The sequence below is a fragment of the Mauremys mutica genome, chromosome 9 (assembly GCF_020497125.1).
Source record: "Mauremys mutica isolate MM-2020 ecotype Southern chromosome 9, ASM2049712v1, whole genome shotgun sequence".
NCBI lineage: Eukaryota > Metazoa > Chordata > Testudines > Geoemydidae > Mauremys > Mauremys mutica.
In genome coordinates, this window is record NC_059080.1 from 53798160 (window position 1) to 53932566 (window position 134407).

At 49.5% G+C, this 134407-nt stretch overlaps 1 protein-coding gene across 1 annotated transcript; it reads right to left on the minus strand.

Moving 5' to 3' along the window:
• Positions 1 to 1798: 1798 nt before the first annotated feature.
• On the minus strand, positions 1799 to 67737 carry TSPEAR (thrombospondin type laminin G domain and EAR repeats). The gene is made up of 12 exons (XM_045030869.1): positions 67682 to 67737; positions 65771 to 65991; positions 64913 to 65151; positions 62856 to 62946; positions 55880 to 56036; positions 52430 to 52561; positions 42336 to 42568; positions 19839 to 20025; positions 12483 to 12712; positions 8232 to 8419; positions 4270 to 4371; positions 1799 to 2834 (listed from the first exon to the last, which is right to left on the minus strand). The coding sequence occupies exons 2-12, from the start codon at positions 65930 to 65932 to the stop codon at positions 2681 to 2683; spliced, it is 1875 nt and encodes a 624-aa protein (XP_044886804.1). The 5' UTR covers positions 65933 to 65991; positions 67682 to 67737; the 3' UTR covers positions 1799 to 2680.
• Positions 67738 to 134407: the final 66670 nt, after the last annotated feature.

Sequence of the window (134407 nt, forward strand, 5' to 3'; positions counted from 1 at the left end):
TTTTAGCAGGCGTGGAATCACGTGGCAGTGTGTGAAGGCAAGGCAGGCACTTGGCAGTGGGGCCATAGCTAAGATGGCAGTGGGTTTCCAGGCTCTAGCAGCGCAACCAGCAGCACTGGTCCTGTCACTCATTATACAGACCCTGTGCACCGGGCAGAATGGGTATCACAGCTCTTCTGGAGCGGGCCAGGCAGCTGGGACAGGGCGGGGGCTACCAGGAGAGATCTGGAGTGGAGAGCTGGGCTAGTCAAGGCTCATTCTCTCAGCGTGATTTCCCGCAGCCATTGTCGGCTGAGTGCTGCAGGCAGGACGAGGAGCTGTGAGAATGTCGGGCCAAGCACAGGCAGCTGCTGCACCGGCTGCCCAGACGTAACCCTGCCAAGAGCCCTCCAGCCTCACCTGCAGTCTGGGGGTGCTGGGTGCTGGCTGGGGGCACAGGAGAAGGCGTTTGTACTTGTGACGTGAGCAAGGCAGGGGCAGGGTCTCTGAGCCGAAAGCCGCGTTCACCTCCCCACTGTGCCCCAGCAGCGCAAAATACATGCTCCGGTTTAGATTCCAAAGCGGGCAGCTAAGGGGAAGGCTGGGTTTGGCTGTGAAGCACAAATGTGCACACCTGTGCCTTGGTGGCCCGGGGGCCGGCACAGCCCCTTCTGCCCATTCACTGGGGGCCGGGGCCTGGCTCAGTCTCTTCTGTTCATGCATTAGGGGTCCGGGGGCTGGCACAGCCTCTGCTGCTCACGCACTGGGGGCCCGAGGCCTGGCACAGCCTCTTCCCCCCCACGCACTGGGGGCCCGAGGCCTGGCACAGCCTCTTCTCCCCACGCACTGGGGGCCGGGGCCTGGCCCAGCTTCTTCTCCCCACGCACTGGGGGCCCGAGGCCTGGCACAGCCTCTTCTCCCCACGCACTGGGGGCCGGGGCCTGGCACAGCCTCTTCCCCCCACGCACTGGGGGCCGGGGCCTGGCACAGCCTCTTCCCCCCCACGCACTGGGGGCCGGGGCCTGGCACAGCCTCTTCTCTCCACGCACTGGGGGCCGGGGCCTGGCACAGCCTCTTCTCCCCACGCACTGGGGCCCGAGGCCTGGCACAGCCTCTTCTCCCCACGCACTGGGGGCCGGGGCCTGGCACAGCCTCTTCTCCCCACGCACTGGGGGCCGGGGCCTGGCACAGCCTCTTCTCCCCACGCACTGGGGGCCGGGGCCTGGCCCAGCTTCTTCTCCCCACGCACTGGGGGCCGGGGCCTGGCACAGCCCCTTCTGCCCAGCAGTAGAGGTACAGGGGCCCCTTCTTGTTTAGTCTTGCCCCATCTTTTCTGCAGTATTTGTCCCCTTGTCAGGACTCCTTCATCAGAATCTCTGTTCCTGGTGCTCCCGTCTCTTTAGGGGAATCCCCCCCTTGGAGCACACTGGGGCTCCCCCAGAAGCACTCCCCAATGTGGGGGAGGACATTGGTCTTATGTTCATACAGAGCTTCTTCCCAAATCATCCCCAAGTGGTTCCATGCAGCCCCCCTGAAGGAAACCGGCTGGCTCTTTCAGAGCACCTAGTGCCGCATGCCCCCTCTCCTGGTGCACCAGAGGAGCCGGGGCGGGCCAGCTGGGGCTGTGATTAATAATGGCGATAACTCCATGCACGCTCAGGGCTCAAAGGGGGCTCTCTCTCTGAGCCAACGGTGTGGTAGGCCTCTGGTTGGCTAAGCAGAGGACCCCAAAGAAGGACGAGAAAAACAGGACAAAATTGCAACTGGAGCATTTTGCAACGCTCCCTCTGTGACTGTGAGTGAACATCTTACGAGAACAATTAAACAGATGATTCCATGGGAAAATGACTTCACCAGATTGGGGGGCGAGGGGCCAATGGTGCAAGGGTGATTTCCACCAGCTGAAGATCTGCCCTGCTACTCTAATGACTAAAATCCCTCTAAGTGCAAATCTCAGTGCAGACGTAACTGTGGAACTGCCACCACTGCCTCCATCATTGTAGGTGATAAATCATTACATTTCAATCTACCCAGCGTGGTTGTAAAATATACCTATTGATTTCTGCAATATGAACACGTCACTTACAGGAAATGACTGGAAACAGCGACAATAATGGGAGGAGGTTAGACGGATACTGCTCGCTGCCTCAGGATTACAGGCAGGTGGGCATGGAAACAAGAATCAATACACCTTGGAGGACATGGGCAGCATTACTGGAGGACATATCCATGCAAGGCTTGTGCATCAGACCAATCCAATGGAGGCTGGACACTCCTCAGAGCCAGTGTTCTCACCCACTGCAGAGTGAGCTAGGAGATGGCTGCCTAGGATGGGTTTGAACGTAGGTCTAGATTGTGCCCTCGGACCATCTCCGCTGCTGCATGTTATCCGAGCTCAGAACGGCACCAGCTTGACAGCTGCCATCTGGCTCAAGCCGTAGTGCCCCGGCCAGATCCTGGATTGAGGAATGGGAAAGGTGCCGTAGAACCACTTTCCCCTGTCTGTCCTGGTCCTGCACAGAGCACAGCTCAACCAACCCCAGGGATTTGGTGCTGAGGCTCGGCTTCAGACTTTCCCAGCATTCCTGAGTCGGTGTATTTCCTGCAGGGGGATAACTAGCCCGGGCAGAGCCAGACAAGTTGCTTCTTTGCCTGGGTTTGCCCCGCTCCTGACAGCAAACAGACATCACTGAATAGCTGATCAGACAGTTTTCAGCTTCAGCACCTTGGAGAGTGGTTCCCTGGCACTCGAGTACATGAGGTAGGAGCCCGCCGTTGTGTGAAACGCTTCCCAGTCTCGACAGCCAAACGTCGGAAGATGATGAACCGCTACGAAGCCTTCATACCCTTGCCACCTGCAGCACAGAGGATATGCGTTAATACCCACAGCATGGGCTTGCATCTCCAAGGGGCACCTCCCCACACCAGTGACTTTGAAGGGCTGTCTACACTGCAGTCAGCAGTGGGACTGCAGCAGGTGTAGATGCACCCGAGCTAGCTCTGACCTAGCTAGCTCCAATAACAGCAGCAGTGAAGCCACTGCAGCATGGGCCAAGCTACCTAGATCAAAGCTAGCTCAGGTATGTCCATGCGTGCTGCAGTCACACCTCTGATTGCAGCCTAGACAGACTCTTGCTAGTTCAAACTGACAGAAATGTTGTCCCGCAAAGACACATTGGCTAGATAGAGAAATGCCCCTCCCAGCCCCCATCACTCCATTGCAAGCTTCCTTATCTGGAAGGGCTCTGACTGGAACAGAACTAGAGGAAGATCCCACTGCTCAAGGCTTGGTGCTATAGTAGGCCTCTCCCATGAGGGATGTTTTGTGCAGAAGCAGACACTGGATTCATTCCCAGTCTGAATAGCTTCATAGCTCTGCCCCCCTACAGAGGATGAGGCACTGATGACTGGTCATGAGATCCTGAACCTTTTCCCTCTAGGCTAGTGGCTGAAAAGTCACCCAGTAGTGACCTAGAATGATCACCTGATGGCTGGGTGGGGTGGCCTATGGGAAATGGATTTGGTGGCCTCAGTCCAGGCCCTAGTGGACAGGGTCAGCACCACCCCACAGGTCACTGAAAGCAGGTGGGCAGGCTCAGCAAAGGTCCACGGGCAGCCCAGCCATGGAGGCTCACACCCTGGTGGTGGCACCTCCCGGTCAGATTGCAGTGGGGCAGCACACAGAGCTCGCGGGGCTGCTGCCCACACAGCACTGGTCCTCAGCCCGACAGAGGACTGCAGGATGCTCATTCGGGTACATTTTACCAGTTCTGCACCCACTGTGAAAAGCCTGAGGGGAAAGGCTTCTGCATGGGCCCCTCTAATCACTGTCCGTGGGCACTGAACCCAACACATCTATTGGCCACAAGAGAGCAGTGGAAGGTGCTGTGTCGCTCCTTCTCTCCCTGTCTCCTCCTTCAGGTCCATTGCCTTGTTCTGCTGCTTTTGGCTGAAATGGCCCAGCTCTGCATGGGTTAGAAAGACGCTTGCTTTGCACTAGGGCCCATTCAGAGGTATGGATCTGCAGTCAGGTAGCGAGAGTAGAAGGAAAGGGTGGAATAACTTCCCCTGTACATTTCCTGCTTGCTCTGCTTCTGGGCCACCTGTCCCCATGCAGAGCAGCCCAGATCCTGAGGAGGCAGAGCAGGGTGACGGGATGAAGTGAATCACTCCAGCCTTCTGAGCCGTCTCTGTCTGCATTTCCTCTGGCCCTTGACTGCAGACTATTGACAGTGCCTCTCCAACTGCCTGTGGCTCTAGGATGGGGCCACGCAGCACGGACATCATTACCTGTATATAATACTGTTCACAGAGAAGGTGAATCCGTCAAAGGAGTTTGCTACCACCAGAAAATAATCTTCTCCCACTGAAAAGAACTCCCAGTCCAGAGCACTGTGATAGGGAGCAAGCACACAGATGGGTCATTAGAACCATCCCTAGAGAGGCTCAACAGGTCCCTTTGGGGCACCAGCCTGCATCCGGCCCAGGGCAGCACAGAGACACAAAGCTGTTACCATCTGCTAGCCATTCCTTGGGCTTTGTGATGAGTTGGTGGCTCCAGTCCAGTGTCTAGTGTCCCCGGGAGAGAGGCCATGACCACAACTGGCATGGAGTGGCTGCAGCAGTAGGAGGGGATGATGGGTATAAAGTACCCTCCTTCAAACAGGGATGGTCTCCCCAGGTCAGGGTGGAGGCACATTGGTGGGACAGTTTCCTGTGCCACTGCCCAGAATGCACCTGTTTTGTGGATAAATAGCTGCTAATTCAACCCTTTCCACAAGCACTTCATCCATAGCAAGTCTGGCCTCCAGTAACAGCCAGCTGTGGTCGGTCCATATGTGGGCGTGAGTTATACATGCCACAGTCATGTCAGCCCTGGCCAGGTGAAGGCCATCATACACCAAGCCTGGCAAACACAGACAGTGAGGGTCATTGCTGTGGCTGTACTGTGATATCTAGCACCACAGGAGGTTAGGAGTTGAATGAGTGACAACACCTTACCTCCTTTCAGCATGGTCAAATTGCAATGGAGTGTCCAGACTCTCAGGAACTGATACAGGGAAGAACTGGGCCCATATGCTGTATACGGAAGAGGTAAGATCACCCCTCCCTTAAAAATGACTTACAAAAATTATGTCAGTCTGAGGGGAATGCAGCTATTTCCACGTAGAGGCAGGTTTTCCCCAAGCTGCCTTCAGTTACAATACATTTTGAAAAGAATCTTTTCAACAATTGAGCCTCACATTTTAGTTCCTGACTATCATGTTCCAGAACCAGCTACCATTCAGCTAATTCCCAGCATGGGTCAGTGGAGAGGGAATTGGGGTAGCCAGTTATTATTTGTCAAGCTCCACATTTCTCAGCCAAGGTACAGTCGAGGTCCGGACTCCAGAGAAACATTTTTCACACCGCAATAACAATAATGATGAGAAGTAAATAACAAGATTTTGGGGTCCATTCAAAAGCGGCTGGCAGTCTGGATTTGGCCTGCAGGCTGCCCATTGATTACCCCTGGGACAGGGCATGGGTAGAACACAACAGATATTGCTGGTGCTTGTTATTGGGCCTGATTTTAAGAAGTGCTGAGCAGCCTCCTCTCCCGTTGACTTCTGTGGGTGCTAGGCAGCCTGGACTATCAAGCCACTAAGCTTGCTGCTGCCGTTTCCCTACCTGTAAAGAGGGCTAAAGCCCTTAGCCAAGTGGCTCGAAACCAGTGGCTGAGAACAGTTTTTGTTGCACTATTTGTTATTGCCACGTTCCAAGCTCCACCCGCAGTGGGATTGGCTGGCAGAGATTTCATGGGGCACCTCACCTGTCCTGCAGACAGCTCCAGAGAAGTTGACCTGAGTGCTTTGCTCTGAGGAACAGAGTAGGATGCTGCTCATGCACAGGCCAAAGCACCAAGGACTCACCCTCTTGCCTTTTCCGTAGCGGCTGCTGGTTGTGAGAAGGAACAGGATACGGCCAGCTATGGCGGGGGCCTGAAACACACGTCCTCGCTTTGGTCTTGGCCAAAAGAGGCATGCTTCCCTTTGAGCAGCTGAGGTCCTGTTGGGCTCGGACCCCATCTGAGCAGGCTGACAAACGATGGCCAAGTAGCTCACCTATGCCACGGTGCTGGTGGCACGGAAAGGCTGATTTCCCACAGGAGGAGGAGTTCAGTTAAAGACCTGCCAAGGTGCAGGTGGCTCGCAGGTGTTACGCCAATGCAGAGGGCTGGCAGCACTCATGAGGGAGGCATGTTTGGGCTCAGTTTATTGCAGAAACTCTGATGTGGAAGCAGCTGGCTGAGGGGAGAGCAGTCCTGCCTGGCCCAGGGCTCTGACATTGCCAACCAGGCTTTACGATGTATCCATCCCCCTAGGGTCTGCACTCAGACCGAATGGGGAGAAGCCTCCTTTCTGCTGAGCTACAAACAGCCTCTCGACACTCCCTTCTGTCCCCGGTCTCAGCACACACAAAGCTCCAGCGCCAGGCCTTGAGGCCGCCTGATCCACAGCTTCTGGCAGGATCGGCACTCTGAAATCTACCCACACCCTGCCAGCAGAAGGACCTGGGCCTCCCCACTAGGCCACCCAGGAAGATCCACCTCAGCACAGAGAAATGTGTGGAGCAGAGTGAAGTGCCTGTATCTGGACGGGCCCTGGGTATGGTGGGTCCCCACTGGGCACAGAGGGCTGGGGGAATGGACAGAGACAATGAAGGGGTGTTTTCTTTTGTTCTTGTCTGGCTTTGCTGGTGATACGGACTTTGTAACCGAGCTCTGCAAAGGACACTGGGCCTGGCTCTCCTCTGTCTTGCACCTTGGGCAGCCAGTTACATAGTGCAAAGGGGACGTATAATGCAGCCACTGAAATCCAGTGTGGGGAGGGGAAAACTGGGCCCAAAGTGGGGGCGGGGGGGGGTTCCCTCTAACCACCTTCTCCCAGTACTATGCTAGTAGAACTCACAGAGAGTAACTATCTAGATAGCTGTTCAGCCTACACTCCCAACTGCTAAACATCAGATAACCACTGTAGCCAGCTGTGTTCTCCTCTTACACAATGTGGTTAATTGGAACAAGATGGGAACAGACGCGTTGGTGGAACCTTCACTGACAGACACGGGACTCTGCTTCTTCTGAGCACCCCAGCCACCCCCCAGTCACCAGTCTCCCTCCCTCCTTCGCTTGAGTGGGAACATGCCTCAATTTCCAAATCTGGGGCCTGATCCTCAGCTGGTGTAAATCAGCACAGCTACTGAAGTCCATGGAAGTCGACTGATTTAAGCTGGGTCAGGGTCTGGGCCCTGGTGTTCCTATGTAGTGACACCATCTTGTCATGTTTCCCAAGGGGACGGGGAGCGTAATCATAGGTGTAGTTTGGGGGGGGCCTCTGGGGACACTGTCCCCACAAACAGAGGGAAGGCATAGGGGGTCACATGCCATTCCTTCCCCCATATTTCTGTGGGTGCTGAGCTGCCCTGCAGGGCTTGCTCTGCTTGGCCTAGGGGGGCAGGGAGAGAAGGGGCTTTGTCATTGCCCTCATTTCGGCTCCCGGAAGGGATGGAGCAGGATTGAGTGAGCAGCTTTTCCTGGGTCCTAGTGCCAACCTGACTCCTCTACAATCATGAGTGCCCATGGGGGGCAGGGGACCGAGCAAGGGGTGTGTGGTGAGAAGAGACAGTGGGAAAGGGAAGTCGGATGGGGCAGGGGGAAGAGAAGGGGAGAGGAAGATGGAGGGGATGGGGAAGAAAAGGGGATACGGGAATGGACAAGGGGAAGCAGGAGCCCAGCATGTGGCATTCCCTGGGCAGCAGCAGCCCCACCAAGGAGGCAATCGCAGCAGCAGTAGAGCTGGGACATAGCTGCAGCAGCCGGTCCCAGAGTGGCTGCCAGCAGCAACTGGGGCTCCCCCATTATGCCGTCCTGTCCCCCCCAGCACCAGCAGCCCAGGTACCACTGTGGGGGGGGGGAGCCAGTGAACCAAGGGGACTGGCTTCAGCGTGCACATGTGTGTGCTTGTACATGGGTGCGCTTTGCCCCCCCAAATATAGCAGTCAAACTACGTCTATGAGCGCAATTCCTGGCAGATGCAGATATTATGTGAATCCCTGGATTAAATTCTCTGCCCTGTGCTATGCAGGAAGTCACGGTCCCTTCTGGTCTGAAAAATCTACCAATATCTGACTCTGTGATCACTGGAAAGGACATTGAATTGGGAACCCTCTGGAACCCAGTACAGATGTTTTTGCACTGAAAAAAGAGTTGGTACCTGTAGGTGAGAAGATCCTGAAACTTGACAAACATCTGTGCCGTGATGTTCAGCTCATAGATGGAGGAGTTGATGGCATAGTAGTTGTTCGGCATTACGGTTCCACTGTCGTAACTGTGACTGTTAGCCACAGCAAGGAAGATTCTGTCTCCAATGTGAAAGACCTCCCAGTCGGCAGCACCAAAAGTCTAGGATGAAACGAAAAAGTGAACATGGGTAACATCTCTTTAGATCATAGTCAGGCTTTTCACACCGTCCTACATGACATTCTCATAAACAAACCAAGGAAATGGTGTCGAGATGAAATTACTATAAGGTGGGTGCCCAACTAGTTGAAAGACCATACTCAAGGAGTAGTTATCAATGGTTTGCTGTGGAGGGTGTGCCTAGTGGGGTCCTGCAGGGGCCAATCCTGCATCTGGTATTAGTCAATATTTTCATTAATACTTCGGATAATGGACTGGAGAGTGTGCTTATAAAATCTGCTGATGACACCGAGCTGAGAGGGGTTGCAAGCACTTTGCAGGACAGGATTCAAATTCAAAATGACCTTGCCAAATTGGAGAATTGGTCTGAAATCAGCAAGATGGAATTCAATAAAGACAAGTGCAAAATACTTTGCTTAGGAAGGAAAGATCAAATGCACAACTACAAATTGGGGAATAACTGGCCAGGTGGTAGTATTGCTGAAAAGGACTGGGGGTTGATAGTGGATCCCAAATTGAATATGAGTCAACAATGGATGCAGTTGCCAAAGAGACTAATATCATTCTGGGGTGTATTAGCATGAGCGTCATATGTAGGACCCAGGAGGTAATTGTCTCGCTCTACTTGTCACTGGTGAGGCCCCAGCTGGATACTGTGTCCTATTCTGGGTGCCACACTTAGGAAAGATGTGGACAATTGGAAAGAGTCCAAAGGAGAGCAACAAAAATGATAAAAAGTTAAGGAAACTGGACTATGAAGAATGGTTAAAAAAAACGGGCATGTTTAGTCTTGAGAAAAGACAGCTCAGGGGGTACTGGATAAAAGTCTTCAGATATGTTAAGGGTTGTTATAAAGAGGAAGGCAACCAATTGTTCTCCATGTTCACTGAAGGTAGGACAAGGACTAATGGGCTTAATCTCCAGCAAGAGATTTAGAAATTTAGGAAATTAGATATTTAGATATTAGGAAAAACTTTCTAATTATAAGGATAGTTAACTCTGGAATACGCTTCCAAGGGAGGTTGTGGAATCTCCATCCTTGGAGGTTTTTAAGAACAGGTTGGACAAACACCTGTGAGGGCTGGTCTAAGTTTAGTTGGTCCTGTGACAATACAGGGGACTGGACTTGGTGACTTCTTGAGGTCCCTTCCAGCCCGACATTTCCATGATTTAATGAATAATTTTTAATGGAGGTCTGAAACTTATTACACAGGTGTGAGTAGACCCATTTTAGGCCACATTTCAGCAGAGCATTTAAGCACATGCTTTACTTCGGGCATGTGCTAAGTCCCTTTCCAACACATGCAGAACTTTAAGGCCTGAGAAACTGCATGGTGTTGCATGGGAGGACCAAAGCATTGTACAGTGCATCACCTCTCATCCCCAGCAGCTTCACACTGTGATGCTATTATACATGTATCAGGAACAGATGTCGTACGCGCTATTTCAGAATTGGTGATCCAGAGGCTACAATTGTCACAAAATAATCTGAGCAAAGCTGTGAAAGAGAAGAGATTTTGGCAGCTTCAGGACAGGCTTTTGGGACACAGGTTCTCCTCCCTCACACTAGCATGGTCTCCGGGTGACAACCTTCCCCCAACATGAAACAGATAGGAAGCCCTACCTGTTAGAACGACACGCTTAGGAAGATCAATGTCCAGGCAATTTGATTTTGAGGCCCTAGTTTGCTTAGCTCTAGTTCTGAACTTTCTGTTCCTTTGATTAGCTCCTGCTGCTTTAGGGAGAATAGGGATTTTCACAAATCTTAAGGGTAAATTTAAAAACCAAATGGGAAGTTTGCAATTTCCCATTAAAAAGAAATCAAGCTCTCCAGACATGGAGCAGAAATAGGACTGAAATGCATCTCCGACTTGTGAGAATGTACCTGCCACATTTCACTAGTTGCAATCTGGAGCTTGTTAAATACTCCTCTATGAAAGAGAGAACATACCCCAAGAGGGCAATCATGCCCTGCCAAAAACAACTTCCACACAGGAAATGGCTGTTATGGCCCGAAGCAAGTCCTGCTGGCTGGTAATTGGCAGAGAGCGGCAGCTTTCTGAATCCTCCAGTGGCTCTTTCCCATAGCAAAGTGTTCCAGCAAACCCTGATTTCCTCTCAGAACACTCGTTTCCCTGGCCCTCCGGGGACTGAAATCTCAGCACCGTCATTGTGGATTTAATAGTCACCCGGAAGGGAGGGAAGGCAAAATTGTATAAATAATGAACCTTCCAAGGAGCCTTGTGCAGGGGTGTGGCAACGCCACCAGGCGAGTGATTTGCTGATTTCAGCCAGTTGTTTTCTCAGAAGGATACAGCAGGTGACCTTGGTGAGTCCGTTTCTTTTCTGGACCTTGGCACTGTCTAATTAGGAACACAGGCTATTATTCACTGGCAGAACTTTTACTCTAGCTCCAGCTGGGGCCCCGGTAGCTGCTGTCCTGGAGGTCACCCTCGGAGAGCACAGGCTGCAGCTCTAAGGGCTGGGTGAGGAGACCAGCCAAGCACTGGAACTTGCTTTTCAAACAAGGACAGTCAGAGGGCTAGAGTTTCACCATCAGGGTCGGGTCCTGCTTGGCTAACAGGCTGGGGAACACAGGGCCGGAGAGGGCAGAGGTGTGTATGAAGAGAAGGGCAGAGAGGTGGAGCCTAACCGTTCGGTAGGTATTGGGGGAGCATTACGCTGCTGTCTCAGCCAGGGCTGCTCTCTCCATCAGATTGCTCTGCTGATTTGGCGAGTGGCCTGCAAAGTGACTTGGGAGAGCCCCGCGCACCCAGCAATGTTTTCCCGGGCAAGAGAATGCAGCATGGGCTGTACAGGTCACTTTTTCTACATCCAGAGTGATTGGAAACAACTGTGGAGAGTTTGGGCTTGTTTGTTGTTCACATGGTTTCTGCTGCATGTTTGAGTCAGCCCATGGCAGGATGCATGAGGAGCTGCTGTAAAGCTGTGAGGAAAGGCAGGCCGTGAGCTCATCAGGGCATGGCCGTTGTCTTCCCCGCAGTCTCTAAAGTGCCTGGCACACTACTGGAACTGTACAGACAGCAAACACTAATCTGTGCGTTACAAAAGCGGGGGTGTAATGGGGCTGGGGTTGAATCCGAGGTCATGTAGCCCCCCCGCCCCGCGGTCTACGATTCCTCTCCCCTGCTGCCCCAAACCAGTTTGCCATGTTACCCAAGGGGGTACCTCCCAGGCTGGTGTCAGCTAGCGACACTGTCACTGCATATAAAAGAAACCTGAACTCGGCAAGTCTTTAGGGAAGAAAACCCCCGCAGTACCCATAGGACTAGAGAACACTTGTCTCTACACTTATCATCTAGCATTGTCTCGAATCCCTACAAGGCAGGAGACAGACTTTGGGCTATTACACTCAAGTAGCAAAAGACAGGAGAACAAAGCCAGGGAAGAGTGTAAGGTTTGTTAGAAGGAAGAAGCTTGATTCGTTTTCTATATTGATTTTTGTCTTCTGTGGGCATGAAATAGGCTTCCGCAAGTTCCGTGATCAGAGGGGACACTCTCAGCAGCTCTCGCTTTTTTTGCCAGTTCACGCACAAAGAGAGAGAGGCTGTTGGTCTGTCCCCAGGCGATGAGCCATGCACCTCCTCCAACAGCCAGATCCCACTGGCCTCCATGAGCCGCACTTCCTCCTACAGCCAGATCCCACTGGCCCCAGCAACCGCGCCTCCTCCTACAGCCAGATCCCACTGGCCCCAGCAACCGCGCCTCCTCCTACAGCCAGATCCCACTGGCCCCAACAACCGTGCCTCTTCCTACAGCCAGATCCCACTGGCCCCAAGAGCTGCACGTCCTCCTAGAGCCAGATCCCACTGGCCCCAGCAACTGCACCTCCTCCTAGAGCCAGATCCCACTGGCCTGTATGAACCGCACCTCCTTCTAAAGCCAGATTCCACTGGTCTCCATGAGCCATGCACCTCCTGGAGCCAGATCCGGCTGGCTTCACTTAGCTGGGAAGTCCCATTAAAGTCACTGGAGCTACTCAGTGTGAAAGGGAAGTCAAATCTGACTAATATCAACTTTTTACCAGGATTGACTGGAAGAGCTGAAACGAGCCACCGAGCCAGATGTAGATGTGGGAGTCGATCTTCGTAGATGTGCCATTAAACGTGTTGGCCACAACCAGGAAAGAGTAGGGTCCAACAGTAAAAAATTCCCAGTCATAGGCTCCAGAGGTAGGAATGGTCTGGTTGGCCTCGAAAAGTCCAGTCCTGGGGTTCCACCGATATATGACACTATTGATGTTGTGATTATCCCCTGGGAATGACAGAAAAAGAAGAGGGCATTAGCAAACGGAATGCAGTCTGGTGATCAAAAGAAATGAGACAGGAACAGGACAGATCAGAGGAAATATACAAATGAGGGAAAGCAACTAAGCGGTCTGTCCCTTAGGGACTAATTTCTTCCCAAGAAGTAAACGAGTAGATGTTACCAATTCAGTTCTCCTCAGCCATTGGCAGCGTTAACCCAGCAAGGACAGCGAGGAGTAAGTAATACCTAAGTGGAAACCTCTCCTGGACATGTGGGGGCAATTCTAACAGTGCCTTGAGCCCTCTGCAGCTCAGTAGGGGTGCAGCTACAGAGTTTGGTGCGTGGGCACCACTGAAATGTTGCACTTCAAAGGGAATGTCCCAGCTACTCCAGGCAGCTGGGGATGTGCCATTCACCCTGGATAACTGCCGGGTGAGACTGGACCAGTCTTGCTGCTTCCGAGAGACCTGAGGAAAGATTGCCCAGGATGGATCAACAGAAAGGCAATCAGTTCCTCTCTGTGCATGTACAGATATAGATACTACAGATAATCCTGCCTGTTCTCTCTCTCTCTCTCTCTCTCACACACACACACACACCCCAAATGGGCTTTACCAGCTCTTACATCTAGGGGTGTGGCTACGCTTTGGGCTGGGGTGTGATTTCCAACTCGCAGAGACATACTCTGTTAGTTCTCCCTGAGCTAGTGCACTGAAAATAGAATGCAGCCAGGCAGCGTGAGCTGTGAAAAGGGCTAACCACCATCTGAGACCCTAGGCATGTACTTGGGGCAGCTAGACCGTCATGCAGCTCATGCCAAGCTATCCCTATGCCACGGCACTCCCTAACTGCCTGAATAACTCCTTAGGGCTGAGTCTACTCTGAGTCATGCTGGACAAGCCCCATCCTGATGCAAAGTTTGCTTAAAGTGACCTTTGGACTCAGCTGTGCTGAGTGCCTCTGGGCTGCAGCCATGGCACTAGCCCCGCACGAAAGCAAGAGAACTTCATTTCCAAATACCAAACCCTGTTCCAAAGCCCACCGCGCAGGAGAAAAAGTGAGAGGTGCTAACGCTGTGACCAGGCATCGGGGGTGACACACAGCTGTGCGCAATGGAGGAATGCTGTTTGGCCCAAACACTAACACTGCCTGCACTGCCAGCTTTCCCCTTCCCAGCAAAACACTTGAGAATACAGCTCTCTACCCTCCCTTCCATCCTCCTCACTTCCCAAAGGAACATCCTGGGCAGCCTGATTTTTGGGCTTCCGTTTCCTCTCTCCTCCGTGGAGTTACCCAGCGCCTTTCAGCTCGCACCCCCAGGGTCTCCTGGACCATAGTTCTGCCCGAACGTGTGTGTCACTCCAGCCTGCCTCTAGGACACAGCCTAGCGCGTACTAATGCACGCGTAAGGACTAGAGCTGGTCTGAAAAAATACAGCCTAGCAGTGTTCCATCGCACATGCAGTTCCATCAAAATCTAAACACGTCACAAAATCATGTCGATTTCACCAACATTTCAGAGACAGAGAGAAAATAGTTTCAGCAACCCCAGTGTTCTGTCTCGGCATTTTCATAATGAAACATTTTCAGGTTTAACTTTTGAAATGACTTTTTGTTGCAACATTTTTATGTTGTATTATATGAGCTATTATAATAGAAAATACAAGTTGATCCTTTTGATTTGTATACCGTCATTGAGCTAAAACAAGTCTCTTTCCTGAATTTTCTTTTCTTACAAGTACGTGGGTAGTTGAGGGCCCTTAAAAGTGCAGGGCTGATAGTTTTCATAGGCCACTGATTACCTCCAGTCAATATCTCCGATTCCTTTCTCTGGTGGTTCCGTGCCTAATTATTGCACAGCTGGCCACACGGGATGGTTGGATGTTTGCTTGATTTACAGTGAGAAGGCTGAAATAAATCTTTCCACTTTATATTTGCAGCAGTGCAGTGATTCACACCTTCTCAGGCACATCAGTTTAAACCTGCATTTTTTATAGCATTTTTAATTGCTCATTTTTTTAACTGCAAAGAAGTGGAGTCATTGGCTGTACTGGTTATTTACTATAGAAGTATAAAAAGAGAGAGTGACAGATATACAAGAAAAAGATGTCAAGGAGGTTTCCGTTATGGACATGATCATTTCTCAGGGGGAAATCAGATTTTAAATCAAGATTGGAGGTCTTTCTAATAATATGCTCTAGCTCAACCACAAGATATGGGCTGGATGCAGAAATCACTAAGAGCAAGCCTCTGGGCTATGGGGTACAGGAGGTCAGACTACATGGTCTAACAGTTCCTTCTGGCCTTCCAACCTATGAATTTATTAACCATTTCCTCACACCACCCTAATCCTTTAACAAACCTTGCTCTTTTCTTTGTGGTTGTGCCGCTACTAACAGAACAATGTACTTTTCAGACAGATTCAGCTATTTTCATGAAACTCATTAAACCAATGGCTAGTCACTCATTTTGTTTTACAAGCAAAACCTTTGCCAAACCTCTGAGTACAGTAACTCCTCACTTAAAGTCGTCCTGTTTAACATTGTTTCATTGCTGATCAATTAGAGAACATGCTCATTTAAAGTTGCGCAATGCTCCCTTATAACGTTGTTTGGCAACCGCCTGCTTTGTCCACTGCTTGCAGGAAGAGCAGCTCGTTGCAGCTGGCTGGTGGGGACTTGGAACCAGGGTGGACCAGCAGCACCCCCCATCAGCTCCCCATTCCCCTAAGTTCCCTGTGCTGCAGCCGCCCAGCAGGCTATCAATTGCCAGCAGTTCAGCTGTCCCTCCCCCTACTGCCATGTGCTGCTCCTGCCCTCTGCCTTGGAGCTGCTCCCGGGAGCCTCCTGCTTGCTGGGGGGGAGGGGGCGGGAATGGAGGGGGCTAATGTCAGGGTGTCCTCCTTCCCCCCGTTAACCCCATCTCCATAGAGCAAGGGTCGGGGGGACACAACAGGGCTCAGGATGGAGGGAACTTACTGGCAGCAGCTGCAGTCTCAGCTTGCTGATCTACTTAAAAAGGCAGTGTACTTAGAGTGGGGTCAGCGTACTTAAAGGGACAATGCGCATCTCTCTCTCTCTCACACACAGGGTGTGTTTCTCTGTCTTTGTCTGCCACGCTGTCTCCCCTCCTTCCATTTGTGCTGCCTTGTAGAGTGTGAGGCTACATTAACAACAATGGGTTAACCCTTGAGGGCTCAGCCGAGTGCTAGTTCATCATTCAGCAGTAAGGCATTCCCTGGGAAATATCCCACACTCTGACTCCACCACCTCAAGCAAGCTTCACAATCATCATTGCTGTGTACAGTATTAAATTGTTTCTTTAAAACTTATACTGTGTGTGTGTGTGTATATATAAAAGTCTTTTGTCTGGTGAAAAAAATTTCCCTGGAACCTAACTCCCCCAATTTATCATAGAATCAGAGAATCATAGAATATCAGGGTTGGAAGGGACCTCAGGAGGTCATCTAGTCCAACCCCTACTCAAAGCAGGACCAACACCAACTAATTCATCCAAGCCAGGGCTTTGTCAAGCCTGACCTTAAAAACATTAATTCTTAGGGAGAAATTGGATTTGCTTAACACTGTTTTGCTTAAAGTCACATTTTTCAGGAACATAACTACAACATTAAACAAGGAGATACTGTATTACTTGCAGCCCTTTTGTGTTAAATAATTTGGATGTGTTGTGGTTTTATACTAACATTCCCCTCTGGGTGGCAGCGCACTGCAACTCTGTGGCTAGCCTCAGCATGTGGAATGTGTCCAAACTCCTGCATCCTGTTAGTATGGACACAAGCTAGCAGTCAGTGGGAGCTGAAGAGCATCAGTGCTCATTCCTGCAAGGTGCTGAGCGTTTGGGACTCAGTCCAGGGAGTCTTGACGTTTCTGAGGAGTGCCGCTGAAGCCAAGTCCCAGGCACAGTCCCATTGAAGGTAAGCACGTGTTTAAGTGCTTGGCTGGTGGTCAGCACCTCACAGTATCAAACATGCCCAGTGCTTGGGAAAACTAGCCCTTAGCTGATGACGTCTGGAGATGCGGCTGACACAGGGGGAAAGACCACGCTGCTCTCAGAGGCCAAGGGAGAGGAGATGATGTGACAGGAACATGAACACTTTGGGGAAATAATGTGTAAATAATGACGTTCACCCAATGCACAGCCAGCACAAAGTCTGGGCACACAAGTCCCATGGAGCCCCCATTCTGAGGAGTGAAGGGGTGCACAGGCATTATACCTAGAGACATTCCCCAGGGGAGGAGAATGATTGACAGCTGGAGTCTACCTATGGTAATTATCTGCTCCCGTTACCATAGCAGCTGAGCACCTCCTAGTAGTTAACATATGTAGGGCAGAGCTTACAGATGGGAAAACTGAAGCCCAGACAGACTAAGTAACTTGCCCAAAGTCCAACAGGCAGGCTGTGACAGCAGGGAACTGACCCCACATTTCCCACAGCTCAGTCTAACACCCTAACCACCAGACCCTGCACCTCCCTCACATCGTGACCATGATGTGAGGCCTTGAGGAGTCCAGCTGGGAAGCAGAGGCTTCCCCTGGAAATTAAACAGATCCCAAGGTCTCCTCCAACTCCTCAACGTCCCTGATTCCCCATTACAAACATGGGATCCATCGTTCAGATTCACCCTCCCATATTTGCTAGCTCTAGGTTTTCCATAGGCAACTGCTGTCTTTACTCCTGCAGCCCACAGAGCCTGTAGACTCTAGGATTGTGGGGCTCTCTTTCACCTGGCAGGTGTCTCTTACGATAGCGCTTTCATTTTAGGGCCCCACCAGGCCTTGCCTGGTGGTCAGACACAGGGCACAGAACTGGGGCTACAGCACTCAGTGGAAGACCTGACTTCTATTCCTGGCTCTGCCAAGACCAGGCAAGAGACATCACTTCTCTGGGCCTTGGTTTCCCCACCCTTAAAATGGGGAGAATGATACCGACTTCCTTTTTAAAGCATTTTGAGACCTACTGATGAAAAGTGCGGTATAAAGCCTAGTGAGCTATTACGGGAGATGCAGACTGTGTAAGAGGAAAGGTAATTTCAGAGATTATTTTAACCCACTGGGAAATCAAGTGTGTTTTCACTGCTCCCCAGGAGAAGTACTGTCTTTTTAAAACTCTTCTGAGGAGCCACATAATGCAGCCCATCCATTGAATCCATTGCAATATCCCTCCTGGCAGAACAAACCTCTGATGGGGGTGGTAGGTGAGCTATTAGGGAGATAGCACAATGCCCAGCCGGCTTGTATGGGGGTATCCAAATCCCCATTGGTAGATCATCACAGCTGACGGTACAGAAACGCCAGTGTGAACACATGGAATGAAGTCAGGCCAGCATGGTATGCTCATGGTTGCTCCACATAGGATGGGGCTGGGGGGGTGGGGCATGCAGACACACTCGAATGAAGAAATGGCTCATAACTCGCAGTCCGAGCGGACAATACAAGCAACAGTTAGTCACCTACCCCAGAGTATATGGCAAGAACATAAATGCACTCTGGAGAGTGTTACAAGGTAGCCCCTGTGCTCCCTATGGTTGCTCTAACTTGAGAGTTAAAGGGACACTTTTCTCTCAGGATGAGATGTGGCCAGGCGGACGGTGCCCTTTTGATGCTGATACTTCACAATTATTAACGTCTCACAGATCAGCAGAAGGAACATCTTTAAAGAGCTGGTGTTTATAAGGCTCTTCTAGGTGCAGCAAAACACAATTTGGGTAACTCAACAGGAGAAAGATGCTTCGCCGGCCTGGTGTTTCAAAGACCCATTTGTACACTATCTGCTTTCTCCAGCGTGAAGCATGAATGCATGTCAAGGACCGCAGTAAGGCGACTGGGATTGTGCCCGGTATGGAACTGTGACAAACACGAGGATTAGCAAGAAGCAACAACTGTTGGGTGATTAGCGAGGAGTTTCGTCAGAGTCCCTCTGAAGTGGAATCCTTCACTTTAACAGTGAGAAGGGAAATTGTAACTCAAATGTATCATTTCATATCTAAAGCTAGAGGGAGAGGGATCTCTACAAGACAGAGATGCTGTTCCGATGATGGGCTAGAAGTGGGCTCTGGTGGAATAGGTCACCTATGAATGACAGGGGATTAGGATCTCTTTGACCTAACAACCAAGGGAGCTCTGTTTGTGGATGGCTGGCAGGATTGGAAATTTCCCACAGGGTAAAATGGATCATTGTGCACCCTTCCTCCCAGCAATGACCACATTTCTTCCCATCCCCACAGTTTGTTTGCCAACCGAAAATCACACCACCTTCTAGGAGGTGTTAGGGAGACTCATGATTGGTGGTTAAAGCCCTGGAGCTGGGAGATCTGGTTTCTGTTTCTAAGCAACTGGCTTGTTGTGTGATTGTGGGCAAGACACTTAATCATGCGGTGCCTCAGTTTCCCTGCCTCGGTAAGATGGAGACAATATCTCTCTCTCTCTCTGAGTGGTTTAATAATTTCTGCACAGTGCTTTTCTATCTGTAGGTGGAAGGGGTAAGAAGGTTCTGCAGGTAAAAAAGAGGTTGTCTTATGGCCTTCCTTTACATTAGCTGGCTCAGGTTAATTAAGGTCAATATACCCCTGTCCCATGACAAGGATCAGTCTCCGCTGATTCCAGTAGCTACTGTTACATCTTCTTCCACCCCCTTTCACCTGACAAACAAATGGAAATGAATCACAATATCCAGCCAAAACCAGTATCCAGTGCCCCCATAGCAGTGCTACCTCCTGTCTTTGCTACAGACAGTATGCTGAGAATGCAAAAGGCTACTGTTTAAAACACTTTACTAGGCATCGGCCTTACCTGATGCAAAAGGATTTTCCCAGGGTTTGGATTTTATGGGTGAAATCCTTGCCCTACTGAGGTCACTGGCAGAACTCCCATTGATGGCACTGGGGCCAGGATCCCACCCCACATTCCTGCTGTGGAGGTGCCCGCACAATAACGGGGGAATTAACGACACCATGAGGTTAGTCCAGAATTTCCCCAGCCTGAAAGGGGGCATTACAGGAAGGATGGGTCCCTGAGTCCTCCTTCAACAGGCCCCTGCTGGCTGTCTCCCGCTAAACCACCTGCACTCAGCACCTACCGACCGAGCACTGCCAGGAAGAATAAGGGCGAGGTACCTTCTCTGTGGTTGGCAACCGCGAGGAAGGCCTCTCCCTCAATGTCAAAGGCCTCCCAGTCCCTAGCGCTGTGCGTGGCGATCCGCTGGTACGGGAAGAATTTCTCTGTTCTGTAGCTCCACTTGTAAATTACAGAGAACTGCTGACCCCTTTCATTCTGCTCAAAATTAGCCACTGCTAGGAAGATCTGAAAAATAACAAGCCAGTACATCTCAGTTTCTCCCCTTACAGGGAATGCTCAAGCTCAGGAGCAGTGAAAATGGGGCACGCTTTGGAACACAGGGCTGGGTGCGGCACATGGGCACCTCCCACTGGGTCACGGCAGGGCCTGGCAGCAGAGCTGCTATTGCTCATGGGGGGGCGGGGCGGGGAGGGGGGCTGAAGGACAGTGCAGCTAAAGTGCATCCCCTTCTGGCCACATAGAGCAGCTCTCTCTTCCCCTCCCCGTCCCTGCATCAGAGGGGAGGGAGAGGGAGGAGAGCCATGGAGGGAAGGGGTGGAAGAGAATGGACAGGGCATTCAGAGAGCTAGGAAGGCAGAGCAGAGCGGGCGAGTGTTTGGGCCCCTGTAAAGACTCTACCAAGGCTGCTTTGTGCCCCAACGGGGCCCTGTGGCACCAGCTGGAGGCATTCGGAGTCGGCCTAGTCTCAGTCTGCCCATCTTTCCCTCCTTCCTCAGACTGGCCCTTGTCAATGGTATCTTTGATGTCTACTGGGTCCACAGGGGGAGGAGGGGAAGTGAGTTCTCCTGGTTAACAGTTACCACCATATCACTCTGAAGGACACCCCAAATTCCTTGCAAGGTGAGACTGCTCTGCAGAGCTCTACCGGGTAACAGAAGAGCCCCCCTGCCTTGACCCCAAATTCAAATAAAGCTTTTTTTCTGAGGTTCAGAAAAGCAACGTTCACTGGTTTCCCCGGCCTCTGAATCTTCAGCTTCTAGCTCGACCAATCAGACCCAAGGCATCTGTCACTAGCTCAGATAAGCGTCCCTTCATTTTGGCACTCCCCTTAGCTGATATCCAACTCCAAGCTGTCTGAGGTTAGCTTTACAAAACCAGGCAAAGCCATGGAGCAGCCCGATCAAATGCTTGGCATTGCCACCAGCGTCCCGGCCTGCCATAGCACAGCTCCGACAGAAGCTTTCCCCACAGTCCTGGGCAACTCGACCAGAGCTAATGGAATCGTCCCCAGGAAATCCTTTCCGACTGCAAGCAGTTCAGGGCAGGAACTGTCATTGCCTATTTCTTTGCACAATATCTCGCACACTGTGGCCCAACCTGGTTAGCCTCAAGGTGCTACCATGGTATGAATGTTTATGAAAATAAACAATAATATTAACACAGACAGTCCCCCAACCTGAAGCAAATACTCACCAGCAACCACACACCACACAACAAAAACAGTAACCCAGGAACCTACCCTTATAACAAAGCCCGATGCCAACTCTGTCCACATATCTATTCAAGTGACACCACCATAGGACCTAATCACATCAGCCACGCCATCAGGGTCTCATTCACCTTCACCAATATGATATATGCCATCATGTGCCAGCAATGCCCCTCTGCCATATACATTGGCCAAACCAGACAGTCTCTACGCAAAAGAATAAATGGACACAAATCTGACATCAGGAATCATAACATTCAAAAACCAGTAGGAGAACACGTCAACCTCTCTGGTCACTCAGTAACAGACTTAAAGGTGGCAATTTTGCAACATAAAAGCTTCAACAACAGACTCCAACGAGAAACTGCTGAACTTGAATTAATATGCAAACTAGATACCATTAACTTAGGTTTGAATAGAGACTGGGAATGGCTGAGTCATTACACAGATTGAATCTATTTCCCTATGTTAAGTATCCTCACGCCTCATGTCAACTGTCTGAAATGGGCCATCTTGATTATCACTATAAAAGTTTTTTTTTCTCCTGTTGATTATAGCTCATCTTAATTAATTAGCCTCTTAGAGTTGATATGGCCACTTCCACCTTTTCATGTTCTGTATGGATGTATATCTCCTTACTATATGTTCCATTCTATGCATCCAATGAAGTGGGCTGTAGCCCACGAAAGCTTATGCTCAAATAAATGTGTTAGTCTCTAAGGTGCCACTGTCACCGAGTGTGGGGGGACACAAGGCCCTGCACCCCCGGCTTCCTGCGATTCACCATGACTCTCAGCCAGCCAGTCAAGCAGAAGGTTTATTTGGACGACAGGAACACAATCCAAGACAGGTCTTGCAGGCACAGACAGCAGGTTAGGTCCATCTGGGGCCCCCAGGGAGGCCACAGCTCCGTTGGGAAGCCCAAGCCCCACCGGGGCGTCCCTCTCTATTTTCCAGCCAGCTTCAAAACTGAAACCCCCCTTTAGCCCCTCCTTCTCTGGGCTTTTTCTCTTTCCCAGGCCAGGAGGTCACCTGACCTCTTTGTCTCCAACACCTTCAGTTGGCACCTTTGCAGAGGAGGGGCCCAGGCCATCAGTTGCTAGGAGATAGAGTGTCAGGCATTTAGGTACCCTGGTCCTTTGCTCTGCAGCAACCATACACCCTTATCACACCACCTAGATACTTAAGAACTGCATGGGGGAACCTGAGGCACCAACACCGTATTCAGAGAAAACATTAAGAACATTCCCAGTTCGTCCCAGCCACAAGTACTCCTGTTCTTTAAACAATAGTCTGTGGACTGATGGGGAATATTCTAAATGTAATCTGTTCTGCTTGGTTATGATTGGCCATATAAGTCACACGGTATTGCTTCTCTTCCCTGACTGGTTGAGCACAAAAGCCCTTATAATATAAATACGTAAACACATTTAAAATGTCCTTTCTGTGGCTACTCAGCATGCAACTTTGCCATTCTCTTTCTGCAAGCATTTTTGCCAGCTGAAGTGAATGGCTCTCATGTTTGTGGCAAGGGAGTACAAACAGGGCACGGAGGTGGTGTTGGTGGCAGAGAATTCATTTCAAAATTCAAACCCACAGGAGTGGAAATTGCTTTGCGTTATTTGCCCAGCTCTAACGCTGACTTTGCACCCCAGTGGCACCCGCAGAGTATGCTCGGGTACCGTGCAATCCTGGTGGCTGACACGGCACCAGTCCGATATCCCTGTGGTAGAGGATAGACAGGAACATGGCTGTGGGCACCTCTTCCTTTCTGTTCCTGTTTTCCTGCTCTCCCCCGTCCCTGTCAAGTCCCTGGTTAGAAACCCATAGAATTCTACCATACAAGCAGGAATTCATTGGCCCAAACACCTTGCTAGTGTAGCATAGTGTAGCATTTGGCCAGTTAACTGTCTATATTAACATGCCACTTTGCCATAGACTTTTAGTTCTGCCTATATACAGTATTTCCTAAATCATTAGAGACCGGCCTAAATTTGGGGATGTCCAAAAATCCATAGCTAATTGCACATGGTATCTACTTGCCTGAATATGTGTGTGTATGCAAGTGTGTCTATATGTGTGTGCACACTCATCCACACTCAATACACGAGTGTTTGTGTGATCACCAGCAGTGGGGTGCCTATGAGTATGTCTGCCACAACACCCCCAGACAGAGGAAGCTTGTACCACACTGGCTTTATGTAAAGGCTTTTCTGTGGTGCTCAGAGACCACCCTGTCCACATTACTGAATTTATCCTCACAGCACCTGGGCAAGGAGCAGTGAGGGCACTTAATAAACTCATTCTGTTCTGGAGCTATTCCAGACCTCAGGGACTAACCACTGGCTGTCCCCAGGACGAGAATGTAGCCCCCATAGGAAAGCGATATTATTCCCATAGGAAAATGAGGCATAAAGGAGCATCACACAGGGTGTCTTGTGGTAGAGCCGGGCACCTAATGTGTATCTCCTGAGTCCATCTTTGGTGGTCACCACCTCAGCCATAACACAGCTAGTTAACAATCCCATAAAGGCGTTACAGAAACACCGCTCCGCCGGTTCTTGATTGCTCAGGAAACACCCTATCATGACAGCTATTGGCCTAGTATTTCAATGTAGATCAGTGGTTCTCAACCTATTTACCATTGTGGACTACATGTGCAGCCCACAATGTGTTATCTGGGCCGCATCCAATACTACCTGTTTGGGCCTGAGGATGTCACATGGGCTGCAGCTCTGTGCAGAATGGGCCACAGGTTGACAATCACTGGTGTAGACACTACGTATGCTGATGGGAAGGGTTCTCCCGTTGCTGTAGGTATCCACCTCCCTGAGAGGCAGTAGTGAGGTTGATGGAAGAAGTTTTTCATCAGCCCAGTACGGTCTACACCAGGTTATTTTGGTCGGCACAGCTGTGTCTCTCTGGGGTGTGGATTTTTCACCCCTCTGAGAGACGTAGCTATGCTGATGTAAGTTCCCAGTGTAGCCAAGCTGTAGCCCTGAGGATTAATCTGTTGGTCTGTATAAAATGTTTTTTTAATAAAAGTGTGTAGGCTGCATAAATTAATAGGAATTTGCAATAGCTGTAACGCAAAATATCTAGAAACTTCTAAGCCAGACATCCTGGCCTATTTCCTTTGTGACGCTGACAGCAACCTTTAAGACCCTTACTCAAAAAAATAATAATAGGAGACAAACCTACGCAAATGTCTAGGGACTTTTTAAATGTTTACTAACCTTTCACCTATTTAGGGTACAAAGGAGGGTATTTTTTGACCACAAATGTAACACATACACCCGCAAATGCGTCATTTAATACGTATACAAAGGTCAGCCTATAAAAACAGGTACCCTCACCTTTCCATGGGGAAAGACAAATTTGGGCATAGGAGGAAGGATTTCTCCCTATAAAAGGTGTAACAATCCACCATTAAGACAGGCGATACACCCATCCTTCTATTCTCATCGCCTCACCCTGCCTACACCTACGAAAGCTGTCAACTAATAATAAGTCGTAGTGTTCTGTCCTTTCACAGCTGTAAGTATGAAATAATTCTTAATTTCTACTTCACCTCTAAAGCATCTATGCTAAGAAGGGTTTAATTCATAACCAGTTTCTTTATAACTATACTTCCTCTAGCAGAGGTGTGAAATTCACTCTAGTACTATTTACTGCAAAGTGCATTAGATATCATATCATATCATATCATATCTCTTAAAAAACTGTGATATTTTGTAACTTTGTAATCAAACTGCTTTTAACATTTTACATTTACTTCTTGTTTTATTGGTTTTAAATAAAAGGTCTTGTTTAACTAAACTTTGTCTCAGTGTAAATTCCTGTTATACCCCAATCTCCTTGTATTAAATTCTGTGAAGCCTGATTCAAAACAAACTTTTATCTTCTAATCACACATATTGGCGAGCCATACCCATATGATTAATACCTATTAATTATTACTAACATTCTTAATTAATTAGAAAATTAGGTATTAGATACAACTAAATTAGGTGGATAAATTCCACTGTCCCTATTAACCCTCCCCAAATCAGGCAACAGACTGGCGAGCCAGCCAGGAGGAGATTTAAGGAGTGTGTGACAGGAATCCAGGGAATTCCAAACATTCCTGGACCCTTTGAAACGCAAGTAAATAGTTAATTTCAGTAAAACTCTGAAATCTTACTCTTAAACCAGAGACAACTTCCTGTGATTATTGTTGCTGGCAGTACGCCCAGTATTTCCGTTTTGCATTGTGGTCAAGCATCTTACTTTCACTTTTGCCTAAAGGATTTTAACTGTATTAGCTAACTGAATAACTGAATATTAAAGTAATAAAGTTTAAAAGTGATATATGTGCACAGAAAGGGGTTTTTATATGTTGAAGAAGTTAATGAATGGTACCGAATAAAATAATTTGCAGTAGCATCTGAATCCGATGACCCACACTAGTGGTGGCGGGGAGTTAATAAAGCAAGGTATTCATAGCCGCCAAAAAGGCCGCAATCAGTCAGAACTTGAATAGTTCAAAGATACCTTATCTCAGTCCCATTAACTCTTCCGGACTGCACCTCTAATCCGTCTGCCTCAGTATTCCCTGATATTTGGCAGGTCCCGACAGAGGGGAAAGACCTCTCGATCTGCTATAAGCCATCGAGAGAAGAGAGAAGAGAGTATCCCCGCTCCCTCTATTTACTTGGGACTTTTATGATACAGTGTTTAAACCGGTTAAGGGGATTATCCTGTTGTTTCTGTGAAGGGACGCCTTCTATATCAAAGTAAATCGACAAAGGATAGATTCTAGTGAATATACTAAACTATACTAGATTCTAGTGAATATACTAGGAAAAGAAAGAGATGAATTCTCTATTTCGTAGTAAGAGTGTTAAAAGTGAAGATAGAACAGGAGTGGAGTGTGTTGAAATTTCTAGCAGTTTAGCTTTGGAAAACTTTGCTAGGAAATATATTCAGGAACATGGTGGAGGTTTGGAGCAGCTGAGAAATAGTGGAATGATTTCTAAGCAAAGAAACCCGTGGGGTTTTGTGAGTAATGTATTTGAGGATGAAACAGAGCAGAAAAAGAAAAAAGCTAAGGTGGTGAAGGGAATAGCTGTTGAATGCTTGCTTGTAGCTTGTAGTTCATTGGGAAAGAAATTGGATAAAAAGATGGAGTTACTCAGGGAAGTTCAGCAAATGCTGGTAGCCTATAAAGTAGACCGTGGTCGGCTGTTGGAAAAGATTAAAGAACTAGAAAAGGGAGAAAATAGAGCAGAGGAGGTTGAAGAATTGATTCCCATCCCTATTGGCATGGTGGAACCAACAGAGGTAGAAAATCCTATTGGACCAGTGACTAGAAGTAAAACAAGAGAATTAGCTCAAGCAAACACAGTACCTTCAGAAGCAGGGTTGCAGGTTGAATCTGTGGAGTCAAAGGAAATTGGCAGTGCAGAGAAAACTGACAGTCTGCCAATAAGAGACGGAAGTTCTGAAGTAACAGTTCAGGAGGCGAAGACAAGTGTCACAGTCAGTGAAGCAGTTAGTGACACAAACAGAAAAGCAGAGAAAAAGGAAAAGATCTCTACTTCTGTAGAGACAGCTTCTGTAAGTGAAGAAGCAGTACCTTTAGAATCGGTCATTGTTCAAGGGTTAGAAGAGGCCGTATCACAGGTAACACAGGTAGCTAATGTATGTGATGTAGTAATCTCTAAGTTACAAAGAGAGCTACGACAACAAGCAGGGAATAGAATTCCTGCTCCTCCACCCAATGTTACATTAGCACCATATAGAGTAGAAAATCCAGTCCCTTTGGGTGAACATTTATTGGCATTTGGGCAATCAACATTGCCTAGACCCCAGGAATTTCGTGGGTCCTCTACACCCCCGTGGTATATGCTGGTATCACCTAGTATATCGGTAGAACGCCCTACCACGCCAGACTTTAGTGGACTAAGGAATGTCCTGCGTCAGTGTGGAGACACTTTAAATGTAAGCCATAGACATTTCATGGAAAATTATCCTAGATACCCAGGATTATCTCCAGTGGAAAGTTTTGATGGTTCAGATGAGGAAAATGTGAATCCAGGTAGAAGGAGGCAAGGAATAGAAATTGTAGATTTAAGCTCAAATAAAAGCTCAGATGAAAGCTCAAATGAAAGCTCAGATTCAAATCCAAAAGAAGGAACTGCAGGTTCCAATTCTGATTGTCCTGTAGCAGTTGTTACAGATATTAAAACCTTAGACCTGGTGGCTAAGCAAGTAGGAATGATGGAGGATTCTTCAGTTGCTATGCATGCACAACGTGTGCAGGAGACAGCAAAAGTGTTTGGCTTACCAAGGGAAGATTGGGTTAAAATCTTACAACTCACAGTGAATCGAGCATTGTGAAGTACTTTGCCACTTAAGTATAAAGTAGGAGAGAAAACTTTTCAAGAGACAGTAGCCCTATTGGAACATAATCAGCACCCAGGGCAAGCTGGAGTAGCAATTCTGTCTAACTTAAAGCAGAAACCTAATGAAACTCCACATCAGTTTCATTTGCGGTTAAGTGCAGCTTGGCGAAGTCATATCAAAGAAGAAACAAATGAACTGCCATATATCAGTTTGCTTGTTAATAATTCCCTTCCTCAGTTAAGAGAAATGGTTAATATGCATATCACTGATGATATTTCTTTAAAAAGAACATTAGCCTTGCTGGCTAAAGCACATGCACAGGGAGGCTCTAAATTAGGTTGGCGTGAAGCCCCGGTTGCAGTACTTCAGGAACCACAAACTAATCCTACGGTGAGGATTGAGGGACCTCAACCTCAGCCAGGATTAGGACGAGAAGTTCCTAAATTCCCTAAGTATCAACGTTGGCAAAATGACCCTAACCCACGTAATAACCCTGGACTTTCGAGTGGCCAGGCCCCTCGACAGGGTTATGCGTTTGGATCCTATGCAGGAGCCCGGGATCGTGTTCCTTTCTTTTCAGATGCTGCACAGAACAGTTCACGTCTGCAAAGACCTAAATCACCGCCTTTGCACAAAACTGAGGACTCAGTTGTGAAAATGTTTAAAACAGTGCAACAGACGCTTAAGGCTCAACGACGGGCTATCCGAGAACTTCATGCCCGTGTGAATGAGCTAATAATGATGGAAGGCCAAGGCTCAGCAACCTTGAACCGTCCAGTGGCCTCCGTCAATCCATCCCCTTTTCCCCAGTGGACAGCCACTCCTCCAGAATTGGCTGCCTCTGAGGAAATAGAGGAGGAACCCCTTGATTATCTGACAGCATATGCTGCATGACTACAAACAACCCCGAGTGTAGTCATAACCCCTTTGGGCAGAGATACAAGTGGAAGACCCACAATATCTGCAGTGATAGAGGGACTAAACAGAAATCTCATTATAAATACTGGAGCAGCAATCAGTATTCTCCATGTCGAGGATCCTAGATCCTCTCCTCTATCATCAGGATGTACCAAGACACTTGCAACCTTTGCAAGTAATCAGGTTACTACCACACTTTCTACACCCCTTGAAGTACAAATAGGTCACCTAAGAAAGAATCATACTTTTGCATTAATGAAGTTAGCAGACCCAAAGAATTCCTTATTGGGAACTGATTTCTTATACAAACAGGAATGTGTTCTTGATTTGTGTAACCAATTATTGTGTCTTTCAGTAGAACAGAAAAAGGATGACTCTCCAGTAGTCATACCTGAGTGTGGCATGGTATCTCCAGTGGAGAACTTTAAACCTAAAGGGTATGATTTGAACGAAATAGTGGCTAAACATGCAAACCAACCTGAGTTACAGGCATTACTGTACAAACATGCAGATGCCTTTGCTAAACACAAACATGACTGTGAATGCATGGCCGTCACTATTGTTGTGAAAGGAGGAGAAATTTCAGCCCAAAAACAGTATCCTTACCCAAAACAAGCAAATCCATACATAGAAAAGACTATTAAGTCCTTGCTGACACAGGGAGTACTACGAAAATGTACTTCCACTGCAAATTCACCTATTTGGCCTGTTAAGAAACCGGATGGTTCGTGGCGTCTCACAATAAATTACAGACGCCTAAACCATGTCACACCAACTAAATTGGTACAACCCAATATACCAGATCTAAAAAACATGCAAAAATTGGATAAGGACATAATAAAAGTAATTCTAAAGCTTTCCAAAATAAACAAAGAGGGATCACTAACAATAGACCCTTTGTATCTACGACATGAACAGCAGTTACAAGTCGTAGATGCAGTTCTCATGTATACAGAAGGTCCTTTCCCTGTGTGGGTAGTTCCAGCTCACCTACGGAGGGAAATGATGTACATGGTCCATAACACTCCTACAGGAGAACATCAGGGAGTGGACAAAACTGTCCAACGTCTTGCATCTGTAGGATGGTGGCCACTTCTTAGGATGGATGTGCAACAATATTGTAAAAATTGTCTGGCATGTGCCCAAGCTAATCCTACTCCATCCAAAAGAAATGCGCCACTAAGATCCCAGGTGTATGAAGGTCCGTGGATGGCTTTGCAAATTGACTTTGTAGGTCCTTTGCCAAGGACCCAAAGAGGTAACCAATATCTATTGGTAATTATCGATCCTTTCTCAAAGTGGATAGAGGCATTTCCTCTTAAGGCCAATACTGCAAAAGCCACTGCCAAGGTCTTGGTAGAACAAGTCTTCTCTCGCTGGGGGATCCCTGCAAAGGTAAAATCAGACCAGGGATCACATTTTACAGAACAGTTCTTTAGGGATTGTCTTAAATTAATGGGAGTCCCGCAGAGACTACACATCCCATACAGACCACAGTCATCTGGGATGGTGAAACGAACCAATCGGACTATAAAAGTGATGTTGAGGAAACTGGTTGATGCCAATGGACGTAACTGGGACACTCTCATGCCTTTAATTTTAATGGCATTGAGGGCAACACCGGCTGCATCTACTAATAAAACACCTTTTAAAGTGATGACAGGCCGAACAATGAAATTACCAGAACATTTAATTTGGCAAGCTAGTGGCACTCAATTAAAGGGAATAAAAATGAATACCTACCTGCAAAATCTGCAAAAACATTTAAATCACATTCACTTGCAGGTAGCTGCTAAATTGAAAAAATCCAAACATAAGGCAAAGGCTTACTTTGACAAAAGCCAAAGAGAGAATACTTGGGAGGTAGAAGACCAAGTAATGTTATTGTCATATAAGTCACCAAAACATGGGTTGTGTAATCAATGAATTGGACCTTTCCAAATCATTAATAAACTCAGTTCAGCAGTATATAAAATCAAAATAACAGGAGGAAAGCATAATAGAAACAAAATTTATCATGCTAACCAGTTAAAGCTGTATCGATCGTCCAGGTCGCAGGAGCAACTTCCTCCTCAGGACTTAAGTAATCAAACAAAATCGCAACAATTGGAGCCCAGCAGTTTGCAACCATAAAATTGACATTGACATTTTTAACTTATTACACCCTTATTGTTGCTCTAAGGGTAGGACTATGCCAAAATCTTAAGTCTAATACTGAACTATTGCAACCCCAGAAAACCAAACGACCAGATGGTATTCAGTTGTCTAAGCCCAAGCAACAAAACATACCAACAAAAAAGGAACGGACTATTATACTTAATCCAAAACTGGTCAACAACCCGATTCAACAGGTTAAGGGAATTCGGGGGGGAGAATGTTACTTTTAAATATCAATTAGTAAAAGTAACTGCACTACCCTCTAGTGGTTGGAAAAAGATGTGTTAATTGCTTTTAAAGTTAATTGCTTTAAACAATGATCAGAAAAAAGATCAGCATTTGGGGAAAGAAATTATATGTTCTGCATATGGGGAATATGTTGTAAGCACAATTACTGATGCATTGCAATCCTTAAAATTAGGAAAAGTCCCTAACTTAATTAAGGATAAACAACTAATAAGTTGGTATTGTCCTAAATGTTTTCAAAAGCTGAAAAAGAAAAGATCCACTTGTTTGGATACATGCCAGCATTTGTCAGTGGGTGCTATGAGAAAGATAGGATCTGTAACACCTCACCCCAACCGAAACAGTTGTTCTCTTACAAAAGATTGTATGATGGCACGATCTTTGTATGTCTCATTCATGGTCTCGTTACCAGTGTTTGACCCAGACAAAGATGTGTACAGGCAATTGGCTGCTATCCATTCTATAGGTCACCTCAAAGATGACATCTACAGGGAACGCGTTAATGCACCTCCCCTGGTAGTCTATCACACTCCAACTCAAACTTGGAAGGTACCACAAATGGCCTGTTGTTCTGAAAAAGGACCCCAGTATATCTGTAGGTGTAATGTGTTTAAAACAAACACTGTTTTGTGTAAACTACAGGAAAAGAAAGCACAGAATTCATCATCGTCATGCCTGGTAAGGCTAACCACATGGAAAACTCCAATGGAGAGGGTGACCTATGCTGGAAGAAACCAATTTTGCGTGGTTACCAACCAAAAGAGGTACCAGTATGGTCCCTTAAAGTGTCCTGTCACAAAGCCAAATTTCTGTTTTAGCCCAAAGCAACCCACGGTAATAGGAAATCAAGTTATTTCCCCTATTCCTATTTTTAAGAACATTACCATTATTCAGTCTAACCCTGATTACCAAAATTTAACTATTCAAAGCACACCTACTTTTCTGGCTTATATTCCACCATTAGGGTTGCAACTAAAATCCTTAATGACTCGTAAGAAGACTCACCTCATTCAAATTACTAACAATATGAATGAAGCCCAACAAGTTATTACCCAATTAATGAATGAAAAAAATAAGTCTGCAACAACTTCTAAAAAAAAATTCGGATTAAAAGTATGGATAATTATCCAAGGAATTGGGATTGTAATTAATTTCCTTATATTAGGTTATATGCTGTATAAACGCAACAAACCCAAGCCAAAAACTAGGCAAAAACCTAGACAAACACCCAGACAATCACCTAAACAAATGCACAAACGAGCACCATCTGGGGATAAAAATAAATATATATACATGGTGCCCATTCCTAATACCTACCAAAATTTGCCCAGGTATAAAACTAAAAAGGGCCCCACAAATATTAAGTCCTAGGTGACGGGGTTTCTTTATATAAACCACCCCGTCAAAGGGGGGCGTGTAGCCCTGAGGATTAATCTGTTAGTTTGTATAAAATGTCTTTTTAATAAAAGTGTGTAGGCTGCATAAATTAATAGGAATTTGCAATAGCTGTAACGCAAAATATCTAGAAACTTCTAAGCCAGACATCCTGGCCTATTTCCTTTGTGACGCTGACAGCAACCTTTAAGACCCTTACTCAAAAAAATAATAATAGGAGACAAACCTACGCAAATGTCTAGGGACTTTTTAAATGTTTACTAACCTTTCACCTAGTTAGGGTACAAAGGAGGGTATTTTTTGACCACAAATGTAACACATACACCCGCAAATGTGTCATTTAATACGTATACAAAGGTCAGCCTATAAAAACAGGTACCCTCACCTTTCCATGGGGAAAGACAAATTTGGGCATAGGAGGAAGGATTTCTCCCTATAAAAGGTGTAACAATCCACCATTAAGACAGGCGATACACCCATCCTTCTATTCTCATCGCCTCACCCTGCCTACACCTACGAAAGCTGTCAACTAATAATAAGTCGTAGTGTTCTGTCCTTTCACAGCTGTAAGTATAAAATAATTCTTAATTTCTACTTCACCTCTAAAGCATCTATGCTAAGAAGGGTTTAATTCATAACCAGTTTCTTTATAACTATACTTCCTCTAGCAGAGGTGTAAAATTCACTCTAGTACTATTTACTGCAAAGTGCATTAAATATCATATCATATCATATCTCTTAAAAAACTGTAATATTTTGTAACTTTGTAATCAAACTGCTTTTAACATTTTACATTTACTTCTTGTTTTATTGGTTTTAAATAAAAGGTCTTGTTTAACTAAACTTTGTCTCAGTGTAAATTCCTGTTATACCCCAATCTCCTTGTATTAAATTCTGTAAAGCCTAATTCAAAACAAACTTTTATCTTCTAATCACACATATTGGCGAGCCATACCCATATAATTAATACCTATTAATTATTACTAACATTCTTAATTAATTAAAAAATTAGGTATTAAATACAACTAAATTAGGTGGATAAATTCCACTGTCCCTATTAACCCTCCCCAAATCAGGCAACAAAGCATAGCTCCAAACCACATGTCAAAGGTTTGTCCTGGGTCTGGATAACTCAGTCTCTTTTCTGGGGGTAAGTTGTACAGCACCATCAGAGCTGGACCACCCAAGATGGCTGCTAATCATTGCCCTCCTTCTGCCCCTCTTCCCAGCCATTCATTTGAGCTATAGTGTTGAACTGAGCCAATTAAACCTCCAACAGCTTTTAAGTTATTTGAGCTGGGACAGCCTGACCGCTCCCCTCTGGCTCTCTGCGCGTTACAAACAGGGTAGCAAACTGTTGTAAATGTCCCCTGGCTGCCCAGTTCATCAGCCAGGCGACTGCCTTCTGCTGTGGTCAATGCCCCTTTGATTTCCTTTGAGGGACTAAATTGCTGCAACTCATCACAGTAGGCAAGTTCCAAATTGGCCAGAGCTTGTGTGGGCTACACTATCTCATGGCAGAATTTCTGGCCTGTGGCAGTCAGGTTGTTGGTCACCCTGGCAGTCTGTTTGAGCATTCCAGCCTGGGTGTGTCGTAGCTGGGTTTCTCAATCTGTCTGGGCGCTTGGTAGTTGCTGTTCCAGAAAGGATCTCATCTCAGCGTGCAAGTCATCTCTGAGCCCTCTCTGGGTAACCTCCAGCTCTCGCTTTAGATCCAGCTTTAGGTCTCGTTTTAATTTGTGCTGGGGATTTTTGATCTCTGGAAGTAACTCCATTATTTGTTCCATCTTGGTTCAACAGGAACAGCAGCTCACAATCTCTCTAGTCTCCTTGGAAACTTGGTCCCGCTCCTACACGTGTGCTGCCCCTCTTTGATCCAAGCAGTTAGTCAAAGCTGGAAGGATACATCGATGGAGGCTCCTATTTTCTTTGCTGCCATCTTGTTTAGTTACAAGGAACGTACGGTACAAACTCCTGCTTCTCCAAATACAGGAGCACCAAGAACAAAGGGAGCAGTTTCTTAGCTCACAGGCCCAAATCTCTTTAGCCAACAGACCCACGAGGTCTCTCTCTAGCTTTGCCAGTGAACTTAGGCTCCCTGAAGGGAGACCCATGCCAGTGTTGCTTCCCACAGGGCCCTGGACTGGGATATGTGGAGAGGGAAGGAACAGGGGTCCCCCTCGCACACCCACTTAAGGGCTGTTGCCCAGATGCAGGTGGAGAGCCGAAGATTCCAGATTAGGGTCAGGGACCAGCCCCTCCACCGCCCTAACAGAGAGCAAGGGACTGGAAATTGGGTGTGCTAACTGCTAGGCTGCCTGGCTCTCCAAGCACTCTATCACAAAGCCTACAAATGACAGACATCTGATCTGGACGATCATAGGCTTAAAAGGACTGCAATTTTATTTTTAACTGAACTTTGCTACAGAATGAAGGAAAAAAATAGCTTTCAGCAAAGCTCACTAACCCATCCAGTGCATGCACCTCTCATAGCAGGTTTGTTTAGAGTGAGCAGCCACTCAAAGGCACGCAACAGGGGACTAATCCTGCAGCAAGGATGGATTTAGGAAGAGAAGAATAATTGCCTGTTTGCAATCTGTATGCTAAGGCATCCCTGATGGATTGCTGTTGGAGTAGGTTAATGCCGAGGACAAAGAACTTGGCTGTTTTCTTTTAACAAAAGCTGTTATTTCTACTGTTAGAAAACCTCCCATTGCAAAGATTTCCCCAGCTCCAGGGAGAAGACAGAAAGTGTCTATGTAATCACAATGTTAATTTCCATCCAATACTTTACCTTTTCATTCTCCAATAGCTTTCCTCTCACAGGTTGTGTAGCTGTAACATACCCTGTTAAGAACCCTTGATTCCGTTATGTGGTAACTGACCCCTAAATTGTTAGGATGCTCATATTGTTGGATTGTAATTTGCTGATGTGACTGAACCTCATGTGGGAAACAGCAGACACTTGATGAACAATGTCGAACTAACTTGATGTCTTTTTTTGGTGACATTACAAGTTTGGTTGATAAAGGTAGTGGTGCTGATGTAATACAGTTGACCTCTGTAAGGCATCTGATTTGGTACTACATGACATTTTGATTAAAAAACTAGAACAATATAAAATCAACATGGCAAACATTACATAGATTAAAAACCAGCTAATAGATCTCAAAACATAGTTGTACCCAGAGAATTGTCATTGAACAGGTATGTGTCTAGAGGAGTCCCACAGGAATTGGTTCTTGGCAGGGGCACTGGAACGGGGGGGCCAGGGGCTATGGCTCCTCCACTTTTAAAAGAGGGAGGCCTATGCCCTTCCGCTTTTTATCAGCCCTAAGGATGAGCGACGGGGGGAGGGGAAGAGGTTCTGTGGGAGCAGGGCTTCCGGGTAAGGGGCAGTGTGAGGGCAAGGGAGAAGGGGTGGCACGGGGGCAGGGACGGCATGGGGGCAAAGGCTCGGGGAGAAGGGGCGGTGCAGAGGCGGGACCTCAGGGGGGAGGGGCAGCAGGTCGTTTTGGTTTTTTTGGTTTTTTTTAAATCCAGTTGATTTTAAAATTGCCAGTGGTGGAGAATCCACCCTGGTCCTTGGTAAATTATCTCAGTGCTTAATTACCCTCACTGTTAAAATTGTGTGCTTCTTTTCTAATCTGAAATTGTCTAGCTTCAACTTCCAGCCATTCAATCTTATTATCCCTTTCTCTGCTAGACTGAAGAGTTCATTATTAAATATTTGTTCCCCAGATAGGTACTTACAGAGTGTGATCAAGTCACCCCTGAACCTTCTCTTGGTTAAACTAAATAGATTGAACTCCTTGAGTCTTTCACTATAAGGCAGGTTTTCTAATCTTTTAATCATTCTTGTGGCTCTTCTCTGACCCCTCTCCAGCTGATCAACAAGACCATATCCCAAAAGCAACAATACATATTCCTTGACAAGTGATGACACCAGATGCCTTTCAATGCATGTTTACTTTAAGAAAAATGAGATCACTGTGTCTTCTATGCAGGTTAAAGCTTCTAGCAACCCACGTGCAAAACTGGATGAGCTGCTGGCAAGAGGGCAGAGAATACAAGCAACAGAAAAGCTTGCATCAGCTCAAGACATGTGCTTTCAGCAGCAACCTAAAGGACTCTTCACCGACTTCCTCCTGTAACTTATATTTGACTGTTTGGATCTCCTTTTGGAAGGCTGATACACTGTACTCAGGACCGGCTCCAGGCACCAGCCGACCAAGCATGTGCTTGGGGCGGCAACTTGGGGCAGGGAGGCGCTCGGGGGTTTTTTTGTTTGTTTTTTGGTTTGGCGGGGCAGCCCTGGACGGTTTTGTTTGTTTGTTTGTATTTGTTTCGGCAGCGCGGCGCTTCAGGGAGGCGGGGGCTTCGGGCGGCGCTCGCGGGGGCGGGCAGTTGGGCGGCGTGGTGCTCGGGGGCGGGGGTTTGGGTGGCACTCGGCAGGGTGGGGGCTTCAGGTGGCGTGGTGCTCGGGGGGGCAGGGGCTTGCGTGGAGCTCGGGGGGTGGGGCATCGGGGGGTTGGGTGGCGCGGCACTGGGGGGGCAGGGCTTCGGGCGGTGCAGCGCTCGGGGGGGCAGTGTGGTGCTCGGGGGAGCGGGGCTTCAGGCGGCGCAGCGCTGGGGGGGGTTCGGTGGCGCTCGCATGGGGGGGGTGTTACGATAGGGCGGCGCTCTTTTTGTTTGCTTGGGGTGGCCAAAAAGTTAGAGCCGGACCTGACTGTACTTGACAAGGCCAGTAGAAATATAGGTTTTCTCTAGGAAGGGCCCCAGAAATACAGCAGAAGTGAATATCTTCATAATTTTTAAAAGGACATTTTAAGAACCTATCCCAACTTTTCTTCCAGTAAGATGCTATTACATTTTCTGGACAGCTAGATCAACTATCTATTTTATTATTCCTATCACTAAGGCTTCCACAACTGAGACATCCAGGGTACCCAGAATTAACTGAAGAGTACATCCAGGATCCTTAAGAAAAAGGGGCCAGTTCTTTCCCTTGCCACATGAGAAATTGGACAGAAGCAAGATCATGATACAGGTGCTGCTGCAGTACCACCATTACTGCCATCCTCACCATGGGATGGTGAATTCTGGCTCCGCGGAGTTCTGCGCTTCAACTGCACAAGGAGCTGGGATGTGATTGTTGGGGGGTTGGACTGGGAGGATTTGTGTGTGGTCAGAGGAGATGTACAGAGGTTAGGGAGGTCATAAGCAGTGCATGTGTATAGTTTGGCGGGCCTTTGTTTTCAACATGTGTTTCAATCATAGCACATTATGTTCATGAGTGTGAAAAGACATTTCTCAAGTGTTTGCAGACAGCTGGCTGGCTCTCTCACAAGCTGCGGGCCCAGCTCCCTACCTCTGCCTGCAGGCACCAGAGAAGAAGCCAGGCAGCAACCACCTGAGTAACACATTCCCAACAGTGGGATTCAAAGGGCCAGCTTTGCAAAAGAGCCCAGGACCAAATTTTCAAGGTCTCCGCACTTCCAACTGGGGCCACATTTTCAAAAAGTTTGGCCCCCAGCAGGCTCCAGGGAGAGCCACAGGAGCTGCTGAGAACTTTTGAAGATTGTGTGGCTGAGCAGTGTTGGAAATCTGCCCCTTCAGACAGGAAGCACAAAGTGAGCGAGAGAATGAACACCCACCACAGCATCACCTGCACAGAGCTGCCAGCTCGCAGCCAAGAACAGCCCCGCTAACATTCCCTGGTGGATGCTTCCCTGGCTGAGTCTGTGGTCTCTGAACCCCGGGGGCCAGCTGTTATGGTGGGCGTTGGTGCTGGTGAATTCCCGATGTGATTCTCTTGCTCTCTCAATCTGCTAGGAAAGTGCTGCCATTCTTCTACCAACGCCTCTCTCCCCAGATCAACATACATTTTCCTGAATCCGAATATTCATGATCATCATCCAAATGTCAGAACGTTCAGATCCAAACATCATCTAAATCCAAATGTGAGCCTCTTTGCCCATCCCCAACAGACAGCACGTGCGGATGGCTGAGCATGTAACATATGCATGCAGCCTGCACAGAAAGCTCCCAGGAGGCCAGAAGCAAGGTGTGAGCAGTGTGCAGAGCAAGAGGTCAGTGTGAAGGAGGTGGGGCTGAGATATAATAACATAAGAATAATGCTACTACTGTTCTGTATCATACACGAAGCTTGTATGTGACCGGGTCATGGGCAATGTATACTTTAGGCAGAGATGAAAGTAAGCTGATACGCCCTGGTACAGTGTACTGGCAAGAGCCGGTGCACCGTACCGGGGCGGCCCGGCTTCCCCGGGCAGCAATTTAAAGGGCTCGGGGCTCCCAGCAGCGGCTGGAGCCCTGGGCCCTTTAAATTGCCGCCAGAGCCCTGCTGCCAGAGCCCTGGAGTAGCAGTGGGGCTTCGGGGGTTATTTAAAGGGGCGCGACTCCCACTACCTCTACTGCCCTGGGCCCTTTAAATAGCCGCCGGAGCCCCGCCACCACTACCCCAGGGCTCCGGGGGCTATTTAAAGGACTGAGGCAGTAGAAGCAGAGGAGTCCTGGGCCCTTTAAATAGCCCCCAGAGCCCTGGAGTAGAGGTGGGGCTCCAGGGGCTATTTAAAGGGCCCGGAGCTCCCCTGCCTCTACCGCCCCGGGCCCTTTAAATAGCCGCTGGAGCCTGCCGGAGCCCTGGGGTAGCTCTGACCCCCCCCCATCCCTGCCCCTTCCACTCGAGACCCCTTTCCTTCTGGGGGCCAGAGCTGGCCCCAACCTAGCATCGTACCGGTAAGTCCCTATTTCTACTTTCACCCCTGACTTTAGGACTATATTGAATAGCAGAGGTGGCAGGAAGGGAACACAAATAGATAAGAAACCTCCGGGTAAACCCTTGCAAGGGGCCTGGACTAGTGAGCTAGGTTACACAGCTGTTTTCCCAGGTTGGCACAGCTAGGTTGAAAGGACTGAAACAGATCAAAAGTGACTGCCGAGGAGGCAGTTGTCGGAGAGCCTATTGGTGGAGAAACAGACTGACACAGAGACAGGCCCTGTGGGATGGGTCTGTAACAGCTGGTCCCTCCTAAGGGCTGGGGCAACCGACCAGTGTAAAGGCCTTTACTGTTTAAAATCCTCTCTCTCGTGCTGTGTCCCTGCTGCTAAGAGCAAACAATTTGTTTTAAGAAGGCTGTTTGGTCAGGTCCTGAGCTATCCACTGGTCAGCCACTGAGCCCACTGGGACTGCTAAGCAGTCACTGGGCACTGCAGCCCACAGCCCACTCTAAGAGTAGGACAGCCATGGGATTCCACACAGGGCAGGTGATTGCACGAGGTCTGACACCAGGAGTTGGGTGCATTAGGGGAGATATAATCTGGGCCACAGAGACAGCAGGCCCAGAACCATGGCAGCCACACACATAACATAAGGTGTGATTCCATTTACGAGTACATCAGAAAAGAGAAAGTAAACTACAGCAGAAGCAATGTACAAGGTACTGATTCTCTACTCCATCATCCACCACTTTTATGCTGGAAACAGACTGGACAATCCATGGAGTCACAACAGCATAAAACTAGTGCAATGGAGAAGAGAATCTGGCTCCAGATCTAGGAAATGGAAGCATGTCCTGGCTAAGATTCTAGAAGGTTCATGTTACAGACATGGAGTTCTGCCCAGGTTTGGAAATCGATTGTACTTTTCTAGACAGTGGGGACTTTACATAGTTTTATGGAATCAAAGGGGGTATGGGTCACACAGCCCAGTTCTCAGGAAAGCCAGTTATTAGACCGTGACAGTCATACCCATTAGACTTATTAAAATCCATCCACGGTACAATTCTGCTGGATACATGACCCGCATGGGAACAGGACATTGCGACATTCACAAATATGATTTTAATAGAAACCTATTAATGTCTGAGCTGAGAGCAGACAGAGTCCACCAGAAATCATCAGCAACAAATTGTTGTTTTAGAGCAGGGGTCTCAAACTCAAATGACCCCGAGGGCCGCATGAGGACTAGTGCATTGGCCCGAGGGCCGCATCACTGACACGCCCCCTTGCTGCCCCTGGCCCCACCCCCAATCCACCCCTTCCATGAGGCCCCGCCCCTGCCCTGTCTCTTCTCCACCTCCTCCCCTAAGCGTGCGCAGTTTTAATAAATATATACACTCAGTAATGCACCTCACTCAAAGGACAAAACACGCACTTAGATTTACTGCCTAAGGCTCTGGGAGGGAGTTTGGGTGGGGGAGGGGGTCTGGATGCAGGCTCTGTGCTCGATGCAGGCTCCAGGCTGCGGCAGGGGGTGGGGGTGCAGGCTTTGGGACGGAGTTTGGGGATAGGAGGGAGTGCAGGGGTGAGGGCTGTGGGGCTGAGGGCGAGGGGTACATGATGCAGGAGGGGGCTCAGGGCTAGGGAAGAGGGTTGGGCTGTGGGGTGAGGGCTGTGGATGAGGGGTTCATGATGCGAGGGGGCTCAGGGCTAGGGAAGAGGGTTGGGCTGTGGGGTGAGGGCTGTGGATGAGGGGTTCATGATGCGAGGGGGCTCAGGGCTAGGGAAGAGGGTTGGGCTGTGGGGTGAGGGCTGTGGATGAGGGGTTCATGATGCGAGGGGGCTCAGGGCTAGGGAAGAGGGTTGGGCTGTGGGGTGAGGGCTGTGGATGAGGGGTTCATGATGTGGGGGCGCTCAGGGCTGGGGCAGAGGATTAGGGTGCGGGGGGATGAGGGGTTCATGATGTGGGGGCGCTCAGGGCTGGGGCAGAGGATTAGGGTGCGGGGGGATGAGGGCTCTGGCTGGGGCTGAGGATTAGGGTGCAGGGGGATGAGGGGTTCATGATGTGGGGGTGCTCAGGGCTGGGGCTGAGGATTAGGGTGCGGGGGGAATGAGGGCTCTGGCTGGGGCTGAGGGTTTGGGGTTGGAGAGGCTCAGGGTAAGGGAAGCCTGCCTTGCCAGTACTGGCGGAGGGCAGGCACTAGGACCCTGCACCCTAATCCTCAGCCCCAGCCAGAGCCCTCATCCCCCCACACCCTAATCCTCTGCCCCAGCCCTGAGCGCCCCCACATCATGAACCCCTCATCCCCCCGCACCCTAATCCTCTGCCCCAGCCCTGAGCGCTTCCCTTCCCCCCCCCCCCAGCCCGGCCGGTCCCGCTTCCCTTCCCCCGGCCCGGCCCCGGCGGGTCCCGCTTCCCTCCCCCAACCCCCGGCCCCGGCCCCGGCCCCGGCCCCGGCCCCGGCCCCGGCGGGTCCCGCTTTCCCCCCCCCCCTTACCCGAGCGCGTCTCCGGCGGTCCCGCTCAGAGCCGCGTGGTGAGGGGGCGGGGCTGGGAGCTCCACGCCGAGCGCAGCGCTCAGCCCAGAGCTCCCAGCCCCGCCCCCTCCCCCTCCCCATGCGGCTCGGATCGGGGCGGGGCTCAGGCGCTCGGACGGAGACTCGGCGCTCTATGCGCCGAGGCTCCAGGAGAGGGGCGGAGGCGGGAGCCTCCGCTTTTCTCTTGGGGGCCCCTGCGGAGCTCCCCTGGGGAGCTCCGCGGGCCGCAGGGAAGAGCTCCGCGGGCCGCATGTTTGAGACCCCTGTTTTAGAGAGTCTTGAGAACAAAATCACGGGCTTGGAGGCTTCATCTAGACCTACATCCCATGGAGAATAGTAATTCAAGAAGGACTGACTGATGAGCTTTGAATGCTATGGAGAAACAAACAAGTATCTATTTCCTATGGAGTGTCAGTAATTGATATCAGCTTAGCATGGATTTTTGCTGCTTTGTACAATAGTAAAACAAAGAAAAGCAACATTCCCTTCCCCATCATCTATGTACAGTTGAAGATTAGCCAAAGACATGGGGACAGCCCCATTATACCAGCACAACTCTATTGAAATTAATGGAGCTACACCAGTTTACACCAGCTAAGGATCTGGCCCTAAAACATTAACCCTTTCAAGATTCAAATTTGGGTCAGCCCTTCTGAGAAGAAACTGTCATCTAGCGTTTGCAATTTGACACAGCACCAAAGGAACCCTAAAAGCGGAATTACCTTTTTTCCTATGGTGAAATAGCACCAGGACTGAGCTTGGTAGGTGGGGATGTTTTGGTAAGACTGGAATTTCCCATCAGTCCATTTGTAGATAGCTGACCCAGGCGGAGTATACCGATTGGCTGTGGCTGCAAAAACCCCCACCTTTGGAATGCCGAAGATCTCGATGCCCATGGTTTCAGAGTTGGTCATCAAGTTCTGATATTCTTCTACATAGTCCAGCCTCTCTTTGACTAGGAAATAACAAAAAAAAAAGACTGGAAATGAAAAATAGATGACTCCTTAATTCAACTGTGTTCCAAAGTTCAATGGAGGGCTATATTTTTTATTATTTCGTATGCATGGCACTGAGTAACCAAATAAAAAGCCCTGTGCTGAAAGACTTGAAAAATCAAAGGGCAAGTTAATTTACTATTGGGCTCTACCAGCACAGTCCAGCCCTAGGTATAGTGACATGACAAGTGATGGCCACAGACAATGGACAGCATGGAACAGGAAGACAAGGGTTCCATAAACACAGCTCTGCCAGTGGAAGGATGTTACATGTATTGCAGAGGCTACTCTGCTTAAGGATGCAAAACAGGTTCCTTTGTACCTCCCTGTGCATAACACATACTGATCATTTTCCAACACATTCGCCTCCAGAGCTGCATTCTGTATGTCTGGTCTCTGTCAGCAGGTGAATGGTTCTAGAAAGTTGGAGCAAAATCCCTTCAGGCATTTTCCCATTATGAGAGGGTAAAAAAACAAACACCCTCCCCCATGTTTTTAGTTTAAAAAAGGGTGGGGAAGGGGCACTGAACTTTGAATCTCATTGAGGAGACCATCGGAAGGAACCACCTGGAAGGGAGAAAAGCAGGTACAGCCATACCCTCTAGGGGAGAGCTGAGATCAGCTGGAGTTAAACCCTCTCCTCAGCACCCCAGACCCACAACTGTGCAAAGGATTCCCTTTTCGCGGACACCAGAACCCCCACCTTTCTATCAGCCATAGGTGGAAAAACTACTGGGAGGAGACAGCCAGAAACTCAGCCAGCCAGAGCTGAGCCTAGCAAAGAAAATAATAATTGTGGTACTATCATACCACAAACACGTCACCATCAGATTGTTCACTCTGCTTGTATGTTATACTCCTTTCCCTTACCCTCCTCTCTCTTGTCTATCTAGATTGTAAGCGCCTCAAGGCAGTGTCCAGTTCTGGTGTCCCCCATTCAAGAAGGATGTTGATAAATTGGAGAGGGGTTCAGAGAAGAGCCATGAGAATGATTCAAGGATTAGAAAACCTGCCTTAGAGTGACAGACCCAAGGAGCTCAATCTATCTAGCTTAACAAAGGCCTGGTCTACACCGGGGGGGGAGGGGTCGAACTAAGGTACGCAGAACTCGAACTACCTTAGTTCGAACTACTCACCCGTCCAGACGCCGCGGGATCGAAGTCCGCGGCTCCCCCGTTGACTCCGCCACCGCCGTTCGCGTTGGTGGAGTTCCGGAGTCGACGGGAGTGCGTTCGGAGTTCGATATATCGCGTCTAGATGAGACGCGATATATCGAACTCCGAGAAGTCGAACGCTACCCGCCGACCCGGGCGGGTAGTATAGACGTAGCCAAAGAGAAGGTTAAGGGCTGACGTGATCACAGTCTGTAAGTATCTATATGGGGAACAAATATCTAATAATGGGTGATTCAGTCTAGTGGAGAAAGGTCTAACACGCTCAGTGGCTGGAAGTTGAAGCGAGACAAATTCAGACTGGAAATAAGATGTAAATTTTTAAGAGTGAGAGTAATTAACCACTGGAACAATTTACCGAGGGTCATGGTGGATTCTCCATCACTGACAATTTTTAAATCAAGATTGGATGTTTTTCTAAAGGATCTGCCCTAGGGATTATTTGGAGGAGTTCCCCAGCCTGTGCTATACAGGAGATCAGATTATCACAATGGTTCTTTCTGTCCTTGTAATCTGTGAATCTTAGGCAGGGAGTGTCTCTTACACTATGTATAGCGCCTAGCAAAACGGGGCCTGATCTTGGTTAGGGTCTTGGGTGCTACTGCAATACACATAAATAATAATCAACCTAAAAGCACATCCACAAGGAGTAGGAAGTGCATGATTTAGGCACCTGCAAAAACTGAAAGATAAAATGGAGAAGTTATGAAGGTTTGAAAATATTCCATAGCCCATGCACAGTAGAAAAGAGCTTTTAGACTGCAGGGTGGTAACCCAGTAATCCTCTTTTGTCCTAGGCCTGTAGAGATGTTAACTAACAACTTCACCTTGTGTGATCTCTTGCAACATGTGTTAACTCCTTCTCTGTTCCACACTTCTATGTAGCTGTGACACTCTGAGTTCCTTTCCCAGACCTGAAGAAGAGCTCTGTATAACTTGAAAGCTTGTCTCTCTCACCAACAGAAGTTGGTCCAGTAAAAGATATAATCTCACCCAGCTTCTCTGTCATTAACTTTTACACAGCCATTTCAAACATGGATGTAGTGTGCATGCACACACAGCTATTTAACTACCCACTGAAATGCCTCCTTCACCAAGAGAATTCAAAACATGCAAGCATAGGCACCGTCTATAGCAACGTTTCTCAAATGCAGCCACTGTGGCCTCATGTGGCCACCAGGGGCTTTTCATGCGCCAACTTCAGCCTCCGGGGGGCGGGGGTGGCGAAGGATTGGCCCCTCCACCGTCCTGCGCCGCCTCTGGAGAGAAGTGGGGCACAACGCTGCAGGAGCAAGGTGAGTTCTTGACCCACCTTGGGGGAGGGGGGTTGGGCTGCAGGCTCTAGCAGTGAGACTTCAGGAACCTGGCTGTGCAGCCCCAGGCTCCGACTGCAGGGCAGGGGGTACGGACCACCCGCCCCCCCCCCGGCTCTTGCCACACAGCCATGGCCTCCAGCTGCAGGGTTTCAGCCTGTGGCCCCTGGTTCCAGCTGTGTGGCAACAGGCATTGGCTCTCGACTCCAGTCCCGGGCTCCAACCGTGCGGTGGCAGGCACTGGCCACAGGTGCCAACCCCCAGCCCCAGCCACACAGCAGCGGGCTCCAACCATAGGGCTTTGGGCGCCAACCCCTGGCTCTGGCAGCAGAGCTTCAGTCTGCCTCTGGCCCCCAGTTCCAGCCGTGCGGTGACGGGCACCGGCCCTGGGCTCCAGCCATGTGGCCCCACCCCTGGTGCTGATCCCCTGTCCCAGCTGCACGGCAGCAGGCACCAAAGCACAGCTCTGTTCCTGGGCTCCAGCCACGCCATGGCAGGAGTTGGTCTCAGGTCCCGACTCCTGGCCCTGGCCACACAGCAGCAAGCGCTGGCTCCAGCCACTCAACGGCGGGTGCTGACTCCTAGCTCCAGCACCCAGCTCTGAGCTCTGGCCATGCGGTAGCAGGCACTAGCCCCGGGTGCTGGCCCATTGCTCTGGCTGCATGGCAGTGGGCAGTACTAAGTGTGCTGTGATCAGGGGCGGCTCCAGGCACCAGCGCAGCAAGTGTGTGCCTGGGGCTGCAAGCCAGGGGGCAGGGCGGCGTGCCGGTCATCGTGAGGATGGCAGTCAGGGAGCCTTCGGTGGCATTTCTGCAGGAGGTCCACCAGTCCCGTGTCTTCGGCAGTGGGTACGCCGAAGGCATGTGACCGGGAGATCACCCACAGAACCACTGCCAAATCCGCATGACCGGTGGACCTCCTGCAGAAACACCGCCGAAGGCACCCTGACTGCTGTGCTTGGGGCAGCGAAAAAACATAGAGCTGCCCCTGGCTGTGATATTAACAAATATACAAATATCACTGTTCACCCCAAGCCCCAGGACCCACTAAGCCCTGCATGGGGCAGGAAAAGGAGAGGTGAAGGGGGATCAGGGCCGGCTCTAGGCACCAGCAAACCAAGCACGTGCTTGGGGCGGCACATTTTCAGGGGCGGCATTCTGGTCATCCCTTTTTGTTTGTTTGTTTTTTGTTTTGCTTTGGGTGGCAAAAGCCTAGAGCCGGCCCTGGCAGCAGCAGCGTGTCATACACGGGGTGCACCCTGGGGCCGCTGCGGTTCGCACCGCAGGGGAGCAGTGCCTGCATCTTGTGGCTGGGCTGGGCAGGCTCCAAGCAAGGGACACTCGGGCTGGAGGCTGCCCCGTGCCAGGTTCTGCAAGGCAGCCGCCCCCCAGTGCCGCAGCCGGGGCTGGGCGAAGTGGCCTGAGCTGCCCAAGGACTGCGGCAGGGTGGCCAGAAGCAGCAGCAGCAGCAGGGCCATAGAGGGCGGGGCACTGCCATGTGGGGCCCACGTCCCGCTCTCAGGGGCTCTGCTCCCTCTGAGACTACCCTGCCCCAGCTCCTCAGCCCCCTGCTGAGGTGGTCTCCCAGCTCTGCCCTCCCAGGTTCTGGCCAGTCCTGGAGGCGGGAACCCTGGCTGGAGGGACCCTGGGCTGAGGTGCGGCCTGGGAGCCCCGCTGCTTATCCCGACCCTGCCAGCACCGGACCAGCTGGAGGCGAGGGGGGAGCGGGCGGAGTCAGCACTGGTGAGGCAGCCAAAAATTGTTTTGCTTGGGGCGGCAAAAACCTAGAGCCGGCCCTGAGGGGGATGCAGCATTATTTTTGTTATTGACTCAGCCAAAAAACCCTACAACTATAAATGACAATGATTTGGATGTAAATCTGTGCATATTTAATTGTTTTTCTTAAAGTTAATTAAGTATTTTAGGAAAAAAGTGTCAGTGCGGCCACCACTGAGAGTTGGTGGCTGCACTCTGAGGCCACCAAAAAAATTGTTGTGAGAACCCCTGGACTATGGGCTGGAGCACACACAGAAAAAAAAATCATGGCTGCTCAGCACCCACCAGCCACAGCTGTTCAGCCGCTGGGGGACGTGCTTGGGGGAGGGTGAAGAGCAGCAAGTGGGCGGGGCCTTGGGGAAGGGGTTGGAGAGGGCCTAGAAGAGACAGAGAGGACGGTGCCTCGGGGAGGAAGCAGAGCAGGGGTGGGGCCTTAGGGCAGGGTGTCGGGGAGCACCCCCAGGAGGGAAAAAAGAAAACTTAGCATCTGTGCATGCAAGGACTGTTAAAAGCTGCTTTCTCCCCAGCCACGAGCCTTCACTGAAATCACACGGCTTAAAGGAGAGCACAGGGAGGTTTTGAGTCTGCAGCTGAAGTTCCAGTCCCACCCCTGTAACTGACCCTCTTTAATAATACTTGGTACATAGCATTTTGCAAGCATTATTTTTCACTTGCTCTTTAAAGCTCTTAACTGTGCAGGCCCCAGCTATATGTAAGACCTCTTTCATAGCAGAACTGTTTAATACTTAATACATAGCATTGTTCAGTCCTAGAGCTCAATGTGCATTATAAAGGCAGGTGAGTCTCATTACAATGATTGAACTTGCCTCCACTCAGTAAATTCTTCACACACAACCCACCCACTGACACACAAACAGCTAGTTGAGCTAGTTCTCCTGCAGGAGTGGAAGGCAGGAAGTAGATAAATGTTGCTGCCATTTCTAAATATTGAGAGGTGCTTTTATGCTGCAGTGATGGGGTCAAATCCATGTCCAGTTTACAGGTGGGAACACAGGGCCACCGAGTGCGGGTTTGGGCCCCGGTGAAAAAATTTTTTCAGGCCCCCCAGCAAGGGCGGACCGGCTAAACAGGGCCAACAAAGCCGGGGAAGCCAGGCCCAAGGCTCCCTTCCAGACCTCCAGGCCCCGGTAATTTGTACCGGTTCCCCGCCCTCCATCAGCCCTGGGTACACAGAATTGAAATGACTTCCCCAAAGCCATTTCATAACAGAGCGGGGAATAGAAACCAGGCGCTCTGAACCCTAGTCTGGTGCCCTATGCAGTGCAGTTCTAGAGATCAATTTTCCTAGTACCAAGCAGTCAAGCAGTTTTCAACCAGATGCTAAATAGGTGTGAAAGCCTGACCTTTGGTCTTTTAATATTCCGGTTGTCATATCATTTTATCTCTTTTGAAAACCAAAAACCAACAAACACTAGTGCTGATGCAACATTAAGGTTGAGAAATCAGAAGTCAGGAAGTACAGAGTAAGAATAAAAGCCCATCCTGAGTTCTGACAACTTGTGTTTATGCCATAAAACATGATCCCTCTTTTTATCCTTATATATTATTTACCAATTAATATAGAATATAATAGAATGCAAACTGGGATTTCTGATCGGACTTGACTTTCAATAAATAACAGTGCATAACTTCTTAAAACTTGGCTTGATTTTTAAGTCTCTACGCAATCTACAGAACAAACCAGGTTTGAAATTGGTTCAGTAGTTTAAAAATTATGAAAAAGTTTAAAGCTGAATGGTTCAAAACTCCAGACAGTTTCCTACTTGTATAAAGCTTTCTTAGCAGCTCATCCACAGAGCTGTACTGATTTTTACCTCATAACCAGCTTATAATTCCACACCTCAAACTGAGTGACTATAGACTTCTAAAGGGAAGATTCAGGCATAGAGCTGAGTGAAAAATCAGAATTTCCATTCTGGGGGAAATGCCACAATTTCAACTTTTTCTTTTTTGCAGAATGAAAAGTTCAGAAGAATTTTGATTCAGAAATTTCAAAATGTCTTGTGACTATATCTGCAGTCATGTGACTCCCATGATGCACCATGCTACTCAGGGTCAGTCTTCACTGCAGAGTTAACTCAAATGATCTACACTTGAGTTACTCCTCTTGAGTTAGCTTAGCTTGAGTGAGAGACTAGTAGCCATGCTATGAAATGACACACTAGCTTCTGTGTCCACATTAGTGCTGCACTCACTTGTGTATGATGCTAAAACTTCTGGGGACCCATCCCATGGTTCTTTGCACTGCACTAAGATCAGTTACTGTATGAATCTTTTCCCAGTAAATTGTGGAGAACTTGTCTGTCCTTTTTGGGCAAACAGGGGGAATTGTGCGAAGGCTCTGGAGGACTAGCAGCACTTGAGTGGCACTAGCCTGTATCCATACTACAGAGTGGTCATGTTAGCAGCTAACTCAAGCTTTAGTCTCTACCCCCTGGCAGGCTAGACAACAGGAGTTAAAATCACCATCAGACTTGAGTAAAACGGTTTTGTTTGTAGATGGGACGCAGGGCAACACTCAAGTTAGAACATGAGTTAACTGCAGTGAAGACAAGAGCTAAATCAAAGAGGAGACCATGTTGCATCGTGGGAGATGTAGTCCAGCCAGGGACCTGGAGACTAGGGAAGAATGGGGACATCAGGCATCCAAACTACAACTCCCATGAAGCAGTGTGCCACCATAGGGAGATGAAATGTAACGTTGAACTGACTTGAAAGAAACATTTCAGTTCAGCGAATCAAAATATTTCAATTTGCATTGAACCATCCTGAAACAAAATAATCTATTTTAATTTTCCATCAGGAAAAACTGAAAAATTTCACCCAGGAGTTGAAACTGCATTTTCTGTCCAAAAACCCCACATTTGGATGGAAACATTCTGACCAGCTCTAATCAGAACAAAAAAGGAGTAACCCAGATTGGTGGATTATTAGCACCATCCAGAATGGCAATAGGGAAAGAAAACCACCCAATGAGCAGACGCTTGAGGGGTATCCCCTAACACCAGTAAAGGTCTGTATAAGTGGGGAAAGAGGCTGGGTGGTGCAATGGGATAATTCACTAGCTATTTCTTTCAGGAGATCCAGACAATCTAGAGACGGACCAGAGGAGCAGTGCCGGAGGATGGACCTACATCCATACTGTGACGTTGCACTCTATATGTTTTATGGAAATATGCTTATGAGAGTGAATATGATGTAACTGGAATATGTTTTATGCAAAAGATCTCTTGTAAGTTATCAAAACAAAGGTTATAACCTACTGACTATATTCCTCCTATTTGTATGCATGTAACATTCTTGTATCTGAAGCTAGAAATATGAAGTACAACTCTGAGGTCCTATTGTAATTATGTGAAATGTGGGCTATTAATGGTGGTTTAGAATCTTGATGGCTCCCATTGACTAGGACAATTGGTTGTAAATGGTTTATTTACCTGCAAGCCTTCCTGTGTACCTGTGGGCCAACCCAGGAAGAATGGAGACTAGGGGTCTTACACTGGCATGTGGTCATGTCACATAATACTGGAATCCATCTTAATCCTTGTACTTTTCCATTGATGAGGCGAGGGTGGAGACAAGCACAGACAAAAGATTCCCGCCTTGTGCCAAAGCTATAAAAAAAATCCCTGCTTACCACCTGAGATGTCTGCTGGAACTAACAAGGACTATACCAGGGGAAAGGATTCGGCCCAGACTAGGAAGGAGTCTAGTCTGTGAAAGAAGCTTATTGGGTGAGATGTTACCTGTATCAGTTTCTTAATGTATTAGGCTTAGACTTGCATGTTTTTGCTTTATTTTGCTTGGTGACTTACTTTGTTCTGTCTGTTATTACTTGAAACAGTTTATATCCTACATTTTATACTTAATAAAATCACATGTTTATTAATAAACCCAGAGTAAGTGATTAATACCTGGGGGAGCAAACAGCAGTGCATCTCTCTCTATCAGTGTTATAGAGGGCAGACAATTTATGAATTTACCCTGTATAAGCTTTATACAGAGTAAAACAGATTTACCTGGGGTACAGGCTCCCAGAAAGGCTGAACACTGGGCACTGGGAAAGTCCCTGTTAACTGAGACGCTCCTAGGCTGAGTGAATCTCAGTTTCAGTGAACTGCAGAGAGGCATGGTCCAACCTCTGGGTCTGTGCTGGAGTGTCTAACTCAGCAAGACAGGAGTGGAGGGCGCCTGTTCTTGCAGGAGGATTGTTCTCAGTGGTATCCCAGCTCATAGAGTGACAGTCTCAAGGGGAGTCTCTGTGACCGAACCCATCACACATACAATGAAAAATGAGGGCAGGAGAGCAGTGAAAAGATCTTTCTGTACCTCTGCTGAGATCTCACACACCCACTAGCAAAGAACAACCCTGCACAAGAGCCAAAGAGAGAAAACACCTCATCTTGCCATACTTACACCTTTTGATAATCATTATTATTCATATAGCACCAAATATATGTTAGGTGCTGTCACAGTTCAGGGCAACTGCACCTGTGTTTCCCCTCAGTGGTACAGCAAGGGCCCCCAGCTCCCCAGCCATCACCTCTCTTGGGTGGAGACCTGTGTCTCTTTTCTTCCTGAACAGGGTGTCTTCAGGCTGAACAGTTCCCAGCAATTATTCCAGTGTTATTCCCAGGAAAAGACAATCTGTCTAAGGACACCTGCTTGCTTTCTCTCCAGGGACTAATAGTGTTTGATGATCACAATTAAGCTACCACACAGCTCTTCCTAAGCAAGCACATTTATTCTTTGGGTAAAAGCACTCCAGAGGAAACATATTAAAAACAATAAGAGAACCTGCGTGCATGCAGACAAGCTTACCAGAGGTCACTCCAACTCCACCATAGCAGGAGAAGTTCTTCCACACTCCACAAAGCAGTCTCTTCTATGGTCAGAAGCCTCAGCTCAGAACCAGCACCCAGTCTTATGGGGCCTCAGATGGTCAAATCTTTCCAACCCTAAAGATTGGGGCCCTCTGTCGCCCAGAGGTCCTGTCCATTTGCTGGATCAGGGAGAAGGCCCTGAGTCATCTTTCTGTGAAGTCCTTTCTGTGTCTGTTGGTCCCTGGAGAATCCAGATTGTGTCTCTGAACTGCCCGCATGTAACAGGTGATCAACAGACAACAGATGTCCCCCTCAGGATGAAGCTTCAAAGACTGAGTGTGTAGGTGGGGGGTTGCAATGCCCTCACCTCATGTATTTCCTAGGAGCTCCACTTCACACTTCTGGTCCCCAAAAGGTCCTCGGAAGTTCCTAATCCATCCCAGAGATTGCACTGGTCAGTCTCCTGTAGAAGCTCCACAATAACACATCTACACTTGCATTTTTAATACAATAGATCCCAAGGTATTAAACTTAATTCAATAACATTTATCTTAATTTCATAAGGTGTGTCCAGGGGAGTGTCAGAGCAGTCACAGGTGCTCCCAGATAAGAAGACTGAGTCTAAGCTCCATAGAGCTCGCAATCTAAATCTCTACCACTAGGAGCAACAAAGTGAGCCATAACGGCAGAGCTGTCCACCGGTCACAGATCCCTTACCTTCTAGCATGGTGACCCATGCACTCCCATCACATAGATAGAGGCCTTTCCGAGAAGCGTTAAACCAGAACTGGGCCTTTTCATTCTTCGTGCAGGGAGGTCGGGATCCCAGAGTCACTTTCATGTCAGTCTCTGAACACAAAACAAAAGCAAACAGGTCCCTTTAATGCCCTCGATACAATGAAAGATTGAATCGGACCATTAAAAATGGAGACCCACTGCGCACACTGCCCTGCCTGAGTGTACAGCGTAGGGTGGCCTGGATTGGATAGAGATTCCTACGGATCACAGTGGGTTACATGGCTTAGGACCCACACCGCGCAAAGCGCCTAAGCACACACTTAACTTTAAGTACATCAGCGTAGCCCACACATGTCAATTAGAGTACGGCTGTGCTTAACGTCAGCATGTGCTTTAGCGTTGTGCTGAATGGGGTCTTCACTCACGAGAAAGAGACTGCATGTCCACTTTGCAGAAGCAATAGCAAGGGCACTGTTCCAAGACAAAGGCAGACTCAGCAGATATGCTGCAGAGCTCCGAGGGGCTAATCTATCTCATATCTGTTAAGGCCCAAGGTCCAGAAATTTGGAGATATACAAATGTACAAGAGCTTAATTTGCGTATCGATCACTATGCATTGCCTCATTTCCATATGTTTTTAAAGTGGAAAAACATTTCTTTTTTTAATTTTCTCCCTCTACTCCGAGCTCTCCCCCTGGTCTCTGTTATTCTGTTAGGGGGACAAGCAGCCTATCCAAGTCAGTCCTAGGGGACGTCTACACTTGGAGCTGGGGGCATGATTCCCAGCTGCAGGGGACATGCCCATGCTAGCTGAGATGGAGCACTAAAAGTAGAGGGTAGCCACGGCAGTGTGAGCAGCAGGAAGAGCTAGCTGCCCCGAGTATGTGCCTACAGTCTAGGGCACGTATGCACTCAAGGCGCTAACCTGTCGCACTGCTCGTGCCACCATGGCTAGTCTCTATTTTTAGCATGCTAGACTGATCAGGGCTAGCGTGTGTATGTCTCCTAGAGCCAGGATCACACTCCCAGCCGTACCCCTAGGGAGACTGGAGCATAAATACAAACTGGAATTAAACGCTTGAGCCCAGATGCTGCAGAGGGAGAGGGGGATGTTCTACTATCCCAGCCAACCCCCCCCCCCAAATGGCCTGGGGGAGGGGAGAGGACGGCATCTCTCTCTGAGAGCTGTTTGAGACCTTACAAACTGGGCTCAGAGTCTGTCTCTCGGCCTTGCTCTGCCAGTGCAGCTGGCTGTGCCAGGCTCTGGCCTGACAGCCACAGCTCCTTCTTTGACAGCCCCCACCCGCCCACACAGGGGGAAATACCGCAGCTGGTGTCTTCTGTGTGGGGGGTTGGGGGAGGAGGCAAACACTCACTACACACCTGTCTGCCTAGTCTCTATGATCTCAGCTAGCTTGTTCCAGCCCCAGTCTCAGCCTGAGTGTGGGTGGGAAAACATAACACCCCCTCTCTCTGCTGGGTCTCCCCATTTCCCCATGAGAGAAGCTGAGATGGAGTCTGTCAGGGAAATGGGAGCTGCTCTCAATTCAGCTGCTAGTTCAGTTTCTCTGAGCCACCTACTGCAGAACTCTCCAGAGCCCAGTGTCACCTAATTCTGATTTGGGCTGGTGGGGCGGAACTGCTCTCTCTTTCTCTCCCCCTTCTGGCTCACATCACCCGCTGCCACAACCACCCTGCGGGCCACAGAGAGTGCTCTCAGATCCCTCTGCTCTCAGTGCCTGGCTCTCTTTTGCTCTCCAGCAACTCGGGCCTGACTCGCCTCACTCTTACACCAGTGCAAATCAGGGGTAACTCGCTGACATCCAAGGAATCACACTGGCATGAGCCAGAGGAGAATCAGGCATGGAGACTTACTAATGGATTCATCCCAGAATTCCAGAGTGAGCTCCCCGCTCTATTCCCTTCGAGGACACAAAGAGCCCAGACCCCACCATCCTTCCGTATGCTACAAGCCTTGGAAGATGCTGCGCTACGCTTAGAATGATAGTAATTAGCCTGGAGGGGAAATAGAACCACAGCAGTGCTTAGAATAACTGCATAGGGAGTAATGCTGGGCTGTTTTCTGAGCAAGAGACCAGCCCAGACCTGTTTCCACAGAGCTCCACACAGCAGTGCTCTTATGAGAATATTACTGTGCATTAGAGGCATTATCTCCCCAGGACAGCTCTCACTAGCTGATCTGCGATTCTGAGGGCAGTGCCTTGCTCCCTAGCAATTCTCAGAAGTGGCCTTTGCAAACTGACATGTACCACAAAGATCAGACTCAGAAATGCAGCTTCTCTTGCTATTTCCAAGGGATAAAACCCGCTTCCTTATTGACAGGGGTCTGCAGAATTTCCCATCCAATCCATCCCTTGCCAGAACTGAACGCTAGCCTAAGCTTTCATGTTAAAAAAAAAATTACAGTGGTAGCTATTATGGGACTGACAAAGACCTTCCACACAGGAACAGAATGCAAAACACAATAGTGCTGTCTGCCTGAGCCTGCAGACAGCTCAGCACAATGGATATGAATGGCCTGAACTGTCTCCATGCTACTTAATGAGCTCTTTGTGCTAAAGTCTAATGAAGACTGAATGCTGGATTTATTTCAGAAGTGGGTCTCTGGACTGCTGTATGGCCAACTCTCTTCCCTGCATCATCCCTCTGGGCCCTCTCTCCATATGCCCCATCCTAAGACTATTCCATGGTATCAACTCTTACCCAGACCAATAGGTTAGACCAAGTCAGTCATTTCTGGGCCAAGCCATTTTGGAGTTATGACAAGCCAAACAAAACCTTCAGAAGGGGAAAAAACCTTCATTTTTAACCCTTGTGTCTCTCAAAACCTTTGATCAACATGCCATTCACTTTTCAGAAAGATACCCTCCCTAAAAAGTCATCCAGGAAGCTCGTAGCAGAACAAGAACCTGGATCTTCTGCTGCCCAGGCCCCTCACCTTAGTCACTGTACTATTCTTCTTCTACATATGCTACTGTTTTGAGATAAGATTCTTCCTATACTGTACTGACAGGAAATTGCTTAGGGAAATAGTTAACAGCAATATGCAAGATAATGTAAGTGTTGTTCTGGGAAAAGAGATGAGCTACAGCTATTCCTTCCAAGCCTGGCACAAGTACATGATAGGAAATACCCTCAAGATTGCTCTGTTCCATGACTGATTCTGCAAGTTTCCAAGAAAAACAATAGGATAAAATCAATGGAAGACAAAAATTCCTTCCCCTGAGATGCGAAACACCTTGCAGCTCTTGCCTTCTTGCTATGCAGTCTGCTCACCATGGTTGGCTTTCCCATCAGACTAGCATCAGGCTACGAGCAGTTAGAAAGCAGCAATAAGCTTCTGCTGTAATGTTCTGCTAATGCACGATGGTGAAGCACCTCGTGAACTATCAGTTGCATGTTACTGACCGTAAGGGTATTTCAGCACCTCATTGCTTGCTGGCTTCACTGGGAGATCCTGCAGTACTGGGGGGATGGAGAGCACTGCTAGCTTAAAGTTCATGTTAGTGCACATCCTTGAGGTAGCATCAGATCCTGGCAACAGGACTAGCTGTCTTAACAAGCCCTGAAAAGAGAGGAAGAAAAACTAGGGAGATCAAATCCATCAAGACTGCAAGTCATGGTGAATGATAGGTGACGGTCTGTGGTTTGAATTTCCCTTAAACTCCTGCAGTCCGAGTGGGTGTGATTCATGAACAAGGGTCAGAGTTTAATGACACCATCTTAGCTTTCCAAGATGTCCATCCACAGCAGTTCTAGAGCCATCATCACATTGCTGCCAAATTAGGGACCAAGAATGACCACAGGCAACTGTCCCCTTGCCTTTACAAAATCCACATCCCTTCTGTAGTGGGGGGACCAAAACTAGACACAATACTCCAGGTGTGGCCTCATCAGTGCTGAATAGAGGGGAATAATCACTTCCCTTGATCTGCTGGCAATGCTCCTACTAATACAGCCCAATATGCCATTGGCCTTCTTGGCAATGAGGGCACACTGCTGACTCGTATCGAGCTTCTCGTCCACTGTAATCCCCAGGTCCTTTTCTGTAAAACTGCTGCCTAGCCATTCGGTCCCTAGTCCGTAGTAGTGCATGGGATTCTTCCTTCCTGAGAGGGGGAGGGATAGCTCAGTGGTTTGAGCATTGGCCTGCTAAACCCAGAGTTATAAATTCAATCCTTAAGGGGGCCATCTAGGGAACTGGGGTAAAAATCTATCTGGTGATTGGTCCTGCTTTGAGCAGGGGGTTGGACTAGATGACCTCCTGAGGTCCCTTCCAACCCTGATATTCTAAATGCAGGACTCTGCACTTGTCCTTGTTGAACCTCATCAGATTTCTTTTGGCCCAATCCTCCGATTTGTCTAGGTCACTCTGGACATTCACCATGCCCACTTCTCTCAGAAAACACACGAGTTAACCTGGTGTTTATGCTAATGGCTTGGCAAAGTAAAAGCAGCTTGAAAGACAGGCCTGACCATGGCACACGGAAGAAGGATTATGTCCTTGCTGCACCACCGTATGAGCTCAGGTCCCTCCCTTTGCTCACAGGGGATGGTAATTTACTGCTGGCATGTCTCAACAACAAATTGCTTCCCCAACTCTCTGCACTGGCCAGAAAAGGGGAAGTGGAGTCAGTGCTCTGCCCATTCCCAGTCCAGCCCCACCCATCTGCCCCACTCACTCCTGCACCTGGCCTCAGGGCCTGGTCTCTTGTGTGGGGCAAAAGTCTGGCATTCATCCCCACAGGGACACCCAGGCCAAGCCACTGCCCTGTCCTTCAGGGGCTGCTCTTAAACCATGTCACCCTCAAGGTGAGCTTGGGGCAGAGCCCCAGCGTGGGGATGGCACTCAGACCTCTCCAAGGCCTTCCTCCTGGGAGCTGCGCTAGCAGCACTCCGAGCCCAACCCAGCTCCTGAATGGCCTCTGTCCTCAGGGCCATGACTGTGTCAGCAAAGATGGAGGGAGGCAGGCCCCAAAGTGCCGCCAGCCCCTTGCACAAGCAGAGGGCCCAGCACAGCAAGGCCCCTTTGCCCCTCCTGCAGCCTCACCAATACAAGCAAAGTCCCCTCATACCCAAGTTTCCCACCTCAGTCCTCCCAAACTACTAGCCTCTCCTTCCCCCAAACTCCTTTCTCCCTCTTCCCCAGCCCCCTCATTCTCTCCTCCCCCTCCTACCAACCCCCCAAACCTTCTTCCCTAAATTCTTCCAAACACCCTCATTTTCTGGAGGGGCCTATTTCCTGGAGCTCTGACAGCCCATCCTGAGGAAAGAACTTGGCATGTCCTGCAGGTGACTCAGCAATGGCACCCAACAGGTTGCTGGATTGTGTGTTCAAGAGCAGCAAGAAATGACTCCATTAGCAATCCTTTTCCTCCATGGCATGCTCCACCTCTGAGCCCCTTCTACAACCTCCTTTGCAAGAGTCGCTCACCAAGTTCTCCACCTGTGCAGCCAGTAGTGGCAACTCAGTGGACTCTGGCTGATGGTTCTGACCCTGTGATCACAGGGTGGCTGCAGGCCATTCTCTTGCTTTCAAGTTATCCATGATGTCGCAAGCATGCTTCATTTCATATTTGTAGCCTGGGGATGTGGGCCTGGGGAAGGGAAGGTCTCCAGGGATAGATCACTGGGTGTGGACAGTGTTTTATTTGTTGTTGCTGTTTCAGTGAAGGATGAGGCTGGTTTCAGGACAACCCATTTATCCAACTAGCACCAAGAGATGAGAGACAGGAGAAACTGTCTAATGTTTTAACAACTCACCTGGCTGCATAGCTGACTCTGGAAAAGAGCTGTGAGATATTGCATCTCCTAACTGTCACGGTGGTTAAGCACTGGAACAAATTGCCCAGGGGCATTGTGGAATCTCCATCATCAGAGATTTTTCAGAGCAGGTTGGACAAACACTTGTCAGGCATGGTCTAGATAATACTTAGTTCTGCCATGAGTGCAAGGGACTGGACTTGAAGTCTCTTCCAGTCCTACGATTCTATGATAGGATAACTAATTTTCCAACAACATTCACTCCCATATTTAAATGAACTCTCTTTGGTCACATTTGCTGCCCTATGTGCTTGCTTTCCACAAACACTCAACCAATTGAGATTTACTCACATCAATGTTCAGAGAAACCCAATTTCAAAGTCAAACACATGAGTGTTTGTGGGGAAACTAACTTTAAATCCCCACCCACAAGTATTTGGAGGTCCTTGCAATCTCATCCAGCCACAATACCATGTGACTGTCTGGCTACCACAGCTCAGATTTTAACTGGTGAGTACTGAAATTCCAGGGAGACCAGCTCTCAGTCAATTCAGAAGGTAAAAAATCAATTCAATACAACATTGACTGAATAAATGTGGATAACTAATAACGTTCTAGGAAAACCACCAGGGCTCACAGATATTCACCAAGCAGCAGAGACGCTAAATCTTGATGCATGTGCTGTGAATTATTTGCTCTGCTCTCCCAAGGAGCTCACTGTCAAGTTCCTGAGAGAGGGTGAAGCTGAGAGGCAGAAGTGTTGCAGTTTTTAGCACTGTGAAATAAACCCCCTCCCCAGTAGTCTAGGCCATGCATGTCGTGCCCAGCCGCTAGACTGAATCCATCCCGCCGCTCTTGGCTCTTACTCTTGTATGTACAAAGAGCTCCCACACACTCCTAGGCTTTCACAGCTGAACAAGCTGCATGGGGGCTGGAATGAAAATGAGGTTTTCCCTCAGCTGATTAGATGCTGATATAGCAAGCCCAGGCACACTGGATCATTTCTCTGCACAGCTCTGCCAGTGCACCTGAATCCGGCCCTGCAGCCCATCCCCTTATACCAGCCTTGATGCTCTCAGTGATTGAGGCTGTCTGTTACGCTGGACTGTGGGGTGATGAAGTTAAATGAATTATTTTTATTGCTCTTGTAGCAAAGCAATGACTCGCTGGCACAGCACCTCCTGCTGGCCATCCTGGGAATTAGCTCAACTTCAGCTTCAGAGCACCCTCTGCTGGACAGTGTGTCACCTGCCACTGGCCCCATGTCCTGTCAGACCCTGGTGCCCTTTGCCAGGGGTTCTGCCCCAGCAGTACCCAGATGCTCTGGGTCTCCCCTCCCAGGGGAACCCCCCCAACCCTCTATCCCCACCTTGCCTCAGTGGCTACTGCTAGTCATCATCTAACCCCCACTCACTGGGGCAGACTACAGTCTATAAACCACTCATCACTGGCAAGGAAGGTTTGGACCTGCTGCCTTTCCCTGCAGCTTACTACCTCTCTAGGCCTTCCTATCAGGCCACAGCCTGGGAGGTTGCAAGGCCTGAGCTCTCCAGCTCAGCATGCCCCTTCCCCAGCACTGCTCTGTCTACGGTACCCTGAGCTCCCAGGCAGCTAGGTCCATCTCTTTCCAAAGCTAGAGAGAGACTCCTCAGCTCTTGGCCCCAGACTTTTATCAGGGCCAGCTGGGCCCTAATTGAGCTGGCCACAGCTGTGGCTGCTTCCCCAATCAGCCTAGCTTGGCTGCTTTTAACCCCCTGGTCTGCAGGAGTGAGGCAGCTGCCCCACTACAGTCTTGACTGAAGAGGATATGAGAGAGATTCCCACACTTGAGCCATTCTTCTTAGGTGACAAATCTGAGGAACTGTTCCAGACTGATGAATGGCAGCTATCACAAGACTAGCAACAAAATCACGAGAACTAGCACCATTGCATATGTTTGGGTTTAAACTTGTCACAAAGGGGTTTGTAACTTAAACACGACCTGTGCCGGAAAGCCCCAGGGGGAAACTGACTAGCTGCTCTCCACAACCCAAGCTGAGAGAAATGTAAAGACTGAACAAACAGCATAAATGGGGAAAGATCAATTAGGTTTTAAAAATTTCTTTAATCTGATGCTATTGTGCCATGTCCTGGGCATGCTTTGGTGCAGCAGAGAACCAGTCAAAGTCAAGCAGGGGATTGGTACCTACCCTCAACCCCACCCCGTGCTCAGGGGCATGTTCCATGATGACTCTCTCCCCTGGCAATGCCCATGCACAGTGTTTCCCCAGCTCTATAGGGGAGCACTTATCTCTGTGGTTCTCAGTTAGCTGGGAACATTCATGGGCGGTTCAGCCTAAGTCAGGGTGGTCAAAAGCTGCAGCTGTTGGGCAGGAATGGGGGATGGTACCCAGGAGGGCCCTCCTCTGTGATGATCAGGATGGGCACAACCTCTACCCCCATACCAGTGACCGGCCCCCTGAATCCCCCAAACTCCAGGAGAGTCCTTATCATTTGACATGAGGATTCGTGGCTCTCTGTGTTTTGAGCACAGATGCAGCAGCGCCCAAACACACACAGGACTGGGTGAGTTGCTGCAGAGCCAGCTAACTTGTTTTCCCTGCTCCTGCCTGCCGAGTGATATGAGTTTGGGATTTCTCTGCTCCTGCTTTGCTACTAATCCAAGCAAGGAAATGGTCTTTAAAAAGCAACAAGGTTCTTACCCACCCATCATTTACTCAACCCCAAAACACAAAACCCTTTTGAAAAAAAGAAACAAAAGCTACATCAGACACATGGCTCAGTCTCCAGAATAAGACCCATGCACCTAATTTCACTATAAATCAAGACGATTATACCCTTCACCTATTAAACTACGTAGAAACCATTATTCTCAAAGAAATTGTAAGTACTTTGACAAAACAAAATTTGGTGGCTAGTTAATAAATACATTTAATGGACATTACTTCCCTGTTTGCCAACACCTTTTAAATGAAAATTATTTAAGGACCAAAACAGAGACAACAAATCCTCACCAGACCATTGGCCAGAGTGAAAGCTGTTCTCCTGTGATGAAATTGGCCTGATACTCTATGAGAATAATGGGGTTGCTGATTACATGGGCAGTGGAAGGTTTATTATTATAATGATTGGTATTATTGATAGAGATTTATATCGTGGTAACACTCAAAGGCCCCATTCCTACTCGGAGCCTCTTGGGGCAAACCATGTAAGTAATAAACATGCAGCAGTGCTCCATTGTACTGGGTGCTGCATCAACACAGAAAAAAAAGTCAGTCCCTGCCCCAAAGAGCTTCCAATCTAAGTACAAGAGGGAAGACAAAAGGCAGATACAGATCGATTCCCCTATCTAGTCACTTCGTTGATCTTAAGTGCTTGCGTTTGGTAACTAATGTGATCGGTGACATACTCTGTTTTCATTCAGCAACCGTAACCTGCTGTGAAACAGGCAACTGAATAATGCTTGAATTTTGGTTGGCATGGATGTTCCAAAAATAAGGGTAATCTGGTATCTGCCATTATCTTTAAGGGAGAAGCTGAGTGCACCATCCAAAAATAGCTAAAGGAGTAATACCCCCGTCTTGCAAAAAGAACCACAGGGGTAAATCCATGTGCCCAATGCTCATAAAGGAACTCCACACTGGCACAGCAGTCTGCCCACATGCTATCAGTTGCAGGACTGGGGTCTACCCTATTAAGAAGTGACCCCAGATTTTCCAGGTTTGTTCTGCGACATTGGTCATGCTGCCTCCCATCTGAATTCCGTACAGGGGGCAAAGACTGCATGGGAAGAAGCCCACGGTCTCGGCTCAGAAATGTGCTCATGTTTGCAGCCATAAATCAGCAGGGAACAGAAGCAGCCATGTGAATCTCTATCAAAATTCTGTAACTGCCTCAATGGTGAATGGAGAAGCCACAACAGTGCAGATCAGCACTGTCCGTCCTGGCTCCAATCCTACAGGATTTGCTCACATTAGCAGAGCCATCCAGAGAATGTGTGATAAGGCCTTGCACCCTCAGGGGAATCCAAAGAACTCTGCAAAAGAACTAAAGGGTTTCCCAGCCAGGACTGGCCGCTCTGCAGTGATCCTGGCATCTCTTTACTGTGTATGGTGCAGGCAGGGGCTGTGGTTACTGGACGGATGCCTGGGCTTGTGAATAAAGAGCTGGAATGAAACCCAGTGTAGATACTATCAGGACAGTGACTGGAGGCCAATGTGGCTGGGAGCCAATATGAGCTCAGGAACTGCCTTGGCCATTAGATGCTGTTTAAGGGAGGGAGACAATAGAAGCCAGCATACCAGGGAGCTCCTAAGCCTTTTTCAGATAGAGAAGTTTTAAACCGGGGTCCCCTTCCCCCGCCTTCGGGAGCTTGGCTCAGAAATGTGCAGCCATCTTTCCCAAAGGACAGCCTGGCACTCTGTGCTACCTGGGGCCAGTCTTCCTGAGAGGAGAGTGTGTCTCAAACCCATGATGCTTCTGGCCCAGAGACGGGGGCAACCCTGCACTGCCACTGCTAACTTATCTCGCTGGAGCCCAGGTGAGCCAGAGCCTGCCCTGTGTCTGATAATCGTGTTCTCAGAGCACACAGAGCCAATCCCACGCCACGAGCGACACTTACCGTGAATAGCCCTTTCCTTCTCCTCCTGCTCCCAACATAAAACCTGGATCCCTTCACGGCCAAGGATGCGGGGAAGGGTGTATCCACCACCCTGGAGGGATTACAATAAGAGGCACATGAGCACAGAGCAGCTAACTTCATGGCATCCACTGGTGACTGGAGAGACCAACCCTGGGCCTGCCTGGCCTAAGGAGATTTGTGTAATTACAGCGCTCAGCTGCTAGGAAGACAAATGGAAACACAGGCATTGCCAGACTAGTTCAGACCAATGCTCATCGACCCTGGGATCCTGCCTTGGCTATTCATATTTGGAATCCTACTAAAAGACTTTTGCCTCAATGATGATTTCATGTGGCAGAGAGTTTCACAAGGCAATTCTGTGATGGGCACTAAAGTCTTTCCTTTTCTCGGTTACAGACATGCTGCCTTTGGATTTTAGGGAAGAACCGGGTCTCACAGGCTGCGTTGACTCTGATCTGGACAGAACATCCGGTGGCTTTTCAGATGACAAGTCCCCAATGCAAGTCTTCAGCGAGATCACTTAAGCTGAGACTGTGTCTGCTCCCCTTCACATCTGCTTACCAAGTCCTCCCTCCCCATTTGTAACACTGCGGATGCCCCAGATTATCTCCTTCCCTCTGGGGAAGGCACCCGGTCCCCCAGAACCTTCCACCTGGGTCAGTACCTTCCTCCTGAGCCAGCCAAGCTACAGGTGAGCCCCTTCCCCCCCAGTAATGCCCCTCCTCAAAGGGGGAGCCCATGGTGAACCCGTCTCACACTAAAGTCACCAGACAGCAGAGCCAAGCAGCCTTTGGTGATTATTATGTAGCATTTATACTGCAGTAGCACCCAAAGGCCCTTCTCCCCAGCTGGTCCATCTTGCCCTGGGCACTGAACAAACCCTGGAGCTGGGCAATACATATTTTGTAGGGGCTGCAAAAATATTGGAAAGAAAATGAACAGTTTTTGTTTTGTCCAATGTTTCACTTGGTTTCGAGTTTTCATTTTTCTATGAAGAATTGCAAATGAACATGGAAAATTTTCATTTTGTTTAGAAAAAATTCATTTTGATTCCAAAAATATTTCAGTTTTAGGAGGGCTCCCCCGTTTCCCACACTTTTACTCCCCCTCCCTTTTTTCGGTGGGGGGGGGACTTTCCCCGCTATTTCCAAATGAACATTTAGATTTTTTTTTCAAAAACTCCTTGAAAACAGGCATTTCAGGTAAAAAAAAAGTCATTTTTCAATGAAACCCTGTTTTTAACTGGCTTTTTGATGACATTTTCCAGCCAGCCCCAACACAACTCAGAGCACCAGATCCCTGGCCTGAAACACAGGCTAAAGAGACGAGACCAACAACCACAGAGAAGCGGAGCATTATGGGGGGATGAGATGAAAGCAAGAAGACACCTTCCTTTCTCCATACCCTAGCTCCGCATTCCCAAAACATCTCCCCCACCCTCACCCAGCTTACCCTGCCAATGCTGCCCAAGTGTACCCTCCTGCTGCCCTGCCCACCTTGTGGCACCTGTCCAGGGTGACTGACAAGCCTCTAGCCGGCATGATGGGACTCCAGCCAGCTCTGTTCTTTGTAACTCCATGGCAGAATGGCACAGAAAAGGGGAGACCGTGAACCTGGATTGTCTCAGTTCTCCCGCCCTGGAGGAGACCTTTGTGGAACTCCTCTTGGGGCAGGCAGGTCACCCCCAGTACCAAGGAGCCTGGCTCCAAACTTGGGGAAGAGAGCTGAGTCCTCCAAAAAATTACTGACATTGCTGGGTATCCTCTGAGAATGCCAGGCTGGTGAGAGCTGGAGCAAGACGCTGCTTTCCAGGACTCCCTGCCTGAGGGCCAGGGCCAGGACATAGAGTTCTGTCCTATGTGTAGCATTGGGAAGCATCCAGGTTCTCTGTTTTGTTACGTGTGCCAGGGTGAGCTGGCAGGAGTAGACAGAGCAACAGCAAAGCCTGCAGAGCACCCACATCTGAAAAGCTTTCACCTCCCCCCAGCCAGCCCTACACCCAGGAGGTCCCCCTGAATTGCACTTACTATACATACACGTCAATGGGGATACTGCAGTCCACAGTCAGGGAGAAGAATTGCCCAGACACGGCCAAGACAAGTGTGTGCCACTGGTTGTCAGTTAAGGAGATGCCTTGGAAGGTGACCTGGGTCTGCCAGCCGCTGGAGAGCTCTCGGCTCCAGAAGAGGAAGTGGAGTTTGTTCAGCGAGTACCTGAGCCCAACCAGCACCGTGTTGCTCTCCTCCTTCATCACAGTGAAGATGTACTCGTTTTTCTGAAAGAGCAGGGAAAGGGTTAGTTCTGAGGTCAGCATTTGGGGTGTGGAGGCTGCCCATGGACGACTATACATTCAATCCCTTTTTCTCATTGATTGCACTGGAGAACTGAGAGCTCACAGGCAGGAAGGATAAGCTTGTGGTCAGGGCCGGCTCCAGAGCCCAGCGGGGCAAGCACCCGCCTGGGGCGGCCCTTTCCCGGGGGGGGCGGCAGGCTGGGCCGGCGGACCTGCCACAGTCATGCCTGCGGGAGGTCCACCGGAGCCCCGGGAGTAGCGGACCTCCCGCAGGCATGACTGCAGACGGTTCGCTGGTCCCGCGGCTCGGCTGGACCTCCCGCAGGCACGCCTGCGGCAGCTCAAGCAGAGCCGCTGGACCAGCGAACCGCCCGCAGTCATGCCTGCGGGAGGTCCGCTGCTCCCGCGGCTCGGGGCGCCTCCCGGGCATGACTGCTTGGGGCGGCTAAATTTGTAGAGCCGCCCCTGCTTGTGGTTGAGACACTGGAGTGCAACTCTGGTCTGGATATGGGCTTGGATCCTAACCATTCACCAAAGGGGAGGGGCATCCACACCCAGGGCCCTGGTGCAGGCCCTTCTCCATGGCGTGGTTGGTGTTTACCTTTGGTGGGACGCTGAGGACCCTCAGGGTGATGATGATGGAGAATTCCTCTGGGAAGAGGTCACAGTAGAGGAAAATCTGGGAAGCCGGAAAGCTCAGGGCACGGCGTGCTGATGCAGAGAACTGAAACCCACGTGCCCCCTGCACTTGTAGTATCCGCATCCCACTCCTCACACCACTAGTCGGAACCACTTCTGAGAGAATATCCAGGGGGCGCAGGTCTGTGCCAGAGAAATCACAGAGCCACGTCACTAAGGTTGCTTCACCACCCTTGCCAATGGCATTAAGATCATCAGTAGGGCTGAGCTAATAATGGATTTTTCCATTTGGGTACCGAACCAGAAAAAAAAATCTGGTTAATTCAAAACCATTTTTAAAAAAAAATTCTAATAAAAATTCATTTTGAATCAACTGAAATATTTTGGGTTGATTCAAAATGATTTTTGAGTTTTTCATTTCAAATTGGCTGTTTTCAGATTTTTTCACCCTTTGTGTGTATGTGAGAGGAGTGTTTTAATTGACCAATTTTGAATTCAAAATACCTGTTTCAAATGAAAAGGCCAAACAAGCTGTTTCTAAATGGCCAAAGTGAAATGTGTCAACTTTTTAAAAAAGAAAGTTCATTTTTTCCCTCAGCCAAAAACCATTTGTTGAATTTGACCCAAATTCACAAATAGTTTGGGAGCCCTGAAAAATGCTTTTTGTGACCAGAAGATCGATTCAGCTAGATAAGTAACTAAAACCACCCAGCTGGAATCATCAACGAATGGGGGGATGGGGTGTGGGGGGGAGAGACGACGGATCAGATGCGGGGGGAGGGGAGGTAACATACAAAACCCCAATAGCACATGCCATACCAGAGCCATGCCCTGGACCCACCAGTCAGCTCCGCCCACCTGCTTCCCCTCCCCCTGGTCTATTTCAACCATCAATTTGCTATGTCATTTTGGATGTAGGCTGTGCGCTCCTCTGGGCAGATGTGCCTGCGGTTGCTTCTGAGGGGTGCCTCCCACATTGCGAGGGCTCAGAAAGAATCCTGGACAAGCACTCATCACAAAACGCGCAGATGGCTCACGCACAACCCACGCTGCCGCATAGTGTCAGCGCTTTGACATCACTGGTTTGAGATGGCTGGATTCCTTATGAGCGGTGACACCCACTCACTTCTACAGCCCTGGACAGGGATTTGTTTGATGCCCTGTATTCTGCAGAGAGTCACAGAGTTCAAGGCCGGAAGGGGCCACCAGATCATAATCTGACCTGTTTAGCACAAGCCCCCATCGCCACCCAGCCACAGTGCTTGAAGTGGGGAGAGGTCACAAGGGATTGCAGACCTGCCCAAAAAAAATAGAGTTTCAATTGAGCTAGGGGGCTCAGGGGGACACTTGAAGCACCGTCTTACCAAAGCTGCTGCTCCCAGATTCTGAGAGGGGCCCCCACACTTTGTGCACTGTTCAGCCACCCGCACACCAAGCCCAACAACCTGAATTAACCCAAAAGATTACAGTCCAAAGGAGACGACTATTGCGTGCCACAGGCAGAGAACAGAGAGACTGGGTGCACCAAGGCCTGAGACCCCTGCACTGGCAGGAATGATTCAGTGAGAGATATCCAGATAATCCTGACAAGGGACCCGCACCCACACACTGCAAAGGAAGGTGAAACCCCCCAAGGTCACTGCCAATCTGACCTGGGGGGAAATTCCTTCCCGACCCCACATGGCAATCAGTTAGACCCTAAGCATGTGAGCAAGACCCAGGCAGCCATGCATCAGAGAGAGAATGCCCAGTGCCATCTCAGAGCCCTGGCCCACCCTGCTAGTGTCCCATCTCCTGCCATGGCCATCCCTGATACTTAGGAGACAACCCTTTCCCTCAAAAAATACATTCGTGGGGGAGTTTCCTAACTCACCACAAAGGATTAAGAATGCTTTTTAACTCATGGGACTGGTCAATGAAGTGGCGCCAGTTCACTCTGGATGGGAAACAATATCTGTATCCCTCTGCCTGTAAAGCCATCCCGACTTGGAACCCGGAATCCAGCTGTGCTTGGAGGGAGAGAAAAATCACTGCTAATACATTTCAGATAATGCAACAGATTATCTCCCCCCTACGCACTGGGGCCAAGGATCAGCCCATGATCCACTTCAGTCTCTGCTGGCACAGATGCCCTGATGATAGACAGTCCACCATGGGGAGGGGTGTTGATGGAAAGTGGCTTCTCCCTTCCCTCCACTGTGGGACCTGTATCAGAGTGGCCAGGGAAGCTCTGATCTAGCATGTCTTGCCTATGGATCCCTGGGCGTAAACTAATGCTGCCCACACCGTTCAGAATCCCCAAGAGGGAAAGTCACGCTCAGCTCCACCTCTGACTAAGGATTGGTGATATCCACATACCACACAGCATGGACAGCTGACAAACTGTATTTGCCATGCGCCTTTGAGCACTGCCCCTGCACTCTGCCCATCTTCCGCGGGACTCACTCTGACAGCCCACACCTGTGAGATGCTTCAGACAACTGCTTAAAAAACATTTCTTTCCTTCTTCAGCCCCCTACTCCCATCCTTCAGGGGAGAGGGTGTTTCCTTCCCCTCCCCACCCCAGGGAAACAATGACCCTGCTCTGAGTTGCAGGGCAGTCGCTGCTCAGTCCTGTGCCAGGGACAGGTTAAAGAGCCAGTAACTCTCAACCCATCAGGCCAGCTTCCCTCTGAAACACAGCACTTGATTGCCAGGCCTGCTATGGCCCAGGAGATTGGCCCTTGCAATCCTGGCATTGTAACGGCTACTTCAGGGATTGCTCAGTGGCGTGGCATTGGATCCGTGTGCTGCAGACAACACGCCCAATGACTAGACCAATCAATGACTAAGCCAATCAAGCATGCATGGGGGTGGTGGGGAGCCAGATCTAGAATCCTGGCCCTTCTCTTCCAAAACTACTGGTCACTGTCATGCGAGCGAAAAGCCATCTCCCTTCAATGGGGCTCATATCCTCGCTGCCACTAGGGGGCAACACACACCTAGTATAACACAGTCTTCCAGGTATGGTACTGAGGTGCCTGGCTTTACATGCCCCCTGGGACACAAGCAACAGTGTCAGCACAGCTTTCTAAAGACTCCTGGAAGCACAGAACACCTTGGGGAGGACTGCGGGCAGCCCACACTCCTTCTGGTGAATGCTTTGTACAGCACTACCTCACCCATTGCGTGTCTGGCAGGCAGAGAGATGGGCAGAGGCGATGGGGGTGCGGATCCTGATATAGCTTTAAGCTAGAAATCATCCTTAACCAGAGCCTGCATCTGCATTTGGGGAAGTTCAGGTCTGGATTTACCCTACAATTCAGGCTGGAGGCTCAAGCAGCATTGGGGTTTGGGTGCAGAATCAAGGTCATCAAAGCCTCTGGAGCCATTCTCTCAGGAATTCAGTCAAAGGAGGGGAAAGTCCTGGGAGCTGTGCCGCTTTCCTGAAGTTTCAGAGACCCAGAATCCCACAAAGGGCTCTGAATGTTTCTGCATCTGAACTGAGACCGAAGTTGTGAGGGCAGGTTTAGATCTGGGGCTCAGAATCCAGATGGCCCAGGAATTTGAAACAGCTTGCTTTGGAGGTTCCAGGTTTTTTGGCTCATCCCTAATTACGCATCCACCCACTCACCCACACACAGAGCCATAGGACATCGTTGTTAAAGAACTAACATCTACTCGGAGAAGAAAGCAACGCACGCGTGGCCTCAGGGTATCCCCCCCGGACTGAAAAACTCAGCGAGGAGACAGCCTCTGATTGGGTCCAGCTGGGAAGTGCAGACATCAGCCTGGCCACGCACAACCTGTCTGCAGCACTTCAAACCCATGCCAGCAATGCTGAATTATAGCCAGTTAAGAGCACCCGCCGTTTGATCTCTTCACAAATATTGTGCTGTGGAGCAACTGCGAAGGAGCAAACTTTGCCTGGGTGCTTCAGCATCACATCGGTCCAATTTTTTTTAATTGCTGTCGGCATCCCTGACAACATTCTTTGTATAACAAAGGCAGATCAGACCAGAGTGTTTGCACTGGTTGTGCACTTGAGTAAAGATCTGTCCGTTGCGCAGAATCTGGTGCACTGATGTTCCTCCCACCCTCAGCTACACCGATGCTTTTAAGGTGAAGATACCTTTCAGTAGAACTGTGCTAGACAGCTACTGGTTCCTGTTTGTAGGAGAAGATATTATTATTATGTGTATTACTGTAATGCCATGGAGCCCGCATCATGGCCAAGGACCCCATTGTGCTAGGCGTTGTACAAACTCAGAACAAAGAGACCGTCCCGCCCCAAAGAACTTACTCACTGCTTCGGGAACTCCCAGAATTCAATGTGAGATTCTCCAGGTGTAGCAAGTGAATATTTTCTACCCACAATGGGCCAGATTCTGATCCCCTTACTCCCGGGGAGTGGCACCTTGCTCAGACAGCAGGCTCACTAAACGCAGTTGAGTATGATGCTACTCCGTGTGAGTCCCCATGCATTTCCAGTGGGCCAGCACCATGGGATCAGAGTGAAATGAAACTCACCAGGCACTCAGGAAACCTAAACCTCATCTGTGGTGCAGCTGGGCTGGCTGGCTGGCAGCACTCTGTGACACCAAGGAGATGACCCTGGTTACCATTCCAGGTTCAATTTCTCACCATTCTGGGACACAGCCATTCTTGTTGCTTTGGGGTTTGTCAGCTCCATGCTGTAGCCTCCCTTTGAACTGGTTACATTTTAGGGAATGAAATTAACACATTTTTCATACAAATTTGTCCTGGTTTCCATAATCCAATTAAACAGAGAAGTTCCCAGGTTGCTAGTGTAAGCAGAGTCAGGATGAGCTCTACCCTGACATCTGGTGGTAGATTATGGGGAGTGCAGAGTGGAAGTTTTCAAGTATTTGCATTAGCATTTCAGTTATTTGCATGGGCACTCCCACCCCACTTAGCATACCACAAAGCAGCATGGGATGGTTATTTTCACAGCTGTGGGAGCCCCAATTTCATTGTTATTAGGGCAGGAGGAATGAAATGTTGTCACCCTGATTGGGTAAATGGGGAACTACAAAATTGTCTTGTGATGGGGGGTTTCATTGTCAGCTGGATAGCGCTTGCTAGATGGGGCACATGGGTTCCAAAACCCATTGAAAGGAGAGAGGCTGGGGACAGATGTCTGTACTGGGTGGTGCAGGCTTCTTGTGTGAGCCAGAAACACCAATTCCATCTGTGCCTCTCTCCACTGTGGAATGTCAGAGTTAATTTTTGATTCCTTTAAGAATCTAGATACAGGTTACTGAGCTGAACTCACTGGCACTGGGGCTCCCCTACTATGAGCTGAAATCACTAAAGAGCTGAAATCACTGAAAAGCTGGACTTGCTGAGTTGAGAGCACTGAGTACTGTGCTAATGAGTGGGGGAGCCTGAAGCAATACCGTGGAGCAGAGCAGCTGGCAGAGCGGAGTGGGGCAGTTTGTGCAGCCCTGGGTGAGTGGAGCCAAGCAGCTCACGAGGACGGCCGGAGCAGATCACAGAACAGTTGGTGGACCAGAGCAGCTGGCAGAGCGGAGCAGCCCACAGAGCCAGCGGAGCTGAGCTGTTTGCGGGGATGACTAGTGGAAGCAGAACCCCACGAAGAGGCAGGGCAATTGGCCCCAAAATCACGTAAGGTGCCCCTTTCTACCCAGGCTGGGGAGGGGGACCTTTGCAGAGAGACTCTTGAGCTCTGGGGCTGCACTGACCCGGGACTGAGACTTTGGGATTGTGGGACTTTTGGGACTGTGGGTGATTTGGGGGTTGCTGGATTCAAGGGCCCCGAAAGAAGGACATGGCCCAATTTGCTGGAGTGGGTCTTTGCTCATGGTTTGACCTATGAACTCTAGCTGAGGTATTTTCCTAATTTAATGCTTGTTGTTTGTCATGTATTAAACCTTTTCTGCTACACCGAGACTCTGTGCTTGCGAGAGGGGAAGTATTGCCTCTTCGAGGCGCCCAGGGGTATGTGTAAGATTTTCCCAGGTCACTGGGCGGGGGCTCGAGCTGGTTTTGCATTATGTTGTGGGGAAGGGACCCCTATGTATTGAACCCGGCCCTTGCTGCTATCGTCTCGGCCCGGCAGAAGGGTTACGCTAGTGGAGCACCCAATAGTTAGTTGGGTTATGAGTGAACACATTATTTGTTGAATTTCACCTCTTCTTCTGCTGGTGAAAGGTTAGCAAACAAATCACAGAGTTTTTGATTGCATGCATTACACCAAACTCCTCGTTCATTTCTTCCTGGCTATTTTCCTTATATGAAGAGCTCATGAACACTCAGTTGGAAATAATCTGCATTTGAACTTGGAATATGGCTCCACGATGGTTAATATCATAAGTCACAGGCTATTATTTCTGCCCCCTAATTTATGTAATGAGAACCAAATGTACAATTCAAACAAATTACAATTCAAAATTCCCTTTTAGCCAAAATGCCTGCATTCAAGCTTAGCATTTGCTTTTAGCTGCTATTTACGCTAAGCCTTGGCTGCTTAAATGTTCATGGCAAGTCAGCTGCGAAGGGTCTTGAACAAGGCGGAACCTGAATTTGTGTTTGAATTCAAATCAATGATTGTGGGAAAGTCTCTCCCCACCCACTCCCTGAATTTATTCAGCTCTACCTTGCTACCATCAAATTCCAGCCCTTCCCCACAGCCTCTGGTCTGGGGTGAACAGTTAGGAAGACCACCTGGTACACTTTTCTTCCAGAGAACAATGGCTGTCTCTCTGTGGGCAGGCCTGTGTTGCAGTCCCACGGTATGATGCAGCTGGAGTAGATCTACCTGAGCTAGCTCACATTCGGCTAGTGGTGCAGAGAGCACTCTTTAGCATGGGCTGTACAAACCTGCTCAGACCCCTGGCTAATTACTCGGTGGTTAACCTGTACTGAAGCCTGTTCTCCACTGCTCCAGGCCCTGAGCTAGCTAGCTGTCTATGCCTGCTGCAGTCACACCTCTGGCAGCAGTGCAGGCACACCCTCCGAAACACACTCCAGCTCAACCAACATTGTGGGCTCCATGCAGTAATCACTGGGTGATACCCTCTGTCCTGTGTTGCACAGGCAGGCAGACTAGATGATCTGATGGTCCCTTCTGACCTTAACATCTGTGTAACTATGAATCGGTGCTAAGGGCCGGATCCTCCACTGCCTGGCAACTTGTTTAGCCACTGAGACTTGGACAAGTAAAACACTATCCAATCAGAATTCTCTACCCCCCAGGGTGGGGGAGGGTAGCATTTTGTGACCCATGCACAGCTGATGGGTAGCTTACACCACTACTGAACATGACCCAGAGACTTCAGTGGGACCTGTAGCCTCTGACAACAGATCTGGATTTGCTCTGTTTCCTTGGGGAACCCATGGAGCTTTGCAGAACAAGTAGAAAAGAGGTGCCATGTGAAATGGCAGTAGGGTTGCCAAGTTTGTAATATTTAAAAACTAGACACCCCAGCAGGAGTGCCGGAACCTTCCCTGCCCTGCCTCTTCCCCCCAAAGCCCTGCCCCCAAACCCCACCCCCATTCACTCCTCTTTCCCATCACTCACGGCTCTTGCCCCATTTCCCCCCCACCTACACAAGTGGGGAGGAACTTGCCTGTGGATCCGGGGCTGGGAGCTGCAGCCACCCAACACAGGTAAAAGGTGTCCCTGGCTGAGTAGGGGCTGGCACAGATGATGACCCAGCACCTCCCCCACCCACAGTAACTGGACTTTGGGTGTCCGGTCAGTAGATATAACTGGACACTATCAAGTCCCCTTTTCAGCCAGACTTTCCAGTTGAAAACCAGGCACCTGGCCACCCCCTCTGCAGGCAAGAATTGAGCCAAGCAGAAAATGGAGATGTTAGAGCAACAGATTAGGAGCCACACCAGTGCGAGCCTGCAGAGTATCGTTCCAGAGCCCAGCACCACAAGGATGGGTGGGTGGGGCAGCACCACATCTTTCCTGAGCCTTGGCAACGGGAGCCTATCAGCTCAGCCTTGGCCAATGCCAAGATCCTGGAGGGTCCCGATGCTTTGCTTGGATCTAATAACTGGCAATCCAGCCTGCAATGGCATCTCATGTTTTGCTGCTTGATGCCCAAAGCGTTTCACTGCTCGCTGCATTAGCAGTGAGGCAGCTTTGACTTCGCTGCACAGTCTGACCTAACAGTAGGGTGGGCTCAGCCATGACCTAACTCAGGGGTTCTCCAACCTCATTGCGCCCTAACCCCCTTCTACACAACCCCAGGAGGGGGGACCGAGGCCTGAGCCTGCCTGATCACTGCCACCCCAGGTGAGGGGCCAAAGCCCCGCTGCCCGGGGGTGGGGGGGAGAGCGGGCAAAGCCAAAGCCCTCAGGCTTCGGCCCCAGACAGTGGGGCTCAGGCTAAGTCAGCCCTGATAACCCCATTAAAATGGGGTCGCAACCCACTTTGGGGTCCCAACCCACAGTTTGAGAACCACTGACCTAACTTAGCTCCTGTTGAAGTCAATAGTAAAACACCCGCTGACTTCAGTAGGACCAAAGCTAGGCCAATACAGAAGATCCCAGCCGAATGCATGTACCAACTTTGTATGCGTCTGACGCTGTGACAGGACCACCGACGGGGGTGGGGAGGGAAAGGGGACAATTGCCCAGGGGCCCGGGCAATTTAAAAGGGCCCAGGGGCCCCCCAGCCACTGCCAGCAGCACAGCAGGGCGAAGGCAGGCTTCCTACCTGCCCTTGCTCTGCACTGCTTCCGGAAGTGGCCGGCACATCCCTGCAGTCCCTGGGGACGGGGTCTCTGTGCGCTGCCCCCACCCCAAGCACCAACTCCGCAGCTCCCATTGGCCAGCGCCAACCCCCTGCCCCAGCCCAGAGCCTGCACCTCACACTGAAACTCCTCCCAGAACCCAACCCCTCGCCCTTTCCCACACCCAAACTCTCTGCCACAGCCCCCACCCTTTCCCACACCCAAACTCCCTCCCAGAACCTGCACCCCAACCCCCTGCCCCAGCCTGGTGAAAGTGAGTGAGGGTGGAGGAGAGCGAGTGACGGAGGGAGGAAGGATGGAGTGAGCAGGGGCGGGGCCTCAGAGAAGGGGTGGGGCAGGGGCATGGTTTCAGGGAAGGTGTGGGGTAGGGGTCAGGGCAAGAATCGTTGGGTTTGCGCAATTAGACAGTTGGCAACCCTACCAGGTGGGCATGTGGAAGCCCTGGCCATGCCAGAAGAGCAGGCCCAGCAGCGCAGCCAGCAGCTCACTGGGCACCAGCAGCGGAGCCGGCAGCTCGCTGGGCACCAGCCAGTGCAGACGCAGCACGGCCCAAATGTCAGGCAGGCCACGTCCGTGCTGGCGTGACTTGTGCATGTGTGGGGGGCCCAGAATTTCTGTCAGTGGTGGGCCTGGGCTGTGATGTTCTCCTGTGGCCAGCCAACTCTCGGCCGAGGGTGATATTCTTTGGCTCACATGGGAGACATCTGTACTTCGGAGGTTGAAGAACCAGGAGCTTAGGACTCGGTTTCCAGCTCTGTATGGATTTACAGAGCCATCAGCTGGTAGCAGCTCATGGATTCTTTCCCTAATCATAGCTGCCTTGTGCAGATGAATCATGCGAAGTTCGTTTCCCACAGGGCTATGCATCTGGAATGAGGAGTTTCATAAGTTGTATTAATGGGAGCTGTTTTTGCACCCTAGCTTTCCATAGCTTGCAGTCAGATTTTAATATGCTGGAGAGCCACCATCCCTCCAAGTCGATCTTCAATGAAAACCAAAGAGAAGGATTTGTGTTTTGGTTCAGCTCCCACATTACAGGCACTGTTAATTATTAAAACACAGCTGGTGATTACACAAAACCTCATTAATGATTAGAGCAGCAGCTGGGGTGGTTTAGAGCAGTTTGTCAGTTTAAAGATCTTGAAATCTGGATGCTTTCATGTCTTGGAATCTGGTGAGCTACTGCTTACCTTTGGCAAAAAGGAACACTATTCTCTCCAGGGTGGAAGCATTGCACAGATAAGAGAAAAAAAGTCTGAATGCTCTTACAAGAAAATAGGTGTCAAGTATCAGAGGGGTAGCCGTGTTAGTCTGGTTCTGTAGAAGCAGCAAAGAATCCTGTGGCACCTTATAGACTAACAGACGTTTTGTAGCATGAGCTTTTGTGGGTGAATACCCACTTCTTCGGATGCAAGTCATCTTCTTGCATCCGAAGAAGTGGGTATTCACCCACGAAAGCTCATGGAAGAAAATAGGTGCATTTCAGTGCATAAGGGATTAGCTGAATGTGGTGATGTATTTAGAGCCGTGCTTTCCAATGCAGACAGCAAACATTACCTGCACTCAAACCAGTCTGGTCATTTTTGTGAGACAAGGTGGGTGAAGTCATGTCTTTTACTGGACATTTTTGTCTCTCTCATCAGCAGAAGTTGGTTCAATAAAAGCTATGACCTCACCCACCTTGTCTCTCTATGATCATAGGATTGACACAGCTACCCGTACACTGCATACAGCCATGGTCATTTCTGTGAGTAGAATAGAACTACAAGTCACTGAAAGAGGCTGTCTTATTTGTATTACAGTGACCTCTCATAGCCTCAGTCCCGGCTCAGGGCCTCATTGTGCTAGGCACAGCACAAACATATAACTGCGAGATTGTCAGCTCTTTACATTAGGGACAATCAAAGTGCTAGGGCTGCCCAGAAAACAGAATTTCTGTCCCAGGGAAATTCAGAACTTTCCAAATTGGTTTTTGGTCCAAATCGGGAGGAAAAGTTGAAATTTGGAAATTTTCCTAGAATGGAAATTCTAAAACGTTTTGATTTGGAAAGATTAAAACGACCTTATTGAAAGGTTTCATTTTTATATTATTAAATATTTTACACACAAAATAATTGCATGAAAAAGAACATTAGTAAGGTTGCGAAGTCAATAGTTAGGAAATGCCATAATTAATGTTGTCCGTGCAACCTGAATGTGGGCCCCTTGTGTGTGTGCATTATGGTATGGTCTTTAATGACATAATCACATAGTATTTTTTTCCACAGGACACCTGCCTCATTCAGTGCACAGGATGGATGATGCTCACTTAATGAGCAGCCATTCAATATTTGTATTTCTTGTTGTTCAGGGTGTGACCCCAGAACTTATTTATTGCAAACTATTCAAACCATTTTCTAAAGGCACAATTATTAATCTCCCCAGGGTCTTTTCTATGGCCCTCATCACTATAGTATCCAAGTGCTGTGAAACAGCCCTGTGAAATGATGGGGGTGGTATTATCCCCAGTTTACAGTTGAGAAACGGAGGCACAGAGTGATTAAGGTAAAAAGTTTCCACTAATTTGCGGGGCTCAGTTTGAGACACCTAGGAATTCTGTGGCAGAGGCAGGGACAGAATCCAGTTCTCCAGGGCAGCATTCCCTGCCTGAACATGAGATCCTCCTTTTCTCTACCTGCAAACCTCTGCCTCGTTCACTAATCACCTTTCAGTCTCTGCAACAAATGAGACAGGGCCTACAGACAAAAGCTTCATTCACTACACCGCCATGACTCATCCCCAGAGCAACTCCGTCCTGTGCCCTGAATGAGGTAGGGGTCCTGTGGAAAAAATAGGAGGTGATCATGTAATTAAAAACTGTCTCATAACGCATATACCCCAGAGGGCCAAATTAAGTTTGCAGAGGCAAACTTAAAGTTGACCTAGCTACCTTAATCAGGTGCTTTTAACATAGTTGTTTTGTGGGTCATTTCCTAGATTTTTAACAAAGCAAACTGAAAAACAGAAATTCCATCTTGTGGCATCGTACTGATTAATCAGCAGGGTTGGAACCGTTATATCCAATGCACTGAGCTCTGTCGCTCGAGCTAACAGAGTACCTGAGAGAAGTAGTAGGTTGTTATCCTCTGTGTGGACCAGCATAAAAGGGGGCAAGACACGCACTTTGCCATCTGGATGCCAGTAGGTTTCACAGCCAGTCCTAGTTCATAGGCATCTGAGGTTCCATTTCATGCTCTGGAGGGGAGTGTGCTCTTCTGTCCATTTTCCCCTTCTGCCCTGCTCCCTCCAATCTGTCCCTGTCCCAGTCCCAGCTCTTCCCCACCACCGGCTCCTTCTTTCAGTCCCATTATCCTTGCCTACCCAGCAGGGCCGGTCTCCAATCGCAGGCTTCACATCCCAATCCCATTCCCCTTGCCCAGCTGGTCCCAGTTCCCCACTCACAACTCTTGGCCCGATCAGTCTTTCCCCTCCCCCTCCACTGGCTCCCAGTCCCCGACTCCCTCCTTGGGCTCCTCATCCAATCTCAGCCTCCCCCCACCATCCCTTCCCTGGCTTTTGGCCCCAGCCAGTCCCATGCCCCCCAACCCCTCATCTCCTTGTCAAATGCCAGTTTGGCAGAACAATCTTTTGGCAGGAATGCGCCAGTCTGCACTAAATTTGCGTCAGGGCCAGGGAGGAATCTGCGGCCAGAGAAAGACAGTGACAGGAACCAGGTTCAAGGGCCTGCATCACAGGGCTATTGGCTTGGCTCAGCTCGCGCTTCCGTCCTGACAAAGAACAAGAAAACCTGAAATCGCAGAAACATTCATGGGCCAGGAAACCCAGTTCCCAGCCTGCCTTGAGCACCCCAGAGCTACCCAACCAAGAGCTCAAACCACCATGAGACAGACCAAGAAGAGAGCTGGCTAAACATTTCTAGGGCCAGGGATATATCTAGGAAACCCCATTTCCTTTGCGCTCTGATTCACCCGTTATGCACGGTTCCTCCTCTCCCCTTCCCTCCCCCAGTTGGGGCATTTCAGACCAAAAACGCAACACAAGCTGGGTGCAGAACCGGCCTCCAGGAAGGGCACCGCCAGCACCACTCCCAGCCCTTGGGTGCCAGCTCCCTGTCCTGCTCCCGCCGCTCCAAGCAGTGTCCCTTGCCTCCCGTGGGTGTCATTCCAGCTCACTCCTCTGAGCGCCACCCCTCAGAGCTCCAATGCCCTTCCCTTGGCCTAGGCACTGGCCCCAGCCCAGCTTCAGGGCAGGTCCTGCAGGCGGGGGATACCACTCTATGCTGAGGTCCTCCGCTCACTAGTCACAGCGCTACAGTGAGTGGGCGTGGCCTTGGGCTGCTAGGCCTCCTACCCCTGCTGAGATGCACACCTGCCTCCATCAAACCCCCTGAGAGCTGAGTGACGTAACACTGGCATAAAAATGGTCTCCTTCCAGCCCCCTCCCCATCTCTGCCCCTCCCGCCCCTTGGGATCTCTGCCCCATATGCGGAAGTAGAGCTGTGGAGAAGGTTTTGTGAATGGGATCCCCCAGCAGCTCCCCCCGCATCCTAGGGGCAGCACTAAAACGGCACCCAGGGCACAGCAAGCTCACCAGAAGATGCTCTCCGAATCACAGTGCTACCAGCCTGCCCCAGCACCCCTGCAACCCTGTCCCTGTTCTCTCTCCTTTATCCCCCTCCCCACCCCGCTTTGTTCTCTAGCGACGGTGCTGGCCACACAGCCCTTGCTCCCACTCCCAGCTGTCATTTTTGGGGCAATCTCTTCAATTAGAAACATCCACCCTGCAATATTGCGATACGAATTGGGCCGTGTTACCCATTCCCTGCAAGGACGCTGGCGCTGTGTGGGCAGGGCCTGGGTATTGAGGGCTGCTTTCCTTACCCTTCCATTCTTAGTGTTTTCATTTAGGCCTTGTGTTAAGCGTGTCACAAAGCCGCGCAGAGAGCACACTGTGAATGCAGCCGCCGCTCCTTGCTTTAGCTGCCAGAGCGGCAGGGACAGAACTGACTTCAATTCCAAGATGATCATGAAGCAAGAGTGTGCACCTGGTCCTGAGCAGCAGAAACAGAGCCTAACCCTGGCTCTGACACCAACTTCTCTGTGACCTTGGGCAAAACACAATCTCTGCCTCAGTTTCCCCAGCTGTGAAGTGAGGATAATAGCACCTACTTAGGTACCTCCCGGGGCTGTTGGGAGGGGTGTTCGGTGCCTGCAAAGCACTTAAAGATGATAAACACTCTGCACTGTTATTACACGCAGCAGGCTCAGGCTTGTGGGCTCACCATGAGCCCTGACTCTCCCCTTGCAGAGATGACTAACTACAGCAGTGCTACGGCAAAGGATCCCAGGGACAGCCTGTCCAGAAAGGGATTCAAACCTCTTCCTGGTGTGTGGACCTGAACCAGCGCATATGGGCTCAATGGCATGGACCTGCCATGGGCACACAGCTCAAGCCCTGCCTCATACAGGACCTACAATGCACGGCAGATCAGGATCCACGGTGGCGTTTACAAGGGGTGTTGCCACTGAACTTTTGGGCCCAGCAGTGTCTTGCAGGTCTGTGCAGAGTCCGAAGAGTGAGAGCCACCATCCACCAGGGCTACTCTCACCTAACGTAGCAGCAAGACACAATCTGCTGCTGCCCCTCCCTCCAGCCTCCCAACACCCCAGTGTCAGCCTAGCTGCACCTAACACTGTAAACCCAGCATGCACATGAAGCAAGGAGGCAATGGGGTTTCGGGCTGAGCTGCTGGCAGACCCCAGCTGTGGGATGGGGAGAGGCAGACATCATCACCCTACAGAAATACAGGCCACGGAGACAACAGCATATCCTGGCAGATTAAATCTGTGTAACTATTGGCCACATCTTCTGCAGCGCCCAGCCAATGGCAGCTGTAATACTCCAAGCCCGGACTGCCTGATTTCCTCCCTTATTTTTAGTGGAGGTCGTTGGATGAATGGCAGGGCACATGCTATTCATCACAATACTTGGCATGGTGCTGAAGCCAGCTCGTTAGCAGAGAAATCAGGTCATCTTTAATAAATTGCAGAGCCAAAAGCCCACAAGCAGACCCAGCAGTTCACTTAACTCTGGCTCAGTCAGATGCCCTGCCCACTTTTACAAATTTCCATCCATAGGTTACGGCATAGGGATTTTTTTCACCAAAAACTCCGAGTGCCATTGAATTGAGGTTGCCGATCGTTGTGACTGGAAGCCAAGCTAAAGCAAAGCAAACTGTCCAGAGGGGCAGCACAAGATCCTCGAGGGAGAAGGAAACAAACCCAGCTGTGCCTCTGAATGTGGATTAGGCCACTTCACTGGATCAAATTCCCGGGCAAACAGGACTCATGGGCTCTCATGGCAGACCCAAAATATCTGGCATGTCCAGCAGCTTCATTCGCCCCTATGTCAGAGTCAGCGCTGAAGGGTGAGGGCCGGAGGACACTGTCAATGGCTGAGTCATGCTGGGTGTAGTTCCACATCAGGGTCCCTGGACTGCAGCTGTGGCTCTTCCAGACAAGGAATGTTTGACATGTTTGTGATCATCTCCCAGATTTGGAAGGGCAGCGTTGAGTGCAGAGGCTGGAAGGTGGGTTGCAAGCTCCTCCACACCCAGTTCCCCCCACCCCCCCACCCCCAGCAAGATGGTTAATATTTGCTTATCAAACAACTTGTACTAACCCCCATGACAAGCTGCTCCTACCTGTGCAATGTTGCCATGACGTCCCTCCGTTGGCCAGGTAGCTGGTGAACCCCAAGTGCAGGAGCACAGCCCAGACCACCAGCAAAGCAGACATCAGGGGGCCTTCTTCACCGGCTCCATGCACAGGAACACTCCTGCCCTCCTGTCTTCAGACCCCAAGCAGGTGGCACTCTGCTAAGGAATCCGCTCCAATTTCTCATAGCCGGCTCACATGACAACCACTTCTGGAGACCTCCTCATCCTCCACCCCCCCAGGGCACTTCCGGGAGCAGGACTCTGCCAAGGTTCTCACTGTAGCAGCCTCACAGCTTCAACTGCTCCTCTGAGAGCTGGCCACGCAGCCTGCCCCTTCGCTTTCCTTCTCCTCACGGCTACACGTGCCGGCTGATCCCCGTCTCCGCCTGGCCTCTTAGCCGGCATTAGATAGAGGAAAGGTTTCCAGAAGGAAGCAGAAAAATCAGCACTGTGGTGGGAGGCTCAGAAAAGAGGATGCATAGGAACTGCCTGCTTTAACTGGCACATGTGGTCGGCGAGCCCCGGAGAGGCCAGTGCCCCATCCCGAAGGAGAACAGACTTTCCCCCAGCAGCCACAAAAGCAACTCTAGCTGGAGCATGCCTTTGCAGACATTTAAAGGAGAAGCCAGTTGTCAAGAGGAGGAGTCCCACCGCCTTGGAGAGCTTTGTATCTTTTGCCCAGCCCTCTTGAGGTTGTTTCTTTTTGTTTGTTTTCGGCTGGGGGTGGTGAGAATCTTCGGTAGAGGAATTTCCCTCTCCAGAGAAATCAGAGAGGGGAATCAAATGGGAACAAGGCGAAGACCCGGCTTTGCGCACCTGAGTGCTTTAGTGTCTGCATTGTGTGCATTTTAGCACACAAGAGTGGGGGTGGGGGTGAGCCCATCTATTTAATTACACCCCTCTTTTGTGCAAAAAGGTTTTGTTTTAATGATTCCTGGCAAGGCAGTGCTGCACAGCTGCTGCTGGGATCCCCTTTGAATATTATTATAGCTTAAGGAAATAACTGCCTGCCTAAATGCCAGACAGCAAAACCTGATCTGCTAGAAGGGAAGCACTTGAAGAAAGAACTGCTCAAGAGTGTCGTTTTAGAAACTCTAGAGGTAAAAATATTCAAACAGACTGAGCAATGGAATATCTCCCCAAATGCAGCAAGCTCCATTTGGTTTCTGTAGCCACACAAAAAAAAGAAAAAAGAAAAAAAAAGGGGACTTCTATTCTTAGAACAATGCAGTTAGCATCCTCCAAGTTCCCCTACAAGACAAGTTACAAAATGGAAAACTGCTGTCCAGGAAGAACTGCCAAGAAGTTTCACTTAAAACTTGGGTTTGATCTGGTTTTTAAAGAACTCAAGACGACAACTTAATGATGGGCTTCTTCGTGGGGCCTAATCTGGCCAAGCGGTGTGCGTGAGGGCACGGACCCCCCCCCCTCCCCCCGATGGGGCACTCACGCAGAGTCGGGACCACAGAGGGACTTAATGCTGATTTTAATGCACTTAATGCAACTCAGCTGACACTTCCTCCTTTTCCTTTGTTCTTGCCATTTAAAGTTCTTTGTTTCATTCAACTTGCATTTATTTTTTTTAATTACATGAACATAAAAGATTAAATATGGACCCTGGCTCTGGTATAGTGCTTGGCAGCAGATCTCAAAGTGCTTTATAAAGGAGGTCAGCGGCATTAGCTCCATTTTACAGGTGGGGAAACTGAGGCACAGAAGGGGACGTGACTTGCCCAAGGTCACCCAGAAGGCCAGTGGCAGAGCCAGATCTAGAACCCAAGTCTCCTGAGTCCCCATTCAGTGCTCTATCCACTAGACCACACTGCCTCAAGCCAGTAGCATCAAAGACAGGTACCTAAAATTAGGTGCCACAAACACACACAGGCACTCTCATTCGGCCTTCTTCCTACTTACACTAAGGCTGCTCACTGGGTGTAAGTGTAATTTACTCATTTTAAGGCCCTTTCCTACTGCCAGCAAGGGGCCTTAGTATAAATGAGAATCTGGCCAAGTGAGTTCAGTGGGGCTACTTATGTGTGTGAAGTTAAGCATGTGAGTAAATGTTTGTAGGATCAGGGCCTTAATCCTTAGGCAGCTCTTATGTGGCCTGATTTTCAGGCGTGTCAGCATGTAGCATCTCCACTGAAGCCACAGGCTGGTTTAGGCCATCGCTGACGATTTTCCATAAAGACATAGAACAGCCAAATCTACAGATTTGTCTATCTGGTGCCTGTGCCAGCCGCTTGGGTCACTTAACACCTGCATTCAAATACAATCATCAACAAAGGAACAGTGACATTATCCTTGTTAGTCTGATGGTGAGATTGGAGGAAGCGAATTCTCAGAGGCTGGGTCAGAGCTGGGCTCCAGTCTCAGACCGTGATTAGCACCAGCTGCTTCAGAGGAAGGGGCAAGTACCCCCCCTGAGCAATTATGGAATGACCAGTTCCTCCTTTCCCCCCTCTGCAGAGCTTGGCGTATCCTGTCCTCTGTCTAAGGTAACTATAGACATCCCCTCATCCGTATAAACAGACGGTCCTTTTTCTTGAGTCCTACGTAGCTCTTGAGATCTTGTGGCAATGAGTTCCACAGGCTTCTTGTGTGTAGGGGGAAAGTATTTCCTTTTATCTACCATGCAGTTTGACCGAGTGTTTCTTTCTCCAGCCACCTCTGCAAAGGCCTGGAGAGATTGGGTGAGTTCTGCCATGTTGTAATTGCCAGGCTGACCCAATTTATACTAGCTGGATAAGAGCACTCACAGCTGGATCCTTCTGTGTGTAAAATAGGCTAGGAAGTATGTTTCCTTATTCATATCTATGGCTGATGGTAGTCCATGGCACAGGAAATTCAAGCTAGCCCACACACCGCTTGCATTTTTCTGAGAAAACAGCTGATATTTGTCAAGACTGCTGAAATCTCTGAATTCGCCCCAGATGGCTATCAGGTAACAAACTATGCAAGGCCCTCATACAAGCCTTGCAAATGCATGCCAGCTGGGAACATGGTGACAGGAGGCAGCTCTGCAACTGGGAGCAATAAGTGGTAAATTATTAATCCCTTTGGCATTCTGGATGCCTCACGATTAGTCAGGAGGAAATGCTTTGCATGTATCAGTGTGGCTTGGGATTACAAACCCCAGCCTTCAGACAGGGGCATAGTATAGGAGCAGAGGGCTCATGCACACTCGAGTTTGATTCCACCAAGTTGCAAAGTTGGTCACTGTGGTATGGGAGAGACTCTCCAAATTCCCTTTAGGTTACCGGACCTTGCACTGAGCTGGGAAGGTTCCAACCTCACCTCTGAGCTGTTTCAGTGCAATTCCTAGCCCAGCTCATTGGCCAAGGCTTCAGACACCTACGCTCCTAGGCAGTCTAATCACAGCTTCCATTTTATAAATAAGGTAAGAGCAACTGCATGACCTCAGCTGATGCAGAAGTGAGTACAGAACCTGCAACAGGAAAAGCATAAGTCTCATGCACACCATGCTGTGCATCTCAAATGCCATGTGTCCTGAGCTGTCCTGTCTGCACAGCACATTCCCTTTCTGAGCTCACGACACTGGCAAAGTGTGTGCCGCTGCCCTCCCTTGCGGCTGGCCCATGTGGATTCGAACACTGGCTGTTTAGCTGGGGTCAACACTCAGGGGCTGGGGCAGGTGGCCCTGGGGAGGACTGGCTGTTGCTCCTGGGAGGAGTCCCTTAGACAGGGATGGAGGAGCAGCAGGCAGGCTGCTCTCCCTGCAGAAAGCCCAGCTCAGATACCCGGGCATCCAGCCCTGTCCCCAAAACAGCAGCTCACCCCTCCGCACAGTCCGCATGTGCACCTGTGCCCTTGCCTGGGACCCCAGAGCCCAGCATCACATGGCCCTCATTGCCATCAGCACTGGACACAGGCTAGTGCCAGGGCCCTGGAGACTGCCCCCTTTGTCCAGCTGCTGCAGGTTGGTTATTCCACAGTTACAGCCACCTTCTCCATCCATCCCGCCAACTGGGGCTGCTTGACCTATGCTGCTCCCTAGTGACCACCCAGGTGTGGTACTGCTGGGGTCCTGTAGGCAAGCCCCCCTTCTACAGAGACCCTCAAACCAGCAAGTCCTTCTACACACAGGCCATGGCCACCTGGGCAGGCCAATGCTGATAGCTGAGCAGGTCTCTGCTCAAGTGCCCAGCTTCATTTCCTCTCCCTCCCAGATCCAGACTGGCTCCGGGGCCTGGCTGCACAGCCCTCGGCAGCACAAAGCCTCCCGCAGAGGGGGGCAGGGGTGCAAGGCAAATGCAGCCTCCCCACCCCCAGAGCCAGTGCAGCCCTGAGGGTACCGAAAGGTGTGGGGCCTAGGGCATGTGTGCATTTTGAGCACCTACAGGGGAAGCTCCCCTGGAAGGGCACCCAGGAAGTCCCAGCTGCTCCCTGTAGTAGAACCTGGGGGAGGGGGTCAGTCTAAGCACTGCCTACGCTGCCATGGGGGGTCCATGCTCAGAGATACTGGCCCCCACTGGAGCAGTGATGTGCCATGTGCACCAGCCACATCTGTGTGCATGAAGGGAGCCCTCGAGTGGAACGGTCCTCAGCAGGCTGCATGTGTTTGATGCTATTGTAACTGTCTCGTGCTGGGGGTGAGGGGTGGAGGCACATTCCAGGGGCCAAGGGAGCTGATGACTAGCACAGCAGCAGGCTGAGAAAATGCCAAGCTCTGTTTATCAGCATAAAAGGCAATAAAAGAGGCTGTTAAGGGAGCACTCTGCTCTTTGACTGCTTGTCATTATCAAGGAGTCCTGGCCTGGCCTCTGTCATTAGACGTTCCAGTTTTGTTGCCATTGCTGTAAGACAGGCAAACCAAACTGATCATTAAGAAGGGGTGGGACGCTCAAAGGTGGCTTGGGGAGTTCAATGAGACACCAATGGGAATCGTGTCTTCAAATCCCTTAGGAAATCCTGGCCTGGCACTGCTAGCACGCCTGACATGGAGGAGTTTGCCTGCACTTGTTGCTCCAAGCTCAGTGGCATTGTTCATAGGGTTGGGGAACTAGACCCCAGTGTTCAATAAGAAACAGGGATCCATATTTTTGCATGATGTTGAAGCAATAAGATACTACGTACAATACACTTCTGGGGGAGGCCTTGGATGGTGGCTTCTGATCAGGACCAGGAGTGCGCTGGCATTTTCAGTCAGGACAATGCGTTTCTCCTGCCAATGATTCTTTGCTATTCGTCACGTCTCAAGGCATCCTTCTGCCCTGTCCATTTTCAGCCTCGATTTGATTGCTGAGAGTGGAAAGAGTTCTTTCGCCATGAAGCATATCACTTAGCTAACACTTGGCTGCACTGCCCTACCACAGCCTCTCTTGGTCGGGACTCTGTCAGGGGACACACGGGGGCAAATCCTGCTGTTGCTTGCTGTCTGTGAAACCCATGGACTTCAACAGTGGGGGCTGGGGTGTGCGGCCGAATCTGGGCCACGGAAGTTCTAGTCCAGCCCCCCAGCTAGAACCACAGCCATCTATTTACTCCCATGGGCGTGTCGACTCTCATGGAGCCCTAGCACCTCCCAGGCCTTCCTAGACTCCGCCTCACAGCAGCTCGGTGATGTAGGGAAGGAGAACTAGCCCTATTTTACCTACTGGGAACCGAACCCCAGAGAGGCTCCGTGACCAGCCCAAGGTCCCACAGCAGGTCATAAGCAAAGCTTGGAATAGAAGCCAGCTCTCCCGAGGCCCAGTCCAGGATGTTCTGGTGTGGAAATCTGTGTCCCGGTGACATCCCAGAGCATTAGCAGATCCTGCCACATGTCACTGCTATCCAGCCCTGGGGTTAGCTGCATCCTGGCCCTGTCTGCCGCCGTGTTCTCAGAACAGCCAGCAGCACAGCCGGAGGAGCTGGGGAAGCCCAGGAACAAGAAGAGGGCACTTCTGAGCATGGCCAGGCCTGTCCTCCCTCAGCTGACTGAGCCGCTGCTGTTCCAAAGTGCAGACACTTTACGCTGGCAGGGCTGTCAAAGCGCCATGGGACAAGGTGGTGATAAAGCCAGGCTTGCAGGACTCTCCATTGGAGAATCCCCCAGACGGGGGATGCTGCCAGCTCCTGCCCGATGGGTGACTTGCAGAAGGGACCCTACACAGTTTTAGAGGTGGGGCAGGGTAGACCAGGCAGTAATTGCACTCTGGTGCAGCAATCACCAGCATACCAGGCCAACTTCCAGGTTGGCCCCTAGGTGGTTGGGAGCTAATAGAGTTTTGATCTGTATTAACTCCACTGGGCCCATTGCGTAGCTGCAGCAGGAGCCAGTAAACATCAGAGTAGCTCCCATAGGAGGCCCGGAAAAGAGCCGTGCAGCGGGGTAGCCAATGCTATCTATACAGACTGGGCCTCTGCATCCTCTCCCCGCAAGCCTCACTGCAATGCTGCACCCAAGGGAACCTCCCTAAATGCGCCATGCCTTCCACGTTGCAGGGGGAAGTCAGCTGGGAAAGGCCACGAGTAATCGCTCAGCCTGCCAGTGCTGGAAATGGACGTGCCTGGGAATTGCAAACCAGCTGTAAACTGCCCCTGCACGACTGCATGAGCTGTTCAGCACTGCTTGAAGGAGGGGGGCGGGAGCCAGCTGAGCACTGACGGTTGCTGTGCAGGTGTCATTTTCAAAGCAAATGCAGGGCAGCTTCCACGCCAGCTGGGAAACCTCAGGTAGAGAAAGAAGCCTTGACAAAGCAAGCTGCGTTTTCATTCAGTTGTATAAATTACAGCAAGAAAGGCTCCAAATCATCCCTTGTAGCTGCTAGCATGGCTCCAGGCAGGGGACTGGAACAAAGATCCTTAGAAGACTCAGGAGGCAAGAGCCCAAACATGGGAAGATGACAAATAACAGGTGCTTCCTACTTCAGACCGCACAGACGACGACATTTTAGAACCTGATTTTCAGTCACACTAACCCCACCACATCGCTCCAGGCGTGCAACGGGCCATACCGGGGGGGTGAATTACAATTCCAACCGGTGTGGTGCAAAGGGGCTGGAGTGAAAATGAGAATCGGGCCCTAAGTCTCTTATATTGCATTTAAAACGTGGCCCCTATTGTTCAAAAGGGTTGTATTTCCCTCACACTGCGTGGGAGGCCATGTGTGCAAAGCTCATTAAAAGTACCAGAGCCTGCAGTTCAATGTATCGAAATACCCCCCAGGGCCTGACTCTCTGCCCACACTGGTCTAAATCAGGCGTAACGCCACTGAAGTGACAGTGACCCTGTGGTCCCAGAGAGAAGCAGCAAGTCGTGCTGCTTGTTCAAAGGGGAGGCATTAAAATCCCTTCCACAGGGCTGAGATCTGCCCTAGGATTCTTGTAGGTCATGAATTAATTACTCTAATGAAACAAGCCAAACTAAGAGAATCACCAGCTGGTATGATGGACTTGCATTGCACCTCTGCCAGTTCATGAACTTTCCTGGAGCCACACATAGCTCGTTAGTGCTTGATGGATAGATCAGAGCCCAGCCCTGGGCCTTATAAGTCAGGCAATAAGGCCAACGTTTGCACCAGAAACAGCCTTCCCATAGCAGCTCTCCAGCGGGGCTAGTTTGATCATCAAACATAAAACATTCTGTAACAGCTGTAATCTGTGCCTAGTCTCCTGTTGGCCTGCATGGGCGATTGCGGGAAGAACAGCCTTGTGATCCAGTCTGCTGAGGTCAGAATTACATATTCTAGGCTCAGTCATTCCTCTAGATCTGCGAGTTACCACGGGCCTTTCCATCCCATCATGGTGCCACCTAGACCTCTGTCGCTGTCCTAGCCCCAGAGGGATCCGTGCTAGGAGGGGAGGCAGCCAGAGAGGTAGAGCCAGGGAAGGCACCGTCTCAGGCTATAACACTGTACTAGAGCCCCCCTATGCACCAGGAACCTCTATTTTCAGAGGGGTCCAGGGGCACCGCTGGCTGGGGTAGCTCTGGGAGAGCAGTAGAGGGCACGGGACCTAGCCCAGAGGCCTTCTGAGCAGCAGCTCCTTCAGGCTTGTGTGGGTCCTGGGGATGATTTGAGAGGCTCGGCCCCCAAGCTGCTTCAGTGGGGCACAAACCCAGCTCCATCTCTCCAATGGGCTGAAGGGAACCTTGTAAAGATATCTCCTCATAGCCCCTGTCCTGTGCTTGGCCCCCTACGGGGGCGACCAGCCCTGCTGTTCCCATGTCACAGTAGACCATGCTGCCGGGCTGGCTCCTGAGTACTAACTTTAGCCATATTGATCTCTGAACACCCCCCTTTCTCCCCCACCATCCACCCCACCCCACCCCACACGCTGCACCAGCCTCGGCCCAGGCAATCAGCTCCTCAGCTTGCGCAGCCTGTGCTGCGGCCAAGAGTGACATCCACTCCTGTGCCTTTGTTCTCAGCAGCTGCCATTTAACCCTGTTCCCCTAGTACAAGGCACACCTGCTCCGTACAACCCGGCCTCTGGATGCTTTCAATACCTTCCATGCCCCTTCTTTAAAAAGAACAGGTGAGATCCTGGCCCCACTGAAGTCAGCGACAAACCACCCAAGAGTTCCCCAAACAGATTTCTGCTTCCTAGTCTTTTTGCCTAGCCCTGTCTCAGCAGAAACCGCCTTTAACCTGCAGAGCAGAGTGTTGCACGTCACTACAGCATGTCCAGCTTCTCCCAGCAGCTCTGTAGGAGGCAGTTGGCTAAAGGCTCAGTCCTGCAAGGTGCTGAGTGCTCTCTGTGCCTATTGAAGATCCTAGGATCAAGGGTCCTTCGTACCTGCCTGGATTGGACCTTTATCTCTCTGGTTTGCTTTCACCATTGGATCAGATTTCTGCCCCTCATTCTCGCCAGTTGAAGAAGCAGCTACAAAGTTCAGGCATTGTTGGACCAAATGCCCAGGCAAAAACGTCCGTTTGGCCACACAAGTGGTTGAATGACTAACCTCTAGCCTGCAGAGTGCAGATCAGCTTGGCATCTTCATTTGCTTTTATTCCTAGTCCACGATGCCCAAAGCATCGTTAAACACAGATCCACTTGCCAAATGTAGTGTTTGGGGTAAAGAGACCGTACCCAGTGAGACGCAGATGCAGTTTATCTTGGGAACGGCCGTTTCTTTTTATTACTATTTACCATTTATATTGCAGTGGTGCCTATCCGCCAACCAGGTTGGGGCTCTGATGTGCCAGGCGCTGTACAAACATGTGGAATATTAGAGTCCCTGTCTCCAAGACATTGTGGTCTGAAAGAGAGACATCAGGGGTGATGAGACCAACAGGCAGATCAGAGTGTGGAGCAGACGAGAGAGGGTAACAAAAATAACAGGCTAGGCACCCTTCATAGCCAGTTCTTAGATTGGCTTAAGGGCAAAACCCCACCCAACTGTTTAGTGCAATTCCTGAGCTCTGTGCCTCGGCCACTGGCATAGTTAGGAGTGGACCCTGGATGGGAAATTTTTGCACCAATAAACACGTGAATGGTGGGGGGGTGGGGATTGGAATTTTCTTTAACATGGTATCTTTTTTGCAAGGTTTATTGCCATAAGGAAAAAAAATATGGAAAAGTTTGTGAAAATATTGAAAAGACCAGGAGTGGGGAGGGGTGAGAGACCCGACCAGAGAAGGTAAAATCTTCACACTGCAAACGTTTCCACCAGAGTCACAAGCAGCGAAGCATTTACATGTAGCTGGACAGGGTCATATCTCCCCGCAGCTGCAGGTCAACTCCTATCAATTTCCTATTGGCCAGCAGTAAGGGCAGCATGACGGCCAGCAGCATACTGACAAGAAGTAGAAAATGACACTTCTGACACGATGTAAACCCATGAAGTCTCCTTCTCCTACGTATCTAACAACAGCATTTGCCTTGGCTCTTTTCCGACTCCTATCACCATCGCATCTTTGGCCCTCCCCAAAGAAGCAGTAATTATATGTTATCAATATGCTCAGTTTAACAGGTGTGAGACCATGAGCTGCACTGCCTGTGTGTGGATAACAAGCACACGCTACAGCCACGTACATGTCAGACACATACTGATCCAAAGCCCTGCGGAGTCCCTGAAACAACTCCCATTCCGCAGCAGGTTTCGGATCAGAGCCACAGGCTGTGCCAGATGCACGTGAGCCAGGAGTAGAGATACTGCCCACCTGCAAAGCTCCTTATTGGACCAGACTGAGATGTCCAGGTTCTGTTATTTCCAAGCTGTGTTTTGCAGAAGGCTGCCAGGGTGACAAAGTGTCCTTTGTAAGATATATTATTTGCTTTTGACCTCAGTTAAAAAAATCTGCCTTGTAAAAGCAATCAACTGAGCTCCGGAGGCCAAACACAAGAATGCCGAGGCTTGGTTCCCCGTTTCTCATGAAGAGCACTACTGCCCACACATGTTTCTGGCCCTTCTCCTGCACACTGACTCGCTAATGATTTATAGAACACAGCCTTTGCACATTGTGGGGAGAGGTTGTGGGCTGACAGAGAACATGGTGCAATTGGTGTTGAGAGACAGGGAAGAATTACAGATGTGTAAACCTCCCCTCTGTCCGGAGCTACAATCAGAATTAACATGCAAACCAGGGCCCCCACTGCCCAGCGCCTGAGCCTTCTACCTTCTCACAGCCCAGCATCCCCCTCATGGACCCACTCACCCGCGGCCCTGCTGAGCCCACCCCCCATCCCAACACAGCGCTAGGGGGCAGGACAGCTGAAGCTCGGGAGCACAGAGCAACCCCATTCCCCGGGGCCCCACCCAGCCCTCTCCACCTGGTGCTGGTGGTGCCCGTGGCAGAGGAGGCATTTCCTTGCATGGGATGGCAGGGGAGGCAGCCGCCAACTCCCCCAGCCCACTCGTTCTGCAAAGTGAGAGGGAGAGGTGGGCCCCGCCCCTGAGTAGCCAGAAGCGGACGGTCATCAGCCCGGAGTGGCAGCAGCTGAAGGCTCCTCTCTGTCCCCGTCTCTGCTGGTGGCTGCCAGTCAGTGATGGGGCAGAGAGAGCCCTCAGCTGGCTGAGAGGAGCAAGTAGCAGGCGGGGGGAGGGATCATGGGGTACGGAGGAGCCGACAGGTGGGGCCAGGGGCAGAGAGAAGCCCTGGGCCGGCTGAGATGAGCAAGCAGTGGTGGGGGAGGAGCCAGCTGCTCCGGGTGCAGCACAGGTGGAGTGGGCTGGGCCGTGGTCCCTTTTGAGCGTGGGCCCGGTGCCATGGTGCCACTGGTGCCATTGTAAACATGGTACTGATGCAAGCCTAAGGGTTCCCTGTATTGAAATCTAATAAGAAGGGGCTGGGTGAATGGCCACTGAAGAAGTGCTGTACACTGCTAAGCAGCTCATCTTGGGACAAAACCTGCCTTGGGGCTTTGTTGGCTCCGGACTTGAGCGCTGAGGAAGACTAGCCTCAGTGCATTCAGTAAGGAAGACTAGCCTCTGTCTACAAAGCCAGGGAGATCCCCCTCTGAAAGGTTTGCAAGGCACAGCTTGCTTGGAAGCTTACCATTGAGTACTTGCCCTGGGCACTGCCAGGGGTGACGGCTTGCCCTGAAAGGGGGCATTATTAAATACTAACACAAAGTCCTGAAGGCTGACATAGGGGAAAGGCAGCCTGAGTTGTTCTGTTTTCCTGACCTCAGGCACTAACCCTCCACTGAAGTAAGTGAAAGGTGGAACACTACAAACCTGATACTGCTATTACTACACCCCAGAATGTTAACCCTTTTTGCATTTCATGACTGACCCCTGGGGGTCAATGCCAAAGGGCTAACATTCTGGGGTGTATTAACAGGAGTGTCATATGTAAGACAGGGGGGGTAATTGCTCCACTCTACTAGGCACTGGAGAGGCTTCCGTGGGCATAGTGTCCAATTCCGTGCATCACAATTTAGGAAAGATGTGGACAACTGGAGAGAGTCCTGAGCAGAGCAACAAATGACCAAAGGTTTAGAAAAACCTGACCTATGAGGAAAGGTTAAAAAAACTGGGCATGTTTGGTCTTGAGAAAAGAAGACGGAGGAGAGTCCCTGATAAGTCTTCTAATATGTGAAGGGCTGTTTCAGAGAGAATGGGGATCAATTGTTCTCCACCTCCACTGAAGGCAGGAGAAAAAGTAATGCTGCAAATGTAGCCACACTGCAGCGCTGGTAGCTTTCAGTGTGGCCACACTCCAACGCTTTTCCTACACAGCTGTAACTCCCAGCGCTGCACATGTGCAAGTGTAGCCAAGCCCCCTGTCACTGGAGGTTTAAGAACAAACATGGACCAGATTGGTCTACGTTTACTTGGTCCTGCCTTAGTGCAGAGGGCTGGGCCTACATTTCTCATTCTATGACATGGTCACAGACATGATTTTTAAGGTCACAAAGGTTGGTTCTTTCCCTTTACCCTCTGGTCTCTGAGCCTTCAGGTTGCACTTAGGTCATGGGTTTAAGCTTTTCTGAGGAACCACAAGAGCCAGACGCTTCCTTTGTCTTTGCAATGGAAGCTGTGATTCTCCCACATTGACAGCAGCTTTAAAGGGAAAAACGCACACAAGCTATCACAAGACTCGTGACAAAAATCACAAGTAAGCATGACTGCAGCCGTTCACACAGCCACTGCACTTCAGCATTCTAATACTGAAGTACACCTTTTACTGCTACAGGCCTTTACTGCTACCCTGTTTATTACTGGGTTTATTTAACAAACTCCACATTGCTTGCCCCAGAGTAAGTGTAATGAACTGGCTGTCAGGTCAAATCAAATAACTGACAGTGTGTCTCCTCACTGTACCTTCTGGATGCCAGCCTTCGGACAGAGCCTCTCTCTTACCTTATCACCAGCGTCTAGACAGCCACGGACCTCCAAGAGAATAGGTTCTCAGACATTTTGGAAGTGTCAGAGGATATCTTCTCTGACAATAAGTGAACCATGGTAGTTAGTTAATTTCCACCATTAATTTTTAAGATCACCTAGGAAACTGCTGAATATTGGTTATATTACAGAAGCGCCTGGTGTCCCCAGTGAAGTTCAGTGCTCTCTCACAAAGAGCATGGGCACAATGGACAGCCGCTACCATTACAATCTGAATAGACAAGGCAGATAAATGGTGGTAGGAGGAACTGAGGCCCGGAGAACAGAAGTGATTTAGCTCAAGGTCACAGAACAAGACAGCGGTGGTGCTGGGAACACAACCCAGGTTTTCTGACTCACAGGACAGTGCTCTACCCACTAGACTACGCTCCTCTGCAGAAATATGCTACATTTAAACCTTAAACACCTCATGAAACAAACATCAGCTGCAGACATGGCTTTCTGCAGTGTGGAAATCCTGTTGTTAAAGTTAGACCTGGGAAAAGATCTAGCAAGAGAAACCTCCTCTTCCTTCTGCCTCTAGCACTGAATGAGCTCCAAGATTGCAGAGACCTTTGCCCTGCTAATAGGCTAATTTTCTTTTGCTCAGAAGGGACAGTTAGTTAAATGCTGGCTGGGTCATACTATCTAGGAGGCCTTGATGACAGGGCATCCTCTTGTCTGAAGCTACAGCAAAGCCCAGAAGTTACAATTCCCTTTGTCTAGACCAGGGGCGGGCAAACTTTTTGGCCTGAGGGCCGCATCAGGTTTCAGAAATTGTATGGAGGGCCGTTTAGGGGAGGCTGTGCCTCCCCAAACAGCCAGGCGTGGTCTGGTCCCCACCCCCTATCCGACCCCTCCTGCTTCTTGCCCCCTGATGGTCCCCCCGGGACCCCTGCCCCATCTACCCCCCCCCCCCGCTCTCTGTCCCCTGACCGCTCCCGGACCCCCCGCCCCTAACTGCTCCCTGCCACCCCATCCACCCCCCCTCCTTCCTGACAGACCCCCCGGGACCTCTGCCCCATCCAACCAACCCTTCTCCCTGTCCCGACTGCCCCCAGACTCCCTGCCCCTAACTACCCCCGACCACTGCCCCCCCTCCTCACTGCCCCCCCCCCAGGATCCCTGCCCCATCCAACCATCCCTTCTCCCTGTCCCCTGACCGCCCCCGGAACCCCCACCCCTGACTGCCCCCTGCTGCCCCATCCAACCCCTCCTCTCATTCCTGACTGTCCCCCCCCCGGGATCTCTGCTCCATCCACCCCCCCCCTCCCTGACTGCCCCCGGAACCCCCACCCCAATTCAACCCCCCTGTTCCCCACCCTCTGACCGCCCCCACCCCTATCCACACCCCCGGCCCCTGACCACCCCCCAAACTCCCCTGCCTTCTATCCAGCCCCCCTCCCCCACTCCCTGCCCCCTTACCGTGCTGCCTGGAGCACCGGGGCTGGCGGCGCAGCTGCACCGGGACAGCAGCTGGAGCCAGCCACGCACTGCACAGCACTGAGTCAGGCCGGGCTCTGCAGCTGCGCTGCCCCAGGAGCTCGCAGCCCTGCCGCCCAGAGCATTGTGCCCGTGGCACAGTGAACTGAGGCTGCGGGGGAGGGAGGACAGCAGGGGAGGGGCCAGGGGCTAGCCTCCCAGGCTAGGAGCTCAGGGGCCGGGCAGAACGGGCTCGCGGACCGGATATGGCCCGCAGGCCGTATTTTGCCCACCTTTGGTCTAGACACATACTGGGCCCCATTCAGACCTGGTATAAGTCACTGCCATTCTAGTGAAGTCAAGTGAGTTTCCCCATTGCCAGCAAGCCAGAATTTGGCCCCCAGATCCTCAGAGTGGATTTTCCTAGATAATTCATTGCCTTAAAAGGTTCTGTCCCATTTTCCACAGCCGGGGGTTTGCCCTAAGGTTGTGGGACACAAAGCAGATGCTGTCTGGGCTTCTCACACTCATAGGATTCTCGGTGACACTCTCAACTCTTGCTAACCTCTCTCCATACAAAGCAGAGAGGATTTCTCTCATCTCCTAGGCAAACAGGAACCTACACCGAGTTTTCAGTGAGCTCTCTTTGACCAGAGGGCATTTAACACCATCCAAGAAATAGCTGCATTTACATGCAAATGAACAATTCCCTCAGATACGGGCAGGTTGCAGGTGCACTGAGGAGTACAGTCTGAAAGAGACTAATATTTCTAATTAGACGTAATACCTGCATGTAAATACAGATAAGCCTCTTTGTCACAAATACATGAAACAGCTTCAGTGGCTTTGTTTTGTCCATGACGTTGACTCTGCCCTGGCTATTGTATCTGTCACAGGGCTCATTTCATTGTGCTGCTCAGGCCCCAAGCGATAAATGCAAAGAACACAGTGAGCTCAGGTAACTTCCTCATCTACCTACGTGGCTCCCATCATCAGAGCACCTGACAATCTAATCTACCCCATCTCACACCGCCCAGAGAGCAGAGCAGGGCAGGGCAGGGCTGTTCTCCCCATTGTACAGATGGGGAATTGAGGCACAGAGAAGCTAAGTGCCAAGGGCAAGAGCAGGCTGTGGCAAAGAATAGAATTGAACCTGGGACTCACAAGTCCTAGGCTAATACCCTAATTACCGGGCCATCCTTCCTCTGCAGCCTGCCTGACTGGCAGGGGATCTCATTTACACGAAGGCCCCTTTACACCACCCTGGCAGAATAAGAGGGCTGTAGCATGGGCTTATATTACAATGCACTGCCAGAGAGGTGCAACAGAGGATCAGGGTCCATAACTCCCAGTGACTAAGCTGGTAACAGAGTTGAACTCACCTGGCTGCATCCTGGATCTGTTGTGAAAAGCAGCAACCAGCAGAGAGTGGCAGTTGGTCATCCCTCCTTCTGCCTCCTGGTTCAGGTGAAGGGGAGTGAGGCAAAGGATCCTTGTGCCTCATGCAAGTCCTGGCTGTGGAAACCTGGTGAGATTTGTTGAAGGGGTCCAGGAAACCATGTACCGTCCACTGCTTTCACCAAGAAACAGGAAGTTGTCACAAGCAGGGATGGCAAAGGGACTCATTTGAATGCTGTATTCCTTTCCCAGAGGCTTATTTTTAAACTGGTTCCAGTGTTATTAAAACACACACACCAGATGGCCACTTTCATTCTGCAACAACGTACTTGCAGATGCAGTGAAAGTTTGTTCTTTTCCGTACTAGCTCATTCCTGATCATTTAGGATCTGATGCTTATTCCTCTTCATCTAGGGCCTGCCATGTCACTTACTCCTTTGAGTAACTTTCACTCCAGCAGGTAGTACATCCATGACACTACTCCCATGCGTAAGGCTTTGGAGGATCAGGCTTTTGCAATGACTTTGCTGTGTCTGTTTCTCTTTTGGTTTGATGATGAAAGGAAGCGCTGCTTTAACACGTCTGTTTCTGGGGAAATTGGTCAGTTGCTAAGTGGAACCCACGGGGCTTGGAAGCATGTCCATTTATAGAGCGATAATGCACATAGCCACAGGGGAAGTGGAATGCTGGAATAACTCAGTCTATGTTCACTTCTGTGTTAGTGCCTAGCTGTAATGGGTGAGAGCAGGCACCAACTCCTTGTATACACTGGGCCAGTTAACAGTGAGAGGTTCAGGGGAGATGGGCCTTTCCCGGGGCCTGGACTATGGCTACAGAGCTCACTCTTGTCAGAGACAAGAATGGCCATGGGACCAACCACGTTCAGAACTAAACAAATGCATCTCTGGGACTCAGTCTTGCCTCAGGAGCTCTACACATACACACCCCACCCACAAACACTCCGTATAACAATCCAGCTATTTCTCTTCCTACCAGGGGTGAAAGTAACTTAAAGGACTTGCTGGTACTCCAGAGTCCTGCAGAGGGGGAGGGGCCTCAACTGGAAGAGGCGTGGCTTCTATCAGAAGAGGTGGGGCCTTTAAATCCTGATTTAAAAGCCCTGGGATTTAAAGGGCTCTGGGATTCAGCTGAAGCTAGGAGCCGGGCTCTTTAAATCACCCCCAGAGCTACCAGCTGCAGAGGCAGCTGGAAGCCCTGGGGTTTGGGCAGGGGTGAAAGTAATTTACATTTCTTACCCATATGGTCCAATCGCAAGCAACCCATCTCTCCTACGTACTTCATGGATCCCTCCCATTGCATGACAAAGAAAATAAAGTTACTATTACTGCTACCAGTACTGTCTGTAATAAAACTTTACTATTGGAATAAGCCTGAAAAAGTGAAAATTCACTGTCACATTTTTCTCCGTGTCTTCCCTCCTCCTCCTCCAGCCAGGCTGCGGACACTAGGCTCCGTGCTTTCTCCCTGCCTGGCGCTGAGCAGCAGCTGCAGGAGCTTCCCTCTAGCTTGCAGCAGGGAGCAGGGAGACTGGCTGGGGAGGGAGAAGCCTGCCTCCTGCATAAGAACAGTTTAAACTCAGCTATTCCCTGTGTGGTTCAGTAACATTTCAAAGAGGATCTGCAAGCAGTTTGGACATCACAACTATGCTCCTCTGCTGGGGAGGGAATGGGATAGATTTGAACTTGGAAATGGTTCCTGATTTTGATTGTGTTTTTTGTGTATAGGAGATCCCCTTATCCTGGGGGCAGAAAAGAACTGCCCCTGCCATGGTCACACACACTCTTCCCCCCCCCCCCCCACAACAACTGGGAGTGAAATTAACAAGGATGCCAGAAACAGCTTCTAAATCTGGGGGCTGAGCTGCGGCATCTCAGCCAGTGTCCCTACTGCAAGCTAGAGCCTAGAGGAGAACCCCTGCAGGGGGAGGGGGGAAGGAATGCAGAGCCTTGTCTGCAGCCTGGCTGGAGGAGGGGGAGGGAGGAGACGAGAAACCAATGTGACAGTGAGTTTTCCCCTTCCACCTGCTTTTATTAGCTCTGGATTTAAGCTGTGCAGCCAAATGCTTGTATTTGTTGTATATATTAGTATTGGAGAGAGATCCCCTCATCCCTGGGGGCAGACAAGGACTGCCCCTGCCATGGTCAAACACACCCTCCCCACTCCCCCCAGCTACTGTAAGTGAAATTAGCAAGGATGCCAGAAACCACTCCTAACCCCCAGGGCTGAACCACTCAGGGAACAGCTGAGTTTAAACTATTCTTATGCAGGGGGCAGGCTTCTCCCTCCCTCAGGCAGTCTCCTTTTCTTACCGGTCCTTCGCACTGGCCCGTACCCGCTTACTTTCACCTCTGCTTCCTACATTACAGCCTATGTTACAATCAAATACTTGTGAGACACACTGGTGGCGATGAGAGCCATAGAAGCCCAGATAAAATAAGATCAAGAGATATGGGAAAAGGGTCATCGTTACAGGCAACGCCTTGTTTCTTTCCTGTTTGTTCCACTGAAAGCCCCATTGAACGACCTGGGCTCCTAAATCATTCAGTGCTTATTAAACTCACCCCCTTAGGGAATATCATGGAATGAAATAAGATCTGCCAGTCATTTGGATGCTTGAGCGAATTTGTCCATGATACCAAAGACCTATGAGCAGCACCTCTATGCATTGGCCCTTAGCTGTCCCAATGGTTTCATTTTTGCCCCCACCTTGGTCACCAAGAAAATGCACACCTGCTCATTGCCGGGGGAACGTTCCATGCCTGCCGATCGCCCCAGGGATACACCAGATCTGTTTTCTCACAATGACAGAGGGGGAAATAGATTATTTTTGTTTGCACAATTTTCAACAATGAAATGGGGCCTTCCCACCATTTATTGATTAGTGCCTCATTTTTACAGATGGCTGTCACAATTATCAAACTTCAACATGTCCAGGAAACAGACATCACAAATATAGTATGCCAGTTTTCTGGAGATATCGAAGATGTCATAAATATTGGACAATGATCTATCAATGTGCCAGTTTGGCACAGATATTAAATAGCTATCTATGGAGCTATTGGTTTAAGATTCCAAAGTCCAATCAATGCATAAGAGGAAGGATATTTGTTAAGACTCCACAACAGGCAGGGGTGAAAGTAACTTAAGGGACTTACCAGTATGCAGGGCCGGGGTCCTGAGCAAGGGGGTGGGGCCTCAGGTAGAAGGAGTGAGGCCTTTAAATCCCCAGGCCCTTTAAATCCCCACTGCTACCCCGGGGCTCCAGCAGTGATTTAAAGGGTCTGGGGCTCCGGCAATGGCAGCCAGGAATCCTGGGCCCTTTAAATCACTGCCAGAGCCCCATGGTAGCGGTAGCTGCAGCTGATGCTGGGAGTCCTGGGCCCTTTAAATTGTTGCCGCAGCCCCAGGGCTCCGGCAGCAGAGCTCTGGCAGTGATTTAAAGGGCCGGGGCTCTGGCCGCTGCCAGAAGCCCAGGGCACTTTTAAATGGCCAGCCTGGGGAAGCTGCCCCCTGCCCCCTCTTGCCGGTACACACTACCGGACCGGACCATTTTCACCTCTGAAAAGAGGGAAAAAAATAAATCACTTTCCAGCATCCATTCTTGAATTTGGCCCCCTACACTGTGGCAGGGATTGCAGGAGACTCTGGGTTAATCTTTCGTTGCGGGAGATGCAGGGCTACATTTGCTCTGCCTAAAAGGAGAGGAAGAGCTCAGAAACGTCTTTCTCCAGTTTCTCTTTTTTGCATGTGGCACAGCCTGATTCCAGCACAAAAGGGGATGAGCAAAGCCACCTGGAGTACCAGAGAGCGTGTGAAGGAGAAGAAAAGAACAGGTTATTTGAGGTGAACCTGGCATTTTTCCTTCCTTTTATAGATTGCATTTAATTCACATCAAACAGAATGTGGCCTTTGTTCCTAATGGAGTCGCAGGTCAGTAAATAGCGGCCTTGCCTCACAAAGAGCAGGAGATAAATAGACGGGGGACTGTGTGTGAGGATGATGAGCAATCCCTTGATCACACCCTGAGCCCAGCTCTAATTATAACCCTTCCTCCATGAGATGCAGCAATGCAGCAAAGGGAAGTCTCCTCCCCCCTTTTAAAGCCTTTGAAGTCAGGCCTTTCAGAAATACCTGGGAGGCTGCTCAGGCCTCTTTGCACTGTTAATTGCAATGTGCATTGCAGGAGGGAGAAGGGGCTTAAGCCAGTCCTTTTTTGCAGCCGGAGCGAGTGGTGTTGTAAGTTACAATGCAGATCTTCATCAGACGAATCACCTGTACTTCTGCTCAACTGCCATGAACATATGCTAATCTCACCAGAATTTGAGCAATGCACTCTAGCTGCAAGGCTGTGTTAATGGCAGGTTAAGTGCCTTCCACGCCAGGAGGGTTAACCATTTACCTGGAGTGGACTCGTTGCCCTATAGTGACCTCTTCCATCACTGCACATGGGCTCATTGGCACATTCCTTTTTTCCATTCTCATAGGCCAAATTATGCCACTGAAATCAGTGGGGTGTTCTGCTTAAGAGAAAATGGCCCTTTGCAGCCCCATGAAACCTCCTGCTGGTGTCAGACATGTGTATCCTTTACGTGCTCACAGCTAAATCCTGTACGTCCTTCTGGAAATCATCGCTACAGCCCTTCGCAAGGCTTCACCTTGCTGCCTTTTCTGCCTCTCATTTTCCTTTGAGTTTCTAAGTGACTCTTTTTCATTGTGGCACTTTCGCAAAGGCAGATTTGTAGCACAAGTTAGGGACCATGTGAGGGCAGGGGGTGCACCCAATCAACACGAGCTCTGCTTGACCCAGACAGCATATCTACCACAGGCAGCAAGGCAGAACCAAGCAGCAATTCACACCCCATCATGGGCATAGACGCCAACTCCATGGGTGCTCCGGGGCTGGAGCACCCACGGGGAAAAATTGGTGGGTGCTCTGCCCACCGGCAGCCAGGCTCACTGCCCCACTCCAGCTCACATCCGCTCCACCTCCTCCCCTGAGCGCCATGTCCCCACGTCTCCTCCCAGCGCTTCCTGCCGCAAAACAGCTGTTTTGCAGCGTAACAAGCTCCAGGAGGGCAGAGGGAGGAGTGGGAATGCAGTGTGCTCAGGGGAGGAGGCGGGGAAGAGGCTGGGCTGGGGCGGGTATTTAGGGAAGGAGTCCAATAGGGTCAGGGAGGGGGCAGAGTTGGGGCGGGGACTTTGGGGAAGGGGTTGGAATGTGGGCAGGACAGGGGCAGGGCAGAGCCAGGAGGGTTGAGTACCCACTGGCACCAGGAGAAGTTGGCACCCCCATGGTCATGGAGGTAGGAGAATGGAGGATGGGAGCAACCCTAGGGTGACTATATGTCCCATTTTGGCCAAGACAGTCCCTTTTTTAAGCCTTGTCCTGACTCTTTTGGCAAAACTGGACATTTGTCCCATTGCTCTTGCCAAATGATCAGTTGGCAAGAGCAAACTGGACAAATTCCCAGTTGTGCCAAGAAGGTGGGGTGCGACCCCTAGCAGGGTGCAGAGGAATGTGTGTGGGGGGGGGGGGGGTTGAGCAACAACACCAGACCTGTGCGGGAAGGGAGGAGGGGGCACCATGGGCTGGCCCTATACGATGCCCCATTTTCCCTTTGGGAAAATATGGTCACCCTAAGCAACCCCCAAATTTCACACTGAGCAGCAGAGAAATGGGACCAGGTTTTGTGATGGTTGACGACAAAGGGAAAGTTTCTCAATCTTCATCCTGAGTGGAACGCTGCACCCTGGCATTGGCCCTGGCCACGTGAACACAAGCCAATGGCTATGACTTCTTCCTGAATATGGGACCTCCAGGGTCCCCCTTTAGATATTATCACAAAACCACATACTGTGTACAGCACTGACGTTACAGCTAGCAAGACTGCAAGCACTAATCTGATTAGGGCTGGTTGGTGCCAGCTGGGAGACCCTGCTGTTCAAAACCAAAGACTCCTGGGGCTCGGAGCTATCTTCCCTATTAGTCTGTGGTACAACCTCACTGAGTGCTAGAAACGTGTATCAGTGTCCGCATCATAAAGCCCTTGGTATGGAAGCAATGCTTGTGGTGTAGAAAGGGCAGAGGAACAAATACATTTGTTCCAGAACATATCCTACTGGCATCTCTTTGGGGAATATATTTGCCCAAGAAAACCCTAATCAGAATAATCACACTGGAAACAGGAAGGTTCCTACTTTTTACCCAGCTGCAGTACAAGGAGGGGTTGACCTGAATGCCCTGGCACACACTGGACAGGGCTACCCTTGACATTTTAGTTGTGTTTATATGTGTTAATTACCACCACTGCAAATCCTAGTGTAATGGAATGCTGTAACACTGCTGTAATAGAATGCTAAAGTGTATTATACCATTGAGCCACTAGGTAGCCCGATGTGTAAGATACCTTATTTAAACAAACTTCAACCATACCTGGCAGAGCATTAAAGGCTCTTATGAGGAATGCATATGAGCAAGCTCTGTGACCAATTCATAGCTGGTACAGAATACAACATGGTGTCAGAAGTAAACCAAGAACAGAAACAGAAGAAAAACAGCAACAAACTTTGCAGACAGAAGGTTGCAGGATCTCATCAACATGCCACTCTTCAGTGCCCCAAAGAACTTCAGCTTTGACAAACCTTCACACTGAACAGACTGGAAGCAGTAGTTTGCAATATTTCAAACTGCAAACAAGCTCCACAAAGAAACTGGGAGATATACAGGTATCTTCTTTAATTTACACTCTGGGGCAGTAAGAGGAGCATATCTTTAAATCCTTTGACTTTACTGAAGACAGTAACAAAGATGACCATGAAAGGGTTCTGGCTATGTTTGATGCATACTTTATACATCAGAGAAGTGAAGTGTTTTATGATAGGGCATGTGCTCAACCGGAGAATTCAAGAACCAGGGGGAAATGTTGAATGTTTGATAAGAGCTCTGCATACATTGCCTGAAAACTGATTTTGGGAATGCAAAACATGAATATCAGAGACAGGCTGGTTATTGGGTTAACAGATAAGTAACTTTCACAGCAGCTACTAGTGAAGAAAGTTTTAACCCTAACCACAGCTACACAGAGAGCAAACCAAAACAGTCAGAATTAGCCAAACAGAACAAAAGGCAGAAGCATCTTGAAAAATCTGAAGCTAGCTTAGAAATTATGAACAGACATTTGAGTGATAAAAGTGATCATCATAAAACCCCTGAGGCAAGGAGAAAGAACTTCCAGGCTAAGAGAGACTAATTCCAGCCTACTTGTTCAAGGTGTGGAAAAAATCATATCCCAAGAGATGATGCATGTCTAGCCAGAGGCTCACTGTGTAATATTTTGCAGCTGTTTGCCACACCAAAGCAGTCAGGGAGTTGACTCATATTACAGACCATCAAGAGCCATTGTTTCTGGGATCTATCACATCTGAGGACACAGCCTGCTTGGAGAGTGAAACTAAATGTTCAAGGCAAGACTATTGTCTTTAAAATTGACTCAGAAGCTGATGTCACAGTCATCTCAGAAGGGACTTACCATCACCTTCAACCCCTCCCAGAGCTGAAGTCACCTGACACAGCTCTGATTAGCCCTGGATGTATTCTGAACTGCATGGGCCAGTTCACCACAGAAAACTTCCAGAGACAAAAAACTTTGCATTCAGAGTGCATGTTATCAAAAAATCAGAGAACAATAACCTTCTGAGCTGTAGAATGGCAGCCATGATGGGCCTAGTGAGAAAGGTGGAAGAATTCTGAGGATCTGATGATATTGGACTTTTGAAAGGAGATCCAGTAAAAGAGACAATGCTGAACCATACAGAGTACAAACACCTCTATCAGACAGACCTTGGAAGTGACTAGCTGCAGATTTCATGTGACTTCAGAGGACACTATTAACTGGTTGTCATGGACTATTTTCCCAGGAATATAGAAATAGTAACGTGTCAGTGTTAGAGAAACTGAAGTGTGCTTTTGCTCACTTCGGTATTCCAGAACAACTAATGATGGACAATGGACCACAATTCACTGTGGCAGAATTTAAGTCACAGTGAATGAAATATGATTTTGAACATATTACTAGCAGCCCGTGTTACACACAAGCAAATGGAGAGTCTGAGAGAGCTGTACAGACTGCAAAGAAAACCCTACAGCAGGGTGGCCAACCTGAGCCTGAGAAGGAGCCAAAATTTACTAAGGTACATTGCCAAAGAGCCACAGTAATACGTCAGCAGCCCCTCCATCAGCTCCCCGCCCCCACTCCCAGAGTCTCCCACCCACCAGCAGCCTCGCCAATCAGCGCCTCCCCCTCCCTCCCGATCAGCTGTTATGTGGCGTGCAGGAGGCTCTGGGAGGGAGGGGGGAGGAGTGAGAGCACAGCAGGTTCAGGGGAGGGGGCAGGAAGGGGTGGAGTGGGGGCAGGGCCTCTGGCAGAGCCAGGGGTTGAGCAGTGAGCACCCCCCGGCACATTGGAAAGTTGGTGCCTGTAGCTCCAGCCCCAGAGTCGGTGCCTACACAAGAAGCCGCATATTAACTTCTGAAGAGCCACATGTGGCTCCGGAGCCACAGGTTGGCCACCCCCGTCCTACAGCAGGAAGATCCATTCCTTGCTCTTCTGAGTTACAGATCAACACCAACAGCAGCTATTGGATATAGTCCAGCACAATGCCTGATGGGAAAACAATTGAGAATTACTGTTCCAACATGGGAAAAGAACCTGTTTCCAAAGTGGCCAGCTATGCAGAGAGTAGCCAAAAGAGATAGAAAGGCTAAAACAGCTTATGAACATTTTTACAATAGATGTCACCCAATTAGAGATCTGCTAGGGGTAGAATATGGTGACTCTGATCACCTCGAATTAGACGGAGAAAAAGGATGGACAACTCCAGATGTTATAAAGAAAAAGACTTCAGCACCCAGATTGAGTGTGTGACTTTGCACTCTATATAATTTTATAAAAATATGCTAATGAGTGCAAATATAATGCAACTGGAATATGCTTCATGCAAAAGGCCTCTTGTAAGGTATCATTACAAAGCTTATAATTTACTAAGTGTGGTTATTGTATTTGTATAAATGTATTACTTTTGTATCTAAAACTAGAAATATGAAATATAACTCTAAGGTTCTATTGTAGTTATGCAAAGTGTGAGCCATTAATGGTGGTTTAGAATTTTGATGGCTTTCATTAACCAGAACAATTAACTGTAGGTGGCTCTGTTTTACTTGTAAGTTTTTCTGTATAGACTCATAGAATGTCAGGGTTGGAAGGGACCTCAGGAGGTCATCTAGTCCAACCCCCTGCTCAAAGCAGGACCAATCCCTGTGTGCTGGCAAGTGGGTAGTAAAGTCTTTAGGTAACATGTAATCATGTTACCTAATCTAAAATTCATTTTTAACCTGGTGTTTTTTCATTTAGAAGGAGGGGTGGGAACCCAGAGAGGGAAAAAGGATTCCCACTTTATGCAAAAAATATACAAGTGGATGAAACAAAACAAAGAAGACGGCCATCATAAAAAATCCCCTAGCTACCACCTAAGCTGAAACAAGGGCTGTACCAGGGAAAAGAATTGTGCCCAAACTAGGAAGGCATCCAGTCTGTGAAAGAAACTTATTAAAACATTTCTAAGGGTGAGATGTTGTCTGTATTCACTTTTCTTACTGTATTAAACATAAACTGGCATGTTCTGTTTTATTTTACTTGGTAATTCACTTTGTTCTGTCTGTTACTACTTGAAACCACTTAAATCCTACTTTCTGTATTTAATAAAATCACTTTTTACTTATTAATTAACCCAAAGTAAGTGATTAATACCTGGGGGAGCAAACAGCTGTGCACATCTCTCTATCAGTGTTATAAAGGGAAAACAATTTATGAGTTTACCCTGTATAAGCTTTATACAGGGTAAAATAAATTTATTTGGGGTTTAAACCCCATTAAAAGTTGGGCATCTAAGTGTTAAAGACAAAAGCACTTCTTAAGTTGCTTTCAGTTAACTCTGCAGCTTTGGGGCCCGTGGTTCAGACCCTGGGTCTGTGTTGAAGCAGACTGGCATGTTTGGGTCAACAGGACAGGGTGCTGAAGTCCCAAACTGGCAGAAAAAGCAGGGTCAGAAGTAGTCTTGGCACATCAGTTGGCAATTCCCAAGGGGGGTTCTGTGATCCAACCATCACAGAGTGATAGAGACCAATCACTGAGAGTTAGAAACCATTTACACCTACAGGTTTTTCCTCAGAAAGAACAATCAGAGCACACTCCACAGATGGCAGATGCAGAATAAGATGACAACTCCTCAAGGATTCCAAACCTACCACAGCCAGTTGCTGCAACTACCGGACAGCCAGATAACTGAAGTGCTACGTGTTCATGTCATGTAATTAGAAAAACAGCACGATTCAGAGACACTTAGCAGACTGATCCATACTGAATTTCAAAGACAGCATGACAGTGTAAATATTATAAACGGGAGGAATATAGACCATAAAGGGAGGAGATGTAATGGAATGCTAATCTGTATTCTACTGTTCAGCCACTAGGGTGGTGCAGTTTGTGAAATACCTGATTTAAACGAACCTCAGCCATACCTGGCAGAGCATTAAAGGATCTTACAGTGAACACAGCTGGAATGTATAAGCCAGAACACAACAACTGAGACAGAAGTGGAGCTGCTTTGTAATAATTTGTGAAAACTCTAGATTGACCTGGTTATTGGGATGTTACTGTCTGAATATATTGCTTTAGATTAATAGATATTTAAACTAAGCCAATATTTTGGCTCAAACATCAAGTTTTTACTTTTCAATTCACCAAAATGTTTGATAATTTTTGTTTTGGACTTGACTCAAAACAGGTGGGGTTGGTTTTCTGTTTTTTTGTAGTTTTTTTGGGTTGGGGGGGAAATTGGCAGAGAACCCAAAAAAACCATCACTCACCAGCTCTGTGCACAACTCCAGCTTTCTCCCTGCCACGTGGTGGGGAGGACAACTGTTCCCTTCAGGTATCTGAGCAGCTCTGAAGAAAGGTGACCTGATGACATGTATCAGCACCTTCTCAGGGAGAAAATACCAGGTACTTAAGGGCTCTTTAATCTCGCAGAGAATGGCAGAACAAGAACCAAGGCTGGAAGTTAAAACCAGACAAATTCAAATTAGAAATGAAAGGCATACGCATTTTTAACAGATAGTGATTAACCATTGGAACTGGTGGATTCTCCATCTCTTGGAGTCTTCAGATTCAGACCTTTCCAGGCCTTTCTGGAAGAGACTTTAGCCAAACATAAGTTAATTGGCTCAACAGAGGGGTAACAGGTCAGTGGCCTGCTCTGATATGCAGAAGGTCAGACTAGATATGGGGTGGGCAAACGTTTTGGCCTGAGAGTCATATCGGGGTTCCAAGGCTGTATGGAGGGCAGGGTAGGCTATGCCATGCCTCCCCAAACAGCCTGGCCCCCACCCCTTATCTGGTCCCTCCCACTTCCTGCCTCCTGACTGCCCCCCTCAGAGCCCCCCACCCATCCAACCCCCCTGCTCCTTGTCCCCTGACTGCCTCGACCCCTACCCACAGCCCTGCCCCCTGACAGGCCCCCCGGGACTCCCATGCCTTTCCAACCCCTCTATTCCCTGTCCCCTGAGTGCCCCCCCCGAACCTCCACGCCATCCAACGCCCCCTGTCTGGACTAGATGGTCTAATGATCCCTTCTGGCCTTAAACACAAAGAATATTAAAATCTGAGAACCTAAAATATATAGTTTTCATGGAAGCATGGGTACAGCTTCTCTGATTTCTCTTTATTCCTCTGCATCAGGAACTACAAATGAGGGGCACCTGGATGGTTTACCACAGAACACAGTCTGATCTGTTGACTTTTGGGATAGAGTGCATGGCCCATCGATTTACCCAAGCATTTGGCAAAGTGGAGTTAGTCAAGAGGCAGATTTGTGTTTGTGAATGAGTCCCACTGGTTAATAACTGACAGCAGCTTCGGGCTTTGTACTGCCCCCTATCTCCTACAACAACTAGACTGGCACCAGTGACATCCATAGTGGACTTCATGGAGACTCTGGCTTGTAGGGTTCTTCTCCTTGGACGTAGTCAGGGGAGTTGATGTGAACGTCATTCGGTTTATGGCAGAAAAGCAATAGCAGAGGAAGGTTCAGAGATGTCTCCTAGAGGTGAAAAGACTCTGTATTCATCTCATCTTCTCCCGAAGCTCATGCCACAGCTGGCTCCCACCCGCTAAGAATGCTGTGTCTGCAGTCTCACATGCTGTTCTGGGCTTGCAATGCCTAGCCTGAACCTAGCTGACTGTGGCTGGGTGTTAATTCTGTGAGTGTGCAGAGCCCTTGCTGCCAGCACGTTTGATAAATGAATCCAAGTGAGTGAGCCAGTAACTCACTGAGGGACCCACTGTGCCAGCAGAACCTGGCCCACAAATGAGATGGGGAGAGCACTGACAAAAGTGCGCCCAGCCTGCAATCACACAGCCACTGGATCCACAGCCTTTCCCATCACTGCCTCTAATTCCCCTCTTCTGTCTAACCAGCACCCCACACCCGCCCCCCAGCCAGCACACCAGGAGAAGGGAGTTGCCTTTCCACAGCTATCCCAGAGGAGGTGGCAGGGAGGGTGGCAAGGGCAGATACATGCACCACATGCTCTATACCTCCCAAGTGTTGCCCAGCCACAGGGACAAACCACACACCTCTGAGGCGCCCCACCCTCAGCAGGACAGCAGGCCAGGAGCAAGGTCACCCTGTACTTTTCCCTCCTGGCTACTGCGAGCTACTGAGCTGGCAGCAAAGACTTCCTCCTTCCCCACTCACTGCTGCCCCACTGGGCCTCTCCCCAAGTGGGGCAGGCAGGGAGGCAGGCGTCTCTTCCTACAGCAACGGTTCAGTGTGTAGCCTGATTTGGGGTGTGTTAGTAGTGTTGATTTAATTTATCAATGTAATTTAATTTTATTTAATTAATGTTTGTTTAATTAATATTAACAATAATTATTATGGATATTAATTAGTATGGGTTTAGGCTCGCCAATTTGTTTGATCAAAAGATAAAATTTTGTCCTGAATCAGGCTTCACAGAGTTTATAAAAAGGACCTTCGAGGGTATGACAGGAAGCTCACACTGAAACAGATATAGTCATAAAGACCTTTTATTAAAAATCAATGAAATAGTAAGCAAATGGTAGAACAATTAGAATTACAGAGTTACAGTTGTATTACTGTTATTCAAGAGATACATATGATAATACAATATTATGTGCTGCAAACTTTGGTTAATACTCACGCTCTGTTTTAATAACCTGGTGTTGAAAGACATAGGACCCTGCCTCTGGCGGTTCCAGTTTCACACCTCTGGCAGAGGAAGCTAATGCAAAGAGGTGTTAAAGCTGTTTACGCTCCAATTTAACTCAATAAACCTTAAACTGAAATAAAGCGTAGGGAAACCAAGCTTAGCCTAGTCCCCTTAAAACTTAAAGTTTGAAAAGAAACAAAGTACGGCCTATTAATAGTTAATAGCCATCATAGATGGGTAGCATCGATACCTTGTTGAAGATGGAGACAATGAAGAGTAAATAGGTGGATAGATTCATCTCGCCATTTTAGAGGCAATCACCTTTTTATAAGGCAATGGTCAGACATCCTTCCTCTTAAGCCCAAATTTCATCCTTCCCCCACAGAAATGTTAGGGTACACTTACCCCATAGGCTAGTATGTATGTGCGTATGGATGACAGGTATGTACGCACTTGTGGTGTACTTGTTAAGTCTGTGGGTACAACTTTGAAAAATCCCCTTTGCCATCCCTTCATTGTCTGTTGGTTTAGGTAAAGGTCTCTAGCCATCTGCGTCGGTGTTTTATCTATTTGGGTCCTCTTTACTTTTCTGGGTAAAGGGTCCCAAAATATGCTAACTTTGCCTTATCTTAACATACAGGGTTTCGGCCTGTAGGTCTCTTGCATTGCAGCCAAACTTATTTTTAATATAAATCTATAAACCTATTACATCAAATACTCAAATTTATAAGAAAAGATAGATCTAGGCAAGCAAGCAGATTAATCCTTAGGGCTACAAGTGTTCCTCTCCACAGCTCCACGCACCATCCCTTAGCCTAGGACACCAGCGCTCCAAAGGCGGCAGCAGGGAGAGGTGGAGGGACCATGCTACAGCACAAGCGGTGGAGAGCACCCAGTGACAGAAAGCTAGACAGGGCCCATGGCAGAGATAGGGATGGGACAGAGGAGAAACAGCTCTTCCCTCTCATGGGCCCCAGAGTCCCAGCTGCTCATGGTGCTGGGGAGAAACACTGCGTATCTGGGATTCCACTGCAAGGAGTGACCATCTCCAAGTTCATAGGCACTGACTCCATGGGTGCTCCGGGGCTGGAGCACCCATGGGGAAAAATTGGTGGGTGCTCTGCACCCACTGGCAGCTCCCCGACCCGCTCCCCTACCCCAGTTCACCTCCGCCTCTGCCCCCTCTCCTGAGCGTGCCGCCGCATCCTGCTTCTCCCCCTCCCTCCCAGCGCTTGCGCCGTGAAACAGCTGTTTCACGTGGCAAGTGCTGGGTGGGCGGGGGGAGGAGGAGGAACGTGGTGCACTCAGAGAAGAGGCATGGCCGGGACAAGGATTTGGGGAGGGATTCAATAGCAGCAGGGAGGGGGCGGAATTGGGGCAGGGGTGGGGGGGGCACAAGCTCCCACCAGCGCCAAGGAAAGTTGGCGCCTGTGCCTCCAACCAGGGGCGGCTCTAGAAAATCCGCCGCCCCAAGCAGGGCGGCACGCCGCGCCGCTCGCATCGCCCTTCCCCGGTCCCGCGGCCGGGGCAGAAGTGCCTGCAGACTGTCCAGTGGTCCCGCGGCTCCGGTGGAACATCCACAGGCATGCCTGCGGGAGCTCCGTCCGAGCCGTGGGACCAGCGCACCCGCCGCAGTCATGCCTGCGGGAGCTTGAGCGGAGCCGCGGGAAGAGGGGACCCTCCGCAGTCATGCCTGCGGCAGGTCCGCTCGTCCCGGGGCTCCGGTGGACCTCCCGCAGGCATAACTGCGGGAGGTCCGCCGGAGCCAAATGCCGCCCTGCCGATAAAATGCCGCCCAACGCGCCTGCTTGGCGCGCTGGGGTCTGGAGCCGGCCCTGCCTCCAACAGTCACAGAGACCCTCCACAGAGCTTCCATTGGAGGCGTTCTGCTAGCTCTGTCAAGGGCCACTTACTCAGAAACCAGGCACTCTGTTCCCAACGGCACGGGCAGCAATCCCGCTTCCCCAGCAGCGTGTGCACCCACTTTCCTTGGCCTTTTTGCAGTCACAACAATACTCATGTATCAGCTTCACCAGTGCATCCCCCCTAAGCCCTATGTCAGAGGTTCTCAAACTGGGGGTCAGGACCCCTCAGGGGGTCATGAGGTTTTATATGGGGGGGTCACGAGTTGTCAGCCTCCACCCCAAACCCCGCTTTGCCTACAGCATTTATAATGCTTTTCAATATATAAACAAGTGTTTTTAATTTATAAGGGGGATCACAATCAGAGGCTTGCTATGTGAAAGGGGTCACCTGTACAATAGTTTGAGAACCACTCCCCTATGTGATTCAGCTAGGAGCCCAAGACACAGACCTTGAGACATATTGAGAAGAGGATTTAAATTCCTGAATAAGAAGGCAGCAGGTTAGCAGGTGACAGATGGTCCCACAGCCAGGATGGGGAGCTGGAGGTCTCGCTGCTTCTCTCCCTGAACTCTTTCCCCAGATGCAGGAACTCTAACCCTATGTTGGGGAGCGCTACCCAGAGAAACCCTATCCCTAATTCCAAGAGCCCTACCCATAGGAAATCTAACCCTAGGGCAGGGAGTCCTATCCATAGGAACCCACACCCTAGCCCAAAGTCCCCTACCCATAGGAACCCTAACCCTAGCCTGGGGTGCCCTACCTGTACCCTACCCATGGTGCCTATTCCCTGAATGCAGGTAATTATCTGAAAGTGGTGGTGGACAATGGAGAGGGTCAGTTCTGCCAGGGAGGAACCTGGAGGCTCAGAGTGAACGTTAACCAATTAGCAATATCCCCCTGACAGCTGAAGTCACTAAATGTGACTCTTTGTCTTTCTCACCAACAGAAGCTACATCTTCCTCTATATGCTGAGCTAGAGATTGAGGCACAATTATAATCTGCTCCACTGACCCTGAAGACAGACATGTTTATTGCATGTTTATAGTCAAACACCAGATTTGCAGGAAGTTTCTGAAGTCATAAAATGATGTAAAACAAGCCTAACTCCGCAGAGATCTAGAAAGATGAACACCATGTCAGCTCAGGACTTTACGCTCTTTATAAATTAAAGCATCCCCAAATCCCTGCACAAAATACAAGGCTCAGCATACATAAATACTCGAGCAAGGCCCAACGGCACAGAGAGCAGCTTATGGGTTGGTGGCTGAGTCTAATGATTAACCTGTAATTAGCCTATGATTTTTAAAGTCAATTTGAGGTCTGACTGACCTGTGCTAGAGGGAAAAACAAGGATCATCATTAAGTCTAAGCCAAATGACAGCAGCTGAGATTCAAGTATCCCCGTAAGTCCCACTTCCACGAGAAGGGCTTCGCCAGACATGTCTAGGTGGGTTGTTTGTGGTCTCACCACGCCGCAGGCTGAGTGTACCCTGGGCACACATCTGTGGCTGCTCTGGGCCCAGCTTCACTGCATCTTTTCTGAATTTGGAATGTGAGCTCTTCAAGGCAGGAGCCCATGCAATATGTCAGGTCTGGGGGCACATAGCATGCTTTGGGGGTCTAAAAGACACACTGGAGTCAGAGGTCCTCCTTCACAATGTGAGATGCATCATTGCTGGGGCGGGGGGAGGGAGGGGGAAGGGGAGGACAGGAGGCTTGTGCCACATCCGAGTTATTCACAGATAAAAGGACACTGAGTCTGACCTCAATGACTAAACCAAAGCAAAATGTACCTGAGGCCAGAGGCTGACACGCTCTCAGTCAGACGGAATAGACATATTAGTCCCAATTCCTGAACACGAGGGCTTCTCATCAGCCTGAGAACCCAGAAGCTGAATAAGAGTGCAGGCTGGGCTTCTAAATGAGCTCCCTCCCACACCCTCTCCTATCCCCTCACCTGGATCCCAGCAGATGGACCTTCCTCAAAAGCATTAAGGCTACATTCATTCTGTTCAACTATCAGAGTTTCATGCTGGAGGAAGCCTCCCAAGTTGGCATCAGTGGTGAAATCCCAGCCCTGGTGAAGGGGGTGGCAAAATATAAGAACATAAGAATGGCCGTACTGAGTCAGACCAAAGGTCCATTTAGCCCAGTATCCTGTCTTCCGACAATGGCCAATGCCAGGTGCCCCAGAGGGAATGAACAAAACAAGTAATCATCAAGTGATCCATCCCCTGTCGCCCATTCCCAGCTTCTGGCAAACAGAGGCTAGGGACACCATCCCTGCCCACCCCGGTTAATAGCCATTGATGGACCCATCCTCCATGAACTTATCAAGTTCTTTTTTGAACCCAGTTATAGTCTTGGCCTTCACAACATCCTCTGGCAAAGAGTTCTACAGACTGTGAATTGTGTGAAAAAATACTTCCTTTTGTTTGTTTTAAACCTGCTGCCATGGGCGGCGAGTTCCATAGCCACGTGGTGCTTGGGCACCAGCAATATTTAGAGCCCAGGGGCCCAGCTCCACCAATGTCAGGTGTCCTCCCCTGTCCCCCTCTTGCCAGGTGTCCTCCCCTGTCCCCCTCTTGCCTACCCCGGACTCCAGAGCATGGCTGCTACTCTGAAAACTGACACACTGTCTCTTCCCTGCAGCTCCATGTTGCCTCCCTGCAGCAACTGCTGCCTCAGGGTCCTAGTGCCCCCCATCTCAACTGCCGTGGCAGACTGACTGAGAGCCTGCCCTTCCCCCTCAGACCCTTCCCTTTTCCGGCAGGACCCTCCAGCAGCACAGGTGTCCCCCGCCCACCCGCAGTCACCACTCCTGCCCCATGCTGGGCAAGGAGGCAGCCCCACCCCTCACCCGCCAGTGAAGCTACAGTCAAGGGCAAGAGCAGGGGAGGAGGCGTACGCAGCACTCCCCGGCACCCACCACGGGGGAGGCGAGGGACATTCCTGGACCTGAGTGGGGCCCTAGGAACACATGGAGTGACAGTGGCGGAGGTGAGTGTGCTGCTGGGGGGGGCAGGAAAGGGGGGCTTCTCCCCCAGAGCTTGCTGCTGCCGGCAGGGAAAGGGCTGGGGGGAGTCCTCCTCTCTGGCCCCTGTCCCGGAGCAGCCTGCCTGCACCCCAAACTCATCCCCAGCCCTGCCCCACCCCAGAGCCCACACCCCCAGTCTGAGCTTTCACCCCACCACACCCTCAACCCTCTGCCCGAGCCCTGAGCCCCTCCAGCACCCCAAACACCTTATCCCCAGTGTCAGCCAGAGCCCTCATCCCCCTGCACCCCAACTCTCTGCCTGAGCCCCTCCAGCACCCCAAACACCTGATTCCCAACCCCAGAGCCCTCACTCCCTACACCCCAACCCCCTTCCACACCCCAACCCCCTCATCTGCAGCCATTCCCCACACCTCTTCACCCCATCCCATCCCCAAACTCCCTCCCAGAGCCTGCACCCTGCACCCCAATCCCCTACCCCAGCCTAGGGCCTGCACCCCAGACCTCCGCCCCCACCCAAACTTCCTCCCAGAGCCTTGGGCAGGTGGGGGGCAGAGTTTGGGCGGGGGCAGGTTCTGGGCACCACCAAAATTTCTACAAACCTGCCACCCCTGCCTGCTGCCTATTAATTTCATTTGGTGACCCCTAGTTTGTGTGTTATGAGGAGTAAATAACACTTTCTTATTTACTTTCTCCACACCAGTCATGATTTTATAGCCCTCTATCATATCCCCCCCTTAGTCATCTCTTTTCCAAGCTGAAAGGTCCCAGTTTTATTAATCTCTCTTCAGATGGAAGCTGTTCCATACCCCTAATCATTTTTGTGGTCCTTTTCGGAACCTTTTCCAATTCCAATAGATCTTTTTTGAGATGGGCAGCCACATCTGCACGCAATATTTGAGATGTGGGTGTACCATGGATTTATACAGAGGCAATATGATATTTTCTGTCTTATTATCTATCCCTTTCTTAATGATTCCCAACATTCTGTTCGCTTTTTTGACGGTCACTGCACATGGAGTGGATGTTTTCACAGAACTATCTGAGTGCAAGAGTAACAACTAACCGTGCACCATCTGATGCTGTTCGGGATGGGATAAGAGGCCTGCCACCCTACTCATTTAGCCAGAGCCAGTCTTCCTGCCTGGGCAGCAATAGCTCAAAGTGACACCGTGGTGTGGGACTCTCCAGATAGAGAACCCCACTCCCACCACAGAGTGCCAATGGAGGCACCACTCCACTGCCTTGGCAGGGAGCGTTAGAACTTTAGCTAGCTCCATTCAAGGAGCTCTCCCCAAGGAAGCTGGTGACAACTGGCGTAACAGGTTCATGGGCAAGTTAACCTAGCTAAACTCAGCCCTAACTCCTCACAATGAGGGGCTGCACTCAGAATGCTCCTAGAGGATGGAATGGAATGGCCCAGGTACGACTGGCAAGAGAAAAGATTTGGGGAGTTAAAAGCAGTTGTTATAGGAGCAGCAGGACAGAAATAGGATAGGAAAGAGCCAGTGCAAACTCCGATGGGCTGGGAGCAGCAGTTTGGTAACTGCTCTTCTTTGTCAAGAAGGGGCATGCGCTGGAAAGTCCTCAGGAGGATGAGGAGACACCAAGAGCTGCGTTAAGTAGCAACGCCACATAGGGTGCGACTGAGGGCAGAATCTGAACGGCTTTCTTCTCTGCCTTTACTTTCTATTTGCTTTTGTCATTGTTGCCCCCATCTTTTCATAATCGCCGGTAATATCTTTCCTTAGGCTTTTCAATCCTTTAAAAAAACCAAAAACACACACACACACACACACTCTATCCTGCAAAGCAAGATTTCTCCATGGTCTAATTTATGTCACTCACCACTGCTTAGGCCAGTTTTGCTAACAGCACATGGAGACGGGTTGATTTATTGGCTGAACTGACAAATAAAGTGAGAACAGACACCTGGTGCAGCAGCAAGAAAGGAAAGCATCCTGCCTGATCCCAGCCATGAAACACATTTTCAGACACTAAAAAAAACGAATTAGCCACTAGATAGACACATTCTTGAAGCAGCCAAATAGTTGTCCCTGTCTGTAATTACCCGCTGGGGGTGCTGAACCATATATCAATAGGCTCTAATTGACTTGTCTCTGATCAGTTAGATAATCCTTGTTTACTCCAGGGAATTTCTGCAGCATCCCTGCCATGCAGAACTCACAAGCTGTAAGGATCTCTTGCCCCACAGAACTCTGGTGCTTTACAACTGCCCCTGGCACCAGCTGCCCTGCCCTGCAGTGCTCAGCCATCATCCACAACATTCTTATTTACCCTCCATGTCTCCTTGCAAAGCAGCTACGGTAAACCCAGGAATCAGGCCCGTTGAGGAATGTTACGAAAAAGGGTGATTCTGAAGCAATGATACCCTAATTATTTTTACAACTAATTTTCATCTTAATTTCAAAGATATTCCTAAAGTACCTGCAAAAATCAGCACACAAATCTGAACCAGCCCTGTAAGCAGCCACACTAGAGCACTAAACTAGATACCCTAAAAGGAAACATACCAGCATTTTTTTGCTGTCCAGTGTTATAAGGGAATCCTGGCTGCAACTCTAACACCTTGACCAGTTTTCTATCTACTGTTCTGATGGATGGTGGGGGAAAACACACCGAAGTTGGTAAGTGTGAGAGCCACCCTCATTAAGGATAAATGCAAGAAGCAGTTCAAGCTCCTTTTTAGAGTAAGAAAGCTGGGCTAATATCAGCCACTGCTCAAATCATAGGTCACGTGCAAGGCCAGTCAGAAACTGAGCTATGTGAGCAGAAAGGTTTGCAGGGTATTTTCTGAGGAAGTCTGTGTCTCAAAGCAGAAGCAGCTGAGAGCAGGATGAGAAAACAGCCAGAAAGCTGAGCTGATAGCAAATGAGGCACAGGAAACAGGGCCCTGAGAAAAGGTGAAGAGAGGGAGCTTTGGGGGCAGAGTGCTGGCTGGAAAAAGGCTTGGAGCTATGAGCAAACAAAGCTGCTTCCTGTTTAGTTCCTACTGTGTTCAGAGAAATATCTTTGTAAATAAACAGAATTGCACGAAAGAAATACCTGACTCCTGCATCAATTTCTCCTCCTTACATAAACAATCCACAAGACCCCGAATACTAGTTAACCACTCAGGTCAAGAGGAGTGACAATACTGTGCAGATTACTATCATGCACATTTAGGAAGGAAGTGAGAAGCCATAGCCTGAGATTTTAGGGTATCCATGATCATAGGCGCCAGGTTCTTCTGGGCCCAGGGGGTGCTCAACCCCCTGCTCCACCCCAGGTGTGAGGGTTCCAGATGGGGGTACAGGCTCTGGTGTGGGGCTGGGGATGAGGGATTTGGGGTGTGGGAGGGGGCTCAGGGCTGGGGCTTCGGATTGCAGGAGGGGATGTGGAGTGAAGGAGAGGGCTCAGGGCTGAGGCAGGGAGTTGGGGCATGGGAAGGGGTAAAGGGTGTGGGGTCCAGCCGGGCGGTGCTTACCTTGGGAGGCTCCTGGGCAGCGGCCGGCATGTCCAGCCCCTAGGCGTAAGGGCAGCCAGGCAGCTCTGTGCACTGCCTGCAGCCACAGGCTCCACCTCCACAGCTCCCATTGGCCAAGGTTCCTGGCTAATGGGAACTGCTGATCTGGCACTTGGGGTGAGTGCAGTGCGTGGATCCTCCCTGGCCGCCCCACGCCTGGGAGCCGGACATTCTGGCCATTTCTGGAAGCCATGTGGAGCCAGCCTCAGCCCCACTGCGCCGCCAACTGGAAATTAAATGGCCACTAAACAGGCATTCTGGTAAAAAAAACCAGATGCCTAGCAACCCTAGTCAGCTGCCTCCTGGGCATCCCCTGGTGACATGGGGTGCCTCTTTAGCATGCTGCTAGCAATTCCTCCCGCTTCAGCTCCCTGTCCCGCTCCTCACACCCAGGGCCGGCTCCAGGCACCAGCTCAGCAAGCAGGTTCTTGGGGTGGCCAAGGGGAAGGGGCGACACTTCGGGTTCTTCGGTGGCAATTCAGTGGCAGGTCCCTCGGTCTCTCTCGGAGGGAAGGACTGGCCACTGAATTGCCGCCGGAGAAGAAAGTGGCTGCCAGCGATCACGATCCCTTTTTTTTTTTTGCTGCTTAGGGTGGCAAAAGCCCTGGAGCCGGCCCTGCTCACACCAAACAGCCTCCAGGCCCTTCTGGTTAATTCCCAGCTCTTCTTCCTAGTACAGCAAACCAAAACTGAGAAGTTCATAGAATATCAGGGTTGGAAGGGACCTCTGGAGGTCATCTAGTCTAACCCCCTGCTCAAAGCAGGGCCAATCCCCAGACAGATTTTTGCCCCAGATCCCTAAATGGTAAGTTGCCTGATGGTTGCAGGCTTTGTCATCCGGGGTCTCTGCCAAGGATCACTGCGCCAGGCCACCTGCCTCTGAGAGTTACTGGGACTGTCTACCACTCCCTGCACTGCCCCATCCTACTGCTCTTATAGTGGAACCACCACCTGATCCAACCCAGGTGTGGCTCCTTGGTAGTCAGGGCTGGCTAGGTCTAGGTCCTCCTGCCCTGTTATGCCTCCCCTGAAAAACCATGCCCACCCCAGGGCAAACCCTACCCAAGGAGAACCTCCTCCCCTTAGTAACTGCCTTTCTTGGGCTGGTTTAATACCAGATTCCAAATAACCCAAGACCCCCCAGTGAGCCTCAGCCGGGACACTGCCCTCCTCCCCGGGGTACAGTCTCCCTCAGGACTGCTGGAGAAGACACAGGGCCTGGCTTCCTTTGCCTTCTCCCCACAAGGGGAACGAGTTCCAGGTGGGTCTTTCTACCCCTCCCCAAAGCCTTGCCCATGCCCAGGCCAAGCTTCATTTTTAACTCCACCCTTGAGCACTCTCTCTCTCTGATGGCAAAGCCCCCACCCCTCACCCCTTGATCTCAGCAATTGCTCTCTCCCCTGGAGAGCCCTCTGCATAACTAACGTCCTCCTTTAGGGGAGCAGACTGGTGCATCCTGCTGACTACACTACTTACAACAGGGGTCACCCAGTCACCCCCTCATGGGTGGGAATGCCTCTGCAGCACCTTTCTAACAATTCCTCCCCTTTGCATCACTCCAAACAGTCTCCAGGCCCTCCCAGACAGGCTCTCATTCCTGCCTCCTCTTCCCCACTCAGCAAATCAAAACTGAAAACAGCAGGACAGTTACCTTGCAGATCACAGGCACCGTCCTCAGGGGTCTCTTCCCCAGCTCACTGCTGGGCCCCCTGCCTCTGGCAGTCCCAGCAGCTCTGCCCACAAGCCCTGCGCTGCCCTGTCCGGCTGCTCTTATAGTTAGGGCCCTACCAAACTCAGGGTCCATTTTGGTCAATTTCATGGTCATTGGATTTTTAAAATCATAAATTTCATGATTTCATCTATTTAAATCTGAAATGTCATGGTGTTCTAATTGCAGGGCTCCTGACCCAAAGGGGGATTGTGAGGGGATCACAAGGTTATTGTGTGTGGGGGAGGTCAGATATTGCCACCCTTACTTCTGTGCTGCTGCTGCTGGCGGAGGTGCTGCTTTCCGAGCTGGGTGGCTGGAGAGCAGCGGCTGCTGGCTAGGAACCCAGCTCTGAAAGCAGAGCCACTGCCAGCGTAGGCGCTGAAGTAAGGATGGCATGAGATGAACCATGAGATTGCTACCTTACTTCTGCGCTGCTGCCTTCAGAGCTGGACCTCGGCCAGCAGCTGCCACTCTCTGGCCACCCAACTCTGAAGGCAGCAGCTCAGAAGTAAGGGCGGCATGTTATGGTATTGCCACCCTTACTTCTGCACTGCTGCTGGTGGCAGCGCTGCCTTCAGAGCTGGGCAGCTGGCCAACAGCCACCGCTCTCCGGCTGCCCAACTCTGAAGGCAGGTCAGACGTAAGGGCGGCAATAGCGCAACCCCCCCACAATCACCCTTTTGAGTCAGAGTCCCAGTTTGTGAAACGCTGGTCTCCTCTGTGAAATCTATATAGTATAGGGTAAAAGCATACAGAAGACCAGATTTCACAGAAGAGACCAGATTTCATGGTCTGTAACACATTTTTTGCAGCTGTGAATTTGGTAGGACCCTACTTAGAGTGGAACTACCTGATCCAACCCAAGTGTGGCTCTCTGGTAATCAGGGTTGGCTGGGCCTAGGCCCTCCTGCCCTTCAGGGCAAGCCACCCTGTTACTCTCCTATAGCTGTGCTAGATGCTGCCTAGAAAATACATACCCAGCAAATCCCTGCCCTGGAGGGGTTAGAATATAAAGTCCTGATCCTGCAACTGGATCTGTATGGGGGCAGCCTGACATCCCATTAAAGTCCATGGGGCACCACCTGCCTGCACGGGTTCACCCACACAGATCTAATAGCAGGATCAGGTCCTAAGCAATCCCAGGGGAGCCTCTCAGGAAGGGCTGCTCTACTGAGGGACTATTATCACCTTGTTGTACGGTGTGGACCTCAGCTGTCACACACTGGTTTGCGCACGCCAGAGGGCTAGTGCACTGGATCGCTGTAACAGTAGGAAGTGCTCTGCATTACAAACCTTACTCTGTCTGGAGGAACTCAGCCGCTTCTTAGGCTGCAAGGCAACAAGTGTGGAGGTCGGCTTCTCTGCAAACATTGTCTAATCTCGACTGACCAGAGACACAGGGTCCTTACCGCACGACATTGTCCTCAGCAGAGAGCAGAGGTTCCTTGGGCTAGGGTGGCATTTCTCACTGCTAGTCCTTTGCAGCGCTTACCAAGTCCGTATAAAACGGTGTCACCTGCAGCTCCTGGGTCAGAGCGCTCGTGGGGTGGGCCCCAAGCGCCAGGCCTTAGAGAACACTGCTCACCTCCGCTAGGCGCCAGGTACTTGGATCCCTTCCACTGCCCTTGAGGAGGCAGGAATTCACCTCAGAAATGACTGCTGCACTCAGCTAGGACCAACGCCACCATCAGGGCAGCAGCCAGCGGGGACAACCCCTTGATTAGTACAAGGGCCCAGCGGAATCTGGGGGAGTCCAACAGACCCTCCCCCCACAATAGCATCGCTGCCAAGCCCTATGGAGGGAGCTCTAACCTGAACAGTCCCCACTCCCCTACCACCCAGACTCCTCATCCCAAAGGAAGGCCCCTGGCTGGGAGGGGTCAGTTCCAGGCTCTGCCGCATTATCCACTGCCCATCGCGGTCAGGGCTCCCTGCTGTATCAGGGCTGCTCTCCCAGCCTAGCTGCAGTGTGCCCCAGCCCAAGGCTGGATGAATCCATCACTGGCCATATGCCAAACCCCCTTGTGTCTGCCCCCAGGGCTCTCAGTTGCCCCTCCCCTGTGTGGGCCCTCAATGCAACTCCCTGGACGTGTAGAAGCTGTGGAGGGTGTCGCTGAGCGAGTCCTGCAGCCACAGCAGAGAAGATCCAAGCTACTGGAAGCAGGTGAGCCCCAGTGCCAGAGCCAGTCCCACGGTAGCAGTGAGAAGGAGCAGTGCTGGCCACCCTGCTGCCCCCTCAGGTTTTCCCCGCTGCACCTCCATCACAAGGGGAGGCAGGAAGCCAAATCTGAGGGAATATAGGTGACCAGCTAGAGACCACCAATCCATAAGGAGTGGTGCCACTCAGAAGAGGCACATGGACAATAGCCAGGTATAATTAACCCTACCACTTCTGTAGGGGCCTTGGCTTGACCCTGCGATTGGCTCAGCAAAAGCGAAGCTGAAAAATCTCCTGCCATCAATACTATAACATGAGCCTTGACAGATAAACGGCCCATAAAAGCTTTGTTCCTGTGTTATATCGTGTGCAACACCCAAGTTCCCTGCTTTATATTGTTACACTGCCATATCCTTCAGCACTGCAATTATTGGCATTTACATTCTATTTCTTGAGGGGTTTTTACAAAGGACGCCTGCCAGCTTCCTCCCTTATATAGGACTGCTACAGGGTGTTCCCTGATTTTAATTGCTGTTGTAGCAAAGGCTGGGGATATAGAGAACATTCAGTTTTAGGGAATGAATTTACACATGGCACAACTCTGTTTTTTTCCAGCCACACTTGCAAGGGGCCCCTAGAAGCTCACCACCTCCCAGTGTGACAAAGTGGGGATTTTTTGTAATATTTGTATGAAACTTGTGTGTGCCTCAGTTTCCCCTATGTGTCTCAGTGTTACCTAGGGAGTAGGCAGGATTGCTTGCTCCCTGCACAGGGTAAGAGATTAAGATATGTATGGCTGCTAGCTGTCTAGGACTTATCAATGGAGCTTTTGAGAAGACAGCTGCAACTCCAATCACTGGGACTTGGATACCTAGCAACTAATGACCATGGATGGCCACCTCTCTGCAGGGAACCAAGCAGCGTTTGCCCGCTGGAGAACAAAGAGCTGGGGAGGTGCTGGGGGTGGTTAAAGGTTGGCTACTGAGGTTCTGGGCACACACCTGAACTGGGACACACAGAGGTCAGGGGGACAGGGCTTGGGGCTCTGTGCTGACCAGCATGGACTCTGCTGTAACTTTCTTTTCTCCATGCTAACCAAGGGCTTCCAATGCTGTGTTCCAGTCGACTAATAAACGCTCCTGTTGTACAGCACTGGCAGAACGGCACAGCAGATGCTGACAGCAGAGGTGCGCTGCCCCCTAAGACTGTACAAGTCTCCCTCAGAGGTCTTCTCAGTGGGACTCACAGAACACAGCTCACCGTGTGAAGCTGCAGCCGAAGGAGGAGGTGAAGCCATGTAGCTTACCCTGAAGGAAGAGTGAGAGCCCTAGGGAGTCTGGCACACTGAAAGGGTTCCTCCCAGAGGCTGTTCCAAAGCTGGGGCCACAGCACCAATCCTGTGGATCCATGACACCCAGCTACTGGGCCGATTCTCCACTAGCCTGCCCTGGTGCAGCCAGTGCCATCGAATTAGGAGAGCGGTGTCTGACACCCACTTGGCACGGGTGTTAATGACGAAACAAGCTGCAGGGAATGAGGCCTACTGGATCACTTTGCATGCGAGCAGAGATACTGGGAAATGACCCACGATGGGGATAAGCGCCAGAGGTTCAGGTTTGTATCTATGCTCAGGAGAATCAAGGTGGGCTGGACAGCTTGTGAGCACAGACTGTCGATCTAAACTCTGACTGTGGGCCCCTCACTATGTTACCTGAGCACCTCGCAGGCAGGAAAGGATTGATTCAGCCACCAACACTCCTATCCAGCTTGGTGAGTGTCACAGCGAGTTCCCAGGCAGGGAGCCAAGGCACAGTGAAATGAATCGCCTTGCCCAAGGCCACGCAGTAAGCCCGTAGCAGAGCCAGAAGCTGAACACAGATCTCTTGAGTCCCAGCTCAGTGCTTTACCCACAAGCCCCTCCTTCTTACCCACGAGGTACAATTTCTAGCACTTCCCTGGTGACACTAGAAATGCCTCTGGGCATGGGGCTGGGCATGGGGCTGGGTGATCGGTATTGCCTCTGAACCCATTCACATATCCCTTAAAATGACACAACCCAACATTCCCAGGGGGAATACACAGGGGACGGTCAATCCTGGTAGTGCTTTGCAGCAGTATACACATGCACTGCGAACAAAAGTACATGCCCCAGTAATAATCTAATGATACACATCATTGATCGCAATACTATACGAGCATATCCTCCAGTGGTTTCCCCAGGAATTGAAATTAGGGGGGGTGTTGGAATTTACAGGGGGGGTGTCAGAACCAATGAGATATATAAAAGAGATATGAATAAAGTAAATGTTTTGTTAGGATAATGCAAATTTAACATAAGAATAATGCAAGTTACACCAAAACACATAACAGGTCTAGATTTCTAAAAAAATATACATTTAAAAAAAAAGTATTTAAATTGACTTGAAAAGTAAGCCATCATGGGGTAAGAGGAAAGTCCTCTCATGGATCAGTAACTGGTTAAAAGATGGGAAACAAAGGGTAGGAATAAATTATCAGTTTTCAGAATGGAGAGAGATAAATAGTGGTATCCCTGAGGGGTCAGTACTGGGACCAGTGCTGTTCAACATATTCATAAATGATCTGGAAAAATGGGTAAACAGTGAGGTGGCAAAATTTGCAGATGATACAAAACTATTTAAGATAGTTAAGTCCCAGGCAGACTGCGAAGAATTATAGAGGGATCTCATAAAACTGGGTGACTGGGCAACAAAAATGGCAGATGAAATTTAATGTTGATAAATGCAAAGTAATGTACATTGGAAAACAATCTCAACTATGCTTACAAAATGAAGGAGTCTGAATTAGCTGTTAACACTCAAGAAAGATCTTGCAGTCATTGTGGATAGTTCTCTGAAAACATCCACTCAGTGTGCAGCGGCAGTCAGTGATTCCCAACATTCTGTTTGCTTTTTTAAAAAGAACAGGAGCACTTGTGGCACCTTAGAGACTAACAAATTTATTTGAGCATAAGCTTTCGTGGGCTACAGTCCACTTCATCGGATGTAGCCCACGAAAACTTATGTTCTTTTTGCAATACAGACTAACACGGCTGCTACTCTGAAATCTTTGCTTTTTTAAGAAAGGGATAGATAAGAAGACAGAAAATATCATATTGCCTCTATATAAATCCATGGCACATGTACACCTTGAATACTGTGTGCAGCTCTGGTTACCCCATCCCCAAAAAGACATACTGGAAATGCAAAAGGTACAGAGATGGGCAACTAAAATGATTAGGGGTATGAAACAGGAGAAGAAATTAAAATGACTGGGAATTTTCAGCTTAGAAAAGAGACGACTAAGGGAGGATATGCTAGAGGTCTATAAAATCTTGACTGGTGTGAAGAAAGTGAATAAAGTAAATGTTTTGTTAGGATAATGCAAATTTAACATAAGGAAAATGCAAGTTACACCAAAACACATAACAGATCTAGATTTCTAAAAATATATATATAATTTAAAAAAAATGTATTTAATTTAAATTGACTTTTGAAAAGTAAGTCATCATGAGGTAAGAGGGAAGGTCCTCTCATGGATCAGTAACTGGTTAAAAGATGGGAAACAAAGGATAGGAATAAATTATCAGTTTTCAGAATGGAGAGAGATAAATAGTGGTATCCTTGAGGGGTCAGTACTGGGACCAGTCCTATTCAACATATTCATCTGGAAAAATGGGTAAACTGTGAGGTGGCAAAATTTGCAGATGATACAAAACTATTCAAGATAGTTAAGTCCCAGGCAGACTGCGAAGAGCTACAAAGGGATCTCACAAAGGGTAGGTCTATACTTACCCGCCGGGTCGACGCGTAGAGTTTGACTTCTCGGAGTTCGAACTATCGCGTCTAATCTAGACGCAATAGTTCGAACTCCGAACACGCTCCTGTCGACTCCGGAACTCCACCACCGCGAACGGCGGTGGAGGAGTCGACGGGGGAGCCGCGGACTTCGATCCCGCGGCGTCTGGACGGGTGAGTAGTTCGAACTAAGGTAGTTCGAGTTCAGCTACGCTATTCGCATAGCTAAACTTGCGTACCTTAGTTCGACCCCCCCCTTAGTGTAGACCAGGCCAAAACTGGGTGACTGGGCAACAAAATGGCAAATTAAATTCAGTGTTGATAAATGCAAAGTAATGCACATTGGAAAACAATCTCAACTATACATACAAAATGATGGCATCTGAATTAGCTGTTAACACTCAAGGAAGAGATCTTGGAGTCATTGTGGATAGATCTCTGAAAACATCCACTCCATGTGCAGCAACAGTCACAAAAGCAAACAATGTTGGGAATCATTAAGAAAGGGATAGATAATAAGACAGAAAATATCATATTGCCTCTATATAAATCCATGGTACGTGCACACCTTGAATACTGTGTGCAGATCTGGTCACCCATCCTAAAAAATATATATTGGAATTGGAAAAGGTACAGAGATGGGCAACTAAAATGATGAGGGGTATGAAACAGGAGGAGAGATTAAAGTGACTGAGAATTTTCATCTTAGAAAAGAGACGACTAAGGGCGGATATGATAGAGGTCTATAAAATCTTGACTGGTGCGAAGAAAGTGAATAAGGAAATTTTATTTAATCCTTCACATAACACAAGAACTAGCAGTCACCCAATAAAATTAATAGGCAGCAGGTTTTAAAAAAACAAAAGGAAGTATTTCTTCGCACAATATAAAGTCAACCCAGGGAACTCTTTGCCAGGGGATGCTGTGAAGACCAAAACTATAACAGGATTTTAAAAAGAACTAGATAAATTCCTGGAGACCAGGTCCATCTGTGGCTATTAGCCAGGATGAGAGGGATGCAACACCATGCTCTGAGTGTCCCTAGCCTGTTTGCCAGAAGCTGGGAATGGGCAACAGGGGATGGATCACTTGATGACTCCCTGTTCTGTTCATTCCCTCTGAAGCACCTGGCCTTGACCACTGTTGTAAGACAGGGTACTGGGCTATATGGACCATTGGTCTGACCCAGTATGACCATTCTTATGTAAAAATTAATTATAATAAAAATGTTTAGTACAGAAACTCCACAACATAATGACCTCCCAAGCTAGCAACAATGTGAGATAACAACCTTGGCAAATACTGCATTTTAAAAACCTTGGCCTACTGGGAAACATATTTATATAAGTTTCCATTCCCAGTCACAAATCTAGCATCCTGGAGCAAAGTGACTAAAATATAGTCCAACAAACAAATGTTTATTTAATGTGCCCCTCACTTTTCCCTCCACCGCACTCCACTCACCGGTGTTGTCCTTGGTCAGTGGAGACTCAGAGTTCAGAGGTGCTTTCACGTGAGTACACCTTCCAGGTGGGGGACAAAAAGGCACAGTTTGCTCTGGCCACGGCTGTTCGTTGTGCCACTGTTCACTCCACCACTCTGTTGCCAAAGGCCCTGCTCAGTCACCTTCTGCTGCCACCTACCACTGTGACCTCTGTGAGTTGGTCTCTTGAGGTTCCACCCAGCTCTCAGTGATTTCAGCTGAGCTCTCAGTGCGGGAACCTCGCTGCTAGTGCAGTCTGGGCTGTCTCTTACACAAAAACACTGTCCCCACAGGAACACTGTCCCCACAACAGGACTAAGCACTTAGACCTATTGTCAGTGATTTCAGCTGCAGTAGCAGCAAAGAATCCTGTGGCACCTTATAGACTAACAGACGTTTTGCAGCATGAGCTTTCGTGGGTGAATACCCACTTCTTCGGATGCAAGCGATCACTTAACAGAACAAAAGACTATCTATGGAGCCTAATCAGCTCTGTCTTTAAACAGTGGAGAGGGACAGGTCCCCACCCTCTCTCTTGATGCCTTCAGATCATCACAGGCTAAGTACAGTTCTACTGCCCTTTACTCATACAATAAGAACAACATTTCATCCCCCCCTTCCCCCCACATTCAAGTGGTTTGTAACCCAACCCTAGCCAAAATCTATCACTTGGATAACACAGCTCTGTTTGCTGGATACCTAGGTAGATTAGGTGTGAATGTAAATATAATCTGGCCCTGAAGCCTTAGCCCCCAGCTCATCACTAGCTGTCAGGGAGAACTCATTTAGACTTTGCTTACAAATCATCATTTGAAATTATTAGGTTGGCCAACATCACCGAAATGAATGCACTGACATCATAAAAAACAGCTGTATAAGGAAGCAAGGAAGCTAGTCTATGTTCATACTTTTCAAATCTATTATACTTTTTCAGATACACATATTTTATCATATACTGTATAAGCTTTTAAAGTGTGTATTAATGTTTCAGTTTAAATTCAGATTTCCAAACAGTCACTAAATTGGTATGTAACTAGCTCACAAAACTGGGGGGGGGGGGGGTGTTGGGAAAATTCAGGGGGGGTGTACATCCCTCCTGGGGGGGTGTAGGGAAATCACTGATATCCTCTAATCTTAACTTCTTTTTCACTCACATCACATGGGGCAGAATCCACATTAAAAAGTCACATGAGGCGTTTCCGTTGCCTCTTAAATCAACTGCTATTCAAGATGGAGACAATTAACATGGCAGGATCCCAAATGGGTCTGATGTATGGAGCGGAGCAACAGTTGCAAGGGCTCAGAATGCCCTCAAGGCCTCTACCACGATTTTAGCAAGGAGGGAAATTTGCCACGAGAGCAAAAAATGACCGCTGAAACTCCAGGCTGAAGAAACGGGCTGCTTGCCAACAGAGTCCCATGGGAAGGAGTCAATCTTTGAGCAGGCCTGTGCTAATAGGCCTTCCAAGAACATCAGAAAAATACATCTCACTTTTTGAACTACAATATTTTAAATTCTTTCAGCAGCTCGAGACTCAGTTTTCTCTTCCTAATGCCAGTCTTTTGTGCCTACTTACAACTGTGGCATTGGGTCTTTTTCATTCATCAAGATTTGAATACACCTGCCTCGATTAATGGCACAGAATGCAGCTGATATAACTGGGGCTTATAATGCCATTCTTGACAGAATGAATTTAAAAAAAAAATTGGAACCTTGAGAAAACTGTGGGAAACACATTGGGACTCCCTTAATAGTGGAAGAACAGGAGAAATTTTGGGCACTGGCACCAAATATTGCCATCTTTACAGTACACCGTTCTTTTTCCTTTCATTAATTTTACTGGAGTTTAAAAAGCTTCAATAGATACATACTGACTACCAGTGAAAATGAGGTAGGATCGGAAGAGGCTAAAATAGGGAAGGAACACGTGAAAAATTACTTAGACAAGTTAGATATCTTCAAGTCACCAGGGCCTGATGAAATGCATCCTAGAATGCTCAAGGAGCTGACTGGAGGTATCTGAGCCACTGGCAATTATCTTTGAAAAGTCATGGAAGACGGGAGAGATTCCAGAGGACTGGAAAAGGACAAATATAGTGTCAATCTATAAAAAGAAAAATAAGGACAAAGCAGGGAATTGCAAACCAGTCAGCTTAACTTCTGTACCTGGAAAGATAATGGAGCAAATAATTAAGCAATCAATTTGCAAACATCTAGAAGATAATAAGTTGATAATTACCAATCAACATGGATTTGTCAAGAACAAATCATGTCAAATCAACCTGATAGCTTTCTTTGACAGGGTAACAAGCCTTGTGGATAGGAGGGAAGTGGTAGATGGGGTATATCTTGAATTAAGCTTTTGATGCATGATCTTCTCATAAACAAACTAGGGAAATACAACCTAGATGGAGCTACTATAAGGTGGGTGCAAAACTGGTTGGAAAACCATTCCCAGAGAGTAGTTATCAGTGGCTCACAGTCATGCTGGAAGGACATAACATGGCCAACCTGTGGCTCTGGAGCCGCATGCGGCTCTTCAGAGGTTAATATGTGGCTCCTTATCTAGGCACTGATTCCGGAGCTGGAGCTATAGATGCTAACTTGCCAATGTGCTGACGGGTGCTCACTGCTCAACCCCTGCTCTGTCCCAAGCCCTGCCCCCACTCCACCCCTTCCTCCAAGGCCCCTGCCCCTTCCCCTGAGCCTGCCATACCCTTGCTACTCCCCCCATATCCTCCTGTGCATGTGAAACAGCAGATTGCGGGGGAGGGGGAGTAGGTGCTGATTGTTGGGGGCTGCCGGCAGGCGGGAGGCACTGGGGAGTGGATGGGGGGCTGCTGACGTATTATTGTGGCTCTTTGGTAATGTACAATGGTAAATTCTGGCTCCTTCTCAGGCTCAGGTTGGCCACCCCTGACATAATGAGGGGGGTCCCACAGGGATCAGTTCTGGGTCCAGTTCTGTTCAATATCTTCATCAATGATTTAGATAATGGCATAGAGAGTACCCTTATAAAGTGTGCAGATGGTACCAAGCTGGGAGGTGCTTTGGAGGATAAGATTAAAATTCAAAATGATCTGGACAAACTGGAGAAATGGTCTGAAGTAAATAGGATGAAATTCAATAAGGACAAATGCAAAGTACTCCATTTAGAAGGAACAATCAGTTGCACACATACAAAATGGGAAATGACTCCCTACGAAGGAGTACTGCAGAAAGGGATCTGGGGATCATAGTAGATCACAAGCTAAATATGAGTCAACTGTGTAACGCTGTTGCAAAAAAAAAGTGAACATCATTCTGGGATGTATTAGCAGGAGTGCTATAAGCAAGATACAAGAAGTAATTCTTCCACTCTACTCCGTGCTGATTAGGCCTCAACTGGAGTATTGTCCAGTTCTGGGCACCACATTTCAGGAAGGATGTGGACAAATTGGAGAAAGTCCAGAGAAGAGCAACAAAACTGATGAAAGGTCTAGAAAACATGACCTCTGAGGGAAGATTGAACAAATTGGGTTTGTTTAGTCTAGGGAAGAGAAGACTGAGGGGGGACCTGATAACAGTTTTCAAGTACATAAAAAGTTGTTACAAGGAGGAGGGAGAAAAATTGTTCTTCTTAACCTCTGAGGATAGGACAAGAAGCAATGGGCTTAAACTGCAGCAAGGCGGTGTCGGTTAGACATTAGAAAAAACTTCCTAACTGTCAGGGTGGTTAAGCACTGGGAAAAATTCCCCAGGGAGGTTGTGGAATCTCCATCACTGGAGATTTTTAAGAGCAGGTTAGACAAACACCTGTCAGGGTGGCCTAGATTAGTGGTTCTCCATCAGGGGTCTGGGGCCCCCTAGGCAGCTGCGAGCAGGTTTCAGGGGGGCCACTAAGTAGGGTCAGTGTTATACTCCCTGGGGTCCAGGGTAAAAAGCCGAATCCCTACTCCATGGGACTGAAGCCCGGACCCTAAGTCCCACCACCTGGGGCTGAAGTTGCAGCCTGAGTATGTAGCTTCGTGGGGGCTGCTGTGGCATGGGGCCCTGACCAACTGCCCTACTTGTATCTCCTAACGCAGGCCCTGGCTTTTATATGCAGAAAACCAGTTACTGTGACACAGGTGGGCCATGGAGTTCTTACAGCATGTTGCGGGGGGGGGGGGGGGGGGGGTGGGGGCAGAAAGAAAAAGGTTGAGAACCCCTGGTCTAGATAATACTTAGTCCTGCCATGAGTGCAGGGGACTGGACTAGATGCCCTCTCAAGGTCCCTTCCAGTCCTACGATTCAATGTGCAGTATCTGGTGCATGATTTTTAAAGCAACTTGTTTTAAGCATGGGGAGGCTGTGCAGCACATGCCTGGCTAACAGCTGCGAAGCTGCATCAGCCACAACATGGCTGTTAAAGTGTGAATTGGACAAAACCTTCAAAAGTGCATAGACAACCTTCTGATGCTGACAGCACATTGGGGGGGGGGGGAAGAGCACAGTGAACATGTCTAGTCAAATAGTGACAGATGATGGATTTGTTTTCCCTTTCAAACAAGGCTACAAAAACTAAAACATTCAGGTTGCACAGATAAGTGCTCGAAAGTGGTGCATAAGCAACCTTACGTTGCACCCTGGTATCAGCACACTGCACTATAGACTTTAGTGACAATCACATACTGTATCTCAAATATTCTGCAGCATCACACAGTGGAGATCAAAGGAGCTTTGCCAATTTACACCAGCTGAGGATCTAGCCCCTAGGTCCTAGTCAATATTGTCAATTCAGCAAGAGGTCCTGACAAAATTGCATTTGAACGCAGGAATATTTCTATTCTCACACTATACCAACAAGACTCTAGATAATAGAAAGCATGATAACAAACATCGACATTTTGAGAACACTGACTGAAGTGGGAGAAAAATGCCCCAGATATTACTGCAACTCGCTAGCTGAATTGCAGTTTGACCACATTCCCAACCCTTTCATATTTGCTTTCAGGGAACAGTTAAGTGCCTGAGAGATATGGCACAAACACTTGGGAGAAACCTCTTTTGAGCTCAGACACTGGACTATTTGCCAGAAGGAAATTCCGAAGCGCATATTCAACTGTAATATTTGAAATTCATAATAATACAAGTTAACTAACTGTCAGGGTAGTTAAGCACTGGGAAAAATTCCCCAGGGACATTGTGTAATCCAGTAAGTGAAACAATCCCAAATGACTCATGCAACTAACACAACATGAAGTAGGAGTATCATGGCCCTCACTCTTGTTTACACTAAGGCCTCTTTACCCTGCGCTGGCAAAGTAAAAGGCCCTTGAGGTGGGCATAAATTATTTATAACCTCTCTAAGGTCACTTTACTCTGCTAAAGGGGTGCAAGAGACAGCGTAAATGAGAATCAGGCCTCATATATTTACAATGAACTGCTCACAGGCCATTTGTATATGGAAAAATGTGCAGATAAGGAATTCACAGTGTCAAACAACAAATCCCACCAGGAATATTGTGATCGGTTCACAAACGTGTAACTTCTCGAAGTGAATTCCTGCATGTGAAGAAGGCATTCCACTCTGTGATAAGCTACATTTGTGGAAGCTGAGCAGCAGGCATGTGTGAGGAGAGAAAACAGAGCACTCTTGAAAGAGCAAACGTGCCCACTAAAAAGTTACCTGTTTCAGACTTCCCATCTCTGTTTGCAGCCAGGTGGGCTCTGGTCTCTCATTGTCCTTGGTGATCATCTGGTCTGGTTATATAGACTCTCTGCTCTGGTTTTCCTTATCCAAATGTTGCCCAATATCCTGGCTTTCCTGGCAAGCTGACGTGATGGCTAGCAATGACTTGTTCCCATGTCGGGGAGAGAATGATGAGAGTTTGAGGGTTGCTATTGGCGATCAGGAATGGTTACCAATATGCGCTCTGTAGGTAGGCACGAGAGTCTTGTCTAGAAGGGTTGTTAAATGATAGCTATACTTGCGTATAACATCATCAATGTGGCGTGTACCCAGTGCATGGCTCCCAGGGGACATTATAAAATCCTGCTCCATCTAGTTCCCCAAAGTTCAGTGAGGGGTATTATTATATGAGCCCAGTCACAGACCAGGGCCCCATTGTGCCAGGGGCTGTTCAAACACACAAGAAGATGATTGTTCAAAACCATGATGAGGCTGGTCAGGCCCAGTAGTTAGAAAAAACGGTCACCCACCTTTTAGTAACTGTTGTTCTTCGAGATGTGTTGTTCATGTCCATTCAAAGTAGGTGTGTGCGCGCCGCGTGCACGCCAGCCGGAAGATTTTCCCCTTGCAGCATCCGTAGGGTCGGCCCTCGTGCCCCCTGGAGTAGCGCCACGACGGCGCCCTATAAAGGGGCCCGCCGACCCTCCACCCCCTCAGTTCCTTCTTGCCGGCACTCTGACAGAGGGGCAGGAGGGTGGGTATTGGAATGGACATGAACAACACATCTCGAAGAACAACGGTTACTAAAAGGTGGGTAACTGTTTTTTCTTCTTCGAGTGGTTGTTCATGTCCATTCAAAGTAGGTGACTCACAAGCCTAACATTAGGTGGTGGGGTCAGAGGTCACTGCCGACTGGAGTACTGCACGACTGAAGGCAGCAGCATCCCTAGCCTGGTACATGATGGCATAGTGTGACGTGAACGTGTGGATGGAGGACCACGAGGCAGCTCTACAAATCTCCTGAATCGGGATCTGAGC

Bases quoted from the DNA above. Each gene is read 5' to 3' on its own strand.
- TSPEAR (XM_045030869.1), bottom strand. From the start codon at position 65,932: ATGCGGATACTACAAGTGCAGGGGGCACGTGGGTTTCAGTTCTCTGCA. The intron at 8,420-12,482 runs GTAAAAAGTTGA...GTTTCATCCTAG, and splicing joins AGCTCTTCCAGTCAATCCTG to ACTTTTGGTGCTGCCGACTG. The intron at 4,372-8,231 runs GTACCAACTCTT...TCCCTATCACAG, and splicing joins CAGGATCTTCTCACCTACAG to TGCTCTGGACTGGGAGTTCT.